General features: G+C 45.6%; 1 protein-coding gene, 1 long non-coding RNA gene, 11 other non-coding genes and 1 pseudogene across 15 annotated transcripts; 3 read left to right on the forward strand and 11 right to left on the reverse strand.

Annotated features, from left to right (window-relative positions):
* The first annotated feature begins 3239 nt into the window (after positions 1-3239).
* Positions 3240-3358, forward strand: LOC127322629 (5S ribosomal RNA). The gene has a single exon (XR_007864977.1). It is a non-coding gene; the product is annotated as a 5S ribosomal RNA (ribosomal RNA).
* Positions 3359-3546: 188 nt separating this feature from the next.
* LOC127322217 (5S ribosomal RNA) lies at positions 3547-3665 on the forward strand (annotated as a pseudogene).
* Positions 3666-40024: 36359 nt separating this feature from the next.
* Positions 40025-40142, reverse strand: LOC127322737 (5S ribosomal RNA). Its single transcript, XR_007865076.1, has one exon. It is a non-coding gene; the product is annotated as a 5S ribosomal RNA (ribosomal RNA).
* Positions 40143-40501: 359 nt separating this feature from the next.
* LOC127322304 (5S ribosomal RNA) lies at positions 40502-40620 on the reverse strand. Its single transcript, XR_007864670.1, has one exon. It is a non-coding gene; the product is annotated as a 5S ribosomal RNA (ribosomal RNA).
* A 188-nt stretch (positions 40621-40808) lies between these two features.
* LOC127322658 (5S ribosomal RNA) lies at positions 40809-40927 on the reverse strand. The gene has a single exon (XR_007865004.1). It is a non-coding gene; the product is annotated as a 5S ribosomal RNA (ribosomal RNA).
* A 188-nt stretch (positions 40928-41115) lies between these two features.
* LOC127322467 (5S ribosomal RNA) lies at positions 41116-41234 on the reverse strand. The gene has a single exon (XR_007864825.1). It is a non-coding gene; the product is annotated as a 5S ribosomal RNA (ribosomal RNA).
* A 188-nt stretch (positions 41235-41422) lies between these two features.
* Positions 41423-41541, reverse strand: LOC127322709 (5S ribosomal RNA). The gene has a single exon (XR_007865053.2). It is a non-coding gene; the product is annotated as a 5S ribosomal RNA (ribosomal RNA).
* Positions 41542-41729: 188 nt separating this feature from the next.
* On the reverse strand, positions 41730-41848 carry LOC127322374 (5S ribosomal RNA). Its single transcript, XR_007864735.1, has one exon. It is a non-coding gene; the product is annotated as a 5S ribosomal RNA (ribosomal RNA).
* Positions 41849-42036: 188 nt separating this feature from the next.
* On the reverse strand, positions 42037-42155 carry LOC127322575 (5S ribosomal RNA). Its single transcript, XR_007864926.1, has one exon. It is a non-coding gene; the product is annotated as a 5S ribosomal RNA (ribosomal RNA).
* A 188-nt stretch (positions 42156-42343) lies between these two features.
* Positions 42344-42462, reverse strand: LOC127322443 (5S ribosomal RNA). The gene has a single exon (XR_007864801.1). It is a non-coding gene; the product is annotated as a 5S ribosomal RNA (ribosomal RNA).
* A 170-nt stretch (positions 42463-42632) lies between these two features.
* LOC127322362 (5S ribosomal RNA) lies at positions 42633-42751 on the reverse strand. Its single transcript, XR_007864724.2, has one exon. It is a non-coding gene; the product is annotated as a 5S ribosomal RNA (ribosomal RNA).
* Positions 42752-43108: 357 nt separating this feature from the next.
* On the reverse strand, positions 43109-43227 carry LOC127322693 (5S ribosomal RNA). The gene has a single exon (XR_007865037.1). It is a non-coding gene; the product is annotated as a 5S ribosomal RNA (ribosomal RNA).
* A 508-nt stretch (positions 43228-43735) lies between these two features.
* On the forward strand, positions 43736-47331 carry LOC127322173 (L10-interacting MYB domain-containing protein). Of its 3 annotated transcripts, none has more exons than XM_051351125.2 (3): positions 43736-44006; positions 45936-46683; positions 46766-47331. In XM_051351125.2, the coding sequence occupies exons 2-3, from the start codon at positions 45936-45938 to the stop codon at positions 47227-47229; spliced, it is 1212 nt and encodes a 403-aa protein (XP_051207085.1). In that variant the 5' UTR covers positions 43736-44006; the 3' UTR covers positions 47230-47331. The 3 variants fall into 3 exon arrangements, with proteins under 3 accessions (XP_051207085.1, XP_051207087.1, XP_051207086.1); XM_051351127.2 differs by lacking the exons at positions 45936-46683; positions 46766-47331 and adding exons at positions 44790-45101; positions 45192-45838 and having other exon boundaries at positions 43751-44006; XM_051351126.2 differs by lacking the exons at positions 45936-46683; positions 46766-47331 and adding exons at positions 44779-45101; positions 45192-45838 and having other exon boundaries at positions 43754-44006.
* Positions 47332-135037: 87706 nt separating this feature from the next.
* Positions 135038-136228, reverse strand: LOC127322181 (uncharacterized). Its single transcript, XR_007864565.2, has 2 exons — positions 135523-136228; positions 135038-135380 (listed from the first exon to the last, which is right to left on the reverse strand). It is a non-coding gene; the product is annotated as an uncharacterized lncRNA (long non-coding RNA).
* Positions 136229-144179: the final 7951 nt, after the last annotated feature.

The raw sequence follows: 144179 nt of genomic DNA on the forward strand, positions 1-144179 counted from the left end.
CAGATGAGATGAGTAACCATGAAGTGTAATGGCCGTCTCTCCAACCCCAAGTAGCACATGTAGCGTACTTCATCACCGGATCTATCAACCCTGTGAAGATCTGTTGTGACTCCCACGTAGTGCTTCTCCTAATGTAAGTCCCTTGTTTTAGCGCCATGTTCGGGTTCGTATGCTTGTTTGTCTGAAGCTCTTTTAGTTCATTCCTAGCTATGACCGTAACACGTTGCTATTTTCTACTTCATTGCTAACTTTAAGCGATTGAACATTTTGGTTTGCATTCCCTGCTCTGTAGATGTAGCCATCATAACTTCTATTTTGCGCAGTCGTTGTTACAAAAATTATAGGTATTATAGTAACATCCTGCTATTATTTAGTTCATGGCCAATTTTAAGTAATTGCACATGTTGGTTCGCATTCCCTGCTCTATAGCTTTTGGCATCGTAACTTCTATATTTGGTTTACATTCCCTGCTCTGTAGATCTAGCCATCATAACTTTATCTTGCTCAGTCGTTGTTACAAAAATTATGGCCTGCTACTATGTTGTTTGTGCCAATTTTTTACTCCATGAACATGTTGGCTTGCATTCCCTGTACTACAGGTGATGCCATTGTTTTGTATCTAGTTCATTGTAAGCTAACAAAGTAAGGACTTAGTTTGGCATGCTATCACTCTCTATCTAGCCTGTAGTACAAATAAACTTGTCATACTACTAGATAATAATTTTGCGTGCCATCTTGTTCTTCAAAAGCTGCATTATTGACTTGTTTCTCAGACTTGGCATGACGCTCACATATGGAAAGCTGAACATATTGGTTTGCATTCCCTCTTATACAAGTTCACAGGTGATCCCACTATATTCTGTATCTGTTCCATCCTAAGCTCCAGCATTAACTATCCTCTATGTGTTGCTCATTACAAGTTTATATCCCGAAACATCTTGATTTGCATCCCCTTCACTATAAGTTCAGGAGTATTATTTAGTTCACGGCCAAAATGAAGTAATTGCACTTGGCACATGTTGGTTCACATTCCCTCCTCTTTAGCTTTTGCCATCGTAACTTCTATTTTTGGTTTACATTCCCTGCTCTGTAGATGTAGCCATCATAACTTCATCTTGCTCAGTCGTTGTTACAAAATTTATAGCCTGCTACTATGTTGTTCATGCCAATTTTGTACTCCCTGAACATGTTGGTTTGCATGGGACTCGACAAAGAGTAAGTCTCATTGTTTCATTCTAACATGCTCTGTTATATTGGCTGTTGGTATGCGGCATGCACTCTTTGTTTGCTTATTGTGCGCATTACAATGATCTTGTTATAACGACGAAATGATGAGTTCCAAATTCTTTGGCAAACAATATTGTAGTGTCTTTGCCTTTCCATTGTTGCTGTCTTAACTTGTAATGTCTTTGTTTCGGATATAGGTGCTGCATGGACAACTTAAAAGATTGCCGGATCCCTTCATTGTATTGCTAGGTTTAATTACCATTCAATTTCTCTGGGTTCTGTAATATTTTTTCAATGCCTTGCAGCTGATGTAATATTTAGTTAGTTTTTATAGTTCTTTCGCGCATTTTTTCTTTGGTGCTTGTGGTAAGTGAGGCTATCCGACATAAATCAATGCTGCGTAAATATTCTCAGTATCTAAATCACGAATTCCCATCCCTTAAACGGCCCAATTAAGCGAAATCACATATGTGCCGGCCCGCAAAATCCTAAAGCGCCTATTACACCGGCATATAAACAGCAACTAAACGGGCTGGCCCACTTACTTATTGGGCCAGCCCACTTGATTTACTGTGGACCGCACACATTTATTGGGCCGGCCCACTTGCTTTAAGGTGGACCCCACCCACTACTGGGCCGGCCCACTAACTAGTTGGGCCAGCCCAATTGCTTTTGTGGTGGACCCCACATACTAAATGGGCCGGCCCTTTAAGACGAAAGTGGGACCCACCTGTGTTTTGGCCCGGCCCACTAGCGTGTTGGGCCGGCCCACTTGCTATATGGTGGACCCCACATACTAAATGGGCCGGCCCTTTAACAGGAAAGTGGGACCCACCTGTGTTTTTGGCCCGGCCCACTAGCATGTTGGGCCGGCCCACTTGCTATATGGTGGACCCCACATACTAAATGGGCCGGCCCTTTAACAGGAAAGTGGGACCCACCAGTGTTTTGGCCCGGCCCACTATCTTGTTGGGCCGGCCCACTTGCTATATGGTGGAGTCCACATACTAAATGGGCCAACCCTTTAACTGGAAAGTGGGACCCACCTGTGTTTTTGGCTCGGCCCACTATCTTGTTGGGCCGGCCCACTTGCTATATGGTGGACCCCATATACTAAATGGGTTGGCCCTTTAACAGGAAAATGGGACCCACCGGTGCTTTTGGCCTGGCCCACTGGCTTGTTGGGCCAGCCCATTTGATCAAATGTGGACCCCACGTACTAAATGGGCCGGCCCGATAGCAGGAAAGTGGGACCCACATGCTAATTGGGCCGGCCCAATAACTTCTTGGGCCGGCCCAGTTGCTTTAATGTGGACCCCACTTTGTAAATGGGCCGGCCCGATACCAGGAAAGTGGGTCCCACATGTCTTGTGGGCCGGCCTTTTTGCGTGTTGACCGGTCAAACGAGTGCATTCGGCCCGGCCCACATACTTAGTGGGCCGGCCCATTAAAGTTTTGACCAGTCAACCTTAGAGGTTAGGCCCGGCCCACGTAACTAATGGACCAGCCCAGCCATATAGTTGACCGGTAAATCTAAGTCAGCTGGCCCGGCCCGCAAACTTAATGGGCCAGCCCGCTTAAGACGTGGCAGGCCTCGTGTGGGCCTACCATCTACCACGGGGTTTCAGCCGGTTAACGCCGTTAACTGCCAGTTAACGGCGTCTGCCACGTGTCAGTTTGCATGACGTCAGCAGTCAACGGGCTCCCGGAAACACTTGGGCAATGGTCCGATTTTCCGTGGCGGAAGGGCGCCCAAGCGCGACGGACCGAAAAAATCGTCGTAGGACTTTGCCTGACGCAGTTTCCACAACAGAACCCATATCGTCGGGTTAGGCCCGTAGGCGACGAAAAATACCCCTTAGCGGACGATTTTGAGACGTTGTCTATCAGAACTTTTCTTGTAGTGATGGGAAACGGTGGTGCGGATGAAAAAGAGGATGGACATGGTACAAAATAGAGCAGACAAAGAGCGGGAGGAGCAAGCATAAGGGAAAATGAGTGCATAACATGTTGGATGTGATCATACCAGCACTAAAGCACTGGATCCCATTAGAACTCCGAAGTTAAGCGTGCTTGGGCGATAGTAGTACTAGGATGGGTGACCTCCTGGGAAGTCCTTGTGTTGCATCCCTCCTTTTTTGCGTCACGCGGCGACATTCATGGTGAAGTTAGGACGATATTTTTTTGCGGGCACTCGTGCTCGGCTATTGGTGATGGGAAACGGTGGTGCGGATGAAAAAGAGGATGGACATCGTACAAAATAGAGCATACAAAGAGCGGGAGGAGAAAGCATAAGGGAAAATGAGTACATAACATGTCGGATGCGATCATACCCGCACTAAAGCACCGGATCTCATCAGAACTCCGAAGTTAAGCGTGCTTGGGCGAGAGTAGTACTAGGATGGGTGACTGATACGTCCAAAACGTATCTACTTTCCCGAACACTTTTGCTATTGTTTTGCCTCTAATTTGTGTATTTTGGATGCAACTAACACGGACTAACGCTGTTTTCAGCAGAACTGCTCTGGTGTCTCGTTTTTGTGCAGAAATCCAACTTTCGGGAAAAACCTCGGAATTTATGCAGAAGGCCCTATTTTCCCAGGAAACTAACGGAGCCAGAAGGGCAATTGAAGTGGAGGCCCGAGGGCCCCACACCATAGGGCGGCGCGGCCCAGGGGGGCCCGCGTGGCCCTGTGGTGTGGCCCCCTCGGCTGGCCTCCGACGCCCTCCTTCGGACTATTTATCGGCCTCGACCTAAAAACGCCAGAGGAGAAGTCGAAGCCGCCAGAAACCCTCTAGAACGCCGCCACATCGCGAAACTCCGTCGCGGGAGCCAGAAGTCTCCGTTCTGGCACTCCGCCGGGACGGGGAATTGGAGGAGATCATCGCCGCCATCACCGCCAACGCCTCTACATCAACCAGCCATGTTTCCCCCATCCATGTGTGAGTAATTCCCCCGCTGTAGGCCGAAGGGGATGGTAGGGATTGGATGAGATTGGTCATGTAATAGCATAAGATTGTTAGGGCATAGTGCCTAGTGTCCGTAATTGGTACTTTGATGATATTGTTGCAACTTGTTATGCTTAATGCTTGTCACTAGGGCCCGAGTGCCATGATCTCAGATCTGAACATGTTATTGTTTCATCATGATATTCATTGTTTATGATCTTACCTGCAAGTTGTATACACATGTCGCTGTCCGGAACCGATGGCCCCGAAGTGACAGAAATCGGGACAACCGGAGGGAATGGTAGTGATGTGAGGATCACATGTGTTCATGGAGTGTTAATGCTTTGCTCCGGTAGTTTATTAAAAGGAGTACCTTAATATCCAGTAGTTTCCCTTGAGGCCCGGCTGCCACCGGCTGGTAGGACAAAAGATGTTGTGCAAGTTTCTCATTGCGAGCACGCACGACTATATATGGAACACATGCCTATTGATTGCTTTGTACTTGGACACCGTTTTATTATTATCTGCAAATGCCCTGCTATGATTGTTACATGAGTTTCTCTCATCCATGCAACGCCCGTCATCCGTCCCCGTGCCTACAGTATTTTAATCCTGCTGTTTACTAAAATCACTACTGTTGTCTCTGTTAATCTGCCATCGTTATTTCACTACTGCTACTGCTATAAAACTGTTACTACTGATAAACTCTTGCGAGCAAGTCTGTTTCCAGGTGCAACTGAATTGACAACTCCGCTGTTAAGGCTTCCAAGTGTTCTTTGTCTCCCCTTGTGTCGAATCAATAAATTGGGTTTTACTTCCCTCGAAGACTGTTGCGATCCCCTATACTTGTGGGTCATCAAGACTATTTGCTGGCGCCGTTGCCGGGGAGCATAGCTTTATTTGGAAGTTCACTTGGATTAATATTGTTCGCTGCAAATTCTCCATCATGGGTAAACCTCGCGATACTAAGATCGCCATATTACCATCCACTACAAGAAAAGGTACAATTCTGAGTACCTTCGCTACACTTGATTCACCATCTGTGATTGATAAACTTGTTTCACCGCCACATGCTTCGCATGCGGGTACATCTGCTGAATCTGAACACTCTCATAATATTGATAATGCTTCTGCTGTGCTTGATGATAGTGGTTCATTGGGATCTTTTCTAGATGCTACAATTGCTAGGTCTAGACAAATTGAAAATACTGAAACTCCTAATGCTACTACACCTGTTAGTTCACCTGAACTTGATTATTTTAGTGATGATCCTGAGGAAGATTATGTGGAGCTTAATGATGATTTTATTGAAAAATGCAATGCTACTACTGATGCAAGAAAAATTAAAAAGTTGCTTGCAGAACATGCTGTTAGATATAAACTGTCTCCTGATCCTAAGTTTGCCACATCTCCTATAAACATCAGGGATAAAGATTATGATTTTTCTCTTGATCTATCTCATATAGCTATTGTTGAGAAAACACCCTTTTGTGGTACTGAAAAAGAAAGTGCTGTTGAACACATGACTGAATTATCTACTCTTAGTAGCTTGTTTTCTGATGATGTCAAGATGCGTACTTACTTTGTTGCTAAAATCTTTCCATTCTCATTAAAGGATGACGCTAAAACTTGGTATAATAATTTGCCACCTAATTCTATTAAAAGTCCGAAAGAATTGCTTGATGTTTTCTTCCGCAAATACTTTCCTGCTAGTGCTCAACATCTTGCTTTGCAGAGAATTTATAACTTTAATCAGGAAGATGAAGAGAAATTGCCTGAGGCTTGGTCGAGATTTTGCTCTCTTATTAGAGCTCGACCTGAGCATGATTTGGAAAAGCATGATTTACTTGATATATTTTATAGTGGACTAACCATTGAGTCTAGGGCATACCTGGATAGTTGTGCTGGTTGTGTTTTCAGGAAAAGAACTCCAGACGACGCTGAAGAATTATTGGCTAAAATAAGCCGGAATCATGATGAATGGACGACGCCTGAACCGACTCCAACTCCAATATTGAAGAAGAGGGGTATGATTAAATTGAATGATGAAGATATGAGGGAAGCCAAGAAGTCTCTCAAGGAGAAAGGTATTAAATCTGAAGATGTGAAGAATCTACCTCCTATTGAAGATATATGTGAGATAATTCCCCCTTCATCCATGATTGAGGGGCTGTTATTGATTGCAACAAAGGAAAGGTTACTTTCAATGTTGATGATAGGGAACATACCGTTTATTTTCCCAAGAGGATTGAGAAAGCGTGTGGAGTTAATACTATTTCTAATGTGAGAACTATCAAAGTGGGAACTATTGATTGTCCTATATATGAGCCTAAGGAAGAATATCAAACTCTCGTGATTGGATCCATATCAATACAATTCAAGGTAACATGATTGATTTGAGGTTTATTTCTTCTTATGCTATGTAAAATTTATTTGGTGACAAGACTTGATCAACCTTGTTAACGAATACCTTTTATATGCATAGAGGAGGTAAACAACATCTCTTTCTTCCTCCACTTGCTCTAGTTGCTGTAGCACTTTTAATTTGCAAAGTTCTTTAGTTATTTGAAGATTTCAAAATTTTTCCTGGCCAGTAATAATAAACTAAATACCCAGAAATGTGCGTTTTTCAAAGTTTTCAAAAATTCACAAAAATTATACCGTTGGTCCTATTTTTCGACGAGGCACCTGGGAGCACCAGAGGATGACCTGTGGGGCACCAGAGGGCGCCAGACCACAGGCCGGCGCGGCCAAGGAGGTGGCCGCGCCACCATGTGGTGTGGGTCCCCCTCTGCCCCACTCTGTCATCTCTTCCTCCTAGACTCTTCTCTCTCCCGAAAAAAATCGACACCAAGTTCCTCTCTCTCGCGTTTTTGCTCCAGAGCTCCAGAATTTTCGATCTCTTTGCTCAGCCCAGATTTCTGTCTGAAATTTGGCACATTTGCTCTTCGGTATGTGACTCCTCCACCCATCCAAGTAGAATTTCGTTTGGTTGAGTATATCTTGAATATTTTGCTGCTGTAGGTAACATGTTTAGTGAGCTTGCATGCTTGTTCTAAGTGGTAGAAACTAGTTTTGATGCATGATTAGTACTCTAGCAAGTTCCTTTGGTAGTTTTCCTCAATTATATGTCACCAAACCAAATTTTTATGTCATTTGTTGAAAATTTCAGAGAAGCTATGAAGAAGTTTAGCTTTGGAGAGTTGTTCAAGAAGGGGACAACTAGCACCGGGAGGCCTTCTAGGGCCGCCACTCGGATTAGGCAATCATACAATGAAGACATCCTCGCGCCTAGCTTCGCGCCTGAAGAGGACAACGGTCCTCCTAATGCTTCTACTTTTCCATGTTATGATTTTCTAAGGAATGCAGGGATACTGGAGGATTTCTTAACCCTTGTCAACAGGACAGGGTTAACCACTTATATGGGCGATGAAAGGGAGCAATACTACTTGCTCACCAAAATCTTCGTCGAGAGTTTCCAGTTCAACAACAAACACTATGAGCCAACGGTTGCATTCAGAATCTATGGTAATACTGTGACTATGCCATTGAAGGATTTTTGTTGTGCCTTGGATATTGCCCCTGTAGGTACAGCAAGTAGGATTGATGACAACCCCCGGGACTTGCTGGAGCTCTACCGCGGGATCACCGACGATGATTGTAGCACCATTCAGCGGGGCAAGATAAGGAACATTCAACTCCCCGCCATTAAATATTTTGCATACTACATTGCTACTAGCATTCTTGGTAGGGAGAACACTAGTAATATTTCTAGCTACCATCTTGCTTTCTTGAACATTGCACTTACTGGTCAAACATCTTATCACCTTGGTGCTCTTATTGCTCGCCGCCTGACTACCAGGGGGCCTATTTTTGGAGGAACTATCGCACTGCGTGTTTTAACATTTCTTAATCTTCCTATTGATCCTAATGATGTGCCATTGGCCCCTAGGAGACTCGATATTACTGCTATGAAGAGTCATCATTTTGTTACTACTGACTCTACTTTAGATAGTATGGTGTATAGAATGTTGTTTTCTGACGGGGAGGAGAAGGAAATCCCTCTTCCCCAACCTGGTTTGCTGAGTATTGACAGGCAGTCATGGTCGTGCACTAAGGAGGAGGTGGATGAACATTTGAAGATAAAAGACTTCCACCAGCAACATGACTCCGAGGACGTCGGGACCTCCTACGACCACACCGTCACATATCCGGGTGCTTCTTCTAGCACATACCCGGAATACGACCCATCTTCATATTACGGAGACACTACCTCATGGGATCGATGGGATTGAACTCCACTTAGGCCAAAAGCCTAAGCTTGGGGGGAGGTATACCGGCATCACTCATTCTTTGCATATTATGGTTGCTGGATACTTGCACATACTTGTTTTGTTCGTTTGAGTGGTTTTCTAATGAGAGGAAGATGATATTTGGGGAAATGCTGCCTGAAAACAGATTCTGGAACGTTACCGTAAAAATTGTCAAAAATAGCCAGAGCGTCGTTTTGAGCTGCAAATTTTTGTGCAGGTTCCCCAGGTTGTTATCTAACTTTCATTAGTTGAACACTTTTCGATCTGAGCAACGTAAGATTTTTGTAAAAATGGATTTCTGTACTGCTGTCAGGTTTTGGCAGATTTCTGCCATCTCGCTTTTCTGTGTTTCTTTTAGTTTGCTATTTCTTGATTTCGCTTTGTTTCCTTCCCAAAACACAAAAAGACCAAAAATATTTCTGTTGTTTCTCTTCACCATTTGTTTGCTTTGGTTTCTTGCATTTGTTTCACTTTATTTGCTATTTCTAGTTTGTTATAAGAAAACCCAAAAAGATTTTACTTTGTTTGCTTGTTTCCTTTTGTTCTTGTTTGCAATTCGAAAACACCAAAAATATTTGCTGTTCTTCTTTGGTTTGTAAAGTTCTTTATGAGTTCAATGGTCTTCGGTGGCTGGAGCGTGGTTTTCATTTCATATTATCCAAGCTACACAAGTGAAAAGGCAATAATGACGATCTACGACAATCTGATTGTGGTAAGAGGCTGGTATGAACTCTATTTGTTTTCATTTTTGTACATATACTCATTCATGTGAGCATGCTTAGTTGGTTCATGTGAGGTATATGTTATTTGAGAAAGTCTAGTAGTTCATGATCTCTCATGTTTAGCTCCAATTTATTAATATGAGTAGCATGTCATGTATGTTTGTTTGTATTGTTTTATTCATAAGTAAGTATGGCATTGTGGTATCCTCCTCTGAATAATTCATTTATATCGACTTGGCACATGCTCACGCATGCATATGACTGAACAAAAAGTCAATTAAGCCTCGATGATCTATATTGCTTCAGAGTTCTTGTATCACTTTTATGCCTCCGTTAATATATTTTGCCGCAAGCATGATTATGACGATTCGCTCTCTCGATTTGTCGCTCCCTAGTCTATTGCTAGCCTTCACTTGTACTGAGCGGGAACGCTGCTCGTGCTTCCAAACACATGAAAACCAAGTTATTCCAGAGTGTCCACCATAAATACCTATGCATGGCATTTCAAACCATTCCAAGTAAATTCTCATGCGCTACCTTTAAAACCTTCAAAATGCTTCTCAATTTGTGTTTATGTTTCATAGCTCATGAGGAAGTATGTGGTGTTTAGCTTTCAACCTTGTCATTACTTTTGACGGACTCTCATATGGACTAGTGGCACATCCGCTTATCCAATAATTTTGCAAAAAGAGCTGGCAATGGGATTCCCAGTCCCGAATTAATTAACTTAAATAGACACTCCTCCATGGTTTGTGATTGTTGGACGGCACCCGAAGGATTCGGTTAGCCATGGCTTGTGTAAGCAAAGGTTGGGGGGAGTGTCATCATCATAATAAAACTAAAATAAAAAGGCACTCCTTCATGGTATGAGATTGTTGGCAGGCACCCGAGGATTCGGTTAGCCATGGTTTGTGAAAGAAAGGTTGGAAGGAGTGCCAAATAAATATGCAATAATTCATGGGAGCCGCTCTTGAAAGTCCGGTTGGCGAGGTAGTTAGTGTACCCATTACCATTCGTTGACAACAACAAACACCTCTCAAAATAATTTTACTCCTGTCTTTATAAAAATAAAAGCTCTAGCGCATGTTAATCCCTGCTTCCCTCTGCGAAGGGTCAATCTTTTACTTTTATGTTGTGTCTCCATTATTTCTTTGAGCACTATCTTGAGAGCACAACTGTCATTCTTAGTATAATATGCTTGTCTCAAAATATGATTGATTATGGTATAACTTTGATGCATTTATCTTTTGACAATCACTACTTCTAGTCTTTCTATGAACTCCAGAGGTGCCCGGGCATTTATGTTTTGCCAATCAAATACAGGCAAGCAAGATACCACTTTATCATGCTCTCTTATGAACATTGCAATTCTGCTTATATGCATGATTCATGATGCTTATTATTAATTGTTGGTACCTCTCCATGATTGACATAGCTGTTAGATGATCTTATTTGCATGCGTCTCATCATGAACTGCTTAAGTATTAGCCATTGCATGAGAATATATACATCATATGAGCAAATGTGTTCGTGAAAGTTCTTTTATCGCTCAGTTGTTAACTGAATTGCTTGAGGACAAGCAATAAGCTAAGCTTGGGGGGAGTTGATACGTCCAAAACGTATCTACTTTCCCGAACACTTTTGCTATTGTTTTGCCTCTAATTTGTGTATTTTGGATGCAACTAACACGGACTAACGCTGTTTTCAGCAGAACTGCTCTGGTGTCTCGTTTTTGTGCAGAAATCCAACTTTCGGGAAAAACCTCGGAATTTATGCAGAAGGCCCTATTTTCCCAGGAAACTAACGGAGCCAGAAGGGCAATTGAAGTGGAGGCCCGAGGGCCCCACACCATAGGGCGGCGCGGCCCAGGGGGGCCCGCGCGGCCCTGTGGTGTGGCCCCCTCGGCCGGCCTCCGACGCCCTCCTTCGGACTATTTATCGGCCTCGACCTAAAAACGCCAGAGGAGAAGTCGAAGCCGCCAGAAACCCTCCAGAACGCCGCCACATCGCGAAACTCCGTCGCGGGAGCCAGAAGTCTCCGTTCTGGCACTCCGCCGGGACGGGGAATTGGAGGAGATCATCGCCGCCATCACCGCCAACGCCTCTACATCAACCAGCCATGTTTCCCCCATCCATGTGTGAGTAATTCCCCCACTGTAGGCCGAAGGGGATGGTAGGGATTGGATGAGATTGGTCATGTAATAGCATAAGATTGTTAGGGCATAGTGCCTAGTGTCCGTAATTGGTACTTTGATGATATTGTTGCAACTTGTTATGCTTAATGCTTGTCACTAGGGCCCGAGTGCCATGATCTCAGATCTGAACATGTTATTGTTTCATCATGATATTCATTGTTTATGATCTTACCTGCAAGTTGTATACACATGTCGCTGTCCGGAACCGATGGCCCCGAAGTGACAGAAATCGGGACAACCGGAGGGAATGGTAGTGATGTGAGGATCACATGTGTTCACAGAGTGTTAATGCTTTGCTCCGGTACTTTATTAAAAGGAGTACCTTAATATCCAGTAGTTTCCCTTGAGGCCCGGCTGCCACCGGCTGGTAGGACAAAAGATGTTGTGCAAGTTTCTCATTGCGAGCACGCACGACTATATATGGAACACATGCCTATTGATTGCTTTGTACTTGGACACCGTTTTATTATTATCTGCAAATGCCCTGCTATGATTGTTACATGAGTTTCTCTCATCCATGCAACGCCCGTCATCCGTCCCCGTGCCTACAGTATTTTAATCCTGTTGTTTACTAAAATCACTACTGTTGTCTCTGTTACTCTGCTACTGTTATTTCACTACTGCTACTGCTATAAAACTGTTACTACTGATAAACTCTTGCGAGCAAGTCTGTTTCCAGGTGCAACTGAATTGACAACTCCGCTGTTAAGGCTTCCAAGTGTTCTCAAGCGTCTAAGCTTGGGGATGCCCAAGGCATCCCCTTCTTCATCGACAACATTATCAGGTTCCTCCCCTGAAACTATATTTTTATTCCATCACATCTTATGTGCTTTTTCTTGGAGCGTCGGTTTGTTTTTGTTTTTGTTTTGTTTGAATAAAATGGATCCTAGCATTCACTTTATGGGAGAGAGACACGCTCCGCTGTAGCATATGGACAAGTATGTCCTTGGTTTCTACTCATAGTATTCATGGCGAAGTTTCTCCTTCGTTAAATTGTTATATGGTTGGAATTGGAAAATGATACATGTAGTAATTGCTATAAATGTCTTGGGTAATGTGATACTTGGCAATTGTTGTGCTCATGATTAAGCTCTTGCATCATATGCTTTGCACCCATTAATGAAGAAATACATAGAGCATGCTAAAATTTGGTTTGCATATTTGGTTTCTCTAAGGTCTAGATAATTTCTAGTATTGAGTTTGAACAACAAGGAAGACGGTGTAGAGTCTTATAATGTTTTCAATATGTCTTTTATGTGAGTTTTGCTGCACCGGTTCATCCTTGTGTTTGTTTCAAATAAGCCTTGCTAGCCTAAACCTTGTATCGAGAGGGAATACTTCTCATGCATCCAAAATACTTGAGCCAACCACTATGCCATTTGTGTCCACCATACCTACCTATACTACATGGTATTTTTCCGCCATTCCAAAGTAAATTGCTTGAGTGCTACCTTTAAAATTCCATCATTCACCTTTGCAATATATAGCTCATGGGACAAATAGCTTAAAAACTATTGTGGTATTGAATATGTAATTATGCACTTTATCTCTTATTAAGTTGCTTGTTGTGCGATAACCATGTTTACTGGGGACGCCATCAACTTTTCATTGTTGAATTTCATGTGAGTTGCTATGCATGTTCGTCTTGTCTCAAGTAAGGGCGATCTACACCGAGTTGAATGGTTTGAGCATGCATATTGTGAGAGAAGAACATTGGGCCGCTAACTAAAGCCATGATCCATGGTGGAAGTTTCAGTTTTGGACAAACATCCTCAAATCTCTAATGAGAAAAGAATTAATTGTTGTTGAATGCTTAAGCATTAAAAGAGGAGTCCATTATCTGTTGTCTATGTTGTCCCGGTATGGATGTCTAAGTTGAGAATAATCAAAAGCGAGAAATCCAAATGCGAGCTTTCTCCTTAGACCTTTGTACAAAGTGCATAGAGGTACCCCTTTGTGATACTTGGTTAAAGCATATGTATTGCGGTGATAATCCAGGTAGTCCAAGCTAATTAGGACAAGGTGCGGGCACTATTGGTACACTATGCATGAGGCTTGCAACTTATAAGATATAATTTACATGATGCATATGCTTTATTACTACCGTTGACAAAATTGTTTCATGTTTTCAAAATCAAAGCTCTAGCACAAATATAGCAATCGATGCTTTTCCTCTATGGAGGACCATTCTTTTACTTTCAATGTTGAGTCGATTCACCTATTTCTCTCCACCTCAAGAAGCAAACACTTGTGTGAACTGTGCATTGATTCCTACATACTTGCTTATTGCACTTATTATATTACTCTATGTTGACAATATCCATGAGATATACATGTTACAAGTTGAAAGCAACCGCTGAAACTTAATCTTCTTTTGTGTTGCTTCAATGCCTTTACTTTGAATTATTGCTTTATGAGTTAACTCTTATGCAAGACTTATTGATGCTTGTCTTGAAGTGCTATTCATGAAAAGTCTTTGCTATATGATTCACTTGTTTACTCATGTCATATACATTGTTTTGATCGCTGCATTCACTACATATGCTTTACAAATAGTATGATCAAGATTATGATGGCATGTCACTCCGTAAATTATCTGTGTTATCGTTTTACCTGCTCGGGACGAGCGTAACTAAGCTTGGGGATGCTGATACGTCTCCGACGTATCGATAATTTCTTATGTTCCATGCCACATTATTGATGTTATCTACATGTTTTATGCACACTTTATGTCATATTCGTGCATTTTCTGGAACTAACCTATTAACAAGATGCCGAAGTGCCAGATTCTTTGTTTCTGCTGTTTTTGGTTTCAGAAATCCTAGTAAGGAAATATTCTCGGAATTGGACGAAATCAAAGCCCAGGGGCCTATTTTTCCACGAAGCTTCCAGAAGTCCGAAGGAGAGACGAAGAGGGGCCACGGAGGGGCCACACCATAGGGCGGCGCGGCCCCCCCCTTGGCCGCGCCGGCCTGTAGTGTGGGGCCCCCGTGCCGCCTCTTGACCTGCCCTTCCGCCTATAAAAAGTCTCCGTGATGAAACCCCGGTCGAGAGCCACGATACGGAAAACCTTCCGCAGACGCCGCCGCCGCCGATCCCATCTCGGGGATCCAGAGATCGCCTCCGGCACCCTGCCGGAGAGGGGAATCATCTCCCGGAGGACTCTACGCCGCCATGGTCGCCTCCGGTGTGATGTGTGAGTAGTCTACCCCTGGACTATGGGTCCATAGCAGTAGCTAGATGGTTGTCTTCTCCCCATTGTGCTATCATTGTCGGATCTTGTGAGCTGCCTAACATGATCAAGATCGTCTATCTGTAATTCTATATGTTGCGTTTGTTGGGATCCGATGAATAGAGAATACTTGTTATGTTGATTATCAAAGTTATGCTATGTGTTGTTTATGATCTTGCATGCTCTCCGTTATTAGTAGATGCTCTGGCCAAGTTGATGCTAGTAACTCCAAGAGGGAGTATTTATGCTCGATAGTGGGTTCATGCCTCTGTGAATCTGGAGGAGTGACAAGAACCACTAAGGTTATGGATGTGCTGTTGCCACTAGGGATAAAACATTAGTGCTATGTTCAAGGATGTAGTCACTAATTACATTACGCACCATACTTAATGCAATTGTCTGTTGTTAGCAACTTAATACTGGAAGGGGTTCGGATGATAACCTGAAGGTGGACTTTTTAGGCATAGATGCAGTTGGATGACGGTCTATGTACTTTGTCGTAATGCCCAATTAAATCTCACTATACTCATCATGATATGTATGTGCATGGTCATGCCCTCTTTATTTGTCAATTGCCCAACTGTAATTTGTTCACCCAACATGCTGTTCGTCGTATGGGAGAGACACCTCTAGTGAACTGTGGACCCCGGTCCAATTCTCTTTACTGAAATACAATCTACTGCAATACTTGTTCTACTGTTTTCTGCAAACAATCATCTTCCACACAATACGGTTAACTCTTTGTTACAGCAAGCCGGTGAGATTGACAACCTCACTGTTTCGTTGGGGCAAAGTACTTTGCTTGTGTTGTGCAGGTTCCACGTTGGCGCCGGAATCCCTGGTGTTGCGTCGCACTACATCCCGCCGCCATCAACCTTCAACGTGCTTCTTGGCTCCTCCTGGTTCGATAAACCTTGGTTTCTTTCTGAGGGAAAACTTGCTGCTGTGCGCATCATACCTTCCTCTTGGGGTTGCCCAACGAACGTGTGAAATACACGCCATCATAGCGGAAGGATTGCAAAGTGGGCAATCTAGATATCACCATATGTACCAGTGTACGAAAGGAGAGATGCCATAAAATCACAGGCTTTGGCTGATTTCCTCGTCGATTGGGCGGAGATGCAATACAAGCCGCCGGATCAGAAGATAGAATACTGGAAAATGCACTTTGATGGATCCAAACTCAAAGAGGGTATAGGTGCTGGTGTGGTGCTTACCTCGCCAAAAGGAGATCATCTCCGCTATGTTTTGCAAGTGCATTTCAGGGCATCGAACAATGTCGCTGAATATGAGGCCTTGATCCATGGGTTAAAGGTCGCAAAAGAAATCGGTGCGAACCGGATCATTTGCTATGGAGATTCAGATCTTGTGGTACAGCAATGTTCCGGAGATTGGGACGCAAAGGATGCAAACATGGCTTTGTACAGGTTTCACGTGCAAAAGATTGCCGGCTTCTTTGAGGGCTGTGAGTTTCACCATGTGCCAAGGGCAGAAAACGAAGCCGCGGATGCTTTGTCCAAGCTGGGCTCATCTAGGCAGGAAATTCCTCCCGGAATAGCCTTGGAACACTTAAGAGTACCGTCAATCAAACCAAGCCCGGAATCGGAATCAATTTTCGTACCGGAATCACACATAGTACCCATGGACGTTGATGAAGGGAACCCGGGGACTGCTCCGGCAAACCCGGGGACTGCTGCAGCCGTACCGGAAGAAATGATGCTGGTGGATAGCATGGAGATAGATGCGCCGATGTTTTTGGTTCGAGAGACACCGTCGTGGGTTAAACCTATTAAGGAATTCCTGATCAACGGCACCTTGCCGGATGACGAAAATGAATCAAGGAGAATCCAAAGAAGGTCCAAGGCATATACATTCATCAACGGTGAGGTGTATAAGAGAAGCGTTACCGGTGTCCTTCAAAGATGTGTGGAACCGGAAGAAGGAAAAGAAATGCTTGAGGAGATTCACCAAGGAGAATGTGGGCATCATGCTTCATCAAGGGCGCTGGTAGCAAAAGTGTTCCGGCATGGGTTCTATTGGCCCACTGCTTTGGAAAACGCTGAGGATTTGGTAAGAAAATGCAACGGGTGCCAGAGGTACGCCAAGCAAAATCATACTCCAGCGTCCGGTTTAAAAACCATACCGTTAACATGGCCATTCGCCGTTTGGTGCCTCGATATGGTTGGCCCATTCAAAACTGCAAGGAGCAGCATGACTCACATCTTGGTTATGGTTGATAAATTCACCAAGTGGGTAGAAGTGAAACCTGTCGCAAAGTGTGATGGGCACACAATGGTGAAATTCTTGAAAGATGTCATTTTGCGGTATGGATACCCGCACAGCATCATCACTGACAATGGAACCAACTTTGCTCAAGGTGAGTTCAAAAGGTTTTGTGAGGACAACAACATCCGGTTGGATTTGTGCTCAGTGGCACACCCACAAGGCAATGGCCAAGTGGAAAGAATGAATGCTTTGGTACTTTCCGGTATCAAACCAAGGCTCATTGAAGCGGTAGAAAAGTCACCAGGGTGTTGGCTTGATGAGCTACCATCGGTGCTATGGAGCATAAGAACAACTCCAAACCGGTCCACCGGACACTACAAGAAAAGTTCTGATAGACAACGTCTCAAAATCGTCCGCTAAGGGGTATTTTTCGTCGCCTATGGGCCTAACCCGACGATATGGGTTCTGTTGTGGAAACTGCGTCAGGCAAAGTCCTACGACGATTTTTTCGGTCCGTCGCGCTTGGGCGCCCTTCCGCCACGGAAAATCGGACCGTTGCCCAAGTGTTTCCGGGAGCCCGTTGACTGCTGACGTCATGCAAACTGACACGTGGCAGACGCCGTTAACTGGCAGTTAACGGCGTTAACCGGCTGAAACCCCGTGGTAGATGGTAGGCCCACACGAGGCCTGCCACGTCTTAAGCGGGCCGGTCCATTAAGTTTGCGGGCCGGGCCAGCTGACTTAGTTTGACCGGTCAACTATATAGCTGGGCTGGTCCATTAGTTACGTGGGCCGGGCCTAACCTCTAAGGTTGACTGGTCAAAACTTTAATGGGCCGGCCCACTAAGTATGTGAGCCGGGCCGAATGCACTCGTTTGACCGGTCAACAGGCAAAAGGGCCGGCCCACAAGACATGTGGGACCCACTTTCCTGGTATCGGGCCGGCCCATTTACAAAGTGGGGTCCACATTAAAGCAACTGGGCCAGCCCAAGAAGTTATTGGGCCGGCCCAATTAGCATGTGGGTCCCACTTTCCTGCTATCGGGCCGGCCCATTTAGTACGTGGGGTCCACATTTGATCAAATGGGCTGGCCCAACAAGCCAGTGGGCCGGGCCAAAAGCACCGGTGGGTCCCACTTTCCTGTTAAAGGGCCAGCCCATTTAGTATGTGGGGTCCACCATATAGCAAGTGGGCCGGCCCAACAAGACAGTGGGCCGGGCCAAAAACACAGGTGGGTCCCACTTTCCAGTTAAAGGGCTGGCCCATTTAGTATGTGGGGTCCACCATATAGCAAGTGGGCCGGCCCAACAAGATAGTGGGCCGGGCCAAAACACTGGTGGGTCCCACTTTCCTGTTAAAGGGCCGGCCCATTTAGTATGTGGGGTCCACCATATAGCAAGTGGGCCGGCCCAACACGCTAGTGGGCCGGGCCAAAAACACAGGTGGGTCCCACTTTCCAGTTAAAGGGCCGGCCCATTTAGTATGTGGGGTCCACCATATAGCAAGTGGGCCGGCCCAACAAGATAGTGGACCGGTCCAAAAACACAGGTGGGTCCCACTTTCGTCTTAAAGGGCCGGCCCATTTAGAATGTGGGGGCCACCACAAAAGCAATTGGGCTGGCCCAACTAGTTAGTGGGCCGGCCCAGTAGTGGGTGGGGTCCACCTTAAAGCAAGTGGGCCGGCCCAATAAAAGTGTGGGGTCCACAGTAAATCAAGTGGGCTGGCCCAATAAGTAAGTGGGCCAGCCCGTTTAGTTGCTGTTTATATGCCGGCGTAATAGGCGCTTTAGGATTTTGCGGGCCGGCACATATGTGATTTCGCTTAATTGGGCCGTTTAAGGGATGGGAATTCGTGATTTAGATACTGAGAATATTTATGCAGCATTGATTTCTGTCGGATAGCCTCACTTACCACAAGCACCAAAGAAAAAATGCGCGAAAGAACTATAAAAACTAACTAAATATTACATCAGCTGCAAGGCATTGAAAAAATATTACAGAACCCAGAGAAATTGAATGGTAATTAAACCTAGCAATACAATGAAGGGATCCGGCAATCTTTTAAGTTGTCCATGCAGCACCTATATCCGAAACAAAGACATTACAAGTTAAGACAGCAACAATGGAAAGGCAAAGACACTACAATATTGTTTGCCAAAGAATTTGGAACTCATCATTTCGTCGTTATAACAAGATCATTGTAATGCGCACAATAAGCAAACAAAGAGTGCATGCCGCATACCAACAGCCAATATAACAGAGCATGTTAGAATGAAACAGCAGACTTACTACTGTCGAGTCCCATGCAAACCAACATGTTTAGGGAGTACAAAATTGGCATGAACAACATAGTAGCAGGCTATAAATTTTGTAACAATGACTGAGCAAGATGAAGTTATGATGGCTACATCTACAGAGCAGGGAATGTAAACCAAAAATAGAAGTTACGATGGCAAAAGCTAAAGAGGAGGGAATGTGAACCAACATGTGCCAAGTGCAATTACTTCATTTTGGCCATGAACTAAATAATACTCCTGAACTTATAGTGAAGGGGATGCAAATCAAGATGTTTCGGGATATAAACTTGTAATGAGCAACACATAGAGGATAGTTAATGCTGGAGCTTAGGATGGACCAGATACAGAATATAGTGGGATCACCTGTGAACTTGTATAAGAGGGAATGCAAACCAATATGTTCAGCTTTCCATATGTGAGCGTCATGCCAAGTCAGAGAAACAAGTCAATAATGCAGCTTTTGAAGAACAAGATGGCACGCAAAATTATTATCTAGTAGTATGACAAGTTTATTTGTACTACAGGCTAGATAGCAGAGTGATAGCATGCCAAACTAAGTCCTTACTTTGTTAGCTTACAATTAACTAGATACAAAAAATGGCATCACCTGTAGTACAGGGAATGCAAGCCAACATGTTCATGGAGTAAAAAATTGGCACAAACAACATAGTAGCAGGCCATAATTTTTGTAACAACGACTGAGCAAGATAAAGTTATGATGGCTAGATCTACAGAGCAGGGAATGTAAACCAAATATAGAAGTTACAATGCCAAAAGCTATAGAGCAGGGAATGCGAACCAACATGTGCAATTACTTAAAATTGGCCATGAACTAAATAATAGCAGGATGTTACTATAATACCTATAATTTTTGTAACAACGACTGAGCAAGATAGAAGTTATGATGGCTACATCTACATAGCAGGGAATGCAAACCAAAATGTTCAATCACTTAAAGTTAGCAATGAAGTAGGAAATAGCAACGTGTTACGGTCATAGCTAGGAATGAACTAAAAGAGCTTCAGACAAACAAGCATCTGAACCCAGAACATGGCGCTAAAACAAGGGACTTACATTAGGAGAAGCACTCTGTGGGAATCACAGCAGATCTTCCTGGGGTTGATAGATCGGGTGATGAAGTACGCTACATGTGCTACTTGGGGTTGGAGAGACGGCCATTACACTTCATGGTTACTCATCTCATCTGCAAAAACGTAACGGCGCGTCGTTAGCACAAACAGGTTCCCCCAAGATTAAACAAGAACTTGCAGGCAAGCAATAGAAAAGCGATAGTAGAAGAGTTTAGATCATGCACGGCGCCGGTGAAGCAGATCCGGTTCATGCACAGCGGTGTCGGTGAGCAAGATACGATGCGGTGGACGACGGATCCGGCGAAGCGGCTCCGGTGGGGTGGACGATACCGCAGCTGAAGCGACTGCGGTAGACTGCTGGATGAGCATATGGTTTCGAGGTTCAGCGGGGATGATCCGGTCCGGTTGATGAGGGCGTCGATGAAGCGGCTCCGGCAGGCAGCCGGATGACGAGGATCGCGAGGGCTCGGGTAGGCCAGGGAAGTCCGTCGTGGATGTTCCGGTGCGGTGGTCGTGGAGGTGGGAGAGAGGGACTTGGGAAGTTCCGGTGGGTGGTCTGAAGGAAATGTATTTTTTTTGGGAGGGTTTCCTGGGCTAGGGAGGTGGTGATCCAAAAAATGACGGGCAGACCCCCCCACCAACCGACTTTGCTGCCATCTCCACAGGGGTAGAATAGGAATTTGGAAGCGTGTGAAATTTTTGGATTTTGTGGGCGGCAAGTTTTGCCGCTATGAGATTTTGAATTTGGCCACCGTCCAAGTATAATGATAAAAAATTGTGACACCGTACTAGTACCTCTGTTCAAGGCCGAGTGCAAAATCAAATCATCATCACGTTGAATATAGGTCACTACCATGATCATGATCTATCTTCTGGACAGAGATCCAGTGCCCCCACGTTCACAGGGCACAACGTGACCTGAGGCTTCCCATCCACCATTCGTTTCAATCCAACGGCAAAGAAAGCAACATCGTGACCCGATTAATTTCTGCTGAGCTGAAGAGCTGCTGTGTTCTCTCGAACCTGAAGAAATAGAGAAGGGAACAGAAGATGATTTCGGTTCCGAGCGCATCTGTCCGGGCCAAAAATGTATCTGGTACAAACTCCAGTGGGACGACGCATAGTGACTGGGCCGTTCGCAGCGACGCAAACATGCCCAAATATGTGTCTCGGATCCGTCGCGCGGACGCTGCGTGGACGCGTAAAGTGTCCGCTCGCGTCTGGCGAACGTTTCGTCGGGCCCGCTTGGCAGTGACCCAGCGTCGATGCGTCTTCTCAGCGGCGCCGCTTCGGCAGTCTGCGGTCGCGTAAAATGGCGATGCCTCGGGTGGCATGCGTCGTCACCTACCTCTGCGAATGGCGATGCCACGCGTGCAGCGGCCGTCGCGTGCCTCCGACCTATATAAACAGGAGCGTACGCATATCATCTCCTCCCACACTAAACCCTAGCCGCTGCCGCTCAACCTCCTACTGGGTTTTGTATAGAACTAGAACGCATAATTTAATCTCAAGTTTGATGTGCCCTGTGAACGTGGGGGCACTGGATCTACGTCCCTATCTTCTTAATCCCAATCAAAAATGCGTTTGAAATATTTCAGGATTGGTGGGAGATTTTGCCGCCCGACTGAGATTAAATTAAACCACGCGTTCGACAATTCAAACTTGAGACCAAGGCTATGATACCATTTAAGTTCGAACTGATTGAAAAAGGCTATGCAATTAATTTATATAACATCCACAGGAACAACTACCAAGTTGATCCCAACCGCAGATAAATGCATCCACCAACAAAAGTAGGAACGGTGCCTTATTCTAAGGAAACATTTCACAAGACCAATGTACTCACTATGTAGTGTTCATCTCCAATTTTCTATGGCATTTTCTAAGTGTTTGGGAGATTATAACGAACTTGATTGGCCTCGTGCAATAGGGCATCACATGCTTCTAATCTCGATCTCAACATGTTAACTTTTGTTCTTAGCATAGCTGTTGCAACTCGTTCTACTTGGAGTTGTTCCTCCAAAACTTGAGCAGAGAAAGACTTGGACTTGGGCTTCAAAACCCAGCATTTCGCAGGAAAGAGATATCTTTATCTTTCCCATGTTTTGCCATCTCGAATTTCATATTAGCATGACAAGTTTTGAGTTGTGTAAAAAGAAAAGTTATTACAAAGAAAAATGCAGATGGTAGATTTAATGTGTACGAACTACTTTTAATCATACAAGTTGGCATGCCTGACTATAATAAGGACCGTCTATCTTGCTAGCAGGCATAATTATTAAGGTATTATTAATGGGCTACCATGTTCATAGTCTTCGAAGAAACATCCTTTATTGCATTACGAGCAGAAAACAGTTCACACGTGCGCTCAGATTCAAATTTTCAGCATGCAGCCGATTTATGGTTTAATTGAAGTACACATCATTATATTATTTCACACAAAATACAGCAGCCACATGGAACATATCTAATTTTAGTACAACAACAAAATTTGCAATTATTACAGACCAGGAAATTTTGAACGAAATTTTGAGCAGTAATTAATTACGGCATTGGCATCAGCAGTCCACTTGACTGAACAACAGAATCAAATTTTATTTAGACACCTTCAATTCCCAGACACATCACAACTGGCTTACCATGACAAGTGCATAGGAGATTCTTTAGAACATTTTCTGTCAAAGTTTGCCTATTTTTCAATTCATGTATCTCTTGGCGTGTGTTGGCAATTATTTCATCGACATCTTTGTTTTCCCGCCCAAATATATCAAGCGCCTCTTGGAGTGCATCCCCCAAATCTCGTTGTGCCGGATTAAGTTGAGCAATAGATACCATGGGCCTATGCGAGCAATATGCACTCTCACTGCTGCTTTGTGAAACATCAATACTTGAGGCATTGGCCCTTGCTTCTGGCTTTCTAGCTTTATTTGAAGCCTGAAATTTAGATAAAACAAGTTACAACATCATATGATGCAATAAAAGACCTCCAATTTCAAGAGCATCATTGAGCTGATATAACATAGCAAGCAATCCAAAATAGAGCCTCGTACATCTATTTCTTCTGGAACGGTTGGTGTCTTGGACTCGGTGGACCAATGAGAGCACGTGCCACTGTCACTATTGCTCTGTGAAATGACCGCAACACTTGATAAATGGGTTGTCCCTACTGACATTACAGCTTTGTTTGCAGGCTGAAACTAAGACAAAACAAGTTAAAATGCAATACAATACACGGCAAACAAATAGCACTGTTGACATAATTTTGAAAGAACCATGGGCAGATATAACAAAGAAACCAGTTAAGCCACATGCCTCTTAGAACAAACCAAACTAGATCATGGCGATGATGTATACAATGAACCAAGCAACTAGACATCATGTGCCCAATAACGAAGCCAGGTCACGCACGAGAAGAAATCTAGCAAATAGCCAAATACAGTCAAAACATGTGCATGTTGGATTGGATACAATTAGGAAAATAATGTATGATTGATTTAAGCATGCTCAGATAGTGCCTTCGACAATGTAGAAGGTCAATGCAACAATTAATTGTATGGCTTGTATGAAGTGCCATAACATTTAAATTAAGCATAACGAGGCATTGCTTAATCTGAGAACTGAGTGCTAGCTCAGTAGCAAGGCTTGCGAGTGCACAACAGCCCACCCGGGTTCGAGTACCAACGGGACCGAATTAAACAAGAATGAAGCGAGATGTCGGTACAAGTAGTGGCAATAGAAATGCAAAATCCATAACAGGGCCAATGACAACATTCACTTGCCAACAAAATCTAAGGATTTAGGGTCTGTTTGTTTGGGCTGCAGCTTTTGAGAAGCATATGTAGGTGGGCTGTGAAAAAGCATTTGTGAGAAGCATTTGTTGGAAGCAGAGATTTGATGTCTGGTTGAAGTGCTTTTTATGGCTGCTGCTGTTGGTTTAGGAGTGAAATGTCTGAAATGCCCTGAGTGCTGAAGATGTTGAATATATGCAGATTTGAAACGAATTTGCTATTTATAATAGTTTCATTACATAATTATCATGTTTAATAACCCCAAAATACTTCAATTTATCTTTCTTTTTTGCTAAAATAATTTTGAACACTTTTTGTATCGGAATATTTTGGAGTGTTGTTTAGAATTAAATATAGCTTTTGGCTTCTAAGTTAAAGTTTTTACGGCTTTAAAAAAAGTGTAAACAATATCACAAGACATCTCATTAACCGTTAATTGATCGATCACCTTAATTTTAGGAATTAATCAGTCGATTGTTAATCAGCGAGGTTGCTTTAAATGGGCAGGCTCTAAGCTCTAAAATATGCTACTGTATATTGAAAAGTAAGATTTGCAAAATAGCGCACAAAAGGATTTTTGCAGAAGTATTGCCTTGATTGCTTGAAGTAAACGATGACATCCAAAACAAAATATATATGAATAGGATTGTCAAATCCTTCTCATCTTCACCGTCATGTGAAACTGGTAGCTACCATATACAGTACAGGAGAGGAAAATAAAATTGCATCGCATGAACACCGTGCTCTGTACCAAACTATCAATTACTCTATACATCAATACTTCAATACTGTGGATTGGACGGAACTGTGGAGGAAGAATTTCCTGCAGCAGCCGAGCGGGTAGTGAAGAGCCTCGCGCCGGAGTGAAGATGGACCAACCGATGGAAGAGCAGCTCCAGGCGGTCTGCTGAATGAGAAATTGCGACCCCGCGACGCCTCGAGCACCTCCTGTCGCCGGCGGCCGTGCTCAGATTCCTCCTCCTAGGTCGCTCCTCCCTGCTCAGCTTCCTCCTCCTAGGCCGCGCTTCCATGCTTGTCCGCCTACGCGCAGAGGAGGCGGTCGACCTGGCCCTCGGCCTCGAGGCTGACCATGGGGCCACGCATGCTATCGCGGCGGAGGCGCGCCCCTGCTGCAGGAGCTCCTACACCATGCTCTCTGGCGTTCCCGACGAGCTTGCAAGTGGGGACGGACTACTGGGACGGCGGCGGCGGATACTAGCGACGATGCCGGCCGGAACAACGACGGCGGCCGGGCAGGAAACCCTAACCCTATCCTTTCATTGAACGGGACAGGAAGAAGGGGAAAATGGGCACTGGGCTCTCGGGCGGGGAACGATTGGAAGGGGCGGGCCAAAGTTGTACGTGAGGGCAGTTTTTTCGTTGTTAGCAGCAAGTGTTAGGGGCATTTTGGTCCACCGCCGCTCGGGAGCAGAAGAAGCTCGGGAAGCAGGTCTCGCCCAACTTCCGGATTGCTAGTTCATTTAGGCACAGCGCTTCTTCAAAGCGCTTTTCTAATTGTTGGTGTTTGTTTGGGCTGCTACTTTTGGACCTCAAAAGCTCTAAAAGCAGAAGCAGAAGCCCAAACAAACAGGGCCTTAGCTTTCATATACCCTCAAAATTTAAAATAGTGTAATCCCCCGAAAGGGTATCATGGTATTATTTAATCTCAGCTATCTCACCCCTAATACCAAACATGTATCATTTAATCTCAGCCGTTCTTTTGTTTTACTCAAGAAAACATTTTTATTTTGGGAGTTTATAGAAGCACAAGCCATCGTCTACATTGGCACTGTGTTATGAAAAATATCATCTTGATCGTACATGGTTATGTGAAGATATTGATATATAATTCTGTGCTAGGAAAACAAATAGCAATTACTATGTTACAAGCTCGAAGATACGAAGTTCATTGGTCCACCAACCAAGGCTGATAAAATATTATATATTAATTTAGTACTAATATTTCATATTTACTCATATTAAGGTCTAACTTTTTTCCCCATGACAACCCAGTTTTGATATAAAATCTAACGGTGGCCATGTGTGGGTCACATAAAAAGTATTGAGGTAGTAAATTTATACATAGATATTGGATAATGTATTTTAAATTTCAAAAAATATGGTAGAAATATATAAATTAGATAGTCTTGCCGTGCAATATGCATGCCGCAAAAGGTAAGATAGATCCTTAAAAATTCTCGACTCTAATCACAAAAATATACATAATCCTAATGGGGTGTCCATGAAAAAGTTTTGTCACTTTCGTATTAGGGTATACTTCTATTTCATACTGACTAAAAAACTTAATTGTAATGAACTCACATATTACTCCTTCCATTACTTCTTTTAGGGTGTATTAGTTTTTCAAAAGCCAAACTTTAGGCTTTGTGACTAATTTTAGCAAAAAATAATAATTATCAACATCAAATAAAATATGGAAATATATTTTAAAATTATATATGTCGTGACGTGCAAAGCACGTGCTACTTACTAGTAGATTACTAGAAAATGAATGAAGCAATTGAACATGGAGCGTATTATATAAACAGCCAGATCATTTGAATATGGATATACCACATCATGTCAATGGGACTCAGAAAAACAAAGCTAGACATTTAAACAAGTAATATAACTATTTTTTCACAATATTTCAAGTAGAATAGGAAGCTAGGTTAGGAATAAAGCAATCATGTTTCAAGTAGAATAGGAAGCTAGGTTAGGAATAAAGCAATCATGTTTCAAGTAGAATAGGAAGCTAGGTTAGGAATAAAGCAATAAAAAAACACGAAGTGCATCATTTCAGCTAGGATCATTTCTATCAAACTTCATGCACTAGCCATGGAACAACAGGCAAACTCAATGAAGCAACAGGCAAAAAATTAACATAATAGAATTTTAGGACTTGTTTAACATAGCCAAATCATGTAACTTATACCCAGGCATGCCGGATGCTAGATGGGTCAAAGGCAGTGTGCAATGTTCCATATGGCCATTGTTTATATTTTATTAGATTCCATTATGCAACTTAGGTAGTGCAACATACAGAAAATGATGCAATTGAACTACGCACAGGAGGTAAATTAACATTCCAAAAAAAAACAGGGAACTTACGTGAGCTTTTTTTTGAGTCACACGGACCTCATCAGGTACTTGGGCAGAAGAACCTGGTGCCACACTGTTTCTCCTCTGCATGTAGGAGAGGCCAAATGTAAACGAAACAGGATCCAAGATATAGAAGTTTGCATTAAGCAATATACAAAAAACAACAGGTACTTACATGATTATAGGCGAGCTTTACTCTACGTTTCTGAGTGTAAGATGTGCCTGCTGCACGTGTAATAACAACAAACAGTTACGAGTCAAGGATTTGCTATAATTAAATTGACACCAAACAGTAGTAGAAACATTATGACGTGCATAAACATGTAATACATGATCGTAGAAAGATATCAAACATGATGTAACTAGAGCAGTAGCCTACGGCCAAATAGTGAGAAATTGTAATCGTGTCAATGGTGGACTTGTATAGCCTACCCCAACTTGTTTGGGAATAAAGCTTTGTTGTTGGTGGTGTTGTTGTTGTTGTCAATCGTGGACATGTAGAGCATTCAACGGCTCATGATTGGTGGCTCATATTTTGTAGAGTTTTAGCGAATGGGTGGGTTAGGTCACTCAGACCACGACACTCTGTATTTATATCATCTGAGTTAGGGTTACAATACCACTGGACATGAGCCTCTATGGGCCTCACACTGGATACAATATTACTACAGCGCTAGTACTAAACTCACTCATGGTCCAACACACCCCCTCAAGATGATCATGGGTAAACAACCATGGCCATCTTGCAACAACATGACACATATGACAACTACGAGTAATGAACTTTCAGCATAACTCCTAGGATACATGACAGCATTGCACTTTCCATCATCTTGTCATCTCGATTCATCTCTTCATCAGCAGCGAAGACATCCAGCTTCAACCATCTGGGATACGCACAACTCCTAACCATACACATCCTCAACAACCCCGCTGCCTCACCACACAAGATCCGCAGAACCATCCACACTCGCCTCAATGGCCTCAGCCGCTCATCTCCACACTGCCCGACCACTGACCTCTTCCGTCTCTCCCACAAACCCCCAGCCAAATCCTGCCTCAACCATCCACTCCTCAAGCACCCATGCCTATCCCCCGGTCAGGCCTCAACCAGTCTCACCTCAGGCACGCATGCCTTTCCCCTGGACATATCCACAACCATCACCATCACCACTAAACCGCAGCCTCATCAACTCCATCACGACTCAATCGCAGCCTCATCAACTCCATCACAACATATCATCACAGCCTCACATCTCCATTTTCTCCTCACTTCCACTCGGATGGCGCCTCGTCTGCGCGCCCTGGCCAACCTGGCAGACCGCACCTGGCCACATCGACCGGCTCGCGCTGGTCAACGTCCAGCACCAACCTCCGGCTCCGCCCTGCGCTCAAAGGCTCGGCCCACTCCGCACGCCTCCAACATCTCCCCCTCGCACGGATCCAGATCTCTCTGCCACGGATTCACTTCCTCTTCTCTCCTTTCTAAACCAAAACGATCTTGACCCTCTTCTTTGTCCCCGCGCGAGCAGCCGCCGATCTCACACAACCCGCATCGCTGTGTGTGATAGCCGCAACCCACGCAGAGCACCTAATGCGGCCTCCCGCCGCCTGGATTTGTACATCTCAACGGTGGTTTTTGTGGTCAAAGGAAGAACTTGTATGATACTGCTTGGGGCGGCTAGCACTAGCAGGAAGGAAACCTAGGCTCTGATACCATGTAGAGTTTCAGCAAATGGGTGGGTTAGGTCACGGAAAAAAAATACTTATGCGTCGTGTTTAAATCTAAAGGATGAGGTGGTTACAAACGAAAGCACTTGTAAGTTAAAAATATACTAGCACGAATTCAGAAATACGATCAGCTGCAATACTCCTAACGAGAACAAAACGTGCGGGGATGTCTGGTTACCTATTTCGGGCGGTGTTTAGACGTGTTCCGCGTTCTTACGGGTGACGTGGAGGTCGGCGAGGGGCTAACTGTTGCGGTGGGTGCCGGGGAAGCAGATCTTGGGGGGTCGGAGAAGGACATGCTGGGCGGTCGATGAAGTGTTCAGCGCGCCGGCCGAAGTAGAAGGTCGGTGAAGCAGATGATGTGCAGTGCACAGGGACGTCGGTGTCGGCGAAGCTGGTCAGGTGCGGTGGTCGATAGAGTCGGCGAACGAGATACGGTGCAGTGGACGCCGGAGTAGGTGCAGATCAAGCGGATAGGGCAGCCTCGAGGTTTGAAGCCGTGGCAGCTTGAACGACGAAGTGCGGCGGTGATTTTCCGGTGCGGCGGCCGTGAAGGTGGGAGGTAGGTAAGAGGAGCGGTTTCTCTGAGGGCTTGCGGGCGAAACTAGGGCGAAGCTGGGCGATAGAGGGGAAAAAGGGAATTTCGCAGTCCTTCTTTTGAGGGAAAAAAATATTCGCAGATCTGAAACTTTGCGGCGCGAGATATTTGGGCGTTGGCGGGGAATTTTACCGCTCGATGAGATTGAATTTTGCCTGCAGTAGGTAATAATAATAATAAATAGTAGGCCCTACTAGTAGTACCGTAAGTCCTGTTCAAGTAATCCAAGGGGGTCGAGGTAGAGGAATCCATTATGTGAATCCACATTTCAAAGTGTCCAAAAATTCTAAACTGAAATTTTACATGTATATCTAGACATTTTATGTTGGTACATAAGTTTTTTAAAAAAATATGTGGCTCCTGTAAAAAAGACAAATTTTGATGCTGTAACACGACTACGTACATTTTTTGCCTTTTTTGTACACACCACACAAAATGTTGTTTTTCCACGAAAACTTATGAACGAACATAGGATGTCACAATGTATACCAAAAAATTTATGTCAGATTTTTTTAACATTTATATAATTGTTTTTTTATTATTTCCAATAATCGGTGCATATGCACGTGTGTGCCAAAACGCCACCTCCAGGGGCTAGGAGTTTCTAAACTTCTTATGGCACATCAAATAAAATGTTGTTCAATCAATAATAATAATGTGCTTATGATTGTTACTCCCTTCCACCATTAATAAAGTCCACATCGGTCTCGTGTCAAACTTTGACTCGAGATTTAGGTACCCACATGATAGTGCTAGTATCATAGCTAGTATCATACACATTGGTCCCACAAAACTGCTAATGTGGCAGCTAATTAAGTAGGAGAGAGGAGATTAGTGTAACATAGGTAGATATTGTATCATAGCGCAAACAACGAGATACATGCTTAGGGTTAGGGGTAGATACATGATTTTTCTGGTTTGAATATGTCTAGACCTTATTTATCAACTTAATTGAATGCTTACTATATAACATAAGAAGACCTTGTTTTTTTATTTTGTTTTTTAATTTTTATACGGATTTGAATCTTGGCCAAATCCTAGGTTTCACCAAGATTTGAATAAGTTTAAAACATGAATATGAAAAAGTAAGCATGCATGTATGCTTCATAATTAATCACTTCAAAATGAAGCTCTTGGGAGGGTTTTTGAAATTTCCATGTTTGAAACCAAAAACCACATATCATCATGCTTGACTTCATGAGACAGAGTTTAGGTTAGGGGGTAGATACATGATTTCTCTGGTTTGAATATGTCTAGACCTTGTTTATCAACTTAATTGAATGCTTACAATATAACATAAGAAGACTATGTGCCTTGGTTTTTCATTTTTTGTTTTTTTTAAATTATGCCCATTTGAATCTTGGTCAAATCCTAGGTTTGACCATTGATACGTCTCCGACGTATTGATAATTTCTTATGTTCCATGCCACATTATTGATGTTATCTACATGTTTTATGCACACTTTATGTCATATTCGTGCATTTTCTGGAACTAACCTATTAACAAGATGCCGAAGTGCTAGTTCCTGTTTTCTGCTGTTTTTGGTTTCAGAAATCCTAGTAACGAAATATTCTCGGAATCGGACGAAATCAACGCCCAAGTTCCTATTTTCACCGGAAGCATCCAGAACACCCGGGGAGGACCAGAGGGGGGGCACTGGGCCCCCAGACCATAGGCCGGAGCGGCCCAGGCCCTGGCCGTGCCGCCCTATGGTGTCGTCACCCCTTCGACCCTCCTGCCCCGCCTCTTCGCCTATATAAAGCCCCTGGATCGAAAACCCTGATACGTTCGACGAAAACCACAGAAACCTTCCAGAGCCGCCGCCATCGTGAGGCCAAGATCTGGGGGACAGGAGTCTCTGTTCCGGCACGCTGCCGGAGCGGGGAAGTGCCCCCGGAAGGCTTCTCCATCGACACCGCTGCCATCTCCACCGCCATCTTCATCACCGCTGCTGCTCCCATGAGGAGGGAGTAGTTCTCCATCGAGGCTCGGGGCTGTACCGGTAGCTATGTGGTTCATCTCTCCCATGTACCTCAATACAATAATCTCATGAGCTGCTTTACATGATTGAGATTCATATGAGTTTGTATCACAATTTATCTATGTGCTACTCTAGCAATGTTATTAAAGTAGTTTTATTCCTCCTGCACGTGTGTAAAGGTGACAGTGTGTGCACCGTGTTAGTACTTGGTTTATGCTATGATCATGATCTCTTGTAGATTTTGAAGTTAACTATTGCTATGATAATATTGATGTGATTTATTCCTCCTACATATGCATGAAGGTGACAGTGTGCATGCTATGTTAGTACTTGGTTTAGTAGTGTTGATCTATCTTACACTATAAGGTTACTTAAACATGAACATAATTGTGGAGCTTGTTAACTCCGGCATTGAGGGTTCGTGTAATCCTACGCAATGTGTTCATCATCCAACAAAAGTGTAGAGTATGCATTTATCTATTCTGTTATGTGATCAATGTTGAGAGTGTCCACTAGTGAAAGTGTAATCCCTACGCCTTGTTCCTAAATACTGCTATCGCTGCTTGTTTACTGTTTTCTTTGCGTTACCGCCTTTGCAATACTACCACCATCAACTACACGCCAGCAAGCTATTTTCTGGCACCGTTGCTACTGCTCATATATATTCATACCACCTGTATTTCACTATCTCTTCGCCGAACTAGTGCACCTATTAGGTGTGTTGGGGACACAAGATACTTCTTGCTTTGTGGTTGCAGGGTTGCATGAGAGGGATATCTTTGACCTCTTCCTCCCTGAGTTCGATAAACCTTGGGTGATCCACTTAAGGGAAACTTGCTGCTGTTCTACAAACCTCTGCTCTTGGAGGCCCAACACTGTCTACAGGAAAAGGAGGGGGAAGTAGACATCAAGCTATTTTCTGGCGCCGTTGCCGGGGAGGAAAGGTAAAAGGTACTCACACTCCGGACCTCGGCCACCAAGCTATTTTCCGGCGCATTGTAAGTACTCAAAGCTATTTCCTTTAGATCCTGCAATTGCAACTTTTTGTTTCTTGTTTACACTAGTTTGGCATAATGGACAAGAATGATCTTCTTATTCTATTTCCTGATTTAAAACATGGATTGTTTGATGCGAAAATTAAAAAACCTATGGAATCTTATTTGCATGCTGGTAGTAATATTAGTATGAACGCTTTGAACACCATTGTTGCTAATGATATGGAAAATTCTAAGCTTGGGGAAGCTGGTTTTGATGAGCATGATCTTTTAGTCCCCCAAGAATTGAGGAGAAAATTTTCTTTGATGATACTTTGCCTCCTATTTATGATGATTATGATGATATTGGTCTTTTAGTGCCACCTACTATGGAGAGTAATTTTTATGATGATAATACTATGCCTCCTACACTTGATGAGAATAATAATGATAGCTACTTTGTTGAATTTACTCCCACTACAATTAATAAAATTGATTATGCTTATGTGGGTAGTAATAATTTTATGCATGAGACTCATGATAAGAATGCTTTATGTGATAGTTATATTGTTGAGTTTTCTCATGATGCTACTGAAAGTTATTATGAGAGAGGAAAATATGGTTGTTGAAATTTTCATGTTACTAAAACACCTCTCTATGTGCTGAAATTTTTAAAGCTACACTTGTTTTATCTTCCTATGCTTGTTACTTTGCTCTTCATGAACTTGTTTATTCACAAGATTCCTATGCATAGGAAGCATGTTAGACTTAAATGTGTTTTGAATGTGCCTCTTGATGCTCTCTTTTGCTTCAAAAACTATTTCTTGCGAGTGCATCATTAAAACTGCTGAGCCCATCTTAATGGCTATAAAGAAAGAACTTCTTGGGAGATAACCCATGTGTTATTTTGCTACAGTACTTTGTTTTATATTTGTGTCTTGGAAGTTGTTTACTACTGTAGCAACCTCTCCTTATCTTAGTTTTGTGTTTTGTTGTGCCAAGTGAAGCCTCTAATCGAAGGTTGATACTAGATTTGGATTTCTGCGCAGAAACAGATTTCTATCTGTCACGAATCTGAGCTGTTTTCTCTGTAGAAAAATCAGAAAAATATGCCAATTTACGTGCGTGTTCCTCAGATATGTACGCAACTTTCATTAGTTTTTAGTTTTCTGATCTGAGCAACGGAAGTATTTATTAAAAATTCGTCTTTACGGACTGTTTTGCTTTGACAGATTCTGCCTTTTATTTCGCATTGCTTCTTTCGCTGTGTTGTGGATTTCTTTGTTCCATTACCTTCCAGTAGCTTTGAGCAATGTCCAGAAGTGTTAAGAATGATTGTGTCACCTCTGAACATGTGAGTTTTTGATTATGTACTAACCCCTCTAATGAAGTTTATGAGAAGTTTGGTGTGAAGGAAGTTTTCAAGGGTCAAGAGAGGAGGATGATATACTACGATCAAGAAGAGTGAAAACTCTAAGCTTGGGGATGCCCCGGTGGTTCACCCCTGCATATATCAAGAATACTCAAGCGTCTAAGCTTGGGGATGCCCAAGGCATCCCCTTCTTCATCGACAACATTATCAGGTTCCTCCCCTGAAACTATATTTTTATTCCGTCACATCTTATGTACTTTACTTGGAGCGTCTGTTTGTTTTTATTTTTGTTTGTGTTTGAATAAATTGGATTACATCATGCTTGTGTGGGAGAGAGAGACACGCTCCGCTGGTTCGTATGAACACATGTGTTCTTAGCTCATAATATACATGGCGAAGTTCTTCGTTAAATTGTTATATGGTTGGAATTGGAAAATAATACATGTAGTAATTGCTATAATGTCTTGGGTAATTTGATACTTGTCAATTGTTGTGCTCATGTTTAAGCTCTTGCATCATATACTTTGCACCCATTAATGAAGAAATACATAGAGCTTGCTAAAATTTGGTTTGCATAATTGGTCTCTCTAAGGTCTAGATAATTTCTAGTATTGAGTTTGAACAACAAGGAAGACGGTGTAGAGTCTTATAATGTTTACAATATGTCTTTTATGTGAGTTTTGCTGCACCGGTTCATCCTTGTGTTTGTTTCAAATAACCTTGCTAGCCTAAACCTTGTATCGAGAGGGAATACTTCTCATGCATCCAAAATACTTGAGCCAACCACTATGTCATTTGTGTCCACCATACCTACCTACTACATGGTATTTTCCTGCCATTCAAAAGTAAATTGCTTGAGTGCTACCTTTAAACAATTCAAAATTTATCACCTCTGATTTGTGTCAATGTTTTATAGCTCATGAGGAAGTATGTGGTGTTTATCTTTCAATCTTGTTGGGCAACTTTCACCAATGGACTAGTGGCTTCATCCGCTTATCCAATAATTTTGCAAAAAGAGCTGGCAATGGGATTCCCAGTCCCAAATTAATTAACAAAAATAGACACTCCTCCATGGTATGTGATTGTTGGACGGCACCCGAAGGATTCGGTTAGCCATGGCTTGTGTAAGCAAAGGTTGGGAGGAGTGTCATCATAATAAAACTAAAATAAAAAGGCACTCCTTCATGGTATGAGATTGTTGGCAGGCACCCGAGGATTCGGTTAGCCATGGTTTGTGAAAGAAAGGTTGGAAGGAGTGCCATCCAAAAATAAAATAAAATGGGAGCCGCTCTTTGAAGGTTTGTCTGGCAAGGGGGTTAGAGTACCCGCTACCATTCGTTGACAACAACATACACCTCTCAAAACTTTATTTTTATGCTCTCTTTATGTTTTCAAAATCAAAGCTCTAGCACAAATATAGCAATCGATGCTTTTCCTCTATGGAGGACAATTCTTTTACTTTCAATGTTGAGTCAGTTCACCTATTTCTCTCCACCTCAAGAAGCAAACACTTGTGTGAACTGTGCATTGATTCCTACATACTTGCATATTGCATTTGTTATATTACTCTATGTTGACAACTATCCATGAGATATACATGTTATAAGTTGAAAGCAACCGCTGAAACTTCATCTTCCTTTGTGTTGCTTCAATGCCTTTACTTTGAATTATTGCTTTATGAGTTAACTCTTATGCAAGACTTATTGATGCTTGTCTTGAAGTGCTATTCATGAAAAGTCTTTGCTATATGATTCACTTGTTTACTCATGTCATATACATTGTTTTAATCGCTGCATTCACTACATATGCTTTACAAATAGTATGATCAAGGTTATGATGGCATGTCACTCCAGAAATTATCTTTGTTATCGTTTTACCTGCTCGGGACGAGCAGAACTAAGCTTGGGGATGCTGATACGTCTCCGACGTATCGATAATTTCTTATGTTCCATGCCACATTATTGATGTTATCTACATGTTTTATGCACACTTTATGTCATATTCGTGCATTTTCTGGAACTAACCTATTAACAAGATGCCGAAGTGCCAGTTCCTGTTTTCTGCTGTTTTTGGTTTCAGAAATCCTAGTAACGAAATATTCTCGGAATCGGACGAAATCAACGCCCAAGTTCCTATTTTCACCGGAAGCATCCAGAACACCCGGGAAGGACCAGAGGGGGGGCACTGGTCCCCCAGACCATAGGCCGGCGCGGCCCAGGCCCTGGCCGCGCCGCCCTATGGTGTCGTCGCCCCTTCGACCCTCCTGCGCCGCCTCTTCGCCTATATAAAGCCCCTGGATCGAAAACCCTGATACGTTCGACGAAAACCACAGAAACCTTCCAGAGCCGCTGCCATCGCGAGGCCAAGATCTGGGGGACAGGAGTCTCTGTTCCGGCACGCTGCCGGAGCGGGGAAGTGCCCCCGGAAGGCTTCTCCATCGACACCGCTGCCATCTCCACCGCCGCCATCTCCACCGCCATCTTCATCACCGCTGCTGCTCCCATGAGGAGGGAGTAGTTCTCCATCGAGGCTCGGGGCTGTACCGGTAGCTATGTGGTTCATCTCTCCCATGTACCTCAATACAATAATCTCATGAGCTGCTTTACATGATTGAGATTCATATGAGTTTGTATCACAATTTATCTATGTGCTACTCTAGCAATGTTATTAAAGTAGTTTTATTCCTCCTGCACGTGTGTAAAGGTGACAGTGTGTGCACCATGTTAGTACTTGGTTTATGCTATGATCTTGATCTCTTGTAGATTGCGAAGTTAACTATTGCTATGATAATATTGATGTGATCTATTCCTCCTACATATGCATGAAGGTGACAGTGTGCATGCTATGTTAGTACTTGGTTTAGTAGTGTTGATCTATCTTACACTATAAGGTTACTTAAACATGAACATAATTGTGGAGCTTGTTAACTCCGGCATTGAGGGTTCGTGTAATCCTACGCAATGTGTTCATCATTCAACAAAAGTGTAGAGTATGCATTTATCTATTCTGTTATGTGATCAATGTTGAGAGTGTCCACTAGTGAAAGTGTAATCCCTAGGCCTTGTTCCTAAATACTGCTATCGCTGCTTGTTTCTTGTTTCTTTGCGTTACTACTGCTGCAATACTACCACCATCAACTACACGCCAGCAAGCTATTTTCTGGCACCGTTGCTACTGCTCATATATATTCATACCACCTGTATTTCACTATCTCTTCGCCGAACTAGTGCACCTATTAGGTGTGTTGGGGACACAAGAGACTTCTTGCTTTGTGGTTGCAGGGTTGCATGAGAGGGATATCTTTGACCTCTTCCTCCCTGAGTTCGATAAACCTTGGGTGATCCACTTAAGGGAAACTTGCTGCTGTTCTACAAACCTCTGCTCTTGGAGGCCCAACACTGTCTACAGGAAAAGGAGGGGGAAGTAGACATCAACCATGATTTAAACAAGTTTAAAACATGAATATGAAAAAGTAAGCATGTATCCTTCGTAGTCACTCCAAAATGAAGCTCGATCTTGAGAGGGTTTTTGAAATTTCCATGTTTGAAACCAAAAAACCACATACTTATCTTCATGCTTGACTTCATAAGACAGAGTTAATTAGGGGTAGCTTGATACATGATTTTTCTGGTTTGAATATATCTAGACCTTATTTATCAACTTAATTGAATGCTTACTATATGACATAAGAAGACCTTGGTTTTCATTTTTTATACCCATTTGAATCTTGGTCAAATTATAGGTTTGACCAAGATTTGAACAAGTTTAAAACATGAATATGAAAAAGTAAGCACGTACGTATGCTTCTTAGTCACTCCAAAATGAAGCTCTTGGGAGGGTTTTTGAAATTTCCATGCTTGAAACCAAAAACCACTTCTCTTCATGCATGCTTGACTTCATAAGACAGAGTTTAGGGTTAGGGGGTAGATACATGATTTCTCTCGTTTGAATATGTCTAGACCTTGTTTATCAACTTAATTGAATGCTTACTATATGACATAAGAAGACTATGTGCCTTGATTTTTTTTTTAAATTTTGCCCATTTGAATCTTGGCCAAATCCTAGGTTTGACCATGATTTAAACAAGTTTAAAACATGAATATGAAAAATTAAGCATGTATCCTTCGTAGTCACTCCAAAATGGAAGCTCTTGAGAGGGTTTTTGAAATTTCCATGTTTGAAACCAAAAAACCGCGTACTTCTCTTCATGCTTGACTTCATAAGACAGAGTTTGGGGTTAGGGGTAGCTTGATACATGAATTTTTTTGGTTTGAATATGTCTAGACCTTGTTTATCAACTTAATTGAATGCTTACTAGATGACATAAGATGACTATGTGCATTGGTTTTTCATTTTATTGTTTTTTTTTTATTTTTATTCCCATTTGAATCAGCTGCTGCTGTAGCGCCGGCAGCTTGCCGTCGCTAGCGACCATGTCGATCGATTGGCACTGGAGTTTGGTAGTACAATGGAAAGGTTGACTGCTGGAGACTGTGCTTTGGGTTTCAGGACCAGGGCGGTGGCTCCATAAGGCTGGTGCCAATGCCTCACCTCACTCTCACCCGTCACGTCAGCTTTTTCCCTCACTCTCACCCCACTCTCACCACACTCTCATCCCACGTTGCCAATGCATGGGCTATAGTGCCATCTCTCACTTCTCTCTCCTCCACATCACTATTTCTTTTTCACATTAAGTTATTTCACTCGATTTTTTTTAGACATTCAAAATAATGCAAGAAAATTATTTTATTCAACTTAAAATGTTATTTTATTCAACTAAATAGCCTATATAACAAGTGTGTACTTGTGTTTGTATTTTGAACTGAAAGAGTAATACTTAGTGACCGAAAATCATACTGGTTAGATTACAAACTTTCCAAAGCTTGTTTGAATCAATTTGGCAGCCTAAAGCGATTTAAAGAATAAAAGAAGGAAAGAAAATAAAATAAAAACTGACCAGCATGGTCGTCTCCTACCTCCTATCGCCCCCACTCTCGCCCGCCCAGTGCTGCCGCCCGCCTCTCGCCTCGCTCTCGCCCCCAATGCGGGCGGTAGCCGGGCGGGAGTGGGCGATACCGCCCGGCGCCCCCGCAGTCGCCCCTCGCTCTCGTCCCGCCCGCCTCCCGCCCCGCGCTGGGCGATAGCGCCCCGCCTCCCGCCCCCATTGGCACCAGCCTAAGTTGTCCTAGGCAGAGTCTGAATTGGTCTGAAAGTATGCACCTTGACTAGCATCGTTTCTTGGTCGTCTTTTTTTTATTTCTGGCTTCGTCATATTCATTCAATCCTGACGAAGACAAAATGCGTCACCCAATATTAGTCGGCACCATCACATTACATGTGTTGTGCGTTTGTTTTATATTATAGGATGGCCATAGGCAAAACAATCTTACAGCATCCCACCGTCGACCCCGATAGCTATGTGAAGATCGGAGTAGTTTTTAGCTTACACCGACGCGTTCTAAAAATCGTTGGCGCAGTTTCGAGTCCAATAGAAATGTTGGTAACCACATGCTGGTCTCTTCACAAAGGGCGCAAATCAGGCGCGCCGACGCCAAGCTCTACGGGGTTTCGTGGGTAGGACCGTCTTGGCAACGACTCAACGGCCGGCGGCATCATAAATGCGACGTCTCGTATGCTCTATGGCCGGTCGATGATGAAGCCACCGGTTCTCCATGCGCATATGCCGCCGTAAATGCGGACGCCTTGGATGCTCTGCAGCGAGTTGGCACATCCGTGCGTCCTCTGTCACGCTATCCTCTCCTTTCCTCTCCACCACCGTCGCATTCCTCTACAGAACAATACTGCGGCGGTTGTTTACGACGTACTTGATGCTTCGCCGTAACGGCCGCATGCCGCCGTCGACGCCGCAACCACCACCGCAGCCCGACGCCGAGTTCGACTTCAACTCTGAGGACTCCGACGACTCTTAGTTCGACGAGTGGGATGAAGCGTTCATAGCAGACTCAGAAGCTGAGGCGACGGAGGAGGAGGCGCAGTGGGGCGAGCAACAACAGGTCCCCGACGACCCAGAGCAGGCAGCAATCGTAACCTCTTTCAACACGCAGTGCTTCCGGAGGCTGAAGGAGGAAGGGCGCGAGTTCATCAACGATGCCAACTTCGAGCACGCCGTCGTGATCTCGCGCCAGCGGGCGGCCACGGAGAAGGTGGGACATCTCCTCATGGCGGCCGAACGACAGAAACTGCTTGAGCTCAGCGCTCAGCGCAAGGCCGAACACGAGGACTTCCCAGGAGGTCACCCATCCTAGTACTACTCTCGCCCAAGCACGCTTAACTTTGGAGTTCTGATGGGATCCGGTGCTTTAGTGCTGGTATGATCGCATCCAACATGTTATATGCACTCATTTTCCCTTATACTTGCTCCTCCCGCTCTTTGTCTGCTCTATTTTGTACCATGTCCATCCTCTTTTTCATCCGCACCACCGTTTCCCATCACCAATAGCCGAGCACGAGTGCCCGCAAAAAAATATCGTCCTAACTTCACCATGAATGTCGCCGCGTGACGCAAAAAAGGAGGGATGCAACACGAGGACTTCCCAGGAGGTCACCCATCCTAGTACTCCATGTCCATCCTCTTTTTCATCCACACCACCGTTTCCCATCACCAATAGCCGAGCACGAGTGCCCGCAAAAAAATATCGTCCTAACTTCACCATGAATGTCGCCGCGTGACGCAAAAAAGGAGGGATGCAACACGAGGACTTCCCAGGAGGTCAACCATCCTAGTACTACTCTCGCCCAAGCACGCTTAACTTCGGAGTTCTGATGGGATCCGGTGCTTTAGTGCTGGTATGATCGCATCCGACATGTTATGCACTCATTTTCCCTTATGCTTGCTCCTCCCGCTCTTTGTCTGCTCTATTTTGTACCATGTCCATCCTCTTTTTCATCCGCACCACCGTTTCCCATCACCAATAGCCGAGCACGAGTGCCCGCAAAAAAATATCGTCCTAACTTCACCATGAATGTCGCCGCGTGACGCAAAAAAGGAGAGATGCAACACGAGGACTTCCCAGGAGGTCACCCATCCTAGTACTACTCTCGCTCAAGCACGCTTAACTTCGGAGCTCTGATGAGATCCGGTGCTTTAGTGCGGGTATGATCGCATCCGACATGTTATGCACTCATTTTCCCTTATGCTTGCTCCTCCCGCTCTTTGTATGCTCTATTTTGTACCATGTCCATCCTCTTTTTCATCCGCACCACCGTTTCCCATCACCAATAGCCGAGCACGAGTGCCCGCAAAAAAATATCGTCCTAACTTCACCATGAATGTCGCCGCGTGACGCAAAAAAGGAGGGATGCAACACGAGGACTTCCCAGGAGGTCACCCATCCTAGTACTACTATCGCCCAAGCACGCTTAACTTCGGAGTTCTAATGGGATCCGGTGCTTTAGTGCTGGTATGATCGCATCCGACATGTTATGCTCTCATTTTCCCTTATGCTTGCTCCTCCCGCTCTTTGTCTGCTCTATTTTGTACCATGTCCATCCTCTTTTTCATCCGCACCACCGTTTCCCATCACCAATAGCCGAGCACGAGTGCCCGCAAAAAAATATCGTCCTAACTTCACCATGAATGTCGCCGCGTGACGCAAAAAAGGAGGGATGCAACACGAGCACTTCCCAGGAGGTCACCCATCCTAGTACTACTCTCGCCCAAGCACGCTTAACTTCGGAGTTCTGATGGGATCCGGTGCTTTAGTGCTGGTATGATCGCATCCGACATGTTATGCACTCATTTTCCCTTATGCTTGCTCCTCCCGCTCTTTGTCTGCTCTATTTTGTACCATGTACATCCTCTTTTTCATCCGCACCACAGTTTCCCATCACCAATAGCTGAGCACGAGTGCCCGTAAAAAAATATCGTCCTAACTTCACCATGAATGTCGCCGCGTGACGCAAAAAAGGAGGGATGCAACACGAGGACTTCCCAGGAGGTCACCCATCCTAGTACTACTCTCGCCCAAGCACGCTTAACTTCGGAGTTCTGATGGGATCCTGTGCTTTAGTGCTGGTATGATCGCATCCGACATGTTATGCACTCATTTTCCGTTATGCTTGCTCCTCCCGCTCTTTGTCTGCTCTATTTTGTACCATGTCCATCCTCTTTTTCATCCGCACCACCGTTTCCCATCACCAATAGCCGAGCACGAGTGCCCGCAAAAAAATATCGTCCTAACTTCACCATGAATGTCGCCGCGTGACGCAAAAAAGGAGGGATGCAACACGAGGACTTCCCAAGAGGTCACCCATCCTAGTACTACTCTCGCCCAAGCACGCTTAACTTCGGAGTTCTGATGGGATCCGGCGCTTTAGTGATGGTATGATCACATCCGACATGTTATGCACTCATTTTCCTTTATGCTTGCTCCTCCCGCTCTTTGTCTGCTCTATTTTGTACCATGTTCATCCTCTTTTTCATCCGCACCACCGTTTCCCATCACCAATAGCCGAGCACGAGTGCCCGCAAAAAAATATCGCCCTAACTTCACCATGAATGTCGCCGCGTGACGCAAAAAAGGAGGGATGCAACACGAGGACTTCCCAGGAGGTCACCCATCCTAGTACTACTCTCTCCCAAGCACGCTTAACTTCGGAGTTCTGATGGGATCCGGTGCTTTAGTGCTGGTATGATCGCATCCGACATGTTATGCTTGCTCCTCCCACTCTTTGTCTGCTCTATTTTGTACCATGTCCATCCTCTTTTTCATCCGCACCACCGTTTCCCATCACCAATAGCCGAGCACGAGTGCCCGCAAAAAAATATCGTCCTAACTTCACCATGAATGTCGCCGCGTGACGCAAAAAAGGAGGGATGCAACACGAGGACTTCCCAGGAGGTCACCCATCCTAGTACTACTCTCGCCCAAGCACGCTTAACTTCAGAGTTCTGATGGGATCCGGTGCTTTAGTGCTGGTATGATCGCATCCGACATGTTATGCACTCATTTTCCCTTATGCTTGCTCCTCCCGCTCTTTGTCTGCTCTATTTTGTACCATGTCCATCCTCTTTTTTATCCGCACCACCGTTTCCCATCACCAATAGCCGAGCACGAGTGCCCGCAAAAAAATATCGTCCTAACTTCACCATGAATGTCGCCGCGTGACGCAAAAAAGGAGGGATGCAACACGAGGACTTCCCAGGAGGTCACCCATCCTAGTACTCCATGTCCATCCTCTTTTTCATCCGCACCACCGTTTCGCATCACCAATAGCCGAGCACGAGTGCCCGCAAAAAAATATCGTCCTAACTTCACCATTAATGTCGCCGCGTGACGCAAAAAAGGAGGGATGCAACACGAGGACTTCCCAGGAGGTCACCCATCCTAGTACTACTCTCGCCCAAGCACGCTTAACTTCGGAGTTCTGATGGGATCCGGTGCTTTAGTGCTGGTATGATCGCATCCAACATGTTATGCACTCATTTTCCCTTATGCTTGCTCCTCCCGCTCTTTGTCTGCTCTATTTTGTACCATGTCCATCCTCTTTTTCATCCGCACCACCGTTTCCCATCACCAATAGCCGAGCACGAGTGCCCGCAAAAAAATATCGTCCTAACTTCACCATGAATGTCGCCGCGTGACGCAAAAAAGGAGGGATGCAACACGAGGACTTCCCAGGAGGTCACTGATGACCCACAAGTATAGGGGATCGCAACAGTCTTCGAGGGAAGTAAAACCCAATTTATTGATTCGACACAAGGGGAGACAAAGGGCCTCTTTGTTTGGGCTTTTAGCTGCTTTCCACAGAAAAAAGTAGGGCAGACGAAACAAAGGGGTTAGCTGCGGGGTAGGCTTTTCCAAAAGCAGGTCCCCTTCCCACACATAAGAAAAAGCATAGGTAGGAGGTGCTTCCCGAGCTTTTTTTATAGCCTCCCGAAGCGTTCCCTTCGTACGGTGCAGGAATTACCACAAAACTGCCACCGCTGAGTTAACATCGTGTGTTTTTTTTACCTACCTTTTCTCCCCAACCGTTCCCTTCGTACGAGAAACAAGAACAGATCGATTCCTCTGTGCGCCGCCGCTCGCCTACCCTGCAGCTCCGGCTGCCCCTTCCGGAGACTGGCCATCTCCACCGCCAGACCTCGTCCCGTCGCCGGCGGACGTTCCCGCGGCCCTACCTCTCCCTAAGTCTGGCCGACGGATTCCTCCACGCGCCGACGGACTTCTCCCTTCCCCTCCCGCTGGTGAGCCTCCCGTCCCCTGTCTCTTCCCCTTGCTTGATGAGCAGTATCACAACTTCTTGCTGTGATTTGGTACACTGTGGTGATGGTAGATGATTTCATTGGTGGTAATTTTGATTACAAACTACATGGTGTTGTGATCTGTGGCGGAGCTACGAACAAATTCCTGGGCGGCCTAAATTAAAGAAGATAAGAAAAAATCACGTCTTAGCTAATGTGATGTTGCTGCTAAACTATTAAAGGCTTATTCTGGGCTATAGGATTTTTCTTTCAAACTATCCAATCGAGAGCCTATAATCTTGGAAAGAAAAAGTATAAACATGGTGCGTTGTTTATTATGCAATTGAAGGGAAACTGGACGTGAGTTGCTCCATTAATTCGTGAGTTCGTCGCTGCAACGCCATCGATGCTGCCAGGCAGCTGGACGTCAGGCTAGTGTCTCGATTGCGCTTGTGCTGCTACTCCGTCGTTCTGCTAGTATCAGTGAACTGCGCTTTTGCTGTTGAACTATCTATGGATTAGATAATACCAGTACTCGTTTTGCTGTAATTTTGATTAGAAGAAAACTCTGGTACTCACTGCTGATTGCCTCGCGCGCAGGTAATATGCGTGGATAAAACATGTTTAATTGTTTCATGGTGCTGTAATTCTAGTTTGTGGAGCATCAATCTAGAATTGCTGTACATTTTTTATGACACTGATTTGCTAGCTAGATTTGTCATACACTCATGCTGCTGCATGTATTGAAATTTACCTTCACTTTGTAATTATGTAGTGTGTTTTTAGTATCTTGCAATGGAGAAGGCTGTTTGGGATGCATACCACACTAGAGTTTTCTGTGACATATGTATGGATGAAGTCAACGCAAACAATAGGGATGGGGGTTGCTTGAGTAGAAAGGGGTACAAGAATCTCGGTGAAAAATTTACCGAGAAAACAGGAAAGCAATTTACGAAGAAGCAATTCAAGAACAAATGGGATGCTTTAAAGAAAGATTATACGGGTTGGATGGAGTTGCAAAATGCAACTGGGCTAGGTTGGGATCCTGTGACAAAAACTATGGACGCAGACGACGAGTGGTGGAAGACTCACCTACTTGTAAGTTATATGTTTATTATCACTTGTCGTGTCTATTTGTGTATGTTATTATAATGTGAACTAATATATGTACTATGTTATTTTTTGCAGTATCGTCCTGAACATGCAAAGTTCAGAAATGGGCCACCTGCCAACTTGGAACAACAAGATGTCATGTTCAAGAAGGCTCATGTCACCGGAGAATCAGCGGCCATTCCGGGACAAGAATTAGGAGAGGACAAGGATGTTCCAATATTGTTGGATGATGATGGTGAGGCAACGAAGAAAACAACCCTAGGGAAACGCAAGGCTTGTGTTGGAGAGAAGGAAAAGGAGAGCCCCTTTTTCAAGGCGTACAACACTGCCTTGAGCAGCATAGTTTCAAAGGTGGATGTTGGAAGTTCTAGCAGCAAGGATGACTCTGTCCCAACTATGAAGGAATTTTTAGCGATGGTTCGAGAGTGTGGAGTCAGTGAAGGCACTGATCTCATGTTTACAGCGGCCAAGCTTGCCGTGAAAAGGGAGCATAGGGAGTTGTTGGCAGCCTTTGAAACACCTGGAGGACGGTTTGATTATCTCGAGAGGACACATAATGAGTTAAACAAGTAGATGTGTCTTGCATTATGTGCACTATCTATTTGGTATTTGGAATTCTAGAACTTATGGACCATTTTGTGTACTATTTATTCGGAATATCTTGTAGACTATTTTGATCATTCTATAACTTATGCACCATTATGTGTCTGTTCTATTTGCAATATCTTGTAGACTATCCATGAGTGTTGTTATTGGCATTTGGTGTATATTACTCTAGTATGTATGAGTTTTTGACTTGTGTAGTTTGACATTTTGTAGATGGATGCAGATGATAATGCACGTGATGAAGAAATTCAAAGGATAATGCATCTTCTTGGAGTGGCGCATGATTTGGCTGTGTTGGGCTACTATGGTAATCTCTATTCTGAAAAATATTTGAATAAAGCAACTAGGAGGATTCCACAACAAACTGGGCTTGAATGGGTGCATGAACAACTTGATGATAGAAAAAGATGCTACAAAATGTTTAGAATGTATCCAGATGTGTTTGAGCAACTGCATAACCTACTAGTTGCTAGCTATGGGTTAGAGTCAACAAGAGATATGGAATCAGTTGAATGTTTGGGTATGTTTCTATGGATGGTTGGAGGACCACAATCATTTCACCAAGTTGAGAACCGTTTCAGTCGGTCTCTTGAAACAATTCATAGGAAGTTCAACATGGTATTGAATTGTTTGTACAATTTGGGTAAAGATAACATAAAACCAGTGGATCGAAATTTCACGGATGTGCATCCAAGAATTCAAGATCCACGCTTTTGGCCTCATTTTAAAGGTGCCATTGGTGCCATAGATGGATCGCATATTCCAGTTGAAGTTCCTAAGGAAGAAGAAATTAACCACACCGGAAGACATGGTTACACATCACAAAATCTTCTTGCGATATGTGACTTTGATCTCAGATTCACGTTTGTAGTAGCTGGATGGCCTGGTTCGGCACATGATACACGCATTCTGAACCACAGCATTGTGAAGTATCCACAACAGTTTCCAACCCCTCCTGATGGTAATATTCTATCTTACTATATACATGAGTTACTTATGCACTGTCGTATCCATGTGTCACATATTTATTTTTCGGTGTGCAGGTACATACTATCTTGTTGATTCTGGTTATCCAAATAGAAAGGGGTTCCTAGCTCCTTACAAAAACAACACGTATCATTTACCAGACTTTCGCCGAGAAGGGCTACCGACAAAGAAGGAAGAAATTTTCAACTATGCGCATGCTCAGATTCGAAATGCTATCGAGCGTAATTTTGGTATCTTGAAAAATAAGTGGCGCATGTTGAAGGGTATACCTTCTTACGGGTTGGTTACGCAGAAGAAAATTATCCTAGCTTGCATCGCGCTTCACAATTTCATTAGAGACTCTCACTTACGTGACAAGCAGTTTGATCGTTGCGACTCGGATGAGAATTACATCCCTAAGGTGCAAAGGCAATCAATAACGACGCCAGGTGATAGTGCTCCGGGTGGACAACACACAAGCAGCATGAACTCGACACGTGATGATATAGCCAACGCATTGTTCAATGCTAGAGCCACCTAGAACTATTTGTGCTAGCTAGGAAAATAATATTGTTATGTACTTTGGATAAATCTATATTTGTAACGGATATGCCTTTTGGCTAAAACTACCTTCACGTTTGCATTTCATGGATCCATATATTATATATTACACCTAAATCAGCAATAACACAGGATCTCATGACTGTTAGGATATTTCAAACAATTCCCCTATTCACAGATTAACAGCCAGCTAAGTTGCCAAAGGCTAAAACTCAGAACAGCAGCTTCTCCTGCACAGCAGCTTCCCCTGCACAGCAGCACAGCCAGCCACAGCTAGCCACAGCCAGCCCAAACAAAGAGGCCCTGAGTCTTCTTGATATATGCAGGGGTGAACCACCGGGTGCATCCCCAAGCTTAGAGCTTTCACTCTCCTTGATCATGTTGCATCATACTCCTCTCTTGATCCTTGAAAACTTCCTCCACACCAAACTCGAAACAACTCATTAGAGGGTTAGTGCACAATATAAATTGACATATTCAGAGGTGACACAATCATTCTTAACACTTCTGGACATTGCATAATGCTACTGGACATTAGTGGATCAAAGAAATTCATCCAACATAGCGAAAGAGGCAATGCGAAATAAAAGGCAGAATCTGTCAAAACAGAACAGTTCGTATTGACGAATTTTAAAATGGCACCAGACTTGCTCAAATGAAAATGCTCAAATTGAATGAAAGTTGCGTACATATCTGAGGATCATGCACGTAAATTGGCTTAATTTTCTGAGCTACCTACAGGGAGGTGGACTCAGATTCGTGACAGCAAAGAAATCTGGAACTGCGCAGTAATCCAAATCTAGTACTTACTTTTCTATCAACGGCTTAACTTGGCACAACAAAACACAAAACTAAGATAAGGAGAGGTTGCTACAGTAGTAAACAACTTCCAAGACACAAAATAAAAACAAAGTACTGTAGGTAAAAACATGGGTTGTCTCCCATAAGCGCTTTTCTTTAACGCCTTTCAGCTAGGCGCAGAAAGTGTGTATCAAGTATTATCAAGAGACGAAGTGCCAACATTACCTTGGGCTTTACCCTTACCTTTCTTATCGTTTTTCTTCCCCTTTGGTTTAGGAAATGTATGAGTTTCCCCCGGTATAGAGGTGAATTTCAGAGTGCCTTCTCCAACATCAATGACTGCTCCCAATAGTTTCAGCAGGGATCTTCCGAGTGTGAGTTTTCCTGTTTCAACAACAAGATAATCAATGGATATTGTTCTTCCAAGAATGGTTGTATGCACACCTGCGGCTATTCCTTTAGGAATTATAGTAGAGTTATCAATGAGAGTTATTTCTTCTCCTCCTTCCTCGACTCCCCAAAGTTTCAAATATTTATAAATACTTTCAGGCATAGGGCAAAATTCATACATAATATCACAGTAGGCATGGAGAGTTCGATCACCGATGACAATTTTAACAGCAGGATCCCACATTGAGAGTTTAGAGTTCACTAAAACTTGTTCAAGACGATTACGAACATGGCAATAATTATCATTCAAGCGAGATGTACTTATCTCGAGATTATTTAATCTACTATAAATGCTAGTGAGGACTGAATCAAAGTTATTAGCTGAATCATGTGATGCAACCAACTTCTTTATAGCATTAAAAGCTTGATCCCCATTGCAATGAAGGAAATCTCCTCCCACTAAAGTATCCAAAGCATATCTATAGCGAACCATAAGACCAAAATAAAAATTACTGAGGAGCAAACTTAGAGTCATTTGAGGTTCAGTTTTACGATAAGAAGTGAAAATTCTAGACCAAGCATCCTTAAAACTCTCCTCATCCCCTTGTTTAAAAGTGAAGACTAATTCTTCAGGCGAAGAAGTAACAGGTTCAGAGCTAGACATGGTAACAAAAGTAACTAAATTTTTTTTTTGTATTTTAATATAGAGTGCAAGACAATAAAGCAAACTAGATAAAGTAAATGCAAGTAAACTAATTTTTTTGTGTTTTTGATATAGCAAACAAGATAGCAAGTAAAGTAAAACTAGCAACTAATTTTTTTGTGTTTTGATTTAGTGCAGCAAACAAAGTAGTAAATAAAACTAAGCAAGACAAAAACAAAGTAAAGAGATTGAGAAGTGGAGACTCCCCTTGCAGCGTGTCTTGATCTCCCCGGCAACGGCGCCAGAAAAAGAGCTTGATGGCGTGTATTTCACACGTTCGTTGGGCAACCCCAAGAGGAAGGTATGATGCGCACAGCAGCAAGTTTTCCCTCAGAAAGAAACCAAGGTTTATCGAACCAGGAGGAGCCAAGAAGCACGTTGAAGGTTGATGGCGGCGGGATGTAGTGCGGCGCAACACCAGGGATTCCGGCGCCAACGTGGAACCTGCACAACACAAGCAAAGTACTTTGCCCCAACGAAACAGTGAGGTTGTCAATCTCACCGGCTTGCTGTAACAAAGAGTTAACCGTATTGTGTGGAAGATGATTGTTTGCAGAAAACAGTAGAACAAGTATTGCAGTAGATTGTATTTCAGTAAAGAGAATTGGACCGGGGTCCACAGTTCACTAGAGGTGTCTCTCCCATAAGACGAACAGCATGTTGGGTGAACAAATTACAGTTGGGCAATTGACAAATAAAGAGGGCATGACCATGCACATACATATCATGATGAGTATAGTGAGATTTAATTGGGCATTACGACAAAGTACATAGACCGTCATCCAACTGCATCTATGCCTAAAAAGTCCACCTTCAGGTTATCATCCGAACCCCTTCCAGTATTAAGTTGCTAACAACAGACAATTGCATTAAGTATGGTGCGTAATGTAACTAGTGACTACATCCTTGAACATAGCACTAATGTTTTATCCCTAGTGGCAACAGCACATCCATAACCTTAGTGGTTCTTGTCACTCCTCCAGATTCACAGAGGCATGAACCCACTATCGAGCATAAATACTCCCTCTTGGAGTTACTAGCATCAACTTGGCCAGAGCATCTACTAATAACGGAGAGCATGCAAGATCATAAACAACACATAGCATAACTTTGATAATCAACATAACAAGTATTCTCTATTCATCGGATCCCAACAAACGCAACATATAGAATTACAGATAGACGATCTTGATCATGTTAGGCAGCTCACAAGATCCGACAATGATAGCACAATGGGGAGAAGACAACCATCTAGCTACTGCTATGGACCCATAGTCCAGGGGTAGACTACTCACACATCACACCGGAGGCGACCATGGCGGCGTAGAGTCCTCCGGGAGATGATTCCCCTCTCCGGCAGGGTGCCGGAGGCGATCTCCTGGATCCCCCGAGATGGGATCGGCGGCGGCGGCGTCTCTGGAAGGTTTTCCGTATCGTGGCTCTCGGTACTGGGGGTTTCGTCACGGAGACTTTTTATAGGCGGAAGGGCAGGTCAAGAGGCGGCACGGGGGCCCCACACTACAGGCCGGCGCGGCCAAGGGGGGGGGCCGCGCCGCCCTATGGTGTGGCCCCTCCGTGGCCCCTCTTCGTCTCTCCTTCGGACTTCTGGAAGCTTCGTGGAAAAATAGGCCCCTGGGCTTTGATTTCGTCCAATTCCGAGAATATTTCCTTACTAGGATTTCTGAAACCAAAAACAGCAGAAAACAAAGAATCGGCACTTCGGCATCTTGTTAATAGGTTAGTTCCAGAAAATGCACGAATATGACATAAAGTGTGCATAAAACATGTAGATAACATCAATAATGTGGCATGGAACATAAGAAATTATCGATACGTCGGAGACGTATCACGCTAGCGTCCTTGTTGCACATGATATCGGAAATTGGTGCTTCACTCACCACCTTCATAGGATGTTCTTCAAAGTAATGCTTGAGCTTTGTGGCGGCCATGTACACGCCATAAGTCATCTTTTGGAAGTGAGGGTAGTTTTGCTTTGAGAGGGAGAGCACCTCGCTCAGGAGTATACCGGCCTCTGGACGGTTTTTCCTTCCTCTTCTCTTTCAACCACAACTACTATGCTCACAACCCGGTTTGTTGCCGCTATATACAATAGCATAGGCTCCCTTTCTAGAGGTGAAGCCAGTATAGCTGTTGTAGCCAACATTGTTTTTAGCTCTTTAAACGCCGCGTCTGCCTGAGGGGTCCAGACGAACGTGTCAGATTTTTTCATGAGAGCATAGGGTGGCAGAGCTTTTTCACCCAACCTACTTATGAACCGGCTTAGCGATGCCAAGCTACCGGTAAACTTTTGCACGTCTTTTAGATCGCGCGGTATTGTCATTCTCTCGATTGCCCGGATTTTTACCGGATTTACCTCAATGCCCCGGCTTGATACGAGAAAGCCAAGCAACTTGCCGGCTGGGACACCGAAGGTACACTTTGCCGGATTGAGCTTCATCCGGAACCTTCTTAAGTTGTCAAATGTTTGCCGGAGGTCATCGATTAAGGTTTCTTTTACCTTAGTTTTCACCACAACATCGTCCACATACACTTGCACATTCTTTCCGATTTGATCAAACAAGCATTTTTGCATACAATGCTAGTACGTTGCACCAGCGTTGCGCAAACCGAAAGGCATAGTGACATAGCAATAAGCCCCGTGCGGGGTAATGAACGCAGTTTTTATTTGATCTTCCTTTTTCAAGGGAATTTGGTGCAAACCGGAATAAGCATCCAAGAAAGACAACAGCTCACATCCTGCAGTGGAATCAATCACTTGATCGATCCTGGGTAAAGGGAAAGGGTCTTTCGGGCAAGCTTTGTTCAAGTTGGTGTAGTCGATGCACATGCGCCACACCTTTGGAGCTTTTGATTCCATGTTTTCTTCCTTCTTCTTCTCGACCAGCACCGGATTGGCTAGCCACTCAGTGTGCAGTACCTCCACAATGAAACCGGCAACCAGTAACTTCGTCATCTCTTCTCCAATGATCTTTCTCCTGTCTTCAGAAAACCGGCGCAGCGGCTGCCTTACCGGCTTTGCATCTTTTCGGACGTTTAATGAGTGCTCAGCCAGCTCCCTCGGAACACCTACCAAGTCATCAGTAGACCAAGCAAAGATATTACGATTCTCACGGAGGAAGCTGACGAGCGCGCTTTCCTATGCTTCATTCATGCCGGCACCGATACGAACGGTGCGCTCAGGGTAAGCCGGATCCAGCACAATGTCCTTTGTTTCTTTTGTCGGCTTAAATGCCGGTGCGCCCAGGTTCGCACTCATTGCCGCTAAGCTCAGCTGTGAGAACTGAGCTAGCGCAACCGCGGTTTGCATCCTCCTCTTTTCTTCAGCAATCACCAGTGATTCTGCCAGGTTTGACCCGGCGGATGCTGTTTCCAGCGAGATTTTGGAGTTTCCCACCACAGTCAAGGGTCCACGAGGTGCCGGCATCTTCATCTTGAGATACGCCGTATGAGTTGAGGCCATGAAAGCAGCCAATGCTGGTCTCCCCAGCAAAGCATGGTAAGGACTATCTAAGTCCACCACCTCAAACTCAAGGTTTTCAGCCCGGCAATTGTCACGTCCTCCAAACGACACATCCACCCGGACTTTTCCAACCGGTGCGCAGGACAGTCCCGGAACGATTCCATGGAACGTTGTGCGCGTTGGCTGAAGCATGTTTTCTGTTATGCCCAGCATGTTCATGGTGTGCATGTACATGATGTTTATGCTGCTCCCATTGTCTATCAGCACCTTGCTGAACTTGACTCGAGCGTTTGGCCCTTGCATGATTGGGTCCAAGACGAGAGCATAGCCACCCGGGTTCGGCATGACCTTAGGGTGATCCTTGAATGACCACGAGATCTCTTGATCAGACCACAGCATATATTTTGGTATTGCCGGCATCACCGCGTTCACTTCCATAGAACGGCGATATAGGCTCTGTCTGTCGGTTGGCTCAGTTACGAACACAACGCAGCACATATCTGGATCCTTGTAAATGTTCCGGCCCAAAGGTGCCGGTGGAGGTGGTTGGTCACTGCCCTCCATCACCTGGTTAACTTGCTGGTACTGTTGCAGGTTTGGCTACACCGGTAAGGCGTTTGCCCCGGTAAGCGGTGGTGGTGGTGGTAGCTGTTGTTGCCGCGGCATGTCTTGTGGTGGTTGTGCATCTTTTACCGTTCCCTTTTGCATCAAGTACTTGGTCCAAGTACAATCCTTCGTCAGGTGGTTTGACGGGTGTGCCGAGTTCGGTGTGTGCCACCGGCAAGGTTGGTCCATGGCAGCTTCCATGGTGTACTTCACGGGTTCTTGCCACTTCTTTTTCTGAACCCAGGGCTTCTTTTCTACCCACTTCTTTTTAGGACCCGCCCATGGCTGCGATCCGGTTCTCTGCCTCTGACTGCCGCTAGCCTCAGAGTTTTCTTGTACTGCAGCAACTTGCTGCGGACCGTACCTTCGATCCGGAAAATCTTCCCTTCTCTTATTATTCCGGTTATCCCGGTGTTGCTCTTGGCGCTGCTGTTCCGGCTCAGGTTGTACTGCCGGCTGCGTTGGGTCTCCCAACGCATAGCTATCTACCACACGTATCATTTCTGCCAACGTTGTCGGCATGTTCCGCTGCAGCTTTTGCCACAACGGTGAACCTCTCCTGCACCCACTGCTAAACCAAGCAATGGCCTGTGCCTCGATTACCCCTTCACAGGAGTTTCTTGTAGTGTTCCACCGGGCCAGATAATCCCGGTCTGTTTCGTTCTGGCGCTGTATGCACAGAGCGAGCTGCTGCGGCCTGTTTGGCCTCTGATAGGTGCTGCTGAAATTGCTCACGAAAGCTTCCTCAAAATCCAGCCAGCCATTTATGCTTCCTGCCGGCAAGTGGTTTAGCCAGATTCTTGCCGGCCAACCAAAAATGATGGTATAATTCTCACGGCCCAACGCCGATTTCCTCCTCCTGCTACAGTTCCTCTGCTGCCTGCGACGTATACCGCGGTCACGTAATCCGCGAGCCAATCTTCCGGCTTTGTGGTGCCATCATATGTTTTTGTGTCACGGGGCAACATAAAGTTGCGAACTGGTGGCTTTTCTTTCATGATCCTTGGGCCAAAGCATTTTGGGCCTGGGGGACCTTCCTCCTCGATCATTTCTGACAAGTACACTCTATCCAGACGGTGCCTCGCATCCCGTTCCGGTAGGTACCTTTCTCCAAAGCGTTCTCCTAACGGGCTCCGGTATGCTGCCGGTCTTGCGGAGTCAGCTTCATCATAACATTCCGGTACCGCGGCCCTTGCCTGCCGGTACCTTGGGGGATCTATTTCCTCCTCATCGTACGCTACCCTTGCAGCCCGATAATTTTGCCCGGTTTCTTGTCTACCGGCATGATTGTTTCCGGCATAGCCCTCTTTGGCGTAGCCTCTGTTTGCGCCTTGGCCTTTTCTGCCGACATCATATTGCCCGGCTTGTTGCTTTCCGGCAAGAACTAGATCATACACAGTCATCTGCTGCGCATTCACTTCTTTTTCTCTTCTTCTGTCCGGATGGGGGGACGAAGCCTGCCCATGGGACTTGCTACCGGCATTCCTTGTCGAACGCGCGGATTTTGAAGCCACAGCCTTGTTTAGCCTATCAAGCTGTTCAGCATTTTGCTGCTCGATAGTTTCAAGAAGTTCCCGGACACGCTCTTGTTGTTTTGCCAGAGCGTCTCCGGAAAGCGAGTCACACAGCGCTACAGCAGCTTTAGCAGCTTTTATTGTTTTATCCGGGCTACTGTACTTAGGCTTCTCTACAATGCTCACAGATGCAGATGTGCTTTTGCCGGCAGCAATTTCTTTGCGCAGATCCTGATCTAGATTGCGAGCTTTAAGCCGGTTTTCCGGTATCCTAGCAGCATGAGCGCTAACAGAAGCAAAGCCATGGGCAGCGTTGTACTCACGTAGGGTTAGGTTTAGTTCGCGCTGCGCCCTGGCGATGTCCTTGCCGCTCTCGAGCATCTTCTGGCGCTGCGCCTCCAGCTCCGCCTGAGCCGCTGCCGGGTCGATGTTCTGCGTGATGGGGGTGGCGAGGACGTTCATCGCCGCTTGGAGCGGTGTTTCCGGTGGCGCGGAAGATGCTCCCGTTGCGCCTGCGCCTCGCTCCAGCGGTGGCTTGGCCGCACGGGTCGAAACCGCACGCCCAGCGCCTTCTTCTGCAGCTTCTTTGCCGGCGTCGACCGCGCCTGCCATCATCACCTCCACGCTGCCTGGAGCACGGCCAGCATGTAGCCACCTCGGCGGATCCGGCGCCACCAGTACCGGCGAGAGGCACTGGCGCACAGGAACGGTGCCGAAGTAGATGCGGTGGCTGCCGAACTCGATGATGCGGACGTTCTTGGGGAAGATGCCGCCGTTGGCGAAGCAGCCCGCGTTGTCGTTGATGAAGTCCATGGCGTAGATGCGCTGCAACAACGCGGAGACCGTACGCTGGCCGGCGACGTCGAGGATGCCCGCCCGAATGTGAACTCCAGCAAGCGCCACTTCATGCCCCATGGTGGGCGCCAACTGTCGTCGTGGCGAACGAGCAGATGCCATGGGATGGCTTAAGTTGGGGCCGAATGGGCGCTAGAGGATCCGGGGGAGGGTTTGCGACTAGATGGGATGAACTTCCGGATGCTTTCCTCCAGAACACAACCAAAGGCCGGTATGCAAGAAGAGAGACAAGAGGAAGAACTCTTTACTAGATCGCTAGCTTCATTGATCTCAACATGTTTACAGGTTCTTGGATACAAGTTCTATCGTCTAATCTCCTCTGTGGACACGCGCCCGTATGAGGCAGTGCCCCCTCTCCTTATATAGGGGAGAGGGTGGCCTACAGAACAAGAAACCCTAATGGCATCTTTGACTGGGCAAACTACTTTACAAAGCTACTTTAATCATAGATGACGCCGGAGTCTTCTTTAATCAGGGACGCTGACGTCCTCCGGCTTCTTTCAGCGTCACCTCTCTCTTTGGCGCCAGGGCTCTGATTAAAGCCACTTTGCTTAGCTCATCCTTGTCTTCTAGCTCTGAAGAGAATCTTTGACCAGTCCTGCCGACAGGCCCTTCTTTCCGGTATCTGAGAGAATAGGAAGAACTACCCTAGCTCAAGGTGGAAGAAGGGTATTTATAGCTAAGGGGGAAATAGAATCGTTGGGGGAAAAACAGAGCAAATAGCAAGAAAAATGGGCTGAGAAAATGCCCCAACCGGTTGACCGGAGCTGAGGCCGGACAGGCCGGTCTGGGGTCCGGCCCAGCCGGACCTGCAGCCGGGCGGGGCGCGCGCCACGCTGTGCGGCGGATAAGGCCCGGACGCGCGGGGGAGCTGGGCCCAGGCCGCGCGGGGGCAAAGGAAGCCCAAGCCGGCGGGGTGCCCGGTCGGGCCGGAGCCGGCGCCGGGCGGGCCGGACCGTGGCCGGAGCCTGGGCCGGAGGAAGCGGCCAGGCCGGTTTCGACCGGGTGGGCCGGCACCTGGCCAGGTCCGGTTGGCGCCCGGTTTTGGACCGGGTGGGCCGGTGGCTGGCCCGGTCAGCCGGCTGGCCCCTCCCCTTTTTCTTTTCTTTTTCTTCTTTTACTTTTTCTTTAATAACAAATGCTCCCGAACTCCGATTCGAATGAAACCAATTTTTTTGAGAGATAAGAACAAATGCTATCCTATGGAAAGTGAAAGCACAAGAATCTGTAGGAGGGGATTTTATCATGAATATAAAAGTTAGAACCTTGTATCATGAATAACCGGTAAAATCACCCAACCTCGAAAACGCAATAGAAGATGCATGCGAACTCCGTTTTCGATGAACTTGGGCTTGTTGTAAAGCTAGCAACAAGCTCAAGAACCTTACACATAGAAACACCAAGAAGCAATAAGGATATGCAAAGTATGCAAAGGATTGAGCTCCCTAAGACGATGTGATCAAGTTACCCAACCGAAAGCCCCTCTTAATAGTGCGGCTACCTATCCTATAATCCAGTCTCCCATCAACCACCTTGAGACCGGTAAAAGGAAAACCTATCAAGGTCATACCTTTGCTTTGCGCATCCCGCTTGATCTTGATGATAACTCTTCAAGCTCTACACAAGCCGGAATACCTCACTTGATCAATGTTGCTTCGTGAAGACTCACAAATACTCCCCCATACACTATGATGGGAAAGCTCCATTGATGCACATCTTCATATGTCCATTATCACCAAATGGATGACAAGCTTCAAGCATGTGATCCACTCAAGATGCTCATCTTGAACTTTCCCAACTCAACCTTGTATCTTCTCATACTCACATAAGATAGAGCATGGCTAATATTGAGTTCCACATAAGAACTCCATCTTCGTTTCTTCTTCTTGATCATATCACATATATGTCTTTAAATCGATGATCTTGATGCCAATACACAAGGTGTATCTTTATCTTCATGGCATCCATACTTGAATCCAACACATGGAATACAAGTAGTACCTATGGAATATTCCTTCATATAAACTCAATGAAAACATTAGTCCATAGGGGTTGTCATTGATTACCAAAACCACACATAGGGACAAATACCCTTACAACTAGCTACTTGATGGTAAAACTGAGTATATTGCACTTGCCAGTCTATGTACTCGAGGGGAAAACTGAGTACAGATAAAATTTCTGTATAAGGCCCGAGGTTATAACTGAGTACACCAAACGTCCTAGGGTTAGACTCGTGTCGCGGTGCACGCTGCAGCCGTGCATAGCGGACGCGTGTTGCGGTACACGCCACCTTCGTATTTATAGAGCCCTTTTCCTCTCCCTCGACGCACGTTCTCACTGCAACCGCCTCTCCTGTCCCATCATCTTCTCCACAACCGAAGAAAAAAACCCCGAAGAAAACCGCCGGCAATGGAGAAGAATGAGATGCCCATTGTCGGCGCATCAGCCGCCGGCGCATCGGCCGCTGCCCCCGTCCAGGCCCATGTCGCTGCTTCCAATGTAGCAGCCGGCGCATCAGCCACCGGCGCATCGGCCGCTGCCCCCGTCCAGGCCCCTGTCGCTGCTTCCAACGTAGCAGCCGGCGCATCAGCCGCCGGCGCATCGGCCGCCACCACCGTCCAGGCCCCCGTCGCTTGGGATCCGTACGAACCAGTGCCGTACGTCGCGCTGGAGAAACCCTACGACACCAGCATCGTCGACGACGAGCCGGAGGTAACCCTTTGCTCCCTTGTTCTTATCCCATTTCAGTCCTTTTGTGTTAGATCTAGCGTTATTAGGGTTCCTCTGTTGCTAGTTCAATCCATTTGTGTTAGATCTAGCGTTATTAGGGTTCCTCTGTTCCTAGTTCAATCCTTTTGTGTTAGATCTTGCGTTATTAGTGCTTGTGATTTGCTTTTGTTTAAGATTTGTGCCGATGATGATGAATATTTGGGCACAAATTGATTCAGGGTTTGGTCAGTAAACAATTGGTGTGTTCAAATTTGTTGTGCATGATCTTTGGTTTACTGACTCAAATCCTGGATATAAGTGTGTACAATGCAACTGAGGCTACCTCTTTTTTTCGAGCTTATATTATCATGCATGATCTTTGTTCACTCTCTGTTCCATCATCGTTGCAATTGACTCCGTGTTTTTTTGCACGATCTTTGGTGCTACGTGACAGGTGCAGAGCAGCGATGATGAGTCCTTCCACACCAATACTCGTCACGTCCTCAGGAGGCTGCAGTCCGGCCATTACGATGGCCCCTTTGCTCGAGGCATTTACAAGTGCCCCTTCTGCAACAGGAAGCTCCGCGCCACCGACTTCAACTGCCTGGTGAACCATGCTGAATCCATTGCAGATGCGGCGCTAGAGTTGGAACGACGGTGAACGTGCATGCATTCATGGCCAGACACAAAGCACTTGGGATTCACCTGCGCAACCTCCAGGCGAGTCACGGGCGCAACCTGGAGGCGTTGAACATGCCTACTGCACTCTCTCTATGTGACTGCTCTATCTGTAGAGCAGTTTAAATTCATGTAAAATGTAGCTTATGTTGTAGGGTTCTATCGGTACTACTGTTGGATCTGTCGTGAATATATCTATGCTATGTTGGCTGCTGTATGCAGCTTATCCCATATTTTTTTGGATTTGTGCCCTAGATTTCCTACCTGATTGAGTAAAAACGAAGGCATAGAGAAATGAATGTCGTTAAAAAACAGAAAAAGAAGCTGCTCTAGATTTGCTACCAATTTGGGCTATCAAATATGAATGAGATCGAGCGAGAGAGAGGAAAAAGGTACATTAAAAACTGCTAATCTGGGCGAAAGAGACAGAAACCACTCGTGCCCACGTCCCGGACCCACACGGCTCTACACGCTACGGCTCCACACGCTACGGCCCCACGCTACGGCCACGCAAACATGGTCTCGTCCTGTCCCACGTGGTTCCTTTCTACCAGCCCCACACGACATGGCCCCACAAACGACACGACCCCACTCGTCAGCACGGAACGGCCAACTTAACGGATTCCTTCCGTCCGAGCTCCTTCTGCGGGTTTCAGACAAGGTCTTGGGGAAAACTGAGGAAAAACTAAGGAGCTGGGGAAAACTGAGCACAACTAAGGACCCGAGGGCACGAAAATAGAAATCCCAATAAGTATTCAATTATTCAACTCAAAAGTTTTATCTAATTATATTGAATGTAAATTCGGAAAGCAAGAAATAAAAAAAAAAGAGAAGAGAAGAGAAATTCAAATTGCGGGATGTTTAGTGGCTAAATTAGAGGCTAAATAGGGCTATAGCCAGCTATTAGAGGTTTTTTTCTCATTTAACCTATAAATGGCATAGCCGCAGCGGCATGTCTCCCAAAGGGCTATAGCTGGGTTTTTAAAACTTTGATTTTGCTTCCTCCACTATGTTGTGAAGTTTTTTTTTTTTTTTTGCGGGGTATGTTGTGAAGTTGTACAAACTAAATAAATAAACCTAACTGTAACCTAGAGATTTGGGGAATACAGACTCTTTATTAGTGGTTGAGTGGGAATTGATAAAAATGCGTCGGTGCTTTGGAAGAATCCAGGACAACGTTTTCTTCAATCTGTAATATGCAAATTTTACAAGAAAATAATTTGGCAAACTTATAGTATCTCTCTGAACTTGTCCTCGTGCCGGCCAACTACGAACTGTTATTTTAGCTTATCAGACATTTCTACTGCAAAATCACATATACTGAATTGCGGTAACAAAAAATGCATACAAAATGGTAAGTACTGCATTTGATGAATATATACTTTTCAAGAGTCAATCATTCAACCAGTAGTTTGTTGCATAGAAGACTGAACATCAAGAAACCACGGCAGAATAACGAAAAGTAGCACAATGGATTGATCATAAAAGGCTAAACGAAATATAGTGATGCAGAATCAATGATCTAAACGTCCGAAGACTCGGAATCAGTATCCTCCATAGAGGCTTGGAGAAGAAGGTCCGAAATTGACAGTTCGCCACTCTTGAGCTGCTCAAGAAGACGGTCTTCGTGCTCTAAAACCTGTGACGCCTGACTAGACTGACAGTTGAGAGTGTAGAGGGAGAGCAGCGTGATAATGCTGACAGGATGCGTAGTCAAAGTATTACAAAATGAGGTGGGCAAGTCAACAGAAGGTTCATTTTCATTGCCGATGACTACCTGACCTTGTTGCCCGTCCTTGAGGTTATATATGTCAATGAAATCCGAGCCATACGGCTTGTGAAGTATATGCAGTTGGCTTCAATGGACGGTAACTTATCAGCGTCGAGAGAGAGGCAGCTATAAGGGCCGATAAAGAGGGCCCGATTGCAGATGCTCTGCATTTTCTCAAGCGTATTATGGCCAATTTTCACCTTATACACCTCCATGGACGTCTCAAGCTTGAAGACGACCAGCGTTTCTCCGGCTGATTCTACCAGGAAACAATGTTTCCAGGAAGCGAAGTTCTCAATAGTAGGCACCACGGAAACGGACGGGATCATCATATCAGCGACCTTGGTGACCACAGCAGCAGGAAGCGGTGGCAGCACATCCTCGTGGTCGTCCAAGGCTACAGAACCATGGACGACCTTCCTGACCAAAGGGTACACGTACTTGTACCTGACGAAGCTCTCGCTGTCAGGGTTAGCTCTGTAGAGCTTCTTTGAATCATTGCAGAAGATGACGAGATACGGCGGAGAGGAGCCGGAGACGGCCGCCGCAACAACAGCGGGATGCATGCGCGCCGTGAAATGGATCATATAGCCCGTGAACGGATTGAGGACGCAGGCGAGGTGAGGGACATCGCGGCCAGCCAGGACAAGGAGGCCGTCGGTGGTGACGGCGACGACGTAGTACTTGCGGAGCAGCGGCATGATCTTGCCGTGGAAGCGGCCGGTGGCGGTGTTCACCAGGAGGCGGGCGTCGACTCCATGGGACGGGTAGTCGAGCATGACCTAGTTGTGCTTGCGGAAGCGGCGATCCAGGGTGTTGCTGGGGTCGGCGGTGGCGGACCGCCAGTTGTGGCAGACAGCGCGGAAGTCCATGTAGCGGTCTAGGTCGGCGGCGGCCAGGAAAGTGCCGGCGATGCGGTGGTTGAGATCGAACTGGAGCGAGGACCAGCATGCAGTTGCCATGGCTGATCGACATTTTTTTTTGATAAAGGGAATATATTAATATCAAAAAGATATCAATTACACCCAGCCTCTGCAACAACGCACCACTCTAATGGCACTATGGATGCACACAGCCAAAAAAAGGAAAAGAAAACTAAGAAACAAAAGTCCCGCTACAGTATCTCGGGCCTAACAACAACAATACATCCACCGCCAAGACAACACCTGAAATACAGACTCTCCAAAAACGACGCCTCCAAGAAGGGAACAGTGCTCTAACACCATCGTCGCCCGATCAACGATCTTAGGTTTCACCCTGAAGATAGTCCCCACTCTCAAAACAATGCCTCCAACAAGATCATTGTCAGACACAACCAGTTAAGGCCAGACCTTGGGTTTTCACCCTGAAAGGTAGGACTCTGAACTTCACCTGTGTTGTCGCCCCCACTATCATACCGCTGTTGTGAAGCCCGGAACACCAAGCAAGTCCCTCAACAGCGTGGAGACTTGAACCTCCCTTAGCTAGTCCTCCCCTCCGGCCTTCATGAACTTCTCTTCTTCCGACTTTCATCATGGGTCCATAGTCACTTGATGTCAACACAGAAAAAGAGCTTCGCGCCGCTCCCTCCAGAACCAATCGGTCGGAATAAAAGCATGGGTGCGCACGACCGAATACCACCGATCTAGCAAACTCCAGGCACAAAGCACTGTTACATTCGCCGACGGAGCCTTCCGGAACTCAACACTCCGGCTAGATCACGAGTCTAGGCCTCCGGTAGGTCTTCCTCTTCACGCAAGAGAGACCCTAGGACCACATCCTTTATTCAGGTCGGACCCCACGTCGGCGACCATCCCGGGATGGCCACTCCAACCCTCCACGGGCTTGAGAGATTGTTTTGGCATGAGCGGTGAAGGGCCCGCTTAAATAGGAGATTGCTGGTCAGCCTTAAAAGGCCGGCTGTATGAGCGCGTCGTTGGGAATGACCATCCGTCGCTTCGTTTTATTCCACCAATTAAGAAGCTGGATTGCATATCCTAACTTCAACATGCAATTGCCTTCCCATTCCCATTCCGCTGGCGCTTGAGTTTGGGTGTGTTTGTTAGGCTGAGCCAACTCAGAAAATATGTCCTCATCCCACTTTTCCCACCAGAGATAGTGTTTGTTACGTCGGATGGACTCACAGGGCTAAGCTCACTTCATACGAAAAACGGCTTTGGGCCTGGCCAGGTTGAGAACCAGAAAACGAGCTTCGCAAGTGAGCATGGACGAGTTGACCCGAAAAATTGCGTCCCGCGCGTCCGCGAAAGACCTCCCGCTCGGCCCCGCGTTAGGGCAACTCCCACCTCTCGTTATTTTTCCTCCCCCTTTCCTCCCACCTGCGCTCCCGAGCCGCCACTCCTCCGTTCCCCAATCCCGCCGCCGGCAAGCATGGGGGGCACGGCGTGGTCGTGAGCAGCAGCCGCCTCTCCGCTCCTCGTTCGACGCCACCGGCGGCCATCAGCCCCGCCGCTCCTCGTTGACGCCACCGATGGCTAGCCGCCCCACCGGACCAGGTCGACCACCGCCGGTCGGCAGCAGGCCATCCTCTGCGTCGTTCGGCACCGCCACCACGCCGGCAACTGGTAGGAGCTGCACCTCCAGGACCCGATCTGCACGGCCACCACGCCGTTCTCTTCTACTGCCGGCACCACCCCGTCCCCTTCTCCAACCGAGGCATCTGAGGTAGTTCTCTCCCTCCGTTTCTTTGCAAAAAATTGTGGGTTACATCTGATATCAGATTTTAATGTTGTGGACAGTAGGAGTAAGGTTCTATTCAATTGTATGGATGATGAATACTTGGTATGTCCTGTTTGTTTCATTCCAGTATGTGAAAATGAATTGTTTTTGTTTCTTTAGATGGATGATTTGGCCAAAAAACGATGTCAACTAATCGTGCAAGCAGCCGGCCTTGCAGCTGCATTGGAGTTTACACGATTTTTTATCTCAAGGAAAGCTAGAAACCAAACTCCAATGTTATTAGGTCGTAGGATTGATATATATGGATATAGCTAGGGAATCAAACTTTAGATATATCTATCATTCTACCGACAGAAATTGCTCAAATCAGCTTAGAATGAAAAGAGCTCCCTTTTTTCGCGTGTGCAATTTGTTTAGAGAGAGAGAATTATTGAAAGATAGTATTCATACTTCCATTGAGGAGCAAGTAGCCATATTGTGAACTATGAATACATGGAAGATTGCTTTGCCAATAAGCTAGCCACGGGAAGGTTTGCAATGGGATCTAATGAGACTTTGGGGAAGCCCATTGACGTTGAGGGTCTAGAAAAACCTATTGATTTGGAGGGTGGGGAAACCAATGGTGAAGGTTCTACGCAAGGAGAAATCCCCTTCGACTTTGGAGCTCAAGGCCTCGGAGCAACTACTCCTTCACCTTCTGCCTCAACAAATAGTAAAAAGAGGAAGCGGGTTTTACATGACGAAGATGCAATTCAGGTAAACAACATGTCTCATGCATTGCGTGATGTTGCTGGTGCAATCAATAACACTTGCCATACTGAAACACACCCTGATTTGTGCAAAACGGTTATGGACCTTACCAATTTCGACATGGATGAACGGTTGGCTGTTTTGGATTATTTGACAGAGCATAAGGGTAAAGGCCTTAATTTCGTCAAAATGGAAGCTGCTGTTCGTGAAGCCTCGTTCAAGCGTATCATAGCGAAAAATCCGGATCTAGTTTGAGATGGTGTGAGTTGATGCAACATCAAAATCTATATCTTTTGTAATGCCTAGTATATTATATGATTCAAACTTGGTAATATTTGGTCGTATTTTCTATGTTAGCTTTTGCTGTTGTAGACATGTTGAATTATGTACTGAAGTGAGCCTTGGTAATATATCATTTTGAATATTTTCGTGCTGCATACTTGCTTCTGTTTTGAATTTATGACGTAATGAATGAAATTTGAAAACGTTTATGTGCTGATCTCACCAAGCCAGGGTAATCACATCTTACTCACATAAGTCAGGGTAATCACATCTTACTCACATGTATTCTACCAAACAAACTCTGAGTTCAGCATGGGTAAACAGACCCAGCCCACCAAACAACATCTGAACTCATCATATCTCAATAGTTACAGGCTGCCAAACACAGCTGAAAATCTCAGCTCACCCTAGCTAGGGTCAGCTTGTATGGGATGGGATGGGAATTCTGGATTCACCCGGGCTAACAAACACACCCTTGTAGACCCATCGATCTTCATCTCTTGCAGAGTTAACAACCAGTCTAACTTCCGAGACAACTGAAGAATTTTGGGGTAGCCTTCTAACTTTAGGAACAAACCCCAATTGCTCTCAAGAATCAAAGAAGGAACCGGCCGCACCAGCCTTCGGTTGGGGAAAATCAGTCATTTTCTTGATCATTTGTGTTTGGCAACAAAATTCGCACCCCGCAATGCAGAAATGTATAATGTTGCAATAAATTGTTGCATGATTTTTTCCACAAGATGTTACTGACAACGACAGCTAGACGTTTGTGGTGACCTTATCAATTTCAAGATCCAATCCGCCGGCTCGGTCATCCGGAGGTGCTAATAGGGGTAGGGTGTGCGTTCATGGGCGTGAGTGTATGCGCGTGTATGTGAGCGTCTGCGTTTGTACCGTGTTTATAAAAAAACAATGCAAAAATAACTTTTTCAATATTTGAAAAAGTAGTGCAACAAAAGATTGGTTATGTAACAATATTCACAACATTTTTCAAGGAAGATGCTACAAATGTGAAAACATACGCAGTATTTTGAAAAAAAAAGCAAGAGAAAAGAGGCTAAAGAACATTATTTTAGGATAATGTTACAAAACTATGAAAAATGATTTGCACCTTTTTGAAATAGCAGAACAAACTTTTATTTGCAGCATTTGAAAGCACATATGCAACATCGAAAATTGAGAAAACACAAACTTGTAACAAACACCTAGAGAACTTTGCAGCATCCTTATTACAATTTGAACACACAGATGCCACATCGTATAATCAATGAAACACTTAATTATACATTGGTGGCCTGATCTCGTCGATTCAACATCGCCGACCATGAATCGGGATTGCCACAGCCCCACCGATGCTAGAGAATGCGACTTCGGGCCCGTTCCCGCCGTCCCAACGCCCGGTATCTCAATTTCAAGATTTGTAGCAACCCACGGCTATGAGCATTCAAGAGAGGAGTGGGGGAGGGAGGAGGAAGACAAGGAGAAGGAGATGCGGATGGATAAGGTTGTGGAGGAGGAATACCGGTAGAGGAAGGAGGCAAAGGAATTTATTCATGGCCAAAAGACAAAAGAAGAGGAAAAGGAGGGAGAGCCGGGCAAAGGGATGTCGAGCAAACTGCGCTCGCCGAGACGAGGCGACCTAGGGGGGTTTCAAATGGAACATAATAAAGGGTTTTCGATGACTGTGCTTTATACAGCGAAGAGGGCCAATTCGGTGTGTCCAAGGCAGTTTCATGTGATCGCATGGTGTATTGAAATATACCATCAACCGAGCAGTTAGCACCAATGACATCATAGCATTTTCATACCTCTTGCGCTATTTCCTCTAAGAGTTCATATACATGTGCATTTTTTGGGTACCCACGACCAATGTAGCCTCAAAGCTCCTTCAAGAAATATCTTTTTGTTTTGTGGCAATTAAGTGCAGGTTGAAGCAAGTGCGAATAAGAGGCAATGGAAAACCATTTGATACATTATCGAGGACCAGTTGCTTCTTCAGGTTAAGCGTCCAAACCTACGAACGAGGTTCTGGTTTTAGAAAAAGCCAATACGGTAGTTGAAGATTACTACGAAGATATTTTCTACGAATGGATCATATCCTCACCGAGAAGGCTGGGATATAAGGTTATGAAGGTTCCACGCAATTACCATTCATGATAATTTCAATGCCCGCTGGCCCTTTGTTTTTAATGCTATCATTGAAAATCTCAATCTGAGAGAAATTGATCTCTCGGGGAGACAATTCACTTGGGCTAATCGTAGGAACACGCCTACATATGAGAAACTAGATAGAGTTCTTGCGAGTACTTCTTGGGAACAGAAGTTTCCCTTGGTTACGGTTAGAGCCCTATCTAGAGCTGAATCAGATCATACTCCAATTCTTATTGATTCAGGTGTAAAGGCACACTTGGGAAATAAGGCTGATTTTTCCTTTGAATTGTATTGGTTACGACAAGAAGGTTTCTATGAGATGATCGAGAAAGAATGGAACTCGGTAATGACTGGAATCTCTCCAATGGATAGATGGCTAAATAAATTGCGTCATATTAGGCGATTCCTGAAAGGGTGGGCAAAGAACTTGAGCGGAAAATATAAAAAGGAAAAAAGAGAGGTTGCTCTCTATAATTGATTGTTTAGATTTAAAAGCTGAAAAACTACCGCTAAATGTTGTTGAACGAGAGGCACTTAACAAGGCAAATGACAGCATTAGGAAATTACGAAGAGATGAGGAAACAAAATGGGCTCAGAGAGCTAAAGTAAAGCATATTCAAGAAGGGGGGAATAATACTAGATATTTTCACTTAATTGCTAATGGAAAGCATAGGAAAAAGAAAAAATTTCAATTAGAACAACAAGAGGGAACCATTGTTGGCCAGGAGAATCTAAAAATTTATATTACTGAGTTCTACAAAAAATTATTCGGACCTCCGGAGTCGACTAATGTATCTTTGATGGAGGATTATGTACATGATATTCCACAATTATCTTCTGAGGAAAATGTGATCCTAACAACTCCTTTTACTGAGAAGGAGGTGTACGATGCAATTTCACAGATGGAACACAATAAAGCTCCTGGCCCGGAAGGTTTTCCGGCGGAGTTTTATCAAATGTTCTGGGAAGTAATTAAAATTGACATTATGGCACTATTTGATCAACTTGTTTCAGGGGATTTGCCCCTGTACAAACTGAATTTTGGTATTATTACTTTACTTCCAAAGATACAGGACGCATTTCAGATTCAACAATATAGGCCTATTTGCCTTCTAAATGTTTGTTTCAAAATATTCACTAAGGTAGCGACAAATCGCATTACGGGGATTGCCCCAAAAGTGATAAAACCTACTCAGTCGGCATTTATGCCGGGTCGTAACATTCTAGAGGGGGTGGTAATTTTGCATGAAACAATTCATGAATTACATAGTAAGAAAATGGATGGTGTTCTTTTAAAAATTGATTTTGAGAAGGCATATGACAAGGTCAAGTGGTCCTTTTTGCAACAGTCCATGAGAATGAAAGGTTTTGATAATGGATGGTGTAAGTTAATTGAATCTTTTATGCAAGGAGGAAGTGTTGGTGTTAAAGTAAATGACGACATCGCTATTTTCAAACAAAAAAAGGAGTCAGACAGGGTGACCCATTATCTCCAATGCTTTTTAACATAATAGCAGATATGCTTGCTATTTTAATCGAAAGAGCAAAGGAGGATGGCCAAGTGGGAGGTCTTATTCCTCATCTTGTCGAGGGAGGACTGTCTATCCTACAATATGCTGACGATACAATTTTGTTTTTAGAACATGACTTGCAGAAAGCGGTAAATATGAAGCTAATTCTATGTTTGTTTGAAGAATTATCGGGCCTCAAGATTAATTTTCATAAAAGTGAGATTTTCTGTTTCGGAAAAGCCAAGGAGGAAGAGCAACATTACAAACAAATTTTTGGATGTGATATTGGGGAGTTACCTTTTAGATACTTAGGAATTCCAATTCATTTTAGGAAGCTTAAAAATTCAGATTGGTTTCCAGTGGAGACCCGATTTGAAGGTAAATTGGGATGCTGGAAAGGAAAATTGTTATCGTATGGCGATCGATTAGTACTTATCAATTCTGTTTTAACAAGTCTTCCAATGTTCATGTTATCATTCCTGGAAATACCCGTTGGGGTGAGGAAGCGTCTTGATTTTTATAGGTCTATATTCTTCTGGCAGTCAGATGAAGCTAAGAGAAAATATAGACTCACAAGATGGAACATAATCTGCCGACCAAAAGATCAAGGAGGTTTAGGTATTGAGGTTCTTGAACTCAAAAATAGATGTTTATTGAGTAAATGGCTCTTTAAACTACTAAAAGAGGAAGGGGTGTGGCAAGAGTTGCTACATAATAAATACCTCAGCCAAAAAACCCTTGCTGAGGTGCAGGCAAAACCGACTGATTCCCCTTTTTGGAAGGGACTCATGCGGGTAAAAGACGATTTTTTTCGTAAAGGATATTTTAAAATTGGAAATGGTGCTACGACAAGATTTTGGGAAGATATTTGGTTAGGAGAATCCTCATTAGCTACTCAATACCCATCTTTATATAATATTGCGAACCATAAGAATGTGTTAGTGGCTCATGTATTGGCACAAGCACCACTAAACATTGGTTTCAGACGTGTGCTATCTGGTAATAAATGGACGGGGTGGCTACACTTATGCCAAAGATTAATGATGGTCAATTTAAATAATGAACCGGAATGTTTTATGTGGAAACTAACAACTAATGGGTTGTTTACAGTTAAATCTATGTATGAGGATCTTATGAATGATCATACAACATACTTGCGGAAATATCTTTGGAAAATGAAAATCCTCCTAAAAATTAAAATTTTTATGTGGTTCCTGAGTAATAAGGTGCTATTGACAAAAGATAATTTAGCAAAGAGACAATGGACTGGGTGTACTAAATGTGTTTTTTGCGGAGAACAAGAGACGGTAGAACACTTATTCCTAACATGCCCATTTGCTAAACTAATATGGCGAACTGTTAATTTTACTCATAATCTCCCTCCACCAACCAATATTACAAATATGTTTGGAAATTGGTTAAAAGGAGTTGACAAACAATCCAAGGTTTTAATACGCATTGGTGTATCAGCCTTATGTTGGTCAATATGGAGATGCCGCAATGATATAATCTTTAACAACAAGAAAAATTTCAATTTTTTACAGGTTATCTTCTCCATGGTGCATTGGATCCAACTCTGGGCTCGCCTCTCACCACCAGAGCAGCGGGATGTCATGGCTTCTGGATGCACATGGCTCCAGACGGTCGCTCAGGATATCTTGTGCCGGGCTGGCTGGCAGCATATTAGTCGACTAGAGGATGCATAGTCGGCTCCTGCTATTTTCCTTTTTTCACTGGTTGATTTTTGTATCGACTTTAGGAGATTCTTGAGATGTAATAAGTACTGAACAACGATTACTGGTTTCTTAATAAAAGGCTGTGTGCATCATCACGATGCAGAAGCCGGGTTTTTCCCTTTTCAAAAAAAAACCATTCAAAAACATTCAAATTGAATTCTAAATTTCTTAGCCAGAGAAAATTGGATTTTGAACTCATGCTACAAATCAAATTGAAGGCAAGGCAAAGAAAGAGTTTCAATCAACCTTTCTCTGCCATAAGGTCACCTGTTTGATCCATATATGCCATGTGTTTATATTATTACGTATTATTGCCTCAATAGTTCTCCAAGGCAGTATAAATCCTAAAAAATCCAGAAAAAAGCATGGAAATTGTAGTGATGACTTCTAGCAGGAAAGGCAGAGAGGTACATCTGCACCGGCGTAATAATATCATGTTAATACAATTGAGCTAAATTAATAAATTTGAAAGTAGTAGATACTTTTTTTATTTATATTCTGAATCTAAACTTGCATAGTCTATAAAAAAAAGGGTTGTGTGCATCACTGGCCGAGCGTTGTTCCCTTTTTCGAGAAAAGATATACACTTTGTTGTGGGTGGCTGAAAAACTTGCTAACCAAAAAGAGTAAAATATATAGGAAGTCACTGAACTTGGCTCTCTAGTTCGCTACAATTTACGGTCATTGAGTGCTTCATTGAAGGTCACTGGAGCCTATATAGATCCGTATTTGCTGATGTGGCACTGAATTGGACCTCACCTGTCAGCCTCTCACCATCTGCAGAGGCTATTGTCTAATAAAAAAGGGCTAACTGACAAGGGATTAACTTATCAATGCCTACGGGTTGTAGACTTGGGTTTAGTTGGAAGTAGAGGGCAAGTAGATCTCGAATGTCTCAGCCGAAAAGTACTCGACGATATGAAAACTAGGGTTTGTGAGACAATGATTCGATGCTTTCTTTGTCCCTCGACTCCCCCTTATATAGGAGGTGGAACCGAGGGTTTTCGTAATGTACAAGTTACAGAGTCTGGGAGGGTTTCTAACTCATCCCGTAATATTACAAATATTATCTCCTAATACAACTCTAGCTTTTCTTAATAACAATTTGGGCTTCCGATTCTTCTTATTCTTCGAGTCGTGGGCCTTCAGTAAACCCCGGGTACTATCTTCGGCAGGCCCATTGGGGATGCCTATGTCAGTAGCCCCCGAGATTTTGCTTGAATCGTAGAGTCAGGGAAAATCTCCACTGTCATATTTACTCGATAACTTTGAACTTCTCCATATTTCTTTGCATATGAATTTCTATATTGTACAGGGATAATGGTAGTTGGGGCTAGTTCATCTGACGGATCAGGTACTAGTTAACTGCTCTAGTGGCAATCCGCAAAAACCTACTTCAAGATCACGTCCCTGGACATGATCTCGGGATACTGGTGTAAACTTCGACAGGTGCCGCTTAAGGTCTTACCATTCTGTCGAGTCCCAGTCATATTTATCGGGTACCTAACGCGTCCGTTGGGATTTTTCTCCGTATCTGTTGATACGGATAAAAGTAGCAAACCGACGTCAGAGACGGCACCATGCCACACAGAACGGATCTGGGGTCTTACCTTCGCAAAGTTTTGCGGCATTCAGAAATTGTTCGCAACTTTGGCGTTCTGAGAATATATTGTCGAGTGCTTATTCGGCTGTTGGAATAGCACATTTTATTGAGTCAACGGATGACTTATATTGCTCTCCCGATGGGAGTATATGTAGAGTTACTTATAACTCGACATATATTCTCTTGTTCTTCTATCTTTCTTTTTTTTAAATTTCATCGGGTACGCGAACAGCGTTCCCGATGGGAGTAGCCCCCGAGGCTACAGCCAAGGAATTGTGCTTGGGTGTAGGCTCCACGCCTTATGTCGCTATATTTTCTTTCTCGAAAAATTTCTCGGGTGTGCGAATAGCACTCCCGATGGGAGTAGCCCCCAAGGCTATGAGCAAATATTTGTATTTGATCATAGGCTCACGCCGTTTCTATTTTGTCTTTTCTCGAATTTTTTCATTTTTCCAAAGTAGCCCCCGAGCATTTGATCAAAAACTTGTATTTGATCAAAGGCTCTCGAAATAATCAATATTCTTCTACTGTCGTCCTTATCACGAAGTTACATAGTCGAGTTTTTCCTTTATTCAGATGACATCATTGCTGATGATAGCCACGACCAATTTTCTCTCTCTCTATCTTGCGGGCCCAGAAACTTCATCAGTTTGACACGTCGTGCAAGTGGGGGACACACGTTCTCCGCTTTTCCCGGCGCACGCACTGTAACGCTTGTATGCCAAAATTACTTTTTTACCCCTGCTCCACGTGTACACCATCTGCCTCACACTTTTTCCATCCAACGGTGCGCCGATTCGCCGCACCTCTATTTAAGGTCTTCATCTTCTTCCTTTCGCACTTTCACTCGCGCCGTTCCTCTGCTCTCCTATGCGAAAATCTCCTCTTGCGCCCCACAGCTCCTTGAGCTCAACCACTCTCACGCTGTACTCTGATGTCTACGCACACTCCTTTTCCTGTAGACAGTGTTGGGCCTCCAAGAGCAGAGGTTTGTAGAACAGCAGCAAGTTTTCCCTTAAGTGGATCACCCAAGGTTTATCGAACTCAGGGAGGAAGAGGTCAAAGATATCCCTCTCATGCAACCCTGCAACCACAAAGCAAGAAGTCTCTTGTGTCCCCAACACACCTAATACAATTGTCAGATGTATAGGTGCACTAGTTCGGCGAAGAGATAGTGAAATATAGGTGGTATGAATGTATATGAGCAGTAGTAACGGCACCAGAAAATAGCTTGATGCTACAACTGGCGTGTGGTTGATGGTGGGAATATTGCAGGCAGTAGAGATGCAGTAAAACAGTAAACAAGCAGTGATAGCAGTATTTGGAAACAAGGCCTAGGGATCATACTTTCGCTAGTGGACACTCTCAACATTGATCACATAACAGAATAGATAAATGCTATACTCTACACTCTCTTGTTGGATGATGAACACCACTAATTGTGTAGGATTACACGAACCCTCAATGTCGGAGTTAACAAGCTCCAATATATTCGATATTCATGTTTAAATAACCTTAGAGTGCACGATATATCAACACAACTAAACCAAGTACTAACATAGCATGCACACTGTCACCATCACACTATGAAGGAGGAATAAATCACATCAATACTATCGTAGCAATAGTTAACTTCATAATCTACAAGAGATTACAATCATAACCTACGCCAAGTACTACACGATGCACACACTGTCACCATTACATCGTGGAGGAGGAATAGACTACTTTAATAACAACACTAGAGTAACACATAGATGAATAGTGATACAAAACTCATATGAATCTCAATCATGTAAGGCAGCTCATGAGATCATTGTATTGAAGTACATAGGAGAGAGATTAACCACATAGCTACCGGTACCGCCCATAGTCTCGATGGAGAACTACTCCCTCCTCATGGGAGACAGCATCGGTGATGAAGATGGCGGCGTGCCGGAATAGAGACTCCTGTCCCCCAGATCTTGGCTTCGCGATGGCGGCGGCTCTGGAAGGTTTCTCGTACCGTGGCTTTTCCGTATCGAAGATTTAGGTCAGGGACCTTTAAATAGGCGAAGAGGCGGCGTCGGAAGGGCGACGAGGCGGTGACACCACAGGGGGGCGCGGCCCACCCCCTGGCCGTGCCAGCCTGGTGTGTGGGGCCCCCACTGGTGGCTCTTGGGTGTTCTGGAAGCTTCGTGGGATTTTAAGATCTTGGGCGTTGATTTTATCCAATTCCGAGAATATTTCCTTACTAGGATTTCTGAAACCAAAAACAGCAGAAAACAGGAACTGGCACTTCGGCATCTCGTCAATAGGTTAGTTCCGGAAAACGCATAAAATCATCATAAAGTGTGAACAAAACATGTAGGTATTGTCATAAAACAAGCATGGAACATCAGAAATTATAGATACGTTGCAGACGTATCATACTCCTGCGCCATTGTTGATGCCACCGCGCAGATTGACCAGGCACAGTACTCCTGAATCGAAGATGACTTCCGCAGATCTGGGGAGCGCTGAGTGGGAGATCGACATCCAAAATCTCTGCCCAAGACATTAACCTGCTGAAGAAACTGGGGATCAGCAAGAAGCCAGACGCGCTACGGTTCCCCAGCGAAGAGAGCTACCCAACCCCTCCAATGGAGTATCGGGTTAGTTTTGTTGATCATCTCATCCATGGCCTCTCTGCCCCCATCCACAATTTTCTTCGGGGGTTGCTTTTCGTTTACGGGTTGCAACTTCATCATCTCACTCCCAACTCTATCCTCCATATTTCCATCTTCATCACTCTTTGCGAATCCTTCCTCGGCGCCCAGCCTAACTGGGCGTTGTGGAAACACATCTTTTCGTGTCACCGTAATGGCTCTGCCAATGTCGCCTATAACATAGGCGACGTTGTTATCTGCGTTCGCCCTGATGTCGAATACTTTGATGTCAAATTCCCTGACTCAGTTCAAGGGTGGCGCAAAAAGTGGCTGTATATCCACGAGGAGAATCATGGGTCTGTCGAAGACAACATTCCTCCATTTGATGGTGAAGAGAAAATCTATCGCCGCCGATCCTGGGATGCAGAAGCTACCGACGAAGAGAAATCGGCGACGGAAGCACTGATGACTCGCATCCACGAGCTTCAAAGTACCCGCGGCAAAGAACTGTCAGGTATCCAAATCACAGCATACTTCCTTAGGATTAGAGTAGAGCCTCTGCAAGCTCGCAAAAATCCCCTCTGGAAGTATGCTGGCGACAATGATGTGGATCGCCTGTCGGTGGATTTGCCGGTCAAGGACTTAGAAAAACTTGTCCGGAAAATCTCTTCCCTCGGCAAGAAAGATGATGTCCCCTCTTCTTGTCGCGTAAAACCATATAGCGCCACCAATGCGCTCCCCAAGGTAACCTTTGTCGACTTGCTCATTTTTGTTTGACATCCTTTGCATAACTCTTTTATTGACATCCCCCGTTGATTTTTATAGAACCATCCAGATCCTGTTTCTCTTCCTCCCCTTCCTGAAGGTGGAGAAGTCGAAGAACGAGCCGTTGTCGCTGATGACAACCAGGGTGCTCCTTGCCCTGAGAGTGAACCCGCAGGTTCTCGAAAATCCGCGGCATCCTCTGAAAAGGAGCTTGGATCCGAGGCTACCGGTTCGGCACACTCTCCTCCTCCCGCGGTTTCCCCAACGAACAAGAGGAAAAGGGATGAGGTTGTCGACTCTGGCCCCTCCAAGACCAGCACTCCTGCTGCCGAAGAAGTTGTTCCTACTGAAAAGAGGACAACTTTCGACCCTTACGCCGATGCTCTCATCAGCTCGTAAGTTCCTGTCGCTGTTTTATTGCTCACCATTGATTACTTTGTCTATATTGATTAATGTCCTGCCGCCTTTCTTGTAGTGATGACGAGGATGAAATTCAACCTATTGATGCGACTACTCGAACGAGTACGTCTCGTACTTTAGTTATTTCTGAAGCTCACCCTGATGGGGATGAATCTTCGCCTCCTCCTCAAGATGCAAAGCATCCAACACCAGTCGCAAGCCCCCGTGCCTCTTCTCCGAAGAGGGCTAGGACAGAACCATCCACGGACCCTGTCCTGACGGTCAATACGTCCGCGATTCCTTCACTGGATGACGTAAGTTTTTCTCTTCTTTCTTTTCGTCTCGATGTTTTGCAATATCTTCCTCTTCCCTTTGTTTTATTTTAATTTCTGTCGAACTTTCATCTTCTATATTGACTTCTTTTTTCCTTTGGTTTGCTCTTCAGCCCGTGATGCAATCATTTATTCGCCTCGGTACCCAATTCATCGGGTACCGTGATCATGCGAATAAACTGGAAGGTACTATTTTTCTCTTGTCCACTTTGTTGCATACTGCTTCAGTGAGTCTGTCGTAACATTTTACCTTTGTTTGTTTTCTTCGGAAAATCTTGCCGAAGCCAACAAACGTGCCGACGCTCTTGCAAGTAAATTAGAGCAAAGCGAATTAGCTCGTAAGAAGGATGAAGCAGATGCTGCCTCTGTTGAAGACCTCCGAAAAAGGCTTCATGACGCAGAATCTTCTTTGAGCGAGCACATAACCACACAATCTGCTCGTGAAGAAGCAATTATCAAGCGCTTGGAGTCGCAAAACCATCGCTTTGTCAGTAAGTGCCCGAGCTATTTTGCATTCCTTGGACTTGCTTTTCTCTATTCATTTGCTGATCAATAAATTTTTTGCCTCAACAGGGAAAACGTCTCAAGAATATGAACTTGAAGATCCCGACAATGATCCCCTTCTTGACGCAATTTCTTTCCTTGAGTTTCACGGAGATGAAGCACGCGAAGGCATTGAGGAAGCTAGGGAAGGACTGTCGCGGCTCTTCCCTTATTTCTTCCCGAAGAAAAAGGAGCCCGCAACTTTTCTTGCTCTTGCCAAGTGCTTCAATCCCCCAAAAGACCTTGGATTGAAACTTCGCCAAGAAAATATGAAGGTTGCCGTTGAAAGCACTATTGCCCTGGTTGCTGACAGCCAGCAAAACGTCGACTGGACCAAAGTTGGTGACACACAGGAGATGGAGACCACGAAGTGGCAATCGCTGATCAGGGCTGCAAAGCCTAACTCAAAGAAGATCCTCGCCTATCTTGGATGCAAGCCGACTCCTGCTCCTAGCTCGTCGAAGCCGGAGGTCTAGTAGAATGCCCTATCTTCTTTTTTTTTACTGTTTCTTTTGATGTTGTCGTCACAATAGCTTTGGCGACAACTGTCGTAGTAATTCATTTGAAGACTCCTTCTGTAATAGCTGTGTAAACTTTCCGAAGATCAATGGAATTCTGTTTTGCATGATCATTGGTACTGAAATTTTCTTTTCCAGTTGATATTTGATAACTACTCCGCAAATCCTCATCCTGCCGATACTTTTCCTGCTTCCTCCTTCTCGAAGAAAACACTTGTCGAGGATAACCTTATCGAAGGTTCTTCGAGTAAGCACTCCTCGCAAGATTTGCAAGAACTTCGCCAACAACTTCAATCCATGAAAAAGCAAACTCTTGCGATGATGGAGCAATCCCGCAAAGCATCCGAAAGAGAGAAAATTGCCCTTCAACAAGCTCAAGAAGCCATAACTGCCAAGGAAGCTGCTGTTTCTGAAGCTGAAAAAGCAGCCACTCGAGAAAATAGTATGCTCGAGCTAATGAATGAAGCTAGTGTGGATATGTCAGGTACGCTTTTTCAACCCAGAACTTCTTCTATCTTTTTGTTGTATCCTCCTTTTTTTAATTTCTCGTTCTGTCGCTCAATAGGTTGTTTTCTCGACGCTGCTGCTGAAGATGAAAGGGTGAATATAAGGACAAATCTCCTCGTTAACCTTTCTCTTGACTACGGCTCTCTGTTCTGGGCCACTCCAGAACGGACCCGACAGATTGTCAGGTTTCAAGACCGCGCCTGTCAGGTTCACGAATTCCTTGATTTCTGCACTAGAATCTTGACCCTTGTTTACAAGACTATGTTCCCTCGAGATGAAACTCCCGATACTCTTCTTGGCTTGATGGAAAAGTTTCGAGATGACCCTCGTATTCATAACTTTGTACGAGCTCAGTTAACTGCTGGAGCAAGATTCGCCATGATCATGATACATATCTGCCATCCAAAATTAGATCTGACGAAGATTGTCTCCGAGTGCCTGGCTAAGAAATTGAAACGAAAGAATAACATCGACGAAATTAATGACATGGTGACTCCTGTAGCCGAAGAGATGATGGATGAACTTCTTCGGATGGATTCTGAATTCTTTGTCAAGGGGAGCTATGCTGATCATAAGACGACTGCTGCAAGTAACAAAGGTTTATCCATAGATAGTATATTAGGCATTGACTGAGTTGTACTATATTGCGAAAAGTTATGTCTATATTTTTCGTTGAATTCTTTGTATTGATGAAGTTGTCTATATTGTGAAGTGTAATCTATATTGCGAAGCCCTCGAGCCTGTCGAAGAAAAAAATGTATGTCATCACTATCTTTTACTATATTGCAGCACCGCGAGCCCGCCTCATTAAAAACCTTTCCAGCCCCACTCGGTGCCCTGAAAAGGAAAAGAATGCGTCTGAAAACTCGCGGGCGTTTCAGTACATTGTATTTTTTACAGCGGAGGACTATATTTCGACTCTAAGCGTAGAACCGCCTGAGTTGCGCCACGTTCCAGGGATTTTTCTCTGGAACCCCTGTCTTCTTATCCTTGATCCTGTATGCTCCTCCTTCGATTACTTCTGTGACGATATAAGGGCCCAGCCATGGCGACTCGAGTTTTTCAGTACTTTGCTGATTGAGCCGTAGGACTAAATCTCCGACTTGGAAGGATCTTGGCCGCAATCGTCGACTGTGGTAGTTTTTCAGGTCTTGCTGGTACTTGGTAACCCGTGAGAGTACTTCATCTCGAGCTTCGTCGAGTGCATCTACATCATCCTCCAATGCTCTTCTTGAAGTTTCTTCATCATACTCTGTGACTCTTGGGGAGTCATGCTCTATTTCAATCGGTAGTACTGCCTTAGCTCCATGGACGAGGAAGAATGGAGTTTCTTGTGTCGCCGTATTTGGTGTTGTTCGAATACTCCAAAGAACACTTGGCAATTCTTTTGGCCAAGTATGTCGAGCCTTTTCAACCAGGCGCTTTTTAATACCATTGCAGATGATACCATTGGCTTTCTCGACTTGATCATTGGTTTGCGGGTGCCCAACTGACGCGAAGTGCAATTTGATGCCTACTTCTGCACAGTACGCCTTGAATTCCTTGGATGTGAAGTTGCTGCCATTGATGAATCGACGGGACCAGTTGCGATATGTTTACCTCGATCCATCGCGTTGCTTGCTGTTGATGAAGTCGACGATCTTGAATGTGCCATCGAGATCAGATCCTTGACGCCTCTAATTCCCACAGACGGCGCCAATTGACAAGGGATTAACTTATCAATGCCTACGGGTTGTAGACTTGGGTTTAGTTGGAAGTAGAGGGCAAGTAGATCTCGAAGGTTTCAGCCGAAAAGTACTCGACAATATGAAAACTAGGGTTTGTGAGACAATGATTCGATGCTTTCTTTGTCCCTCGACTCCCCCTTATATAGGAGGTGGAACCGAGGGTTTTCGTAATGTACAAATTACAGAGTCCGGGAGGGTTTCTAACTCATCCCGTAATATTACAAATATTATCTCCTAATACAACTCTAGCTTTACTTAATAACAATTTGGGCTTCCGATTCTTCTTATTCTTCGAATCGTGGGCCTTCAGTAAACTCCGGGTACTATCTTCGGCAGGCCCATTGGGGATGCCTATGTCACTAACAGATAGGGAAATGATCATAATCGGCTGACCGATCCGCTGTAATTATCGGTCGCTCCTGCTCCCACACGCGTGCTCCAACGCGGCGCAAGGAAAACCACCCAAACAGGGGCCCACCACGTTGCAGCCCTGTGCAATATCTTCTCCCGCTTCTTATCCCATTTCTGCTCAACGCTAACCTCCAAGATCACCAGGCCGCCGCCGTATCCACCTGCAAGCCGCCGCCGCCTCCGCATCCATCCACAGGCCATCGCCGTCCAGCTATTCGTACCTCGACATCGTGTCGCGCCGCCTACAACACATCCACCATCGCCACGGGCTGCCTCCCACCGCCGCTTGGGAGCCGGCCTGCCTCCCGTCACAACACACTGACGACAAGCCAAGAGGACGAGGCGCTCTGCAAGCCAAACCACCACACAAGTGGTGCTGCAAGCTGGCGACGTGTTGCAAGCCGAGGCAGCAAGGCGACGCCGCCTCTCGCCGGATGTAAGTTTGCAAAGGAATTTGTTGTAGAGTGATTTACCACGGGGAAATTTTTTATGTTGAAATTGTTGATTTTTTGTTGGATTCGTTTGTGGTTATTGTTGAAAATACCTCTGTAATTTGTTGTAAACTGATTACCCACCACCCACCGGGGAAGTTCATATGTCGGAATTGCTAAACTTTTTTGTTGGATTCGTTTGTAATTATTGTTGTAAATATATCGGTAATTTATTGTAAAGTGATCTTCCTCTGGGGAAATTTTCATGTTGAAATTTCGATTTTTTTTGTTGGATTCATTTGTAATTATTATTGTAAATATGTCTGTAATTTGTTGTGTAGTGATTTCCCTCGGGGGGAACTGCAATGTTTTTTTGTTGGATTAATTCGTAATTATTGTTGTAAATATCTTTGTAATTTGTAGTAAAGTGATATTACACGGAAAATTATTGATGTTGGAATTGTTTGATTCCCTTTTCGTTGTGCTATTTTGTTGCAATATATGCTACAGTTCTTTTTTTCAACCGATCAGATGTGAATTTGTGATGTGGTAAGAGGAAAAAAAGAAAGTCAGACAGCAGTCCGCGTAGGTCCACTGACGATAGGATCAGAAGTGCGACAGCGACGCTTGTGGCCCCCACCAAAGTGATATTTCAGGGGTGCAGGCGATCGAACGGATGGGGAGCATCATCCGACGGCGAGCGGGACGACCGATTTCCACACCGGATCGGTCACCCGACGCCTAGCATGCCCCTCACAGATAAGGATCTTTAAAAAAAAGGCTCGTGGCCGAGCACAACTGGTTCTGCCGGCCTCCCGACTCGGCCATCAACGCTTCTGGCCTCCCGCCGCCGCTCTCCGACCTTGCCGCCGAGGACGACCGCACCCAACACGAGGCACGGGCGGGGCGCTGTCGGCTGGGCAAATGCAGGGGATGGGAGGGCTGCATCGTAGGGGAGAGGTTCTTCCTCGTGTGCACCATGGCTGTCCTCGAGCCCTTCCCAGCGGCAGCGCTCGGAGTTCCCGAGCGGTTGAAGCAAGGGCGGTTGACGCAGAGGCAGGGGCGGTGCGTCGCGACGGTGGCGCCCAGAGTGCCACGATGATCGAGGCAGGCTCGCCCTCCAGTTCTTGCTCGTCGACGTTCGATCTCGATGCATTGGACCTCATGCGTGCAGGTCACGGATCCCCACCCATCCTCGATGCTGCTTGTTCCTCCAAATTCTCTCCCGCTCCATCCCTCCATGGTCGTGCTCAATATGCAGATGCACCGCTTGCTGCTGGACGGACGCCACCTCTCGCCCACCTCGTCGTCCCCTCGCCTCCAGATGTGGCGTGAGCTCGAGCACCTCCGCGACAATGGACGCACAGGGGGTCCGTGCTAGCAGGAGGAATATATTTGCCGACAAGGACGGTCGTGTCGCCCACCATGAGCTCTCCTAGAGGTGGCATTTTTTCAATTTAACACTTGCGAAAGTTTTCAGTTTAGCCATTTTATTTTTATTATTTCAAAACAGTAAACACCAGCTAGGCCTGACATGTGGGGTAAACCGGTGCCACATCAGCAAATACGAAGCTGTATAGTCTCCGGTGACCTTCGGTGAAGCACTCAGAGTATTTAGCGACCGTAATTTGCGTATTCCATAATAGAGTGGCCGTATCGAATTAGGGAGTCAAGTTCACTAACCTCCCAAAATCATTGTCACTTAACATAACTATACAATCTTTAAACTAGTATGACTCAATTAGTTTCATAGTCTCTGAATTCTGATGCAGATGAGGCGCATTTAGTTTCATGTGTTGTCTCTCGACATATTTATGTAACCGATGTGTTGCAACTTCCGCAAATTGTGCAATATAACCACACATGTTTTATTTTGAGCTCCTTCAAGTCAAGTCAAGAAAGTGTTTGCTTGATATTTGGATGGAAAGATTGGAATAGGAGGCTGCGGGAAACTAGTCAGCAGGAGTACTGCAATAGCTCGTTCCTTCCGCTGGACCATTATTCAGGATTATAACTACAAGCAAAGCCTATTTCAGGTTACTGTTGGCTGTCAAGTTGTGACAGACGCAGATACAAATCTCCTTGCTTACTATGTTACAGGCTGATAACCTGCGCTGTAATAGCGCAAAAGGTTCGCAGCTTTGCAAGTAGGTGTAGGTTACCGCCAGCAACAAAAAGTTAGCATGTACTAGCATACAAAGATCCAATCGATAAAGGGTCATGATCGTCCGATAAATATTTCCATCTCTTTTCGATTCAACCAAGCCCTGCATGAACATTCTTCTTCCCTTTGTGCATGTCCGGTTGACTTTTTTTCAGTGCAACGGTACCATGAGCATTCGGCCACGCACGTAACGGTCCCATTGATGAGACAGTCATTATGCAGACCAAAACATACTGAGACAGGAAGGAGAGAATATTGATCATTCTAAATCACATGCATAAATTAACACAGAAGAATGAAATGTGATACAGAAGAAAGGTTTAAATATTATGCAGTCTTGAGATGGATCAACATAAGAAAAAAAGAACTGAACAAACCCATGCTTGGAGAAGGTGAGGTGAACTAACAATTCCTTATGGCGTGGATCAAATACTTCAGTTATCATAATCTACATAGCACGGAGCTACCCTCCTCCTCGTCCACGAGGTACTCTGCATGTCCCTTGGTGTAGTACTGATTAATGATGTCGTCCTCCCAATCCCACTTCTCTTTGAGAGAGGCTGCACATCTGTTTTGAATCTCTAGGAGTTTCTGCACCTCATCGCCACCATTGCTGAGGAGCTCGTCCGGGACGAGCTGGAACGGACGACGAGGGTACAGTTTTTTCTTCTCAATCAGCTGCTTGACGAAGATTGGATCGCACCTCGCCATCTTCTTCTTCCCTGCTGCCTCCTTGGCCTCCATCTCCCCTCCGATCGACGGCGAAGCTGCCTTGGCCTCGGCACCAGCTCCGACCATGGCGACGGCTGAGGGCAGCGTGGCCGCCTTGGAGTCGGGGGTGACGCTCATGTCGTCGAACTCGCGGGGCTCGGGGCCAAAAAGGTCCCGATCGGATCTGTTGTCCAACGTTTTGGGGGGCGAACGTGTCAAGGGTGGATATATAGGCATTGAAACCCTAGAGAGTCGCCCCCACAGGTCGGATCTGATTTCCAAGTCCAACCCGGACTGCGTGGCCACGCTCGGTTCTTAGGGCATGTACTATGGTGGGGAAAGCAGTCTTTCCTTGTGCCTTCCACGTCAGCCAAGAGAAGGCAAGAAAATGGATCGTACAATGCTTTGTTGCTTAGGTTCTTCTCTAGCACATTAAATGCTTGCAAAAATGTAGGAATCAACCGTAACTATAGTATCCATGTAGATGACGTTGTGTTACATGATAATTGCAAATACTACCGTTTAGTACATCTACGAAATACAAATGATCTTTAGCATCAAGAGGTTGTATATATTATTTCATTTGGTCCTAAATAGTTGTCGTAGATTTAGGTAAAATGTAGGCTCAATATTTGTCTTGGCCTCATTGTTCTCCGTTGCTGCCTCCAGGGTGAGGCGTGATGCCTCAACCTTATCATGTGAAATGTGTTTTTATACTTCTAGCACCGCAGTGTTTTAGACATGACCTCTAGGTGGGTGAACATCATTTACCCTACACAAGAATAACCATTCAAATGTTAAAATAACACAGGACATAGGTTCGTTTAGTACTACATATCAAGCTGCAGGAGAAACATCTAGCTAGGATGAAACAGCACCATGCTACTGCAATACTAGATATCACCGTATATTATGAGGGACACTTCTATTAATTTAATTATCGTATCTAGAAGCAGCCTAGATGTTAGCTCAGATAGAATGCTGCCTCCATAAATGATGCTCTTGTTCCATCTGCCATATACTTCTCGTTAGATAGAGCATAATCTGTATATGTGACTGATGCCGGTGGTCGGCGGTGGTCGTGGCTACCAAGGCTCTGGCGTTGGGGGTTTCGGTGGCAGCCGTTACTATGCCCAGGGTGAAGCTAGTGGTTCGGCAGGCTCTGGTTCTAATGGAAATTGGGACAATGCTAATCAGCGGGGAGGCAACTTTTCTAGCAACAATTCTCGATACGGTGGAAATCAGCAGAGGTGGAGTACAGGGCAGGGTGGCGTGAATCGGACTAGGGGTCAGGAGGTGGAGGGTGCTCCACGAGGGGGCATTGATGCCGATCTCCTTCAGCAAACTGTTCAGGCTGTGATGGCGGCGGTTACGGCAGCTACAAGGCCTAAGGATGTGCCGGTGGCTCAACCTCCGGTGGTTGCACAGGTTTCGGTACCGGCTAGTGATATTGCTCAGGCAGTTGAGGCACCGGTTGCTGTGCCTTCTTCTTTAGCATCACTGGCGATACCAGAATGTAATGAGATGGCTGCAATTGATAAAGAGAACGAGGGGCAGGGTGCTCCTAAGAAGAAAAAGGAAGACAAAGCTGGATGTTTTCGATGTAAAAACCTGGGCATTATATTGATGACTGTCCTACTCCCTTCTGCGACATTTGTGAGTCCATTCACCATGTCACATCTTCTTGCCACCTGCTTAATGCTCCAAAACCTACTGCAATTCTTCATGGGTATGCAAATGAGGGGCTTATGTTTTTTGAGCTTGCATGCGGCGTGTTCAAAGCTAAAGCCGAAAATCCCAAATTGGCGAAGGTAACTGTTGAAGGTGATACCTTGACTATTCCAGAGATTATTGAGCATCTCAAGAAGATTGTTCCATCAGATAAGTTTAACTGGGAGGTTTTTCACTTTAAGGATAATATTTATAGAGTTAAGCTCCCTAGTAAGTTAGAGGTCCAGAGGTTGAAGAATTTTGGCACCTACATCTGTACTGACAAGGAGGCTTGTCTAGCTTTTGATTACTGGTCCTCTGTGGAGGAGCCCCTACACATGCTCCCAGAGGTATGGGTTCGTGTGTCGGGTTTGCCATCGGATGTTAGATCGGACTATCTAACCTTATGGGGAGTGGGAACTCTATTTGGAAAGACATTAGATGTGGATATGGCGTACACTCGGAAGAATAAAGTGCTTAGAACCAAGATTGGATGTCTTTACCATAGACTTATCCCAGCAGATAGTGATATGTTTATCAGGAGAGGGTTCTATAAGCTTCGTTTTGAGGTGGAAATAGAGGATAGGTCTCAGGAGATTAATATGGAGGATGCAAACAATGGATCTGATGGCAATAATGGTGCTAACCAGGGGAAGGGAAGAATGGAGATGATCAGGATATGGACATGGATAATAAAGAAAAGGAGACAGATGAGGCACCTAAAGGTAATGGCCAACATGGTTCGAACTCTCATAGTGGTGTTGATGGTATGCAAGAACAATGTGATGTTCTACCGGCTATTCAGTTTGGAACTATGGGTGTAAAAGGTGACGCTCCAGGTAATTTGTACGCTGCAAAAAATTTGAATCAAATTGAGCTTGTAGGTATTCCTAAATTGTATTTTGAATCTTCTGCACTAGATGACAAAGTTCGTGCGGTCTCCCATGCAGATTTGCTGCACAGAGAAGCTTCTCTGGGTCTGGTGGACGTTGGGATTGGCGAGGTGGGTCCGCTGCCTGCCATTGGGCAGGGGCTACCCGTCGCCGCGCTGCCCCAACCTGCAGCCATTGGGGGCCTGTCTGCTGGCCGACAGCACCAGCAGGTCTCCACTGACTCCTCGTCGCCTGGCGCAGCATCCCGCGCAGATCGCTGCACAACTGCAATAGACAGGGGACAGTACATGCATGCATGTGAGCGCAGTGAAGGACCTTGATCTTCTGTGGCGACTAAGGGTGCTTCGCCGGCTGCGGTGGTGGGGCTTCAGCCGTAGAAAATCGTGCCTGCGGTGGTCAGCCCTGCAGAACGGTGCACGTCGGACGCGATTCCTCTGGGGCCAATGATTGATCACTGTTCTGGAGGTTTTAGATCAGTTGTGTCTAGCAATGCAGTGGTCCAAGGTGTGTCTTCTGGTGATAATTTTGCACACAATTTAGATGTATCAAATTTCGATTTTGTTTCGCGTTATGATCCCGATTTGGGGTATAATGTTGCTCACAATACTGATGATCGAGAGAACGATGCAGGAGTGGGTTTGGTACCCGATTCAGGTGTTTCATTAGGACAATCTAAGAGAGGCTCTATGGCTGAGGTTTTGCCAGTTGCAATGGGTGATGTTTCACGCATGGGTATGAAAGGATCGGTGGGGGTTGCCTCATCTCCAGTGTCTTCTGGTAAGCCTCTACATAATTTATGCACCTCTCCAGTGGAGATGAAATCCAAAGTGTGTTTATCCTTAATTGAAAATTCATCTGATAATATGGCAGTTTGTCCTACTATGGCGGAGGTTATTGCTTTTGGAGGTTTTTCCTAGCCCTCGGATGTAAGGACTAGTGCTAGACTGGGTGGCCAGCCTGGTGGGGATATGTTTCAGATGGAGAAGGCTATGAGGAATGCACAGCTGAGGGATGTTTCTTCGAGTGTAGGTAAGTCTTTGTCCCATAAGTTTTGTATTGTTAATATGCCAGATGATGAGATTACGCATAAGGCGGAACGTTTGGGCATTTCTTTAGGTAAATCTGAAGGAGAGGTAGTGAAATCTATTAAAGGAATTAAGTTGCTAGAAGAGGAACAAATTTTAACCATTCTTCAAAAAAATATAGATGAGTATGTAAATAAGGAGGAGGATCCATCGACACTTCTGATGTCTAAAGTTTCTACCCTATGTGATGATCTGGTAAAGGATGATTGCATCCCACTGGATTTAGATGATCATTTGGAACATCTAAATCCGATAGTTAAGGAAAAGAAGACTAGGGTCAGGAAAATTTATGATACTAATAATATTCGTAAGAGTACGAGGAGAAGAATTAAAAGACAATTTTCATGATGCAGAATCTAAAAGGTATGAACTGGAATCCTGGGGGTTTTGGGGATACTGCTAAGCATTTATTCGTAAAAGAGGCAATTAGTGTAGGGATTCTTTGCATAGAAAACAAAAAAAATCGTACCGCGAGAACGCAATCCAAGCCAAGATGCAATCTTGAAGACGGGAGCAACGAGGGGATGATCGAGACTCACCCTTGAAGATTTCCAAAGCCTATAGGAGTAGGCTCTTATTGCTGCGGTAGACGATCACTTGCCGCTTGCAAAAGCACGTAGAAGATCTTGATCACGGTGCCACGATCGGGTAGCACCTCCGTACTTGGTCACACGTTCGGTGTTGATGAAGACGACGTCCTTCTCCCCCTTCCAGCAGGCAGCGGAAGTAGTAGCTCCTCCTTGAATCCAGCAGCACGACGGCGTGGTGGTGGTGGCGATGGAGAACTCCGACGGAGCTTCGCTAAGCGTGCGAGAGAGGTGGAGGAGAGGGGGCGGCTAGGGTTTGGGAGAGCGGGTGGCCGGCCTCAAGGGGTGCGGCCAGCTTGTGGCTTTGTGGTGGCCGCCCCCCTCCCCTATGCCCCTCATTATATAGGTGGAACCCCCAAGTGTTGGACTACAAGTCTTCGAATAAGACCCCAACCCAAAACCTTCCATGTAGTAGGGAAACCTACCCAAGGTGGGACTCCCACCCAAGTGGGATTCCCACCCTTCCATGAGGGGGGGGGTGGTCGGCCACCTAGGTGGAGTCCACCTTGGACTCCCCCCTCTAGGGTTGGCCGGCTGACATAGGCATCCCAAATGGGCCTGCCGAAGATAGTACCCGGGGTTTACTGAAGGCCCACTACCCGAAGAATAAAGAAGATTCGGGAGCCCAAGATATATTAAGGAAAGTTAAAGAGTTGTAATAGGAAGTGTTATTTGTAATCTGGCGGGATGAGTTAGAAACCGTCCCGGACTCTGTAACTTGTATAGCACGAATCCCTCGGCTCCACCTCCTATATAAAGGGGGAGCCGAGGGACGAAGAAATAATCGAATCATTGTCTACAAACCCTAGTTTTCACAATCGTCGGGTACTTTTCGGCTGAAACCTTCGAGATCTACTTGCCCTCTACTTCTAACTAAACCCTAGCCTACAATCCATAGGCATTGACAAGTTGATACCTTATCAATTGGCGCCGTCTGTGGGAACTAGAGGCGTAAGGATCTGATCTCGATGGCACGTTCAAGATCTTCGACATCGTCAACCGCAAGCAACACAATGGATCGAGGTAAACAGATCGCTGCTGGTCTTGTCGATTTTGTTCCTCACCCACCCTCCCGTTTGGATGCATATGCGTATCTGGCGGAGCCCATGGAGATGACGTTCGGAAGGTTTCACTTTCGCGTCGAGAAGGAGGGATCGTATCGTGTCGAAATTCCGATTTTGTCGGGATCGTCGGCGGTCGATTCTGATTTTTCAAGCTATGCATCGTCAACCGAGTCAGGAGAAGAAGAAACTTCGGCGACACGCTACGTCAGCACCAGAGCAAGAGAGAAACTCGCCAAGATCTTCAACGACATGTCGTTTGAGTCATCTGCGGACTCATATATAAGCGATGGCTCAAGCGATGTTGACAGTTATGACTTCATCGACAAATCTATCACAGTGGGCAAGGTCTTCATCAATCTCAACGATGATGTCACCAAACCCAACATAGATCTGAGTACAAAGTATCATCAGATTTATGCCATTGAAGATCAAGAGGAAACATCTGAGGCTTTCGACGATCTGGGAAATCCATACGTCGATCCCTCCAATCTGCGACAAGGCCTGGGCAACAAATACGTCGGGCCAGAGCCGCGAGACAGAGTTTCGCTTTCGCAAGCGGCGTGGGACAGAGCCACGAGAGCTATGAACGGTACAGAACCAATGGCTACCACGGCCACACCAGAGGAATTACAAGCATATCAATATAGGCTCGCACGAGCTGCCAGGGAATTGGAAAAACAGACAGCTGAGTTGAACAGGAGAAAGGAGGCAGCTTCTGCGTCCAGCAGGAGAAGGGCAGATCTAAGTCGACAATCTAGAACTACGGGTGATAGCCACAGGGAGGCGCGGAACAGAGCAAGATCAAGGCTGCAACATATACCCGAAGCAGAAAGAGAACACTTGGTCCAAAACCTCGACATGTCCTTCATGTCGATAGATACAAGAGGAAATATCATCCCTAAGACACCAGAAGCTGGGTATATGGCGACACATGCTTTTATCCTTGCATCTAAACCACCTCCAGGTGATCCAAGGGAAACACTGTACAATATGGCGGTAGCAGGAGTTGGAGCTATGGGGACAGCGTTTGTATCAACGCCTCCCGAAGGAGCGGCAAGGCAAAATAGTCCACGACTGCGGCGACAACAGCGGCGGCTTTGAAGGACCAAGTTGAGCAAGAGACACAGCAGCACAAGCAAGGGTCGACAGAGCGCGGCAAAGCAGAAGGGATCATCGGCAATCTCCAGAACTTAACGACGAGGATATGTGCGGCTTACCATGCTTCACAAGGAGAGTCCGAAAAACTCGAGTCCCCTCAGGATTCAAGTTACCCGATAATTTCAAGATGTTCGACGGCCTCCAAGATCCAGAGGATTGGCTAGTCGACTATCTGGAGACGGTGAAGCTGACAGGAGGAACCAGGGCAACAGCTATGCAAAGCATCCAGGTGCATTTGAGTGGAGCCGCACGATCTTGGATAAAGAAATTCACTCCAGGATCCATCGACAGCTGGGAAAGTTTCGAGGATGTGTTCGTCAAGAACTTCAGATCCACGTGCAAAAAACCTGCGTCGTTAGAGGAGTTGAGAGCATGTCGACAAAAGCCAGACGAGCCAATGAGAAAGTACATCCAAAGGTGGAATATCATCAAAAACTCGGCAGAAAATATATCTGACGAGAGAGCAATAGATGCGTTTGTCGCAGGAGTCAGGCGTGGAGATTTTGTCGAGGACTTGGGAAGGACCAATCCAAAGACAGTATCCGCATTAATGGAGATAGCAAATAAATGGGCAGATGGAGAAGACGCTGTCCACAACAAATGGCACAGGTCGCCAGAGGAGGACCGTGGTCGAAACTATCAACCGAGGCGAAGATTTCCTCGGCAGTACCAGAACTATGACGCTCCAGGACAAATTTCGGCAGGTTTTCGAACAAATACAGGAGGAAACAACAGAGATGATTATCAGAGAAGCAGTGAGCAGCGAGGCGATAACAGGGACGATTCTCGCAACAATAGGCAAAATAGCGGGCCTAGGTTCCCAAGGCCTTTCGTGTCCCCTGAAGAGATGATGAATGGACCGTGTCAGATGCACTTTTTCCTCGACAGCAACGGTAAAAGACAGTCAGGGCACTTGCAGAAAGACTGTCGAAATTTTCAGGCAATGTTGCGATACGCGAGAGAACGCTAACGCGCGGGCAGCACGAGAGAAATCCTCGAGAACCCAGAAGTGAGATTCACTTGCCGCCTCCTCCCGCGATTACAGACGACAATCGGCATCAGCTCAGAATAGCGGCAGCACCTGCACCACCACCTTATGTTGATCCTAACTCCAACGGAGCGGTGTCGATGATTCAGAAGGGAAGGCCGTCCAATAGAGCTCAGAAAGTAATCTCACGACAGGTGTTTATGGCAGAAAAAATGCCTCCACCAACAGTTGAGTCTCTTAATTGGTCAGGACAAGATATTGGCTTCACCATAGCAGATCATCCGCAGCAAGTTCCTCGACCAGGGCAGTCAGCACTTATTCTCGCCGAGCTATCGCGGGATTTGATGTCTCTCGAGTGTTCATAGACGGCAGCAGCCTAAACCTTATGTATGCAGATACATTGAGGAAGATGAACATATCCTTAGCAAACTTGAAACCAACAGACACAAGGTTCCACGGCATCACACCGGAGAAACCAAGTTATCCATTGGGGAAGATCAATCTCGACGTTCAGTTTGGGACCCGAGAAAATTATAGAATCGAGAAGCTCGAATTTGAAGTCGTGGATTTTCCATCGCAATACCACGCTCTGTTGGGACGACCAGCATATGCTAGATTTATGGCGGTGCCACACTATACATACCTGTTGTGGAGGTTGCCTGGACCAAAGGGACCAATCACAGTCAAAGGAAGCTTTGCCTTAGCCGATAAGTGCGACAAGGATTTTCACCGGCTGTCAGAAACTTTCGGGATGCAAGCTGAGTACTTGGCGTCAAAAAGCATGACTGATTACGACGTACTGCCAGACGTTGGAAGGCCAAACAAAGAATCAACTTTCAGTACCGAGAAAAATTCAAAAGAAGTGCAGATTCACCCGACAGACCCGAAAAAGACGACATCTATCGCAAACGACATGGATATCGCATAGGAAAGCGCGCTCGTCGAGTTCCTCCGTGAGAACTGGAAAATCTTCGCATGGTGTCCAGCTGACATGCCAGGAGTACCCAGGGAACTTGCCGAGCACCACCTAAACTTGGATCCAGTAGCGAGACCAATCAAACAACCTTTGCGGCATTTTTCGGAACCAAACCGCAAAGCCATGCTGTCAGAAATTAATCGACTACGAGAAGCTGGTTTTATCAAAGAGATATTCACAGAAGCCACATGGGTAGCAAACCCTGTGCTGGTGCCGAAGAAAAACACTAAGGTCCTTCGCATGTGCGTCGACTTTACGTGTCTCAATAAACATTGTCCAAAGGATCACTTTCCCCTCCCGAGGATCGATCAAATTATCGACTCCACGGCTGGATGTGAACGTCTTTCCTTCCTGGATGCATATTCTGGTTATAACCAGATCAGATTGAAAGAAGAAGATGAAGTAAAGACCGCGTTTATTACACCTTACGGCGTGTTTTGCTACAGAACAATGCCCTTCGGTCTAAAAAATGCGGGAGCAACATATCAGAGAATGATGCAGAAATGTTTGGTGACACAGATCGGAAAAAACATGCAAGTATACATCGACGATGTCGTCATAATGTCAAAAAAGGGGACAACACTGATCGAGGATCTCAAAGAAACTTTTGACAACCTCGACAAATTCTGCCTGAAGCTGAACCCGACGAAGTGTTCTTTTGGCGTCCCAGCAGGAGAACTTCTGGGGTTTCTAGTCTCAGCAAGAGGGATTGAAGCAAATCCCGATAAAATACAAGTTATCGTAACAATGAGGAAGCCAACAAAGTTGAAGGAAATACAACAGCTAACGGGGCGAGTCGCAGCTTTGAGCAGATTCGTCGCTAGGCTGGGAGAAAAAGCGTTACCATTCTACGCTCTGATAAAGCAAGGAGATAAATTCCAGTGGAACGAAGAAGCCAACAGAGCTTTCGAAGATTTGAAGCGCACAATTTCGACACCACCAATTTTGGTGGCGCCAAAGGAAAGGGAACCCCTCCTGCTGTATATCGCAGCCACGCCCCAAGTGGTGAGCACGGTGCTAGTTGTCGAAAGGGAAGAAGAAGGAAAACTCCACGGCGTGCAGAGGCCAGTATACTTCGTCAGCGAAGTTTTATCACCCTCAAAACAAAGGTACCCTCAGTACCAAAAGATAGCATATGGAGTGTTCACAACAGCACGAAAATTGCGCCACTATTTTTCGGCACACCCGATCATAGTGGTCAACGAAGCTCCCTTGTCAAATATATTGAACAATCCAGAAGCTACGGGTCGTGTCTCCCTTTGGGGAATAGAACTTTCCCCTCGGGACATCACGTATGAAAAAAGAAAAGCAATCAAGTCACAAATACTGCTGGACTTCATCGCAGAGTGGATGGAGTTGCAAAATACAGGACCTCCAGACTTGTCGAGAACCTGGACCATGAACTTTGACGGGTCCAAAAGACTAGAAGGAGCTGGCGCAGGAGTAGTTCTCATATCACCTGAAGGCGACAAGTTGAAGTACATCCTTCGGATGACGTTCCCTAACGCATCTAACAATGAAGCAGAATACGAGGCTCTCATACACGGGATGAAGATGGCGAAAGCCTGCGGTGCAACTCGACTAAAAATCTTTGGCGACTCACAGTTGGTGGCTCAGCAAGTTATGAACCAATGTGACGCAGTCAATGATAGCATGATGGCATACAAGGAGGTGTACAACGAGCTCGAGAAGTTGTTCGATGGATGCGAAGTAAATCATATTAGTAGATTGAGCAACGACGAAGCCGACGTTCTTGCAAACATCGGGTCGCAATGCCTTGCAGTCCCGCCAGGTGTATTCTGGGAAGAAATAACAGAGAGATCCACCAAACCGACAAAATCAAAAAAGAAGGAGAAGAAACCCTCGGGGGCTACCAAGGAAAAGCAAGAGGAAGAAGAAGAAGATCAGGACCTGGTCATGGTGATACAGATACCATGGATGCAGACGTATATATCGTACATCCTCAGGAAAGAAATACCCGATGATCCAGTCGAGGCAAGGCGAGTAATTCGACGTTCCAAGGCTTTCACGGTAGTCAAAGGGGAATTGTACAAACGGAGTATTTCAGGCGTCCTGCAAAGATGTGTCACACCCGAAGAAGGAAGAATAATTCTGAAGGATGTACACGAAGGAATATGTGGCCATCACGCAAGTAGTCGAGCTATTGCAGCCAAGGTTTTTCGGGCAGGATTCTACTGGCTGACAGCAATCAAGGACGCCAAGGACATAGTAAGAACTTGCGACGCGTGTCAAAGGTTTGCCGCAAAACCTCACTCTCCAGCAGCAGAGCTAGCACCAATACCATTGTCATGGCCCTTTGCCCAATGGGGACTTGATATGGTGGGCAAGTTACACAAATCTTGGCCAGGAGGAAAGGAGTACATGCTAGTAGCTGTCGGCAAATTTACAAAGTGGATAGAAGCGAAGCCGATCAATTCACCAGACGGAGCATCCGCAGTAAAATTCATAAAAGTCCTCGTCTTCAGATTTGGAGTGCCCCACAACATCGTCACAGACAACGGCAGTAACTTCACATCCCGCGAATTCAAAGATTATTGCGAAGAGGTGGGTATCAAGTTGCACTTTGCGTCAGTTGCACATCCTCAAACCAATGGGCAAGTCGAGAAAGCCAATGGCATCATCTGCAATGGCATCAAGAAACGCTTGTTAGGACCACTGGAAAAAGCTCGACATACCTGGCCAGAAGAATTACCAAGTGTGTTGTGGAGCATCCGAACAACACCAAATACAGCAACACAGGAAACTCCGTTTTTCTTGGTTCATGGAGCAGAAGCAGTATTACCAATCGAGATAGAGCACAACTCTCCACGCGTCGTCGAATACGACGAAGAAGTGTCGAGAAAAGCGCTAGAAGATGATGTCGACGCACTTGATGAAGCTCGAGATGAAGTACTGTCTCGGGTAACCAAATACCAACAGGACTTGAAGAATTACCACAGTCGACGTTTGCGGCCAAGATCCTTTCAGGTGGGAGACCTAGTTCTTCGGCTCACGCAAAAAAGTCATGAAAAACTCGAATCACCATGGCTTGGCCCTTACATTGTCACGGAAGTAATCGGAGGAGGAGCATACAGGATAAAGGACAAGAAAACAGGGGTGGAGGAGCCAAACCCCTGGAACGTGGCGCAACTCAGGCGGTTCTACGCCTAGAGTTGAAATATAGTCTTTGTAAAACTTCAATGTACTGAAACGCCCGCGAGTTTTCAGACGCACTCTTTTCCTTTTTCGGGGCACCGAGTGGGGCCGGGAAAGGTTTTTAATGAGGCGGGCTCGCGGTGCTGCAATATAATAAAGATAGTGTCAATATAACCTTTTTTCTTTATCGGCATGCTCAAAGTCTCTGCTCCGACGAATTTCAATATAGTTCATCGAAAAAGAAAAGCCTTGCCTTGGTATTAAAATACCTCGTGAGTCAATAAAAATACAAAATAGTACTCAATAAAGAAGCTCGGGGGCTCATATTCGCCATAAATATATAAATGCCTTGGTTCAAAACCTCGCAATATATAAATACAGTAAAGAGTCACCGAAATACTCGGGGGCTAGACAAACATACAAATATAATGATTGCTTCACAATATAATCACAGTCATGGGTTACAAAGAAGAATTATCTACAGGAGGAAAATAACTAGTCTTGATTCAGTATGTCATCAAGGGTAACTCTGTTTTCTTCAGGAGCAGCGCCAAGAAAATCAGCATAGTGACCATCGGCAAAAAAGTCGGCGTCCATCCGAGAGGTAAAAAAAGAAAAGAGAGATCATATTGGGAAATAATGATAATATAGCGACAAGGTGGACTAAAATGATTGAGCCTACAACCAAGCACAAGTTCTTGGTTGTAGCCTCTGGGGCTACTCCCATCGGGAACGCTGTTCGCGTGCCCGATGAAATTAACAAAGGAAAGATAGAAAAGCAAGAGAGTATATTTCGAGTTATAATTAACTCTAAATATACTCCCATCGGGAGAACAATATAAGTCATATAAGACTCGATAAAATGTGCCATTCCAACAGCCGGAAAAGCACTCGACAATATATTCTCAGAACGCCAAAGTTGCGATCAATTTCTGAATGCCGCAAATTTGCGAAGGTAAGACCCCAGATCCGTTCTGCTGGGCGTGGCATCGCCGAAGACTGCGCTCTGCTACTTTTATCCGTATCAACAGATACGAAGAAAAATCCTAACGGACGCGTTAGGTACCCGATAAATTTGACTGGGACTCGACAGAATGGTAAGACCTTAAGCGGCACCTGTCGAAGTTTACACCAGTATCCCGAGATCATGTCCAGGGACGTGATTTTGAAGTAGGTTTTTGCGGATTGCCACTAGAGCAGTTAACTAGTACCTGATCCGTCAGATGAACTAGCCCCAACTACCATTATCCCTGTACAATATAGAATTTTATGTGAAGAAGTATAAAAAGGTTAAAGTTTTCGAATAAAAATAAACAGTGGAGATTTTCCCTGACTCTACGATTCAAGCAAAATCTCGGGGGCTACTGACATAGGCATCCCAAATGGGCCTGCCGAAGATAGTACCCGGGGTTTACTGAAGGCCCACTACCCGAAGAATAAAGAAGATTCGGGAGCCCAAGATATATTAAGGAAAGTTAAAGAGTTGTAATAGAAAGTGTTATTTGTAATCTGGCGGGATGAGTTAGAAACCGTCCCGGACTCTGTAACTTGTATAGCACGAATCCCTCGGCTCCACCTCCTATATAAAGGGGGAGCCGAGGGACGAAGAAATAATCGAATCATTGTCTACAAACCCTAGTTTTCACAATCGTCGGGTACTTTTCGGCTGAAACCTTTGAGATCTACTTGCCCTCTACTTCTAACTAAACCCTAGCCTACAATCCATAGGCATTGACAAGTTGATACCTTGTCACCGGCCATGGGAGATGGAGTCCCTTCGGGACTCCGCCTTCCAAATTGATTTCTTCCGGACTTTTCTAGAACCTTCTAGAACCTTCCATAAAATCTTCCGGATCATTTTAAATCTTATAAAATGACTTCCTATATATGAATCTTATTCTCCGGACCATTCCGGAACTCCTCGTGATGTCCGTGATCCCATCCGAGACTTCGAACAATACTTCGAACTCCATTCCATATTTCAAGTTCTACAATTACAACATCAAACCTTAAGTGTGTCACCCTACGGTTCGCGAACTATGTGGACATGGATGAGAACTCTCTCCGACTAATAACCAATAGCGGGATCTGGAGATCCATAATGGCTCCCACATATTCAACGATGACTTTAGTGATCGAATGAACCATTCACATACGATACCAATTCCCTTTGTCACGCGATATTTTACTTGTCCGAGGTTTGATCATCGGTATCACTCTATACCTTGTTCAACCTCATCTCCTGACAAGTACTCTTTACTCGTACCGTGGTATGTGGTCTCTTATGAACTTATTCATATGCTTGCAAGACATTAGACGACATTCCACTGAGAGGGCCCAGAGTATATCTATCCGTCATCGGGATGGACAAATCCCACTGTTGATCCATATGCCTCAACTCATACTTTTCGGATACTTAATCCCACCTTTATAACCACCCATTTACGCAGTGGCGTTTGATGTAATCAAAGTACCTTTCCAGTATAAGTGATTTACATGATCTCATGGTCATAAGGACTAGGTAACTATGTATCGAAAGCTTATAGCAAATAACTTAATGACGTGATCTTATGCTACGCTTAATTGGGTGTGTCCATTACATCATTCATATAATGATATAACCTTGTTATTAATAACATCCAATGTTCATGATTATGAAACTAATCATCTATTAATCAACAAGCTAGTTAAGAGGCATACAAGGGACTCTTTGTTGTTTACATATCACACATGTATCAATGTTTCGGTTAATACAATTATAGCATGGTATATAAACATTTATCATAAACATAAAGATATATAATAACCACTTTTATTATTATCTCTTGGGCATATCTCCAACAGTCTCCCACTTGCACTAGAGTCAATAATCTAGATTATATTGTAAGGTACCTAACACCCATGGCATTCTGGTGTTGGTCATGCTTTGCCCTAGGGAGAGCTTTAGTCAACGGATCTGCTACATTCAGATCAGTATGTACTTTGCAAATCTTTACTTCTCCATCTTCGATGTACTCGCGAATCGAGTGATAACGCAGCTTGATATGCTTCAGCCTCTTGTGTGACCTTGGTTCTTGTGCATTGGCGATGGCACCCATGTTGTCACAATAGATGACTAGTGGGTCCAATGCACTAGGAACCACACCGAGCTCTACAATTAATGAAACTCTTCATCCATACCGCTTCTGATGAAGCCTCTGAAGCCGCTATGTACTCTGATTCTGTTGAAGACTTTGCCACCGTGCACTGCTTCGAGCTTGCCCAGCTTACTGCAGCACCATTCAATATAAACACGTACCCAGACTGTGACTTAGAGTCATCAGGATCAGTGTTCCAACTTGCATCGGTGTAAATGGTTACAACGAGTTCTTGGTCACCTCCATAACAAAGAAACATATCCTTCGTTCTTTTCAAGTACTGCAGGATATTCTTGACCGTTGTCCAGTGTTCCATCCCTGGATCACTTTGATATCTGCTAGTCAAACTAACAGCATGTGCTATATCCGGTCTAGTACATAGCATGGCATACATAATAGAGCCTACTGCCGAGGCATAGGGGATCTGACTCATCCTTTCTCTTTCTTCTGCCGTAGACGGTCCTTATTATTGCCTCTTGGGCATATCTCCAACAATTAGGGAACATAAATTAGACTTTGTAGCCTTATTGGAGACTGGAAGGTCTAATTTTTCTATCCCATTTTTAAATCAATTGGCTACGGGATATAGCTATTCCTGGTTTTGTTTACCACCGCATGGTCGATCAGGCGGCATTTTGGTTGGTATTAACTCTGACACACTCGAAGTGCTCGAGGTGAGTACTGGAGACTTTTGTGTCAAGTTGCATATTAAGTGTAAAAGAGATGGTTTTAAATGGATCCTTGTGCCAGTCTATGGGGCTGCCCAAGAATCACATAAGGCTGAATTTTTAGCGGAATTGGTTAGAGTTTGTGAGACTGAAACATTACCTATGTTGGTAGGTGGTGATTTCAATATTATTCGAAATCGTGAAGAAAAAAATAATGATAATTTTAAAGCTTGTTGGCCTTTTGTGTTTAACGCTATTATTGAACATTTGAATTTGCGCGAAATTGCTCTTTCGGGAAGACAGTTCACGTGGGCAAGTCGTTGGGAAGTACCAACTTATGAGAAATTGGATAGGGTGCTTGCCTCCATTTCGTGGGAACAAAAATTCCCCCTTGTCACTGTACGTGCATTGACAAGGGTCGACTCTGACCATACTCCGATTCTTATTGACTCAGGGGTGAAAGCACATTTGGGTAATAAGCCAAAGTTCTTCCCCAGATATCTCTTTGGTAGAGGAGGAGGTGCAGGACATTCCCCAGATATCGACTGTTGAGAATGCGATCTTGACAGCTTCTTTTTCTGAGGAGGAAGTTCATGATGCACTTTTTCAAATGGAATGTAATAAAGCGCCGGGGCCTAATGGTTTTCCGGCGGAGTTTTACCAAAAAAATTGGGAAGTAATAAAAGATGACTTGATGGCGTTGTTCAATCAATTCAGTATTGGGGAATTGTCTCTCTACAAATTGAATTTCGACGTCATTACTTTATTACCAAAGAAAGAGGATGCGGTGCAAATACAACAATATAGACCTATTTGTCTACTGAATGTGTGTTTTAAAATATTTACCAAGGCTGGTACAAATCGATTAACCGGGATTGCCCCACGAGTTATAAGACCAACACAATCCGCCTTTATGCCAGGAAGGAATATTTTAGAAGGCGTGGTCATTCTTCATGAAACTATTCACGAGCTACATAATAAGAAGTTGGATGGTGTTTTGTTCAAGATTGACTTTGAAAAGGCATATGATAAAGTGAAATGGTCATTCTTACAACAGACTTTGAGGATGAAGGGGTTTGCTCCTGAATGGTGTAGGATGATCAGTGTTGGAGTTAAGGTAAATGATGACATTGGTCATTATTTCCAGACAAAAAAAGGGTTGAGACAAGGTGATCCTTTGTCTCCTATTCTTTTTAATATTGTGGTGGACATGCTTGCTATCATAATTGAGAGAGCAAAAAGTGATGATCAGGTAGGGGGGCTTATTCCTCACCTTGTTGAATGGGGAATCTCTATCCTACAATATGCTGATGATACTATCTTTTTCTTGGAACATGATCTCCAGAAAGCAGTTAATATGAAACTAATTCTATGTCTTTTTGAAGAGCTCTCAGGCTTAAAATTAATTTCCACAAGAGCGAGATTTTTTGTTTTGGGAAAGCAAATGATGAAGTAGACCAGTATAAACAGATGTTTGGATGTGATGCTGGTGTTCTACCTTTTAAAAATTTAGGTATTCCTATTCACTTTAGAAAGCTTCGTATTTCTGATTGGTATCCAGTGGAGACCCGATTTGAAAGCAAATTGGGATGCTGGAAAGGCAAATTATTGTCTTATGGGGACAGACTGGTCCTTATCAATTCAGTCTTAACAAGCTTACCGATGTTCATGTTATCTTTTCTAGAAATACCTGTTGGGGTAAGGAAAAGATTGGATTTTTATAGGTCTCATTTCTTTTGGCAATCTGAGGAAAATAAAAGAAAATATAGGCTTGCCAAGTGGAATATCGTCTGCAGACCAAAGGATCAAGGGGGTCTAGGTATTGAGGTCCTTGAATTAAAAAATAGATGTTTATTGAGTAAGTGGCTTTATAAACTTCTAAACGAGGATGGGGTGTGGAAGGAGCTGCTGCAGAATAAATACCTAAGACAAAAGACCTTATCCGAGGTACAAGCTAAACCAACAGATTCTCCCTTTTGGAAGGGATTGATGAAGGTTAAGGACGATTTTTTTAGACGAGGTTTTTTCAAGATAGGAAATGGTAAGAGTATCAGTTTCTGGGAAGACCCCTGGTTAGGGAGTACACCATTAGCACAACAATACCCATCCTTATATAACATTGTGCATCAAAAGAATGTAACAGTAGCTCATGTGTTGGCTCAAACGCCTCTGAATATCAGTTTCAGAAGGCTGTTGGTGGGCAACAAATGGTCTTTATGGTTGCAGTTATGCCGAAGACTTATGAGGATTAATTTATCTGATGAGAATGATCAGTTCGTTTGGAAACTGACAACAAATGGCATGTTTACAGTGAAATCTATGTATGAGGATCTTATGAATGACCATACCCCTTTTTTGCGAAAATATCTTTGGAAAGTTAAAGTTCCTTTAAAGATAAAAATATGTATGTGGTTCTTAAGCAATAAGGTTTTACTTACTAAAGACAATTTAGCCAAAAGAAGATGGAATGGTTGTACTAAATGTGTCTTTTCTGGTGAGCAGGAGACTATTGAGCATTTGTTCATCACTTGTCCTTTAGCTAAAATTCTTTGGCGTACGATTAATTTTACTTTTGCTCTCCAACCTCCAACCAACATTACCAATATGTTTGGTAATTGGTTAAATGGAGTTGATGGACAATCAAAGGCTTTCATCCGTATTGGGATTTCTGCCTTATGTTGGTCTATCTGGAGGATAAGGAATGATATTATTTTTAACAAAAAAACACTCTTTTCACTTTTTGCAGGTTATCCATATGGTGTCACATTGGGTCCAGTTGTGAGCTCTTCTGTCACCGGAGGGACAGCGGGATGCTATGGCTATTGGATGCACACGGCTCCGGATGGTCGCTCAGGATATCTTGTGCCAGGCTGGCTGGCGGCACGATAGACGGATACAATGATGTGTAGTCCGGTTTTCTTTGTTTTGTTTTGCTGGTTGATTCTTGTATCAATTTTTGGCGATGCCTGAGATGTTTTAACTTTGTAATTTTATACTTTTAATAAAAGGCCGTGTGCATCATCATGATGCAGAAGCCGGGGTTACATTCCCCATTTCGAAAAAAAATGTGACTGATAAAATACAGAACAGCCATTAGAGATTGTATGTAAAACGCATCTAATATTTTCTAGTTCTATTGCCTACCAGTCCATGACATCTACTTATCCATTATTTTATACTCAGATCAAGGATGCAATAATGCTTACAAAATTGAGATCACGGACAGTAGCACATTCATTCAGTTAACCAAACGAGAATGGCAATGCCTCACCAAATTAACCGGGTGAATCAAGATGAAGAGAGCTTGTACACATGGAGTACAAGAATCAGAAGGCGAGGCTTACCAATTTGCTGGAGAAGAAAGATTAGGGCTACTAGCAGCAGACCCGTCCCACCAAACGTGCCAGGCGCTGGTGCCAAATCCGGCATAGTCCGGCGGTGGGGGCACACAAGGGAATTGGGGATTGAGAACCTTGTCTGCGCGTGCCCAGAGTTGCAGAAGATCCATTCCGCGCCGGCCGGCGAGACATGGCCGGAGCAGGGCGGCTGGGATGGTTTTGCGGCGGCATCGGTAGGATTTGTGGTTCCTCTGATTGAACGTGGATATATGCTATCAGAAAGGATGATTTAGCACAGGAAGAAGGAAGAATTTGGCGCGACGAGCAAAGTTATTCCGCGCTTCGGAGCACTGGATTTGGAAAACGCGTTGATAAGGGAAAGCAAGTCATACAACGCCAAGATTTGCCTTCCCGTTCTTGATAAGAGAAGTTCCCTTGTGGAAGGGAAGGCTCGGGCCTTGCTTCGCTATCTCTCGCCTCCACGTTTGCAAATGTCCTACGTGGAGCTGTTAAGAGAAGGCTGACGTAGGAGCATTGTACATGCCCTTAGAGCATGTCTAACAGACCTCCTAAAAGTCATCCGTAAGATAACCGCCGATATACGGGGTAGAGCTCTACCCGGTCGTTTAGAAGACCCCGTAAATCAGCCCCCCGTATCGATTTTTTCCAGTTTTGGCTATGGGGCGGCTCTTCGCCCCCTACTTGTGCGGGATGGGAAGGGGAATAGAGGGCCAAACCACCATTCTCCCCTCCACTGCGCGCGAAGGGTTTCAGCGAAACCCAACCGTCGCCGCGGCCTCCCGATCTCCTCCGCCCCGCCCTTTCCGGCGACGACGCGGCCGGATCTCGCTGCCATGAATCGCCCGCAAGCCCCGCCAACCGCCGGCGTTGCACCACCTTCGCCCGCGGTGGTTGATGTCCCCATCGGAGGTCCGCCAAACGCCGGCGGCATCTCGGCCATGATCTCCGCCGCCATCCCGTTGAAGAGGAAGAGGATCCCGAAGAGGGTCTTCGAAGCCCCCGCGGCGGCCGCATCTCCGCTGGCTGTGACTGCCAGAGCTACCAAGAAGGGGGAAGGACGAAGGCAAAGGCGGTCGGGCCGAGGGGTGCCCCGCCGAGCAAGGTGAAGACAAAGGAAATCAGCCGCATCGGCCTCGCGCCTCCACCGCCCTCCAAGGCCACGACCCCTCCTCCCTCAATTCCGTCCCTGGCGACGACCGCGCCGCCGCCACCCTCCATGGACGTAGACAAGGTGTTCGATGTTGAGTCCACAACATCGTACATGGACATGCTTGATAGCGTGTAACTCACACGTTCGTTGGGAACCCCAAGAGGAAGGTATGATGCACACAGCAGCAAGTTTTCCCTCAGAAAGAAACCAAGGTTTATCGAACCAGGAGGAGCCAAGAAGCACGTTGAAGGTTGATGGCGGCGGGATGTAGTGCGGCGCAACACCAGGGATTCCGGCGCCAACGTGGAACCTGCACAACACAACCAAAGTACTTTGCCCCAACGAAACAGTGAGGTTGTCAATCTCACCGGCTTGCTGTAACAAAGGATTAACCGTATTGTGTGGAAGATGATTGTTTGCAGAAAACAAGAGAACAAGATTGCAAGAGATTGTATTTCAGTATAGAGAATTGGACCGGGGTCCACAGTTCACTAGAGGTGTCTCTCCCATAAGATAAACAGCATGTTGGGTGAACAAATTACAGTTGGGCAATTGACAAATAAAGAGGGCATGACCATGCACATACATATTATGATGAGTATAGTGAGATTTAATTGGGCATTACGACAAAGTACATAGACCGCCATCCAAAGATGCATCTATGCCTAAAAAGTCCACCTTCAAAGTTATCATCCGAACCCCTCCGGTATTAAGTTGCTAACAACAGACAATTGCATTAAGTATTGCGCGTAATGTAACTAGTAACTACATCCTTGAACATAGCACTAATGTTTTATCCCTAGTGGCAACAGCACATCCACAACCTTAGAACTTTCTCACATCCTTGTCCCAGATATCAATGGAGGCATGAACCCACTATCGAGCATAAATACTCCCTCTTGGAGTTACAAGCATCTACTTGGCCAGAGCATCTACTAGTAACGGAGAGCATGCAAGATCATAAACAACACATAGACATAACTTTGATAATCAACATAACAAGTATTCTCTATTCATCGGATCCCAACAAACGCAACATATAGAATTACAGATAGATGATCTTGATCATGTTAGGCAGCTCACAAGATCCGACAATGAAGTACAATGGGGAGAAGACAACCATCTAGCTACTGCTATGGACCCATAGTCCAGGGGTAGACTACTCACACATCACTCCGGAGGCGACCATGGCGGCGTAGAGTCCTCCGGGAGATGAATCCCCTCTCCGGCAGGGTGCCGGAGGCGATCTCCTGGATCCCCCGAGATGGGATCGGCGGCGGCGGCGTCTCTGGAAGGTTTTCCATATCGTGGCTCTCGGTACTGGGGGTTTCGCGACGGAGGCTTTAAGTAGGCGGAAGGGCAGGTCAGGAGGCGGCACGAGGGCCCCACACCACAGGGCCGCGCGGCCAAGGGGGGGCCGCGCCGCCCTAGGGTGTGGCCACCTCGTGGCCCCACTTCGTCTCCTCTTCGGACTTCTGGAAACTTCGTGGCAAAATAGGACCCTGGGCGTTGATTTCGTCCAATTCCGAGAATATTTCGTTACTAGGATTTCTGAAACCAAAAACAGCAGAAAAAGAATCGGCACTTCGGCATCTTGTTAATAGGTTAGTTCCAGAAAATGCACGAATATGACATAAAGTGTGCATAAAACATGTAGATAACATCAATAATGTGGCATGGAACATAAGAAATTATCGATACGTCGGAGACGTATCAGCATCCCCAAGCTTAGTTCTGCTCGTCCCGAGCAGGTAAAACGATAACACAGATAATTTCTGGAGTGACATGCCATCATAACCTTGATCATACTATTTGTAAAGCATATGTAGTGAATGCAGCGATCAAAACAATGTATATGAAATGAGTAAACAAGTGAATCATAAAGCAAAGACTTTTCATGAATAGCACTTCAAGACAAGCATCAATAAGTCTTGCATAAGAGTTAACTCATAAAGCAATAATTCATAGTAAAGGCATTGAAGCAACACAAAGGAAGATTAAGTTTCAGCGGTTGCTTTCAACTTGTAACATGTATATCTCATGGATAATTGTCAACATAGAGTAATATAATAAGTGCAATATGCAAGTATGTAGGAATCAATGCACAGTTCACACAAGTGTTTGCTTCTTAAGGTGGAGAGAAATAGGTGAACTGACTCAATCATTGAAAGTAAAAGAATTGTCCTCCATAGAGGAAAAGCATCGATTGCTATATTTGTGCTAGAGCTTTGATTTTGAAAACATGAAACAATTTTGTCAACGGTAGTAATAAAGCATATGTATCATGTAAATTATATCTTACAAGTTGCAAGCCTCATGCATAGTATACTAATAGTGCCCGCACCTTGTCCTGATTAGCTTGGACTACCGGATCATCACAATGCACATGTTTTAACCAAGTGTCACAAAGGGGTACCTCTATGCCGCCTGTACAAAGGTCTAAGGAGAAAGCTCGCATTGGATTTCTCGCTATTGATTATTCTCAACTTAGACATCCATACCGGGACAACATAGACAACAGATAATGGACTCCTCTTTTATGCATAAGCATGTAACAACAATTAATAATTTTCTCGTATGAGATTGAGGATATATGTCCAAAACTGAAACTTCCACCATGGATCATGGCTTTAGTTAGCGGCCCAATGTTCTTCTCTAACAATATGCATGCTTAACCATAAGGTGGTAGATCGCTCTTACTTCAGACAAGACGAACATGCATAGCAACTCACATGAAATTCAACAAAGAGTAGTTGATGGCGTCCCCAGTAAACATGGTTATCGCACAACAAGCAACTTAATAAGAGATAAAATGCATAATTACATATTCAATACCACAATAGTTTTTAAGCTATTTGTCCCATGAGCTATATATTGCAAAGGTGAATGATGGAATTTTAAAGGTAGCACTCAAGCAATTTACTTTGGAATGGCGGAAAATACCATGTAGTAGGTAGGTATGGTGGACACAAATGGCATAGTGGTTGGCTCAAGTATTTTGGATGCATGAGAAGTACTCCCTCTCGATACAAGGTTTAGGCTAGCAAGGCTTATTTGAAACAAACACAAGGATGAACCGGTGCAGCAAAACTCACATAAAAGACATATTGTAAACATTACAAGACTCTACACCGTCTTCCTCGTTGTTCAAACTCAATACTAGAAATTATCTAGACCTTAGAGAAACCAAATATGCAAACCAAATTTTAGCATGCTCTATGTGTTTCTTCATTAATGGGTGTGTCGTCGTGGTGAACGAGCAGATGCCATAGGATGGCTTAGATTGGGGCCGAATGGACGCAAGAGGATTCGGGGGAGGGTTTGTGATCGGGTGGGAAGAGATTCCGGATGGTTTCCTCAAGAACTTGGCCAAGGCCAGAGGTTGAAGAAGAAAGGCACAAGGAAGAACTCCCTCTAGATCACCATGTTCATAGATTCACACAAGTTACAGGCTCTGCCTACATACATACACGCGCGTGCCCGTGAAGAAGGGCTGCCCCCTCTCCTTATATAGGGGAGAGGGTGGCTTACAGTGCAAGAAACCCTAATGGCATCTTTGACTGGACAAACTACTTTACCAGCTACTGTACAAAGCTACTTTAATCATAGATGACACCGGGGTCTTCTTTAATCAGGGAGGCTGACGTCCTCCGGCTTCTTTCTTCATCATCTTCTTCTTTATCGTCAGCCCTTCGTTTAAAGCTACTTTGCTTAGCTCATCCTTGTCTTCTAGCTCTGGAGAGGATCTTTGACCAGCTTTGCCGACAAGCCCTTCCTACCGGTGGCCCGGTACCTTTTCTATCCGGTTCCGGTATCCCTCTTATGAGGATACCGGTTTAGCCTGTTCAGCCAAACGCCTATCTTAGACTCCGGCATGAACATCTAACCGGTATCCTGATGGCTCAAACCATCCGGTTTGGCATGCCTTTGGCATACCGGGGGTCATCCCCCCAACATTAGTCCCCGAAGCTGGTATAGTCTGGCGGATCTTATCCAACAGACCATGCCAGGTTCTTATGTCCTTGGATACCGGTTTGATCCATCCGGCGTCACGCTCAGATCCGGCATCTTTGCCCGGATCCTCCTTATCTTTCTTCGTAAGTCATTCCCCGGTATCTTGTCTTCCGGTATCTTGACCATTAAACGCCTCCTCGGCGAAGTCGAGAATATCTCGGGCCCCGCGCCTGACAGACATGCGCACTGTAACTGACGCGCCAGTGTCAGTTGTCATTTCGCTTCGACTCCCGCGCGCCCATTTAATGCACCGCGGCGGATCCCACTAGCCGTTCTGGATCCCCTGCGTGCCTCCGTGTGGCCTCCTGTTTTTCGCGTGTATCTCCTTGACACGTGGCGGCCCATGGTGCGAACCGCTGCGGGCCGCGAGGCGAACCGCCACGGCCCAGCGGTTTCCAGCCCATTTCCCTTCTTCTTTATAAGCGCAACCGCCGCTCCTTCTTCCTCTTCTTCGCATTCTCCACTTCCCTGCGCGCAGAGCTCTTCGCCTTCGTGCCTTCCGCCGCTCTTCGTCCGCCGTCGCTCGCTCAAGCTCCGGCGCCCGGCGAACTCACGCCGCGCTTCCGCCGGACTTCGCCGCGCGGAGATCCTCAGCAGCAACTTCACCGCGCCCGCCGCATTTGCATTTCCTCAAGCACTTCTTCGCCTCGCCGTCGACGGACTTCCTCGCCAGCCGCAGGCTCACCGTTTCTCCAGCGAACCTCTTCCTCTGCGACTCCGCCGCCTCAGGTTAGGCCCGATACGCCTTTACCCCTTTCTCTCTTGCACTTTGGATCTTGGGGGCGGTAGAGTATTTATCCGTTCTTTGTTCTGCTTTTCTTCTTACTCGTAGATCTTCGCGCGAGGGTCTGTTTGGGGAAAACTGTTTCTCGGTAGATTTCGGCATCTCCTAGATCCTCATGTCTAGCGAAGGGTCTCTCCCTGCTGCCACCTCTAGCAACCAAGATAGTAACGCTTCCGACGGGCTAACCGACGACCTCGCCCGGATGGATCTGGCATCCAGCCGGAAACAAGAGGCCGGCACATCTAGCCGGGCCTCCGGAAAGGACAAGACACGCGGAGCCTGGAGAGGTTCCGACGTGACCCAGTTCGAGATCGACTGGCTCTACCGGTCTAGGAGGATTCCGGAAGGAGTCATCTGCCGGCTTCCAGGCGACGAGATCCAACCGGTGCTCAAACCCGGTGAGGCCGTTGTTTTCCTTGCTCACTTTGAGCGTGGCTTCGGCCTTCCTGCTTCTGATTTCTTTCGCCAATTCCTCGACTTCTATCGTCTCCAACCTCATCATCTCCCCGGCAATGCCGTTTTTTATCTTTCTTGTTTTGTGGCCTTCATGGAGGGCTACATTGGCATCCGTCCCGCTCGCGAGACGTTTGCCCGCTTTTTCTCCCTTCGGATCAATTCGGTCCAGGGCAAGGACATTCCTGCGCCCAAACCCCCCGTTCAATGCGGGTCTTGCATCATCGGCTCCCGCCAAGGGAGCCCCTTTTTAAGTTCAATGGCCTCGAGTCTTGCCGTTTGTGGCAGACGACGTTCTTCTATGTGAAGAACGCGGGCGACGACGACCTCATCAACCTGCCGGCGTTCAATCCGGCGCCGCCAGCCAAGACCAACTGGCAGTACAACCCCGGTACGGAGCACGCCGAGACGAACCGGGTGGTGCGCTTCATGATGAAGTTGATGAAGGACACCAACATCTGCTCCGACGATATCATCCGCGCCTTCATCAGCCGCGGGGTGCTTCCCCTCCAGCAGCGTGCTCACAAGATTAGTGAGATGTACGGCCCCGGTGATCCCACCAAGATCACCGGCCTGGCCTTGAGCAAAGAGGACGTGGTCCTTAAGGCTAGCCAAATCTGCCAAACGGACATGCCGGAGGACTGGGAGTGGGGCCCTTGCCCTCTCAGCGCCAGGAATCCTCCGTCCAAAGAAGTAAGAAGACATGCGGCTCAGGTCGTATTACCGGTAGCTTTTGTACTTGCGTCTAATCTTTCTTTTTTCCTTTGTTTCCAGGCCAAGGCCCGCTTCCCCCGGATTGATTCTGACCGGCGAGGCCCTTGCCGGAAGAGACCCCTGGAAAAGTACGATCCGGATCCCGTCATCCATTGGCTAGATCTGAGGATGGGCCGGACTGCATCTTCTCGCCTCGGCAAGTCTCCGCCGGAACCTGCTGGTTCGTCTGATGACTTGACCATACTTGAGGTAGCCTTTCTGTTTGTTTTCTTATACTCTTTTTGTTACTGCTATTCTGTAGACACTCCCTCAGCCAGCAACAACCCACAGGTCCACGAGCACGAGCCCCCCCTGCAGGCCGAGGTTGGCGACGAGTTTCTGGATAAGCTCATGGCCGAGGGCCAGAAGAGCGATCCTCCAGCTGCCGGCGCCGGCCCCAGCCATGCTTCCTCCGGCAAACGCCCTCGGACTGAGGTCATTGGAGGGAAGCAGGTTGGCACCAAGCGCTACAAGCAGAAGCGGATGCCGATGTCTTCCGGGTAAGTTTTTATCTTCTTTATGCTCTCTTTGTTTCCACCGAGTTCTTTTCCGGTTGCTTTTTTCCAACTTGCTCTCTTTTTCCTTTCTTTCAGCCCTGCGCTTGAGCTTGGCTCTGCCGGCTCCGCGAGGACCTCAACTCCTCCTCCTCAGTCAAGTCCGGCACCATCTGGTGCTGGCAACAGCTCTGCCTCCCTCTCGGGAGGCACTACAAGTTCGGGGCGCGCGGCCCCAACACCTCCAGATCACCGCGCGGAGGAGGACTTCACCTCCCCTCCAGAGACCCAAGACACCGGCGCCAGCAACATCGGCGCCGGCCAGACTGATGCCGGGCAGGCGGAACCTCTGGTTCCTCCTCCCCCGAAGAAGAAGAAGAAACAACCAAGCTCCTCCCCTACCGCGCCGGATGCTTCCACGCCGGTACCTTCTCCTCCTCCCGAGGCCACTCCGACACCGCCGCCCAGCCAAGGACCTTCCGCGGCCAAGCAACCGGCGCCGTCCTCGACCCCCAAGATTACCAAGTTCCTCAAGCCCGGGGCTTCCCGCGGCAAGGCTGTGGAGGGCGCCGCCTCAAGCGGCTCAGGGGACGTGGTGCTGCACGTCGGCCCCGCTGCCATCGCTGCCCAGGACAAGCCTACCGGCCTCCTGGGCTGGATTGTCAATCTGAAGCGCGCGGGCAAGGACCTGGGGCACCTTCTCCCCTATGCCCAGAAGTGGAATGAGGCGGATATCTCCGCTTCTACCCGCGGCCTGGGGAAGGATCGCCTTCCGGCACCAGATCCTGCCGGGGCTCGGTGCACTGAAGAACACTTCTCGCGGCTTAAACGCGCCGTGAAAGAGTTCGACAGCGCCTGGTACGATGCTACCAACAACGTGGTGGTAAGTTCTGCTAAACCTTTTGTATTTTTGTTGATGCCGGTTTCTTTTCTTTCCGGATCTTATCTATTCTCCCAGTCCCCGAGTTTCGTGGTGAAAACGCCGTTTTCAGTGCGAAACTTTAACTAGAGGCATGTGAAACCGGCATAGCCAGTCCCCGAGTTTCGGGTTGAAACCTTGTTTCTTTCTTTCTCACAACCATCTTTCTTTGAACAGAGCACTGCTGACGCCCGGAAGCAACTCTTTGAGGAGCTTCTGTGGGAGCATCGGGACCTTGCTGAGGCCCACAGCCACTGCCAAGGTTTGTTTCTTTCCCCTCCGGCATCTTTTTACCGGAATGTTTCCTTCTTTGACACTTACACACTCTTTTGCTTAACAGTTGTTCCGGAAGCTACCATCGAGGCCCTGAAGGCCCAGGTCGCCAAGCTTCAAGGTACCATCCTTTCTTTTTCTGCTAACCCGTTCCTTTTTTCATTTCATCTGTTGTTGCTTGCTAAGACTTTTCTTTCCGGTACTTAGGCGAGAAGGAGCAGCTCCTCAAGGAGCACAACGAGGCACTGGAGGCCCAGAAGACCGCCCTGGGGGAGCTCAAGGAGCAGGCTATACAAGCCGCGCTCCGGCATGAGCAAGCCTTGAAGGATGCCCGGGTCGCAGCGGAGGCCAGGCTGGCGGAGGTCGTGGAGGACTCCACGAACTCCAACACCGTCTTGACGGCAGAGCTGGAGGAGGAAAGGAAGTCGCGGAAGGCAGCGGAGTGCCTTATCGACACCATGACCACCGATCACCGGGAGTACGATCGGTTGGTTATGAAGATAGATGCGCTAGCTCTCCGTAAGTCCTTGCCTTGTCTCTTCTTTCGCTTACAAGCTTTTTCCTTTTGAAGATGTATCTTTGTTCCTTGATTTTCCGACACACTCTTTTCCGGTGTCCTGTGTTTACGCTTTTTTCTTTTTCCTATAGAGCATTTCCCGGAATCCCAGGTTTATGCCTTGAAGAAGGTGAGGGAGGATCGGATTGCGCGGGAGTTTCCCAATCTGGATGCGCACTGGGATGGGTACGACTATCTTGTCGCCCTCTCCGCGCGTGTCCAGCATATGCGCTCCGTCAACCGGCTTCTTGCTGACCTGCCAGCCGCCGCCATCCAAGTCTTCAAGGTCCTGTGGCCTGAGGAGGAGCTGCCGGGGAACATCACGCTCACCGCCGCGCGACTTAATGATGCCGGGCACCGGATCCGCGAGTGGCAATGCTCCGCGGCTCGTGCCGGAGCTGACACGGCGCTGCGCTCCGTGTGCTCGTGGTATCCTGCTCTTGATCTGGATGCTCTCCAAGGCGTACGCGCAGATGCTCCCACGGACATAGACCCGGCGCTCACCGCGAAGCGGCAGGACCGGGCATACCGGCTTGCTGAGTATGCCGAGGTCCGCACCTTCATCCCACCCCCTCCTGGTGTCAAGGACTACCTCAGCGATGAGGAAGAAGAAGACGAGGAAGATGAAGGTGAAGCTGCCGAGGACGTGCCGCCGGAAGCTCCCGAAGCCGGCGCTGCTCCCCCTGAAGATGCTGAAGCTGGTGATGCTCCACTCGATGCTCCTGCTGCTTGATGACCCTTTGTCAAACGTTTGCCTGTGATCTGTTTGTTTGCCCTGGTTGTCTTTAAAACAATGTCTGTTAAATTCTGCCCCAGTATGCCGGGGCTTATGATGTAAAACCTTAAGTTTGCTTGTGGTTGTGGTACAACATTTCCTGCCGGTAAGTTATACCGGTAGCTAAGTATTTCTAAGTTTGCCTTAGCATATTTGCTTTTGGTTCTGCTTTTATCCTGCACTGCAAAGATTTCCCAATTGTTTCCGCATCCAATTTGATGCATACTTGGTTCTTTTGCCTTGGCTCTGCCTGCCTTCTCTGGGCGTTCTTTGGCGTATGAGCACAAGGTTCTTTCACCAAACAAGCATCTTCTTGAACTTAGAAATAACTTTGAAATTTTGCAAAAAACCGGTTTAACCGGGGTTAGTTATATTTTCCGGATTGTTCTTTCCTGCTCTCCCTTTTCGCAGTTCATGTGCTTATCTCCTACCGGTTTATCTTGCTTGCCATGAAGCCGGTTTGCGGACAGCAGCAGAGTCGAAGACTCCGGTAGGATTTAGCACACTACTAAACCGGAAAGAAAAAACATTCAATAAGCAACCGGTAAACTGAAAAAATAAACAAGTTACATGCAACTTAAGTTGGGGTAGTCCCCGAGATTCATTCAAGGTTCCGGCATCTTTTATTCATAGCATATAAGGTACAAAAAGGAACTTCTTACACCATCACTTCAAGAGTAGAAAGGACGCAACAGAGCTACGTTCCACGGACGTTTGCTCTCCTCTCCGGACCTGTCCGCCTTTCCTTTCTTCCACTCCTGTGCATCGATCAAGTAGTACGCATCATTGTGAAGCACCTTGCTTACAATGAAGGGACCTTCCCATGGTGGCAAGAGCTTATGCCGGCCTTCAGTGCGCTGCACTAGGCGAAGTACAAGATCTCCTTCCCGGAAAACTCTCGGGTTAACCTTCCGGTTATGATAGCGTCTTAGGTTTTGCTGGTAAATGGCTGTTCTTGCCAAAGCCAGCTCTCTTGCTTCTTCTAGCAAGTCCACATCGTTTTCCCTGGCCTCTTTGACCTCTTGCTCAGTATAGAGCTGTACCCTTGGTGAGTCATGAATGATGTCGGTTGGTATGACCGCTTCTGCTCCATAAACCATGAAGAAAGGAGTGTATCCGGTAGACCGGTTTGGGGTTGTTCTTATACTCCACAGTACTGAGGGTAGCTCATCGAGCCAACATCCCGGTGACTTTTCCACCGCATCAATGAGTCTAGGCTTGATGCCGGAAAGCACCAAGGCATTCATTCTTTCCACTTGGCCATTGCCTTGAGGGTGTGCCACTGAGCACAAATCCAACCGGATGTTGTTGTCCTCACAGAACCTTTTGAACTCACCTTGAGCAAAGTTGGTTCCATTATCAGTGATGATGCTATGCGGGTACCCATACCGCAAAATGACATCTTTTAGGAATTTCACCGCTGTGTGCCCATCACACTTTGCGATAGGTTTTACTTCTAGCCATTTGGTGAACTTATCCACCATCACCAAGATGTGAGTCATGCTGCTTCTTGCAGTTTTGAATGGTCCAACCATGTCAAGGCACCAAACGGCGAATGGCCATGTTAACGGTATTGTCTTTAAACCGGATGCTGGGGTATGATTTTGCTTGGCGTACCTCTGGCAGCCGTTGCATTTTCTTACCAAATCCTCAGCGTTCTCCAAAGCAGTGGGCCAATAGAACCCATGCCGGAATACTTTTGCTACTAGCGCCCTTGATGAAGCATGATGCCCACATTCTCCTTGGTGAATTTCCTCTAGCATTTCTTTCCCTTCCTCCGGTTCCACACATCTTTGAAGGACACCGGTAACGCTTCTCTTGTACACCTCACCGTTGATGAATGTGTAAGCTTTGGACCTTCTTTGTATCCTCCTTGATTCATTTTCGTCAGCCGGCAAGGTGCCGTTGATCAGGAATTCCTTAATAGGTTTAACCCATGATGGTATCTCTCGAACCAAAAACACCGGTGCATCTATCTCCATGCTATCCACCAGCATCATTTCTTCCGGTATGGGTACAGCAGTCCCCGAGCTTACCGGAGCAGTCCCCGAGCTTGCCGGAGCAGTCCCCGGGTTCCCTTCATCGATATCCATGGGTACTACGTGTGACTCCGGTACAAAAATTGATTCCGATTCCGGGCTTGGTTTGATCGATGGCACTCTTAAGTGAGCCAAAGCTATTCCGGGAGGAATTTCTTGCCTAGATGAGCCCAGCTTGGACAAAGCATCCGCGGCCTCATTTTCTGCTCGTGGCACATGGTGAAACTCACACCCTTCGAAGAATCCGGCAATCTTTTGCACGTGAAACCGGTACAAGGCCATGTTGGCATCTTTTGCATCCCAATCTCCGGAACACTGCTGTACCACAAGGTCTGAATCTCCATAGCAAATGATCCGGTGCGCACCGATTTCTTTTGCGACCTTAAGCCCATGTATTAAAGCTTCATATTCAGCGACATTGTTCGATGCCCTGAAATGTACTTGCAAAACATACCGGAGGTGGTCTCCTTTTGGTGAAGTAAGCACCACGCCGGCACCTAGACCCTCCTTGAGCTTAGATCCATCAAAGTGCATTTTCCAGTATTCTATCCTCTGATCTGGCGGTTTGTATTGCATCTCCGCCCAATCAACAAGGAAATCAGCCAAAGCCTGTGATTTTATCGCATCTCTTCTTTCATATACCGGCACGTACGGTGATATCTGGATTGCCCATTTTGCAATCCGGCCGCTGGCATCTTTGTTGCACATGATGTCGGAAATTGGTGCTTCGCTCACCACCTTCATGGGGTGCTCCTCAAAGTAGTGCTTGAGCTTGGTGGCGGCCATGTACACACCATAAGTCATTTTCTGGAAGTGAGGGTAGTTCTGTTTCGAGAGGGAGAGCACCTCGCTCAGGTAGTATACCAGCCTCTGGACGGTTTTTTCTTCCTCTTCTCTTTCAACTACAACCACTACACTCACCACCCGGTTTGTTGCCGCTATGTATAACAGCATAGGCTCCCTTTCTAGAGGTGAAGCCAGTATAGGTGCTGTGGCTAGCATTGTTTTTAGCTCTTTAAACGCTGCGTCTGCCTGAGGGGTCCAGACGAACGTGTCAGATTTTTTCATGAGAGCATAGAGTGGCAGAGCTTTTTCTCCCAACCTGCTTACAAACCGGCTTAGCGATGCCAAGCTTCCGGTAAACTTCTGCACATCTTTTAACTCTCGAGGGATAGCCATTCTTTCTATTGCCCGGATTTTTACCGGATTAACTTCTATGCCCCGGCTTGATACCAGGAAACCGAGCAGCTTGCCGGCAGGGACACCGAAGGTGCATTTCGCCGGATTGAGTTTCATCCGGAACCGTCTTAGGTTATCGAATGTTTGCCGGATGTCATCGATTAAGGTGTTCTTTACCTTAGTTTTTATCACGATGTCATCCACATAGACTTGCACATTTTTTCCAATTTGATCAAACAAGCATTTTTGCATACAGCGCTGGTACGTTGCACCAGCGTTGCGCAAACCAAAAGGCATAGTAACATAGCAATAAGCCCCGTGCGGGGTAATGAACGCAGTTTTTATTTGATCTTCCTTTTTCAAGGGGATTTGGTGGAAACCGGAATAGGCATCCAGGAAGGACAACAGCTCACACCCAGCAGTTGAATCAATCACTTGATCGATCCGTGGCAAAGGAAAAGGATCTCTTGGGCAAGCCTTGTTCAGGTTGGTGTAGTCGATGCACATGCGCCACACCTTCGGAGCTTTTGCCTCCAGGTTCTCATCTTTTTTCTTTTCAACCATTACCGGATTGGCCAGCCACTCTGTGTGCGTGACCTCCACAATGAATCCGGCAACAAGCAGTTTGGTTACCTCTTCTCCTATGATCTTTCTTCTGTCTTCAGCGAACCGGCGCAAGGGTTGTCGCACCGGCTTGGCATCTTTCCGGACGTTTAGAGAGTGCTCAGCCAGCTCCCTCGGAACACCTACCAAATCATCAGTTGACCAGGCAAAGATATTCCGATTCTCACGGAGGAAGCTGACGAGCGCGCTTTCCTATGCTTGGTCAAGGCCGGCACCGATACGAACGGTGCGCTCTGGGTAAGCCGGATCCAGCACGATGTCCTTTGTTTCATTTGTTGGCTTGAATGCCGGTGAGCCCATGTTTTCACTCATTGCCGCTAAGCTCAATTGTGAGGACTGAGCCAGCGCAACAGCTGTTTGCATTCTTTTCTTTTCCTCCGCGATCACCAGCGATTCCGCTAGGTTCGATCCGGCAGATGCAGTTTCCAGTGAGATCTTATAGTTTCCCACCACAGTCAATGGTCCACGAGGTGCCGGCATCTTCATCTTGAGGTAAGCCGTATGAGTTGTGGCCATGTAGGCTGCCAATGCCGGTCTCCCCAGCAATGCATGGTAGGGACTGTCTAGATCCACCACCTCAAATTCAAGATTTTCCACCCGGCAATTGTCACGTCCTCCAAATGCCACGTCCACCCGAACTTTTCCTATCGGGGCGCAGGACAAGCCCGGAACGATTCCGTGGAACGTCGTACGCGTTGGCTGAAGCATGTTCTCTGTTATGCCCAGCGTATGCATGGTGTGCTTGTACATGATGTTGATGCTACTGCCATTGTCTATCAGCACCTTGCTGAATTTTACTCGAGCTTGCGGCCCTTTCATGATTGGGTCCACAACAAGAGCATATCCACCCGGATTCGGCATGATCTTAGGGTGATCCTTGAATGACCAGGTAATTTCCTGATTGGACCACAGCATGTACTTGGGAACTGCCGGCATCACAGCATTGACCTCCATGGAGCGGCGGTGTACACTTTGCCTGTCTGTTGGCTCAGTGACAAAGACAACACAGCACAGATGCGGGTCTTCGTAAACATTCCGGCCCAAAGGTGCCGGTGGAGGTGGCTGATTATCGTTTTGCTCCACCCGGTTAACTTGCTGGTACTGCTGCCGGTTTGGCTGCACCGGTAAGGCGTTTGCCCCGGTAAGTGGCGGTGGTGGCGGTAGCTGTTGCTGCTGCCGCGGCATGTCTTGTGGTGGCTGCGCATCTTTTGCTGTTCCTTTTTGCATCAAGTACTTGGTCCAGGTACAATCCTTCGTCAGATGGTTTGACGGGTGTGCCGGATTCGGTGTGTGCCACCAGCAAGGTTGATCCATGGCAGCTTCCATGGTGTATTTTGCGGGTTCTTGCCAGTTTCTTTTCTGGACCCAGGGTTTCTTTTCCACCCATTATTTCTTAGGACCCGCCCATGGCTGCGATCCGGTTTTTTGCCTCTGACTGCCGCTGGCCTCAGAGTTTTCCTGCACAGCAGCAACTTGCTGTGGACCGTACCTTCGATCCGGAAAATCTTCCCTTCTTTTGTTGTTCCGGTTATCCCGGTGTTGTTCGTGGCGCAGCTGTTCCGGCTCCGGTTGCACTGCCGGCTGCGTTGGGTCTCCCAGCGCATAGCTATCCGCCACACGTATCATCTCTGCCAGCGTTGTTGGCATGTTGCGCTGCAACTTTTGCCACAACGGTGAACCTCTTCTGCACCCACTGCTAAACCAAGCAATGGCTTGTGCCTCGATTACCCCTTCACAGGAGTTCCTTGTAGTGTTCCACCGGGCTAGATAATCCCGGTCTGTTTCGTTTGGGCGCTGCACGCACAGAGCAAGTTGCTGCGGCCTGTTTGGCCTCTGATAGGTGCTGCTGAAATTGCTCACAAAAGCCTCCTCAAAATCCAGCCAGCCATTTATGCTTCCTGCCGGCAAGTTGTTTAGCCAAATTCTTGCCGGTCCAACCAAAAACGATGGTATGATCCTCACGGCCCAATGCCGGTTTCCTCCTCCTGCTACGGTTCCTCCACCGCCTGCAACGTATACTGCGGTCACGTAATCCGCGAGCCAGTCTTCCGGCTTCGTGGTGCCATCGTATGTCTTTGTGTCACGGGGCAACATAAAGTTGCGAACTGGTGGTTTTTCTTTCATGATCCTTGGGCCAAAGCACTTTGGACCTGGAGGACCTTCCTCCTCGATCATTTCTGACAAGTATACTCTATCCAGACGGTGCCTCGCATCCCGTTCCGGTAAGTATCTCTCTCCCAGGCGTTCTCCCAATGGGTTCCGGTATGCTGCCGGTCTTGCAGAATCAGCTTCATCATAACATTCCGGCACCGCGGCCCTTGCCTGCCGGTACCTCGGGGGATCCATTTCCTCCTCATCGTACGCTGCCCTTGCAGCTCGATAGTTTTGCCCGGTCTCATATCTACCGGCATGATTGTTTCCGGCATAGCCTCTGGCGTAGCCTCGCTCTGCCCCTTGGCTTTTTCTACCGGCATCATGTTGCCCGGTTTGTTGCTTTCCGGCAAGAACCGGATCATATACAGTCATCTGCTGCGCATTCACTTCTTTTTCTCTCCTTCTATCCGGATGGGGGGACGATGCCTGCCCATGGGACTTGCTACCGGCATTTTTTGTCGAACGTGCGGATTTTGAGGCCGCTGCCTTGTTCAGCTTAGCCAGCTGCTCAGCATTTTGCTGCTCAATAGTTTCCAGCAGCTCTCTAACACGCTCTTGCTGCTTTGCCAAAGCCTCTCCGGAAAGCGACTCGCATAGCTCTACAGCAGCTTTAGCAGCTTTTATAGTTTTATCCGGGCTGCTATACTTAGGCTTTTCCACGATGCTAACAGATGCAGAGGCACTCTTGCCGGTAAGAATCTCCTTGCGCAAATCTTGATCTAGGTTGCGAGCTTTTAGCCGGTTTTCCGGCATCCTAGCAGCGTGCGCGCTAACAGAAGCAAAACCATGGGCAGCGTTATACTCACGTACGGTTAGGTTCAGCTCGCACTGCACCCTGACGATGTCCTTGCCGCTCTCCAGCATCTTCTGGCGCTGCGCCTCTAGCTCCGCCTGAGCCGCTGCCGGATCGATGTTCTGCGCGATGGGGGTGGTGAGGACGTTCATCGCCGCTTGGAGCGGTGTCTCCGGTGGCGCGGATGATGCTCCCGCTGCGCTTGCGCCGCGCTCCAGCGGTGGCTTAGCCGCACGGGTCGAAACCGCGCGACCAGCACCTTCAGCCGCAACCTCCTTTCCTGCACCAGCCACACCGGTCATCATTACCTCGACGCTGCCGGCGGCGGCCAGCACGAAGCCATCTTGGCGGGTCCGGTGCCACCAGCACCGGCGAGAGGCGCTGGCGCACGGGGACGGTGCCGAAGTAGATGCGGTGGCTGCCGAACTCGATGATGCGGCCGTTCTTGGGGAAGACGCCGCCGTTGGCGAAGCAGCCCGCGTTGTCGTTGATGAAGTCCATGGCGTAGATGCGCTGCACCAACGCGGACACCGTACGCTCGCCGGAGATCTCGAGGACGCCCGCCCGAATGTGAACTCCATCATGCGCCACTTCATGCCCCACGGTGGGCGCCAACTGTCGTCGTGGTGAACGACTAGATGCCATAGGATGGCTTAGATTGGGGCCGAATGGACGCAAGAGGATTCGGGGGAGGGTTTGTGATCAGGTGGGAAGAGATTCCGGATGGTTTCCTCAAGAACTTGGCCAAGGCCAGAGGTTGAAGAAGAAAGGCACAAGGAAGAACTCCCTCTAGATCACCATGTTCATAGATTCACACAAGTTACAGGCTCTGCCTACATACATACACGCGCGTGCCCGTGAAGAAGGGCTGCCCCCTCTCCTTATATAGGGGAGAGGGTGGCTTACAGTGCAAGAAACCCTAATGGCATCTTTGACTGGACAAACTACTTTACCAGCTACTGTACAAAGCTACTTTAATCATAGATGACACCGGGGTCTTCTTTAATCAGGGAGGCTGACGTCCTCCGGCTTCTTTCTTCGTCATCTTCTTCTTTATCGTCAGCCCTTCGTTTAAAGCTACTTTGCTTAGCTCATCCTTGTCTTCTAGCTCTGGAGAGGATCTTTGACCAGCTTTGCCGACAAGCCCTTCCTACCGGTGGCCTGGTACCTTTTCTATCCGGTTCCGGTATCCCTCTTATGAGGATACCGGTTTAGCCTGTTCAGCCAAACGCCTATCTTAGACTCCGGCATGAACATCTAACCGGTATCCTGATGGCTCAAACCATCCGGTTTGGCATGCCTTTGGCATACCGGGGGTCATCCCCCCAACAGGGTGCAAAGCATATGATGCAAGAGCTTAAACATGAGCACAATGATTGCCAAGTATCACATTACCCAAGACATTTATAGCAATTACTACATGTATCATTTTCCAATTCCAACCATATAACAATTTAACGAAGGAGAAACTTCGCCATGAATACTATGAGTAGAGCCTAAGGACATACTTGTCCATATGCTACAGCGGAGCGTGTCTCTCTCCCATAAAGTGAATGCTAGGATCCATTTTATTCAAACAAAACAAAAAACAAAAACAAACCGATGCTCCAAGCAAAGCACATAAGATGTGATGGAATAAAAATATAGTTTCAGGGGAGGAACCTGATAATGTTGTCGATGAAGAAGGGGATGCCTTGGGCATCCCCAAGCTTAGACGCTTGAGTCTTCTTGATATATGCAGGGGTGAACCACCGGGGCATCCCCAAGCTTAGAGCTTTCACTCTCCTTGATCATGTTGCATCATACTCCTCTCTTGATCCTTGAAAACTTCCTCCACACCAAACTTAGAACAACTCATTAGAGGGTTAGCGACAATAAAAATTAACATATTCAGAGGTGACACAATCATTCTTAACACTTCTGAACATTACATAAAGCTACTGGACATTAATGGATCAAAGAAATTCATCCAACATAGCAAAAGAGGCAATGCGAAATAAAAGGCAGAATCTGTCAAAACAGAACAGTTCGTATTGACGAATTTTATCGAGGCAACAGACTTACTCAAATGAAAATGCTCAAATTGAATGAAAGTTGCGTACATATCTGAGGATCACTCACGTAAATTGGCATAATTTTCTGAGTTACCTACAGGGAAAATAGCCCAGATTCGTGACAGCAAAGAAATCTGTTTCTGCGCAGTAATCCAAATCTAGTATGAACTTTTCTATCAACGACTTTACTTGGCACAACAAAACACTAAACTAAGATAAGGAGAGGTTGCTACAGTAGTAAACAATTTCCAAGACACAAAATGAAAACAAAGTACTGTAGGTAAAAACCATGGGTTGTCTCCCATAAGCGCTTTTCTTTAACGCCGTTCAGCTAGGCGCAGAAAGTGTATATCAAGTATTATCAAGAGACGAAGTGTCAACATCATAATTTGTTCTAATAATAGAATCAAAAGGTAACTTCATTCTCTTTCTAGGGAAGTGTTCCATACCTTTCTTGAGAGGAAATTGATATTTTATATTACCTTCCTTCATATCAATGATAGCACCAACAGTTCGAAGAAAAGGTCTTCCCAATATAATGGGACAAGATGCATTGCATTCAATATCCAAGACAACAAAATCAACGGGGACAAGGTTATTGTTAACGGTAATGTGAACATTATCAACTTTCCCCAAAGGTTTCTTTGTAGAATGATCAGCAAGATTAACATCCAAATAACAATTTTTCAGCGGTGGCAAGTCAAGCATATTATAAATTTTCTTAGGCATAACGGAAATACTTGCACCAAGATCACATAAAGCATTACAATCAAAATCTTTAACCTTCATCTTAATGATGGGCTCCCAACCATCCTCTAGCTTTCTAGGAATAGAGGCTTCGCGCTCTAGTTTCTCTTCTCTAGCTTTTATGAGAGCATTTGTAATATGTTGCGTGAAAGCCAAATTTATAGCACTAGCATTAGGACTTTTAGCAAGTTTTTGCAAGAACTTTATAACTTCAGAGATGTGGCAATCATCAAAATTCAAACCATTATAATCTAAAGCAATGGGATTATCATCCCCAATGTTGGAAAAAATTTCAGCAGCTTTATCACGAGCTTTTAATGAGTTTTAGCGATTTGAGGCAGTTTCTCGCTTTGCATTAGAAGTGGAAACATTGCTAACACCAATTCTTTTATTATTAATAGTAGGAGGTGCAGCAACATGTGTAGCATTAGCATTACTAGTGGTGGTAATAGTCCAAACTTTAGCTACATTCTTCTCTTTAGCTAGTTTTTCATTTTCTTCTCTATCCCACCTAGCACGCAGTTCAGCCATTAATCTTATATTCTCATTAATTCTAACTTGGATGGCATTTGCTGTAGTAACAATTTTGTTATGATGATTTTCATTAGGCATAACTTTCGATTTCAAAAGATCAACATCAGCAGCAAGACTATCGACTTTAGAAGCAAGTATATCAATTTTCCCAAGCTTTTCTTCAACAGATTTGTTAAAAGCAGTTTGTGTACTAATAAATTCTTTAAGCATGGCTTCAAGTCCAGGGGTTGAACTCCTATTATTGTTGTAAGAATTCCCATAAGAATTACCATAGCCGTTACCATTATCATAAGGATATGGCCTATAGTTGTTACTAGAATTGTTCCGGTAAGCATTGTTGTTGAAATTATTATTTTTAATGAAGTTTACATCAACATGTTCTTCTTGTGCAACCAATGAAGCTAACGGAACATTATTAGGATCAATATTAGTCCTATCATTCACAAGCATACACATAATAGCATCAATCTTATCACTCAAGGAAGAAGTTTCTTCGACAGAATTTACCTTCTTACCTTGTGGAGCTCTTTCCGTGTGCCATTCAGAGTAGTTGATCATCATATTATCAAGAAGCTTTGTTGCTTCACCAAGAGTGATGGACATAAAGGTACCTCCAGCAGCTGAATCCAATAAATTCCGTGAAGAAAAATTTAGTCCTGCATAGAAGGTTTGGATGATCATCCAAGTAGTCAGTCCATGGGTTGGGCAATTTTTAACCAGAGATTTCATTCTTTCCCAAGCTTGAGCAACATGTTCAGTATCTAATTGTTTAAAATTCATTATGCTACTCCTCAAAAATATAATTTTAGCAGGGGGATAATATCTACCAATAAAAGCATCCTTGCATTTAGTCCATGAATCAATACTATTCTTAGGCAGAGATAGCAACCAATCTTTAGCTCTTCCTCTTAATGAGAAAGGGAATAATTTTAATTTTATAATGTCACCATCTACATCCTTATACTTTTGCATTTCACATAATTCAACAAAATTATTAAGATGGGCAGCAGCATCATCAGAACTAACACCAGAAAATTGCTCTCGCATAACAAGATTCAAGAAGCAGGTTTAATTTCAAAGAATTCTGCTGTAGTAGCAGGTGGAGCAATAGGTGTGCATAAGAAATCATTATTATTTGTGGTTGTGAAGTCACACAACTTAGTATTTTCAGGGTTGGCCATTTTAGCAACAGTAAATAAAGCAAACTAGATAAAGTAAATGCAAGTAACTAATTTTTTTGTGTTTTTGATATAGCAAACAAGATAGCAAATAAAGTAAAACTAGCAACTAATTTTTTTGTGTTTTGATTTAGTGCAGCAAACAAAGTAGTAAATAAAACTAAGCAAGACAAAAACAAAGTAAAGAGATTGGGAAGTGGATACTCCCCTTGCAGCGTGTCTTGATCTCCCCGGCAACGGCGCCAGAAAAAGAGCTTGATGGCGTGTAACTCACACGTTCGTTGGGAACCCCAAGAGGAAGGTATGATGCGCACAGCAGCAAGTTTTCCCTCGTAAAGAAACCAAGGTTTATCGAACCAGGAGGAGCCAAGAAGCACGTTGAAGGTTGATGGCGGCGGGATGTAGTGCGGCGCAACACCAGGGATTCCGGCGCCAACGTGGAACCTGCACAACACAACCAAAGTACTTTGCCCCAACGAAACAGTGAGGTTGTCAATCTCACCGGCTTGCTGTAACAAAGGATTAACCGTATTGTGTGGAAGATGATTGTTTGCGAAAAACAGTAGAACAAGATGTGCGATAGATTGTATTTCAGTATAGAGAATTGGACCGGGGTCCACAGTTCACTAGAGGTGTCTCTCCCATAAGATAAACAGCATGTTGGGTGAACAAATTACAGTTGGGCAATTGACAAATAAAGAGGGCATGACCATGCACATACATATTATGATGAGTATAGTGAGATTTAATTGGGCATTACGACAAAGTACATAGACCGCCATCCAAAGATGCATCTATGCCTAATATGTCCACCTTCTGGTTATCATCCGAACCCCCTCTTGTTTTAAGTTGCTAACAACAGACAATTGCATTAAGTATTGCGCGTTTTGTAACTAGTAACTACATCCTTGAACATAGCACTAATGTTTTATCCCTAGTGGCAACAGCACATCCACAACCTTAGAACTTTGTCACATCGTCCCGAGATATCAATGGAGGCATGAACCCACTATCGAGCATAAATACTCCCTCTTGGAGTTACAAGCATCTACTTGGCCAGAGCATCTACTAGTAACGGAGAGCATGCAAGATCATAAACAACACATAGACATAACTTTGATAATCAACATAACAAGTATTCTCTATTCATCGGATCCCAACAAACGCAACATATAGAATTACAGATAGATGATCTTGATCATGTTAGGCAGCTCACAAGATCCGACAATGAAGCACAATGGGGAGAAGACAACCATCTAGCTACTGCTATGGACCCATAGTCCAGGGGTAGACTACTCACACTGTCGTGGTATCGTCACGGCATATGCCATAGGGTGGCTAATCGAAGTGGTTCCTGAGAGATCTCACGGCGGTATCCGGATGCGGGTATGGGCACGAGCGACACGGCGACGTACCCAGGTTCGAGGCCCTCCGATGGAGGTAAAACCTCTACTCCTGCTATGAGTGTATATGATGATCACACAGTACAATGGTGCTCCTAGAGCTGTGTCCGGCTGCTCCTGAGAGGCTAAGGAAGACTATGGTCTCTCTCACAGGGCAGCTCTGTAGGTGGGTGAAAGTAATAAATGATCGATCCCCTGCACGAGAGGGGGTAGTGCGGCTTATATAGGCACCGGCACTTTACATATAAGACCCTATAGTTTTACTGGCCGGCTGGGCCGGCTCCGGCTTCCGCTCCTTCCCGAGGCGGTGACGTCAGGAGTGGTTGAGGCATCGTGGCCTGTCCCATCCGGCTGCCACGGTCAGCGGTATGGAGGAGGTGTCCCTGTCGCCGTCAGCCACTGTAGCCGGTACGGATCGTCGTAAGCCCTGACGGCCTGTCCGGCGCGAGGCACTATTGCTCCACAGTGCCCCGCGTTTCACGGAAGATGGAGTCAGCGTGGACTTTGGGAACCCGGATCACCTACCCGGTTCCTTCCAGTGCAAGACTCGCCAGCCTCGAGTCGGTCTGAGGTACAAACCCCAGTCGGATATGGCTTGTAGAAGCCGGCCCAACTACAGCATTGGTGGCCATAGCCAGGCCGACTAGGACCTAGAGCCAGCAGGCTCCCAGACCAGCCGGCCACGGCGCCAGCCGGCTGCTCCTCAGCCGGCCTTTGCCGCGAGCCGGCCAGTGGCCAGCCGGCTGCTCCGCGTCCATTGCCCTATCCGGGGTCTTCCCCCCGACACACACATCACTCCGGAGGCGACCATGGCGGCGTAGAGTCCTCCGGGAGATGAATCCCCTCTCCGGCAGGGTGCCGGAGGCGATCTCCTGGATCCCCCGAGATGGGATCGGCGGCGGCGGCGTCTCTGGAAGGTTTTCCATATCGTGGCTCTCGGTACTGGGGGTTTCGCGACGGAGGCTTTAAGTAGGCGGAAGGTCAGGTCGGGAGGCGGCACGAGGGCCCCACACCACAGGGCCGCGCGGCCAAGGGGGGGCCGCGCCGCCTAGGGTGTGGCCACCTCGTGGCCCCACTTCGTCTCCTCTTCGGACTTCTGGAAGCTTCGTGGCAAAATAGGACCCTGGGCGTTGATTTCGTCCAATTCCGAGAATATTTCGTTACTAGGATTTCTGAAACCAAAAACAGCAGAAAACAGCAACTGGCACTTCGGCATCTTGTTAATAGGTTAGTTCCAGAAAATGCATGAATATGACATAAAGTGTGCATAAAACATGTAGATAACATCAATAATGTGGCATGGAACGTAAGAAATTATCGATACGTCGGAGACGTATCAATGCTCAACGATTTTCTCGGTGGACTTGGGCACCGACATCGATGCGTTCAATGGGGAGGACAATGGCAAAGGGATTGATGATAATTATGCCGAGGAGGAGGAGGGTGAGGGTGAGGGTGACGAAGCGGTCGATGACGAGGAGGTGGTTGAGGTTGATCCATCTGCCGCCGGTTCTTCCGTGCCGAAACCACGCACCTAAAACTACACCGAGATTGAAGACGTGACCTTGGTCCGTGCTTGGGGTAGGGTGGGGATGGATACGTGCACCGGAGTGGATCAAGTTGGCAAGCGCTATTGGCAGCGCATCGAGGATCTCTACTACCAGCTGAAGCCTCGCACCAAGAGTATGGCCGACAGATCCTACCGCTCCCTTGAAGGCCGGTGGAACACCATCAAACCAGCTTGTTCTCGTTGGAGTGCTGCCATGGACCAAGTGACCGACAACCCCCCCCCCCCTATGGATGCGTGCCGGATGACTATGTAAGTTTTCCAACTTTGTTGTTGTCCATACTATGTGTTGATGATGTGCAAACATCACATTAATATTGTGGTTGTGCAGCCCAAGTATGCTCAACTGAGGTACAAAGACATGGCCGGCTCCAAGAACGAGGAATTTCAGTTCCAACATTGCTTTTCCTTGCTTCAACATCTTCCTAAGTGGAAGTTGAGGGACAATGAACCAAAGTGCAAGAAGGAAGCTCTTCTCAACATGAATGATGAAGCGGAGGACATGAGTGCGGAAAACAAAGACAAGCCCGAGGGCTCCAAGAAAGCCAAGGAGAGGGTGAAGGTAGAAGGCGGAGCAGCTAGCTTCAAGGAGAAGTTGGATCAACTCATGAAGTCCAAGGAGGCATTGCCGATGAAGACATTGGAGACCAAGCTCCTCATCACCGAGAAGAAGAAGGAGGTGAAGCTTGCCAAGGTGGAAGCAAGGCGGGAAGATGCCAAGGTGAAGGTCGAACTGGAATCGAGGATGCTCGCACTCAAAGAAGTCAAGGCCATGAAGGAGCTCTTGGCCGAGGAGATGGAGATCATGATGATGCGCACCGAGGACATGGACAAGGATCAGCTGGCGTGGTGGAAGGAGACCAAGGCGGACATCATGGCGAGGAAGATGCTTGCGCGTCAAGCTCGTGCTGCACGTGTTGTTGGTGCGTTGACTCCTCAAGGTGAGTCTCCGGCGAGTGGTGGCGGCACTGGCGATGGACTCGTTGATGGTTGATCGCATTGATGGTGTTGGTGGTGGCTTGAACATTGGCTATGAGTGCGTTGATCGCGTTGTGATGTTAAAACTATAAATTATGCATCACATGTTTTGGATGTGCTATGTTTTATCACAAATTGTTGTCTGAAATTGTTGTCTAAAACCCTATTTTGAGGGGTTGGAAACTCGTCCGAGCTAGCAGACCCTGTATCCCCACCCCGTAAAACAGAATCGGAAGACGAGTTTTCGGCCGGTGGAAAGTGAATACAGGGCCCTCTACTCGCGTTTTACGGGGCAGAAAAATAGGAGGTCTGTTAGACATGCTCTTAGCATTGCCACTGGTTGCTCAACGAGAAATGCTACACTTACCTACGGGATTAGGTGGTTGCAACTCGTTTGTTGCAAATTCGGTTGCTCTCGTGATTTTAGGCCCACGATGGCTTCACAGATCTCCACCTCATCCGGTAATGAAATTTCGTAGAAAATTTTACGTAAGTGTAGTGTTATTGTTGCTCGACACCTGCCATTTTCTTCAATAAAAATCTAGCTCGTTGGCTCCAACCTCCGGTGTTTTGCGTACAAACATAGCCTGGAAAAAATATAAGTATTCAAGAAATATATAGCCATATAGGAGAAGCCTGTATTGATTTTAAAAAATATATTCAGACAATTTTGAAAATATATTTATAGAACAGAGAAAACAATACTAGTATAGTTTTAGGGTCCCCTAGTAGTTACTTTATAGTTTTAGAATTCCCCCAATGCAATTCTCTCCAAAGATCAAAAAGGCACAGGCAGGAAAAAGAAAAATGGATTGAAGAGAAAGAGAAAAACTATTACTATTTATGTTTCAAAACCAAATCAGCCTTCTGAATTTGTTTGGCGATTCAAACATGGGAAAAAAATGTGAAAATCTTCATGGAACCTTTAGACATAAATATGAGAAGCTCGTGGTATTTTTGTTTGAACTTTTAAGCTCATTTGGAGAGCATTTGTCATAGGTTGAAAATAATAGCTACTTTATGGTTTTTAAATTTTCCCTTATAATGGAATTCTCTTTTGAGTTATAAATGGTTGCGCACAGGTAATAGTAAGGCAGCAGAGAGGAAGAGAAAAAAACCATTTTATTTTTTTACTGAAGGTTCATCATAATATGGTACAACAATGCATGTGAATGAGATTGTAGAATGAACTGATCGAAGTGGAGAATAAACTTCACAATGAAAAAAAAAAGTATGATTTCCTTTGATTCAGTATACACCAAATTTAGAATATTGCAGAGATAAAACAACATAGTATCCTTAAATTTCAGAACAACAATCACTTCTTGGTTTTCACTCTTTTTGGAACAGAAAATTCTCTGAATTACCCCATTTAATGAAACTTGTGCCTCATTTTACTCCTTATAAGCATTTGGCCAGTTGTTCGTCATGTGACTCACTCCACAGGGCCGATGTGGCATGATGACTACATCTCCATGGTCCATGGCAAATACGCCAAATCCGAGGGGACAAGGAGTGACAGCCCTCCTTTGGTGAAGCCCGCTGCAGCTCGATTATCCTGCTACCCGCCGATAGACGTCTCAGGGAACACCTTCTGACACCCATCCATTGTGTGGTTCGTTCTTGACAGTTCATGCCGCGCGGTCTTGGCCTAGGTCACCAGCAGTGCTGTGGAGTGACCGAGTGAGTCCACATTGGTCTGCTGGAGGACCTCTTGGGCTCTTGGCGCTGGTAGCGGAACGCCATATGCGGCTCCAAAGTAGTGGGGTGCCAATTCTTATTCACGGTTTTATTACATTTTCTACTATGTGATTTTGTTATGATAACCACAATAATGAGGTGCCAAGTTGCTTGCACGAAGGTTGTCTCTCTTTACACCTCAGTTCCATTTGTATGGGTGCTCTAACAGAGAGTTCTGTGATTGATTGAAAGCTCCCGTCATTCCAGGAAAAAAATTGACACGGTATAACAAATGTCCCAGCGTAATAATATATCTCACCTACTATATACAAAGTTATTATACAATCATTTTTATATATTTTCTGAATTCTGAAGCGGATGAGATGCATATGGATGAATATATAGTTATATACCACACATGTTATTTCAGTCTACGCCCGCCTCAAAAGCCCCCTCCAAGCAAAGGCAAGAAAATGTCCGCTAGTCTATAGATGCAACATATGGGAATCGGAGGCAGCGCGAAACAAGTCAGCAGGGCTACTCGGTCCGGTTGTTCCTTCCATTGAACCATCCAGGATTAACTACAAGCAAAGCCTATTTACTGTTTCTATTGACTGCCATTCATCCCAGGATTAACTACAAGCAAATTTCCTAGCTTACTAAGGGCATCTCCAACCCAGCGACCCATCCCGCGCCCATGCGTCCGGATGGATCGAATCGGACAAAAACCCGATCAACGCGCACTCATTCCTAAAACGGATGACCGCGACGTCTGACCCAAAGCCGGCCCAGACCTGGGCCGCGTTTGGGTGGCCGGACACGGAGGGCTGCCCTCTCGCATCCCCCCCCCCCCCCCCCCCCCTCCACCCCCCACCCCCCCACCCCCCATATGATATGCCCCTGCACAAGTGACGCCTCACCGGCATGGGGTCAAGGTGGAGTGTAAACTTGTTTCTAGTGGCGCGGGAGAGCTTATTGGGGTCAGAGTGTCTGACCAACAAGGTCAGCCACCTGGTCATCGTCGCCTAAGGCATCTCCAGCGCTCTGGTTGATCGCCTTGTATCAACTGATCCTACTCATATGTAGAAATTCATATGACGTGATGTATGGTAGTTGGTAGAAATCTTTAATTTTCAGCAACCGTTGCATATCCCAACAATCTTCTCGCTGGAGGAGACAATGCTAGACCAGGCCTCGAGTTCAAAGCAATTCTTGTACCTAGCTATCACATTTGATTCTGAACTTGAGATGCAATTTGTAAAATATTTCTCTTATAGCATTTGACCATGAATTAAAATATGTACCCTATTTGTTACTCCCTTCGTCTAAAAATTAGCATTTCAATTTGTTTCTATATACAAACTAGGAAGCCTTGGCGCGGCGACACGCCGCGCCCGTTGTTGCACTTTGTTCAACGATCGCTTAATAAGGCTCTAAGTACCTAAATTTGACCGTAGATCGTAAATGTCGCACTTATATGAAATATTATGCTTGGTCTTAAAAATAATCAGCAGCACTAATTTGACTTGAAATTTTAATGAAAGTTTATACGTGCAGTCGCTTTTATGAGATAAGTTTTTAACTGTGATAAGAAAACTATATATCATTTTTACCTCAAAAAATAAAAGGTGTGCTTCACAGATCCACAACAGAGGACAATATATAACAGTTAATTTCTGGCCACTCTTGGTACCGTTTTCTTGAATTTTTAAAGTTAAATTACCAATTTAGGATTAATTATGCAAACATACTTAACAGTTTTTTTTTGAATTGTTATGAATATTTTCTTTGGATTAGAACGCAAGAACATACGGTATACTTTAAATAAACAAAAATGTAAATAGAAACATTTTCTTTCTTTCAAAATCATAAATAAATATTTTAGAAAGTTTAATAAACAGGTAGTACTAATAGAATAGTGAAGACTAAGTTAATTAACATCGGTAAGTCTATTTTCTAATATATTTCTGCATTAAACTTCTTTTTTTACATGAAGCCTTAGGAATTCATACTTTAACGCAACTGTACGTGCTAATTCTCAGTCAATATACGTACTGAAGATGTGGTCTAACCCAGTTACGCACACGCCGTGAGCCTGTGACGCCTGACACGAATATGGATGCAGCAAATGCGTGCTGCTACGGCGACCGTCTCCGTTTGTGCTCTAAGCTGTCATTCCATCCTTATCCCCTTTCTCCTCTCTCTGAGATCCGACACAGCGGCGTGGCCTCCATATGGGATTCGCGTTGCGGTGGCGGCAGCGGCCGGACACGCGCTCGGAGACTGCGTTGTGAGCCCCGCTGTGGTGGGGAGTGGGCATTCACAGGCTCACAGCGCTAGCGACCCAGCGTCCATGGCTAGCGAACATTTTTTTTCGCGAAAGGAGGAGATAGTATTAACCCAAAGTTCTTACAGAAAGACCCAGACAAAAAAGGAAATTACAAGTAACTCCTTCTTCTAGGTCCCGACGAGGACAGCGCGCTGGAGCCGTCGGTGACGCGCCGCTGCCGCTGCTCCGCTTCACGCCTTGGATAGGAGCCAGCCCCGAGGCAGCCGGGAAGTCGCCAATCGCCGGGCCCAAAGACCCTACTCGCCTGAACGTCGTCGCCGTCGCTTTGGGAGTCAACGCCATCTTCTCCTTGATCTCCTTCAACATCCGGATCCCCCGCCACCAAGGAACCGGTCGGGGCACTGCGAAGCCGACAGATCCGAAGACCGGCGGCCTCGAGGAAGTCAGCCGCGGCGCGACGAAGCTCCGCAGAGCGCCACCGCGAGAGGGAACGCAGACCGACACCAAAACCTCCACCGACACCACCTTCTCCTCCATGGCGCCGCCGGCCGAGGGCCTACCTAACCCTGCGCTATGTACAGGCCGGGATCTACGGTTTCCCCCACCTCCCGCCGGCGAGGCGGCCGTCGGAGGCGAGGGAACCCGGAGATCTCCGGCGAGCGAGGCGGGTTGACTGGCTGCTCTCACAAATCGCCTATCTAACACTGTAGCGGGAGATAGGGACGGTCCAAGCTCCGTCTGGTTGTTTTGTTTTAAGTTATGGCTAGCGAACATGCCTCGGTAGCTGAAGGCGTGCACCCTGAGCGCGAGGCAGACTACCCCGAAACTCAGCCACTCGTTGCTGATGCATAGAGCGCGCCGGCAATAACAGAGAGAGCATGCCGCGCCGCCGTGGCCAATCGTCGTCGGATGCGACGGCCATTGGAGCTGGAGGAAGAAGAGCTGGACATGCGCAGCCGGCGCACGCACCAGTATCATAAACAGAGTCCAGCCTGACGGAGGATTTCGCCAATCTGGTGTCGTCGTCGAACCACATGCAGCAGCAAAAATCAATTTAGAAGGTGCCCTCCTTTTCTGCTATCTTTCTCTAGCCTAGGTTGTTGCTTTTTTTTCCGAATCAGCATAGGTTGTTGCTTTTCTTTGATTTGGATGGCTATGACACCGGCGACCAAAGTCTTTGCCATTATATTTGATAGTTCATTTAGAGAAGAGGGGTTGCCCCTGATTCCATTGACATGCAACCAAAATAGGTCTTATACAATGTAAAAAAAAGTTCTTATACATCATCAGGTTACAATCTCCAAGTTTAAGGGAAAGTAACAAACAAAATTATACTATCTATATTAATCAGCACATTGGTTTAGAAACCGTGAGCAGATGTATGCTAACTGAAACTTTTCCAAGCATAGCCTTTTTTTAAGTAAGAAAGAATGAACACTTATTGCGATGTTCTCTGTTTCCTTTTTAAGGCCGTTTAAGGGGTAATAACAAAAAAAATGTTATGGCCAAATACACAACAATCCGAACATGCTGTAATAACCGCAATATGTCGGCTCGCAGCCAAGCGAGCATGGTGATTGACAGCAACCTTATAAGAAGGCGTAAGAGGTGTAGCATATACTTTTTTTTTTAATAAAGGTGTAGCATATACTGAAAACAGATAGGAGACACCAATCAGAATCAGTGTATAATCACCAAAATGATAACAATTAGCAAAGCAGCCACGAATCTCTGCAGCTCCGAGCGTGTCTGTGCAGCTGTGTGTGCGAAGGAAAGGAATCCGAATCTTCGTATAAAAAACATGAATGCTAACTGAACATGCAATTGATGGTAGCTGAAGTCAAGCTAGCTGCATGCTCAACGAATATGTTTAGATATGTTTGGAAGATACAAAGTGTAAGGTGTGTGTTATCTGAACACTAACTAAATAATACACTAATACGTAGCTGAGAAGCTAACTGAATACTAACACGCCATTTAATCGAATGCTAGCTGTATAAGTAGTAGTTGTACTTTGGATCTCACACTATAAAAGGCTGAGTTCATTTTAGAGTAAAACAATAGGCTAAGAGCCGGACGGATCATATTTGTTAGTTTTTTTTGCTTGTCTAAGCACCTGGAAGCACACACTGGTCTATAAAATGTTCCCTAGGCAGGTGAATTTCAATTTGACTGGTGTATATTCCAAAAAAAAAAGCAAGCTCACCTTGCTGATCAGAACGATGAGCCACAAGGGTAAGAATAGGAAGAAAAGTACCATTGATAGCATGTAAAAAAACAGCACTCATATGTCAACACATAGCTGGAAGCTGGCAATACAGTCTACATTGTTTGAAGATAACACAAAAATAGTGCACCCTTACACACAGGTAAATGTTTACAACATGATCTACTAAAACAAAATAGACTTATTATGCCATAGCAGAAACAAAGTTGCATATGTCCTAGACGAAGTGTTCAACATTTGGGGCCACGGTAGCTTACATGGGCACATCGAATGCGGCATCTGCAATCTCTTTCTGTAGAAAGCTCTGTCAAATCTGTCAGCCACATCGGCATTTCGATCCACAGTCTGATCGACATAATATACATGGTAGTGCACCATGCAGTACACTTGTATGTAGTAATGGCCCTGCGAACATATCATTTAGTCTCACCTGTAACTGTATCATATGATTTTATGGATCCAAAAGGATCCAGCATCTGTTCAATTACTGGAGTTGAATTTGCGATCAAACATAGCCTCCTTGTGTACAATATACAGGCAAGAGGAACACACATCGCTCCTAATTTACAATCTACGGCTAATAGAAACACAGTTTGCACGGAGGGATACATAAAGAGATGCTCACACACGCAGTGTTTAAAGATTAGCAATTATTTCTTGGTATACTATATTCCTTGTTTCCGCCGTTGTCTCCCTATTCTCATCAAGTGGGAGCACCTTTAATCCCTTCCAAGAAGTTACCCTCGACACAAAAACATAAAGTTCACCATGAGAAAACGTAGGCTTTGGCAAATAAACACCAAGTTTGTATTCAACAAATATTAGAAAGAAATTACGCTCATAATATGGGTTCAGCAATGTGTAAACATATGTCTGTTCAAACTTCAAAGGTATAAATTCTGTCAAGTTTTTGTACCTTACTATATGGTGTTACTCAAGAAAAGGAAAAAAAACTAATGCTCTTGTAGTTTCAGGAGTGGATAATTTTATTTTGCGAGATGTTCACTCATTTTGATCATGTACCATCCTTAAACTTCTTCAGGTCTTTGTGCAAGGAAGATATGGATGAAGACTTTTTTCACATCGTAATTCATTTGCAGGTAAATCTACCCAATCCATTCATCCCAGAGTCCAAATAAAGGACAGTAGTTGTTAGGATACCTCAACTATGCTAGTAGGCCTTCATACTTCTGCTAGCTAGTTCCATATCGAAAAAAAAATACTTCTGCTAGCTAGCATCAAATAGACAGTCAAGAGTTCCAAGTTAGTTCTGACCTTGTGTCTTGAAAGAAGGGTTCATATTAAATGAGACTGGAAGGGTTCATGCTAAATCCATGCGCAGTTATAAGAACTAAGCTGTCGGATAATAAACTTGTTTCTTCCATAGCTCATATATAATTTCACAGTACTTACTATCTAGCTAGTGCATTTCTGTATCGATCTAAACGGCCAAAATATTTTAAATTTACAGTTCATGGACATAAATGGTTACTTAAGCTGGGGAGATTTTTTCAAAAATTATGAATGCAAACATCTGCAGCATATATACTGACCAGGTTCCAGGAAGGCTAAACACTTTCGAGAGTTCAAGAATTCTAATTGATCAATTAATCCTGTATAGATGGAATCTAAACAAAGGCAACACACTAAGTAAGAGCAGGTTTTCTGTTTGTGCAAGTTCAACAATCCTAATTGATCAATTAATCCTGTATAGATGGAATCCAAACAAAGGCAACACAGTAAGTAAGAGCAGGTTTGCTGTTTGTGCATTTCTTGTATGTACTTATTAAAGTACCAACACTACCAAAAATACAATGATATTGAATCCGATTTAGAACATGTGGCTTCATGTATTCTTACAGGACATAGTAAACCACACGAGTATACAATACTTGTGCCTAACATGTGTATTAGAATATCCTTGGCATTTTTCTAATAGATTTTGTTCTTTTAATTTCCATATTCTTGCAGTGCATTGGAAAATGGCAACATTATATGTATATCAAACCATAGACACACGATCAGAGCCAATTAGAAAGGAAAACAGGATTACAGTTAGAACATAATTGAAATGAAACAAAATCTGACCTCTTTTGCACCACTGGCTTTGTTTTAAGGGCAAAATATGGCACTTGTAGAGAGGAACAAAACATGGACTTCCTATGACCTTGAATCGGGAGCATCGCATACCAGACAATTAGAGGAAAGTGTGGCCCAACCTAGACGGGCTTGGAATAAAAAAAAATACGGTGGCCAGGAGAACATATGTCTACAGAACTAAAGGTAGTCAGTTGGAGAACTCCAGCCGTTGAAGCAGGCACGCGTCCGACCTGCCGCTCGGCAAGCTCCTTCTGGAGGCGATCTTGATCAGCGCCTGTCACCACGGGGCCGAGGAAAGGAAAAACAATCAGCCCAATCACAAGAAACGAAACGACCAGTCCGTATACTTTCTAGGAACGAAAAAACTGATGGATTAGAGGGGGAGAGGAAGCAGGAGAAGGGTTAGGGTTTGTTACCGTTCGGGATGGAATCAAGCAGATCGTCATGGGCAATGCTCCATGGAGGCGTTCTAGGTGATTCCCCAGGACGCTTCATCCTGGAGATCTCAGCGGTGGCGGCCATGGCAGCCCTCCTCGTCATCGCCCATGGCGGACGCTGCCATGAAAGAAGGATCTTCCCATAGCCGTATTGCCTCAGGAGGGGTAGAGGACGCCCAGGTCCTCCTCCACGCCATTAATCACCTTGGGAAGAAGATGTGGGTGTCAAACTCATCCGTGCCGGATGCCGACTCAGGAGGGGGAGAAACGTGCAGCACCTGGGGAGAAGGGGCGCCCCATGGCTACCTTGCTATGGGAGAGAAGGGCAGCTCGATGGCTGTCTCTGCACACCCCTCGTCAACCAAGGAGGGAGAGGAGCGGAGGAAGATATCGACCTCCATGGGAGGATATGGGTCGCAGAGATTGGGAATATTAGAGATTTATTATACTGGAAATCTTTGGGAGTTTCTAGATTGCCCCGCACCGCTTTGATCGCTGGTGAAGAGGAAACCGAGAGAATGACGCTCAGCCGGTAGCCGGTCACCCAACCTTTCAATCTGGAACGGTAGAGAAAAATGAGGAAGCAACGTGTCGCTCGACCTATGGAACTAACCGATCAGAAATTACGCATCTACAGTGCCCCAATTAACCAGGACGCGCTAAACCGTCTAGCTTTTATATAGGGTATAATGTATTTATAACTAAAGTGTGTTTGCATCTAAACAAAACTAAGAAACATATTTTTAGACGGAGTTAGTACAAAAAATAGACCAATTCCTACGAATTTGCAATCGTATTTCAATTAAAACTACTATATCACTTAAACTTTTGAATTGTTGCAGATTATATGTATTCTGATATTTATATTCAAATCTATAGGTTTTAGCGAACATGTTGCTTTAGTAGAACCGAAAATGAAAAAAATGATTGCACCCATGAGCTAGGTACTAGCATGGTACGTACAGTTGTTCATCTAAATTATCCGGACGACCAGCCAAAGGACAATTGGGCCGAACAAAAAGAGGCAATTCGCAGTGCCACCGCCAAGTCAAACGTCTCACCGCTTTGTAAAAAAGCAGTACGTTCCGACGCGGTGCTCGCCGAGGAGACCGAGCTCGGAAGCGGATGTGGGTGACAAGAATGGCGCTAGCCTGGATGGAGGCGATGAGGTCGAGCCTGGAGACGATCAGGGAAGTCAGTGATGCACGGATTCGATGGAGGAGGGCGGCGCGCGCTCGGGTATGCCGGGGTTGGGGACGAGCGGCGGCGGCCGACCGGTCGGACAAAAGGAACCGGGGAGGGAGACCTGAGAGAGATAAGTGAGAGGAGAGGGAGGACGGAGGCGTCAGGGTAGATCTACCCTCCTCTATCTCCTAAAAATCCGGGGAGACACCTTCTCCCCGGTTGGAAAATGAGTGGCAGCACAAGGGCAACATGCCTGCCGGCGTGAAGGAGATCGGGGAGGGATGTGGAAGGCCGAGAGTAGCCGCGTGTGGCCTGGATTTTTGTCCTCGACGCCGGTCGACGAAGGATGCGTTTGCTGGGCGGCGCGATTTGGGGCTCTAACCGGCATGTCTGGGCTCCAATTTAGGAATCGTGACGAGGCAGTGCATGTTTTGCCACCAGATCCCACAGTGTTATGGGACTGGAGAGAGATGGTTGGGGAGGATTGGGGATGCGCCAAGAATGTTGATGTATGGGTCGCCGCAGGCAAGATTGAGGTACAGGATCTGGTTGAACTGACAGAGAAACACGGGGATATAATTTGGGAAATTTCTTCATAGTCGTCGGGGGTGAGGAGAACGGAGGATGTTGAGGGGAAATGAGAGAGACGATGGCCTAGCACCTAGCAGAAGCAGCGACAGAAACTAGGGGATGAAAAGTAGGATGGCGGTGAATGTTTTGGTCACCAAATTTGCCGCTTGCCTGCTTGGATGTTGCTAATGTTGTTTCCTATCTATTTTGCTGATTTTTTTTTTTTTGCTAGGTCTCATGTTGTTTCTTCTAGAATCATTAACCTTTCCACAAAAATAATAGTCTGCTACTTTCATGCGCTTCTGTGCTAAAAAAGAATACACGAGCAGAGAAAATTAGAGCTGCAGATAGTATGTTTCTATTCTGTTGGAAGAGAGAGAGAAAAAAATTAATAAAACATATGTATTGTTTAATTTGGAGAATGAGATATGAAGCCACTGAAGCCCACCGAAAAATGTATGCGGCTTTTGACAAGTGAAAGTTTGCAAGAATTGTTGAGCGAGCTTTTTTTCTTGGCAACAATCGGTTTGATTTTAAATCACAAATCACAAACTGAATGAAGTGACAAACAAGGACCACCTACTTCCTTTACTTTCTAAGAAGACCCAGACGTACACTTATCTAGGACACTTATTAATACATATAATATTATCACTTATTTAAAATTTAGGGGTATCAGAGACATTATGCGCACACTGATGAATGGGTTATAACCGCGCGCATATAATGATCACGCCAACTGCCTGGACTTGACGCTTTGGCTCCTTCGATGATGAGACATCGGCTTGCCCTACCTGGTAGAGCCAACTTCAGATGTGAAGGAGTCGCCGTCGGTCGGTAGTGGGTACTGACCACATCGGCTAGAGACAATGATTGTAGCTGTGTAGAAGCTCACACTGATCGATAGTGGCCACGGAAGATAAGGGCATCACGTGTGACTGTAAATGCATTAGCCATCGTAGAAGATATAGGCGGCACCTAGATTGCATTACGTAGTCAATAATAGTAAAGTCAACCCGTAGAAACACACGGGTATTTGAGCTAGATACAAATTAAAATGAGTAAACCACACATAAAAATAGATTTGATACAAACTAAAGTGAATGAACCAAACAAAAGGTTTCAACATCATACATTTCCAAATGGATGGAGTATATAACTCCAAATAGACTTTCCTGACGTTACATGTCTCAACCATACATATTACGTCTCGTGTGGCAATGTTGATGAAACTTCGACAAAGTTGAGGTCTCACGTCCCACCGAGCCTGCTCGCCATCACAAGAAATGACTTGAGATTGATGTGGCTTTGTTAAATAATATTCTATAAATTTAATTGCATTTGTGTCTGCTAAATAAATCTAAAGCTATACTTGATGTTGATTTGGAGATAAATATGGAGGCAATCGCGATGCTGGTACACATTTAGAGGGTAATGTTAGAATATTTTTCAGAAGCATTGTCCGACAGCTTCCTTGTTACCTATTCCCGATGCAACGCATGGGTACTTTTGCTAGTTTACAACCTAAATAAGATGCACACAACCACTTTTGTGAACAATTGGATTCCACATTTTTTACCTACTCACCCACCAAAAAATTACGTACACGTCACTAATTTAGTGTTTCACCCACTGCTAAATTAATTTTGTTGTGAGTTTGCAATTACAAGCTTGTTATTGATTGAGGTATTTTTAAATACTTTCGATTTGAATTTAAACTATATCATTTTTTTTGAATTGCCATAGATCATATATATTCTCATATTTATACTCAAATATTAGGTTTTAGCGAATATCTTGCTTTAGTAGAACCGAAAATGAAAAACTGGTTGCACCCCTTAGGAACCATGGTAAAGTTGGTAATCTAAAATTGTCTGGACGACCCCCAAATCGACAATTGGGCCGAACAGAAATAGGGAATTTACGACCTAATTTTGACGCACACAACTCTTTTGTGAATAATTGGACTCCACATTTTTTACCTACTCACCCATCAAAAATTTACACGTCACTAATTTATTATTTCACCCACCACCTATTACGGCCAATAGGTTTTAGTGTATGTGGGCAAGGAGATGGGTTTGTCTATGGGTATATATATGTACCATCTAAAATTATCTCCCCCGGCCCATCTGTTGATACCAATACGAAGAGGATCGATCGAAGGACCATCCGGAAGTTCAATACCGAGCATATCCTCGACTAAGCAGCCTAAAAGCTCCTTCGAACAAAGTCAATAGCGATTGTTTTCGTGCTCGTGTTAGGTGAACCAATTGGGGGATGAGAGGCTACGGAAAATAAGTCAGCAGTGCTACCACTTGTGCATGAATCAGAAAGCATGGTGGGCAAGACAATATTGTCTAACGCAGAACCGATCACTCGGGACGCAGATGCTAATCCTTTGTCCGGAGAAATGTGTATATCCTTTTAGGCTGAAAGCACTGAAGCTTTTGGCGGTCAATCCTTCCACTTCGTACATGCATTTTTTGTTGCGTTGCAGTTAATCACTTCAACCATGGCGCCATATGGATATGGGGCGCACAATTTGTGTTTATCATGCGTGAAGCAAGGAAACGATATGTTTTCCTTAGAACAATCAGAAATATAATCCTAGGATATTTGATGTGCAGTGCACCAGTTTGACAAATGTTCAACAAGCTAGTCGACTGAGCTCAAAATGCGGATCAGATATTATTGTGAAACTCCCACTCAAAACGCTTATGACATGTGTAATATTTTTTTCCTGAATTAATGGCCTAAATGATATATTCTCAGAACACTATATGAAAATTATCAGATGAAGAATTTTTCTTATCATAGTATAGATATATATGCTATAGTTTTAGCGACGACTTGATTGTGAAGGCTTGAAGAGGCTTTGGATTGGTTTTCCCTTTCAATTCAATGTTGGGACTAATCTTGTTACTAGTGCTAAGTTTACATCACTATTTAGCATTTGGTGTCGGAGCATTTGTTCCATCGTCGTCGAGCTGTGTCACGAGCGAAAGAGATAGGCCTGCTGCTCGATAAGTTGCGCCACCAGTGGCAAAGAGGTGATGACCATGTTGTGGAGGGCATTGCCATAAGGAGTTCATTCTCCATGTCCAACTCACCGACAAGGCGAGTCATGTGCGGCAACATGGAGGCGAGTCATCAGCGGCAACATGGAGGCAAGTCACTGATAAGTTGCGACACCAGTGGTGAACATGAAGGCGAGTCGCCGCCGAGCTGCGTTACCTGTAGCGAACATGCGGCAGTGAGCACATGTCGTGATGTCACACTTGTTTTGAAGGCGTAGGAGTTGTGTTTCCCATCGAAGCCAGCGACGATAGCGGCAATCGGCGTGATAAGATGGAATTGGCGGCCATCTGCGTGTTGCACTGACGAGATTGACGATAATGGTCTTTAGGAGAGAAAAAATAACAAGATTAGGAAGATGATTGTTATAACTAATCTTATTATTGACGCTAAATTTAGGTCATTATTTAACATTGAAAGCTCCGAGAGAACAAATGAATCGGTTGGAGCACCGATTACTGGACAAAGTGGGATGATATACCGGCATCGAAGGCCCAAGGTAGTAACATCATAAACCCCAAGATATTTTAGTGACATGACATCGCAATAAATAAATAAATAGTGTGTGGTGACAACTAGCTATATTACCATAACATCACACACCCAAGACAAAATGAGTCTATAACATAATAAATAAACCACATATAAGTTACCATTCACTATAAAGGCAATAACATAAACTAGTATAAGTTACTCCCCACTATGACATTGCTTACAAGTTGGCCTCATTGCTATTCTCTTCTTTTTCTGCCACTAGCCAGAGCTGATTCGGTTAAGGGCGACGCTAGGCGTAGGTCTGCCAACCGGCCAACCCAAAATCGGTCGTATTTCCTCCATTGGATCAAGTCCAACGTCTGAAATAAGCAAGAGTGTACTTTTGCATTTTCCCCTCTGTTTCTATGAAAGTCAACCCGTGGTACCCTCCTTCTCTACTAAAACGAACGGGTATGTCACTTTGGTTCTGAACTTTCCGATATTTACAATAAATATGCCACCGCGATCATTACCCCTACGGCATAGAGTATTACAATAAAAATTATTATCCCGTGTACAAAAAACGTATACTATTACAACAAAAGTATCGCAAAATTTATCAAAAAATAAATTCCAATAAAGTGGTTAAACCAACATTTTTCCTGCAAATTGATTTACAACAAAAGTCGCCAACAAATTCACAAAAAACCATAGACTATTACAACAACAAGAATCCATATGTTTGCAAAATAGTTTGAAGTGGTCAAGAAAAAATTAAGTTTTTACAGATTGAGTTACAACAAAAATCAGTAACTATTTTTACAAAAATTCGCAGAAGATTGATTCACTTGATTATTAGGAACAAGAAATCTAACAAAAAAAAAGTTGGGTATTTATAACAATAATGAACAAAAAAATCCAATTAAATAATTATCTATTTATTACAATAGTTAACAACAAATTCCATCTAATTCGTACGTGGAAGCTAACTATCAGTTGCACTAGCCGCTGATGCGACGTCCATGTACATGCATGAATGGAGAAAAAAAAACTCGTACACGGACGAAGACACTGATACGACCCAACAGTACATGTGTTAAACCAGCCTGTGCACTCGGCTAGAGTTTTCACCGCATCACGTACTCACCCCGCGTGGGAGCCCATGACCGATCTTTCTATTACGGTAGGCCAATTGAAACGAACTGTTTCCCTTTAGTTAAGGAAAACGTTTTCCATTAGCCCACCGATCAAGCTCACAAAATCGGTCGTGACCCGCACGTGGATGGGCCCCACCTTGCCTTATCCTAAGGCTCGCGACAGAAATCTTTCTTCATCTCCTCTATTTCTCTGCTCGCACCTACGGAAGAAGCACAGCGCCGCCTCTGCACTTTCCCCGGCGAGCTCGCCGCCCCAGCTCCTCCCCGACGAGATCTCCACCCCTGCTCCTCCTCTGGAGAGTGCGCCGCCCCAGCTCCTTCCCATCGAGCGCGCCGCCCCAGCTCCCTCCCGTCGAGCGCGCCACCCCCGCCCCAGATTCTTCCCGTCGAGCGCGCCGCCCCAGCTTCTTCCCGGCAAGCGCGCCGCCCCAGCTTCTTCCCGGCGAGCGCGCTGCTTTCTCCCCATCTAGTTGCGCCCCCACCTCCGGCGAGCTAGCTCTTTGCCTCCAACCGCTCGGCTACGGTGAGCGTGTCGCCATGCTCCTCCTGGCGAGTGCGCCTTTGCTCTTGCTCCTCATCTAGCTGCATCTCCACCTCCGGCGACGGCGCCCGGCGCCTCGAACCGTATGGCTACGGCACCACCCTGACATCCAGGTATCTTTGTTGTGATGTCGACACCGGTGCTGTCGTCGGCGCGGGAGGTACTGGCAGAGATGGTCAAGGAGGTGTGGGTTCAGGAGGTGTGGGGCACGGAACGGTAATATTTTTTGTTGGTTTCAATGTTAATTAGTTGTTGTAAAAATATTGATGATTTGTTGTAAAGATATTTTATGATATTAGATTATTTTTTGTTAAAATAATTTGTTGTTTTTGTTGTTAATTAATGTTTTAAATACGTTGCTGATTTATTGTAAAGATATTTTCTCACATGAAGCTCTTTTATTGTAAACACACAAATAAAAATGTTGATTTTGTTGTTAATTTTCTTGTTGTAAATATATTGAATATTTGTTGTAAAGATATTATGGCACAAAAAATTATTCATGCTGAAATTGTTGCTTTTTGTAAAAGCATTTTCTGAATATTGTTGTAAATACGCAAATCTTTTGGTATTTTTGTTAACAATTATTGTTGTAAATGGTTTACTGATTTGTTGTAAATACCCAAAAAGATGGTATGGATAATTATTGCTTGCTATTGTTGTAAACAACACAATCGGATTTTTTTTTGTAAACACCTAAGTTGGATTACTTTTTTTGTACTCCATATAAACATCCAACAACAACACATTACCATGTGAGCTCCCTGCCCAATAGTTCAGCTAGAAAGCGACCCGAGCATTGCACGACAGCGACAACGAGAAAGCGACGTGACCATCTGACAGCGCCACAGTAGGAAAAGTAACTAGACCATGTGAGAGATTTTTCTAACGTACGATGTTAATCCAACGTTGCGGAAAGCAACCGATCTTTTTCCTAGCGTCGGTCGCCCGACGGTCAGCAACGCTTTCCATCAGCCCACCGATCAAGCTCACAAAATTGGTCGTGACCCGCACGTGGATGGGCCCCACCTTGCCTTATCCTAAGGCTCGCGACGGAAATCTTTCTTCATCTCCTCTATTTCTCTGCTCGCACCTACGGAAGAAGCACAGCGCCGCCTCTGCACTTTCCCCGGCGAGCTCGCCGCCCCAACTCCTCCCCGACGAGATCTCCACCCCTGCTCCTCCTCTGGAGAGTGCGCCGCCCCAGCTCCTTCCCGCCGAGCGCGCCGCCCCAGCTCCCTCCCGTCGAGCGCGCCACTCCTGCCCCAGCTTCTTCCCGTCGAGCGCGCCGCCCCAGCTTCTTCCCAGCGAGCGCGCCGCCCCAGCTTCTTCCCGGCGAGCGCGCCGCTTTCTCCCCATCTAGTTGCGCCCCCACCTCCGGCGAGCTAGCTCTCTGCCTCCAACCGCTCGGTTACGGTGAGCGTGTCGCCCTGCTCCTCCTGGCGAGTGCGCCTTTGCTCCTTATCTAGCTGCATCTCCACCTCCGGCGACGGCACCCGGCGCCTCGAACCGTATGGCTATGGCACCACCCTGACCTCCAGGTATCTTTGTTGTGATGTCGACACCGGTGTTGTCGTCGGCACGGGAGGTACTAGCAGAGATGGTCAAGGAGGTGTGGGTTCAGGAGGTGT

This window comes from Lolium perenne, chromosome 2, assembly GCF_019359855.2.
Source record: "Lolium perenne isolate Kyuss_39 chromosome 2, Kyuss_2.0, whole genome shotgun sequence".
In the NCBI taxonomy this organism is placed as follows: Eukaryota; Viridiplantae; Streptophyta; class Magnoliopsida; order Poales; family Poaceae; genus Lolium; species Lolium perenne.

What these genes read in the sequence shown, in the direction of transcription:
- LOC127322173 (XM_051351125.2), top strand. Translation starts at nt 45,936, where the DNA reads ATGGATGCAGATGATAATGCACGTGATGAAGAAATTCAAAGGATAATG. An exon ending in GTTTCCAACCCCTCCTGATG is followed by an intron (nt 46,684 to 46,765) that starts GTAATATTCTAT and finishes TTCGGTGTGCAG; the next exon opens with GTACATACTATCTTGTTGAT.